Source organism: Topomyia yanbarensis, chromosome 1, assembly GCF_030247195.1.
Source record: "Topomyia yanbarensis strain Yona2022 chromosome 1, ASM3024719v1, whole genome shotgun sequence".
Taxonomy (NCBI): Eukaryota; Metazoa; Arthropoda; class Insecta; order Diptera; family Culicidae; genus Topomyia; species Topomyia yanbarensis.
The window spans coordinates 143,442,460-143,566,611 of record NC_080670.1 but is presented as its reverse complement, the minus strand read 5'-3'; the positions used below and the strand labels follow the sequence as shown (position 1 = coordinate 143,566,611).

General features: G+C 37.7%; 2 protein-coding genes across 2 annotated transcripts; both read left to right on the top strand.

Annotated features, from left to right (window-relative positions):
- The first annotated feature begins 7,241 nt into the window (after positions 1-7,241).
- Positions 7,242-30,606, top strand: LOC131675954 (dynein axonemal intermediate chain 3). Its single transcript, XM_058955079.1, has 4 exons — positions 7,242-7,804; positions 17,833-19,543; positions 19,621-19,796; positions 29,459-30,606. Exons 1-4 carry the CDS (start codon positions 7,250-7,252, stop codon positions 30,341-30,343), a joined length of 3,327 nt encoding a protein of 1,108 aa, XP_058811062.1. The 5' UTR covers positions 7,242-7,249; the 3' UTR covers positions 30,344-30,606.
- Positions 30,607-58,954: 28,348 nt separating this feature from the next.
- LOC131675930 (protein obstructor-E-like) lies at positions 58,955-110,654 on the top strand. Its single transcript, XM_058955059.1, has 5 exons — positions 58,955-59,188; positions 109,530-109,727; positions 109,795-110,001; positions 110,058-110,271; positions 110,334-110,654. Exons 1-5 carry the CDS (start codon positions 59,143-59,145, stop codon positions 110,371-110,373), a joined length of 705 nt encoding a protein of 234 aa, XP_058811042.1. The 5' UTR covers positions 58,955-59,142; the 3' UTR covers positions 110,374-110,654.
- The last annotated feature ends 13,498 nt before the right edge of the window (positions 110,655-124,152 follow it).

The window sequence follows — 124,152 nt, the reverse complement described above, 5'->3', positions numbered from 1 at the left end:
ATATTATAGTTATTACTGTTTCAACATTGTTCGATGCAAAGTTTTCACAGCAGATTTACAATAAAATTTCATGTAACAATAAATTTTACTGTTAAGCAAAAAACTGATACGGTCAATTCACATTGAATTTTACTGTTCTCGAGAAAAAAATGAATGGAGCAAAATCGATTTTTTTAATGTTAAGATACATAATTTACTGTAAAAACGTTAAAGTTTATTGTTTTTGTATTGTAGCATAACACTAAAACTCACTGTAAATTATTGTAAAATTACTGTACTGTCACAGTGAAAATTATGGTTTTGTTCAGGGATGCCAACGGTACCGATAAACTACATTTTTTTCGGTATATTTACATTTGCACAAGCCGTACAGCCCGCTACAGCGAACGGTAGCCAAACCGAGTACATTTTCCCGTACAGCAGTAGAATACATTTTTGTTTTGCTGCTGTACTCCGACTGCTCGGCGAGAATGTGGCGTAGTAAAGTTTGTTCTCTCGCTTTGTACATTTTTCTCTGCATAGTCAAAGGGAGAGGCCGGCACACGAAAGCATTGATGCCGGCCGTGGCGTAAATGAGCCGCATTCATTGTCGTCATTTTTGAATAAAAATATTAAAAAGATTGAAAATATTAAAAAATGTAAAATTAGGAAAGAGAAGCTGTACCGCTCGCGTCTGGTGGCTGTACTGGGGACAGTAGTTTTTTGTCATGTTACTGCTTTGTACACAGGCAGCCGTACAGCGCTGGGCGTCCTGCACTAGCGAATGACAGCAGCATCGAGAGAGAAATGGGAATGTAGGCAGAAAAATTACAGCCGCAGAAAAGGTAGGCATTTTGCATTCTTGGTTTTGTTACTGTACATTTCTGTTCGGGATGGAATAAGGTACTTTTGAGTTGTTTGAAGTAAACTTAAAATTTGGTAGATTGAACTTAAATTTAAGTAAATTTAACTCAAGGTTGAGTATAAAAAACATCTCAATGAGTTGTGATTTTAGCCGTGGTTAAAGGGAAACTACCTTCTACACGATTTACCTAATTTTACCTTATTCCATGATACCCCGAGATTGAGCCAAAACAAAGAGAATAGGGAAAGAGACGAAGAGTGAAAATCAGTCAAAACGGCAACACTCTCTTTATGATGATTTTAACACTAGAATTTTGGCAACCGCTTCCACAGGCAGCACTTTAAATGACTCCTATTATATTTTGAAAACAAACCGTACGTCGATCATTGGATTTGTTTATCAAAAGATGTGCATTTCGAAACAAAGAGATGAAATAATTCTAAAGCTTGTTTTTACTCATACATATACTCTAGAATGCACCTTACAATCACGATTGAACTAAATTCTGACGAAAACTCAAATTTCTTTTTTGATAGATGTATAATACTTATCTCCTCTAACTCAGACATGAGTAATGTTTATTTACATTGCACGATTGGTCTGCTCAATAAGGTATTTTTGGCTTCACACTATTCGTCTCTTTCCCTATTCTCTTTGAGCCAAAAGAGCTCAACTTTTGGTAGTTTTTCGTATCCGTGTACATTTTAGTTTTCATAAAATATGCATTATTCGATTTTTGTAAATTTTGGGACATTATTACCCAAATTTCCAAAATGTGTATGTAGAAACTTCACGCTTAAAATCCATTAACTACCAGTAGGTAATGTTAATTTGCTGTCCTTCTTTCACTGCCGAAAACGAGGGAGAGGGAATGATTTTACTCAAAATTAATGGGATGAAGTTTAGTCGGCTTTGGGGAATATCTCATTATTTTTGGGTAAATTTGGACTCCCTCTCTTTCGTTTTACGTTGGAGGAAGTAGGATGCACAGATTTAAAATTACCTACTGCTAGGTAATGCAAGTTTTCTGTGTTCTAAATCTTAAAAATCTTGCAGAATGAGAGATTTATCTTTTTGTCTGGCAACTGCCAAAATCTGTGACTGTGTCAGATAAATCTGACAAAATGGCATCCCTGGCGGCTGGCTGAACGAGTTGAATACGAAGTCAGAATCTGTTGCCAATGAGTTGTATTTCGCAGTGTGAAAGACTTATTTTTTCATGTATTAGTGCATAGAGAATAAAAAGAGAGGCGATTGGCGAATCAAAGCGCGATTGACTCACAGATGGCAAGTATGTAAAAATGATGATGGGAAATTTGACATCCGTCAAACTACGGTGAATTTTTTGGGTATTTACGAAACCTTCTCTAATATCTTCAACACGGAATCCAAAACGGCAAGAAAAACGTTAGGTAAGTTATAGAAATCTTTAAAAGATGTGACTGCAAAAATCTGACGTTACTTAAATATTTTTTGTTTTAATAACCGCTGACATTGGTTATTTTTCAGATAAGAAAAAATGTGTTGTTCACGCGTGCCTGAGCTATTTTGGTGCATCCGGAATTTTTACCACCTTTTTCAAAATTTCCTATCCAGTGTGTCATAAATGAAAGCAGCTCTTGCACTTCTCCGGTAAGCGCCGAAATTATATGTTCAGCTCATTTTACTTCGGCGGATATTATTGCAAGTAAGAAAAGCTGCGAAAACCGCATATCCTTCCTTTATTGGACGGATGGATTCTCCGACGTAATGCAGGACGTTCATGGTCGCAATATGACAATAATAACATAACCTTTTAAAATTCAGAGTAGGTTTTACAATACTTCAAAACTTCATGAACTATAACTTTACCAAATTGCGCAATAAAGTAAAAGTAATTTCTTACCATCACTTTTATATTCCATATCAAAATAATTTGTATTTACCTGTAAGAATATCGTTTAGAAATTCACTTCCTTTACAAAAATTAACCCATCATCCTTTTTGTAATTGCAGGCCTGACAGACAGGTGTCTCACAACACGTTTTAGTTTTGCTTTGATTCTTCAATATTATTGCTTGTAGCACTAAAAACTGGATTCTAACCGAACTGCGCACTTACTATTCTTCTATTGGTCGCTGCACAGTGACGTGACGCATAAAATTTGACAGGTGGTGGTCCTTTTGTTTACAATTTGAACTTGTATGATTTTTCGTAATCTCAGCGCGATATATTTGGTAGAATCTACAATGCCTTGGAAATGTTGTGTGTGGAAGTGTGAATCCACTGTGAAAAGTCCGGGAATCAGACTATTCCGTTTCCCTACTGTTGGAAAATGCCTGAAACAACTAGCTAGCGAAAGAATTGAAGTGTGGAAAAGTGTTTTGGGATATGGCAATAATTTTACGCATTCCAATAAACGAATTTGTAATCATCATTTCCGAAACGGTAAGAGAAAGCTAAAATACGAATGCAAACTAAACCAATATGTGTTATATCAATATCTTCAGGAAAACCTGCTCGACTCACTGATACGCAAGATCCGGATTGGGTGCCATCACAAAATCTCTTCAAACCAACATCGTGGAATCTGTCGAATTCTCCGCGTATGAAGCAAAGAAGCACCTATTGAAATCTAGAAGCATCCAGTTCAGCACCCGATTCACGCGAATTGAGTAGATTTACTCAACAGCAATTTGACTTCAAACATTCATCTATTCGAAGTGGTGAAGTTATATTTGATTTAAAATTGCTTTCAGTCATAAAATTTATATTTTAGATGCAAATAAAAGATCCAGGGACTCTGCGTCGACTAGTTCATGTAAGTCTATGTCTCCAAAGTTACAGAGTCATGACTCATCGACGGTGTTCTGTCATCAAAAACCACGCACGGAATCGATCGCATCAACGGTTTTGCGTTACAGCCGAACGAATGAGGAAAGTTTTTCTACTGATTCACACGTATCCAATTCTCCAGATTAATCAGATTCCAAGCTTTCATTTGGTAAAGTTGTATTTTACTTTTAATTACGTTCGACCATAACCCAGTTATCAGATTCCAGCCACTTAGTGTCGATAAAATCATGGGACTCCATCTCTTCGATGTCACAGAGTCGTGATTCGTCAAAGCTGCCATCTCTCCAGAAATCACGCACTGAATCGAGCACATCAACGAGTCCCACAAAATCTACCCGTATGAGTGAAAGGAATGTGGAATCATTTTCGAAGCCAAATGTTATTCCATTATTTTCATACGAATATAAGGATGATAAACCTAGGATGAAAAATGTCTCCACGATGACGGAAGCCTGTAATGACCCGAGTATGACCAGTAAGATGATTGAAAATTATCAGCGCGAATTACAGCGTCTTCAGACTAAGATTAACTCCATTCAAAACCAGGCCGATTTTTTTGAGCGAGGGTTCGAGTTTATTTCAGTGAGCAATGAAAAATGTCTTTATTTCACTGGAATTACGATTTTTTCAACCGTTAAAAAAATTTATGAATATATGAAACCAAATTTAAGCGAGCCGTATTGTGATTTTTCGACCGAACAAATGTTTGTAATGACACTGACCAAGCTTAGATTGAATCCACAGCTTCAAACTCTTGCGTATGATTACAATGTGTGTCTTACAACCATATCAAAATACTTCCATCGTTCACTACAAATAATGGACACGTGTCTGAGCTACGCCTTAGAAGTCCCATCCAAAGACGTGCTTTTAAGACACACACCGAATGCCATTAAGAAAAAATTGGCGAAAAGAGGATTTTTGTTATTGATTGTTTTAAAATCCGCTCTGAAACTCCCGATGAATTGAATCGCTAATGGCGCTAATCTATTCCGACAATAAGTTAGTGTCGGTTTCTGATGAGGCGAAGCCGAAACGCAACTAAGTATGAAATAAGGATTTGTGCCCTCCTGTACAAAGACTGGTTTTACCAAAAAAATATTTTCACCCTAGGGAAAAATTTTGGTTTTTACCAAATTTTCCTCCTTAGGGTGAAATATAGCATAGTACTTTCGCATAGGCCTGCTAAGCCAAGACAAGTTTCGGCTTCACTGTGTCTCATCGGCATAAACAGAACTTCGGGACATCATGTTTGATCAGTCGTTCGATTGAAACACAAAGTGTGTTTTAGTTTTAAGGGATTTGCGTCAAGCCGGCGCTAATCTATTCCGACAATAAGTTAGTGTCGGTTTCTGATGAGGCGAAGCCGAAACGCAACTAAGTATGGAATAAGTCTTTGTGCCTTCCTGTACAAAGACTGGTTTTACCAACAAATTTTCACCCTAGGGAGAAATTTTGGTTTTTACCAAATTTTCCTTCTTAGGGTGAAATATAGCATATTGTTGTAGAGGCTTTCTAGCACCATGCATCCTGCGGCAAAGTTGTTCAGCATATCTTGGACTACACTTTTATCTAATTGCTGGCATACTGCAGAAATAATTGTAGTCTGTAAAATAGAAAATGCAAAAAAGTATGTTTTCCCATACTAATTTCCATGTAAATTTCAAACGCAATGCGTTACGCCGGGTCGAATCCAATCGACTCCAAATTTTGCACAGTTGTTTGGGACTCCAAATGGAACCAAAAAAGTCCTGTGCTCAGTTGATTAGGTTATGGTTACGTTTTTCCATATAACAATGCCCCACCCTAATAACCATTATCGTTTTTCCATCCTCGACCATACAAACAACGGGTTGTTAAGAACGGTCACCATACCAAAATATGTTCTTTTCCATAAACATTTTGACAACATACCATTCAAGACCCATACAGATTATGGTGACATATATATTTTAGATCTAGCGATGCATAAAATATTAGGTTGAGAAAAAAAACTCTTCCGTTTCCACCTTTGCAATTCTAACGATTGATGATTTTTTTGTTACACGCCATCTTCTTATGAACAAAGCTAAGTGGACTGACGCTTTATCGAATTAAGCTATCGCCGTATTGTTGTAAGACGAAGATTTTCAATCAAGCTAAACTACAGGTTTTTGGAACATGGTAAACAAATATGCGGATGATAAAGACCACAAGAGCAATACTAACCTTTGGTGCAAAAGTAAAATGTAGTATACAAATCTTCAATATAGATATTGGAAATGGTAACTAAAATGAGGATGGTAGTTTAAAAATTGAATTATAACTAGGGAATATATCAATAGTATTCCCATTATGGTGAGTATAGACTTTTCTACGGTTCATGTACGTACACGTCACATGACACAAACACTACATCACTAGCTGGTGGAAAATAATAAACAAAGACGGCAAAATCAAATGGGATTGTTTTCAACCAGGAAGCTGCAGAAGTGTTCGTGAGACCGAACGACAAGAACTCAATTATATGAATAGTTTGCAAATGGTTCCCAAGTTTTCTGGAATGGTATTTATTTATACGGGTATGTATCACATTTGACTTCATTTTCATATTAACCCTCAAAGGAATAAATCATCTTTTTTCAAATTTTGTAAAAATGGTCTGATAGTTTCAATACATTACTGTGATAGTTTTGAGATGTTTTATGTAATGTTGTTATAGAAAGGCGTTATGCATTCAAGGGTTAACTATATTTTAAACTATACGTGTTGGATTTACTGATTATAATAACACCAATGACAGGTAGAGGAAAACAAATCGTTGAACACACTAATACAGTTACAGATTGTCAAGTAGGTACTTTATGAAATCGCTTCCGTCTTTCGGTTTTGCTGCCAAGCGTGTTCAGTACATCTCATTGGAACTGGATAAATAACATTATGATCTTATAAGGTTTGTCACGACTCATTTACAACCACAGATGCCAAGTCAAACCAAAAGAGTTTGATTTGTTTCTATCACGAAATACCCGAAATCAACCGGTTTTTGCAGTACAAAATGTTTTGTTTCCTCCGCGAAATAATTCACCACCATTTTCAACGGAAATAGAAAGATCAAGTAATTTGTTTGCTATCCAATTCGCCGTGTAAATTTGAATGTCACCCAATTCAAACGTAACGGCAATACCAAAGCAGCAGATCTTATGTGATAAGCGGACCCTACACGAGACGGAAATATTGTCAATAAGTATATTGACAAGACTGCTTCAATCCATCAATTCCATTTAAATTCTACAGAATCAATATTTTCAAGATGACCTTACACCATCAATATATTGATCAATATATGATTTATTGTCAATATTTCCGCTCGTGTAGGGTCCGCTATACGTCAAACATCGACCCTTTAGAAACTCTAAATAAAAAACACTTTCTGAAGGACATGCGTTACCCACGTGTTGCATCTGCGCGTTGCGTGTGCTGATATATGAACTGCACGCAGTGGGCGTCCTAGCAACGATTTGCAGAATATTTGAAATAAAATAATTGAACCAAACATTTATAGGACAAGGTTTATCTTTAGGAAAGAAAATGAGCAACACCACACAAACAAGTCGCTTAAAGTCGACCTCTGGATTAGACGATGGAAAGTCGGATATTTCCGATAGGACGGAAGAAAATTTTGAATTCGATTCGTCAGAAGACGAAGAAATTTCGATGATCTTTGGTTTCAAGGAGGAAGAGGCACGTCAACGGTTGATCAGCTTTCCAAATTCAACCCGTTTGGTTATCAGTCCAGACCTGCAAGCTGAAATCGGGATGGAAATTGGTCAGACGATTAGCGTAGAACATCCGTGGATGCAGATAAAAAAGGAAGTTCTCGAAGATCATGTTCCAGATAAAACAACGGAACAGCAATTGTTGAAGGAAAAACTGAAAGAAATGGAATCAGGAAAGTTGATTCTTATAGGATATTCACCACAGCTGTCAACAGAAGATGACGTCTTTGTTATATTTGTCGATGACCGTGAAACGAAGGAAGCTGCTGAACTCATTAAGCGAATTGAAATGCTCGAAAGACACAAGGCACGTGGTGTTATGAAAAAACGCCCAAAAAAGTGGATGGACAATGGCAGCCATGAAAAGGTACAGATAAAAATACCGGTTCTTGTTTCTGGGGCTATTAAAGTTTACAAGTAACAATTCACATTCTGAGGGGGTTTTATTCATGCATTACAGTAGTTTTTACAAAAAATGGATGAGTCCTTTGCAACAGAGAACAAACATTCATCTTAAGCTTAAAAGTCGAGTAAAACTTTACTTCCCGTTCAGAGGTAATTGGAATATCGTCACCAAGTTTGCCACCGTTGCCATTTTGTTTAGTGGGCGTTTTTGACGGAAATGATAGCTAATCACATATAGGATTTTCGATTGATTGACACCAATGTAGTGGAGTGCACTGAAACTGCACCGTTTTTGCACTTTCTAGCAGAAGTGCAGAAAACTATTCCATTGACACTTCTGCTAGAAAGTGCAAAACCAGTGCACTCCACTACACCGGTGTCAATCAATCGAAAACCCCAATAGAGAATTCAAAATCGCCGCCATGTAAATCTCAAGTTGAAATAGGTATGCTACGCGCAGAAAAAAATCAGTAAGAATAAATAAATTTTGGTTTAAATCAACAATTTTCCTGTTTGATATAGTGATAAACAAGATTCAGGTTTAATTCAATCAATACTATTGCTTGAAATTACCAACAGATTCATTTGTTGGTTTTTCAATAGTTTCAACTAATATGTCGTTTGAAACGTCAAAAAAATCTTTAGTATTAACCCAATGAGAGAACAACTCAAATTTAATTGAAAATCATAGATTCTGTTGCTTTTCAACCAAGGGATCATTTTGATCTAACAAATTTTATTTTGTTTCTACATTGCTTCTGCTTAAAATGCAAACAGAAGTATTGGTTGGACTAAACCAATTACGTGCTTTCGAGAAACGCTGATTTCGGTTTAAAACAATCTTTCGTCAAGTTTGAACTTCAACTAAACGTTTTGTTGTTTCAAAAAGGCCTGATTCTTCTGCGTATAGCACAGTCACTACTTACTAACGTCACTCTTTCAATGGGTATTCGTTCGAATGTTAACACAAGTATTATAAACTTATTTGTTCAAACATTGATGTCTATTCTCTGTGCTTCTGGTTTTATCATTGCTTTCCCCAATTCGATGAAGTCTTAAATTATATTATGAAGATCTCATGAAAAAACCTGTATGAACTTTGCCATTTAGAAATAGAATTGACCTTGCCTTTTTTTTGAAAAGGGCCAATAAACAAAATGACTGTCTCGAGTAAAATGGGTTTGAAATTTTGCTAATATATTTCAATCTGCTATTTGAAAACGTTGGCGAATTTTGTCAAAACAATGCACACATTCGTTGTAGTTGGATCTATATTTTGATAACATGCATTAATTTCTGGAGATTTTACTTGATTTGAGCGGATCTTTGCTCAAAAAAGATTATTGGCCCTTTACTTTCACTGTAAAGGCCGTTCACATTGGACGTTTACTTTTGGCCCTTTGCCAAACTTCAAATGTTTTTTGGCTTTTGGCTATTATGTATGTTTTTATGTTTTAGAAGGTATGCTGAACACATTTAAAATGTTCATAGCATAATTTCACGCGCATTTGATTAAAGTATTATTGAATTAGACGAACAGGATTGAGAAAAGTTCTAGTTCTACTGATTTGTCCGAATTCTATTATCAATCAAGATATTGGAGCAATTTACACCTTGTATGTTTTTTACGTATTTGACAAGCATACATTGCTTACTGGATATTAAACTCGATAGATTTCGATCAAAAAGTTTATTGGCCTTTTACTTCAATCGTTTGGCTTTTTGGCCGTTTCCTTTTAGCCCTTTGCGTTAAATTACTTATTGGCCTTTTACTAAACTTATTTTTTTTACGTCTCAAAAAGAGTTATGGACATACTCAATGTGTTTTAAGCGTTAATTCAATTAGCTGGGTATTTGAATGCATTGTCGTTTTTATATTTTGCATATTTCTTCGATAATTTGAGATTTTTAAAAAGAGAATGCTAAGAAAAATACTTTCTTCTGTTCTACAATAAAGCACTCGATTTTTAGAAATTATGTTTGATTGTGTTTAAGTCATTTTCAAACGGAAAAGTAAAGAGTCAAAAAACCAAAATTGGCCGTTTCCTCGAGTAAACGGAGAACGGATTATCGCTATGAAACTAATATTGGCCGTTTACTCAATATAGCGATATGCTTTTCAAATATATTTTTATGGCATTTGGGTTTTTACAGGTGATAATACTTCGAATAGAGATCCTGAATATGAAATATAACGAAAATCCCAAATTTTGTTTATTGAACCTTTTCAAAAAAGGCGAGTTATGAGCAATTTTAATAGACACTTTAATTCTCTTTTAGCACATTATTTTCCAACTTTCGAAGAGTATACTGCCCATATAAGCATAAGAGTCCCATATGGATTTTTGTCGAAAATGAGATATCTGTTGGATTGTATTCAGCATCACCACTGAATCATAATGCACACATAAGATTACCAGGTTTGTTCAGAAAATATCGAAAAAAATACAAAAACATGATTGTCCCATCCATGAGGCTTAATGAAAAATGTAAATCTTGAACAGCGTTTTTCTCGGCTTGCTGTTTTTCATTATGGGATTCTTTTGCACATATGGGCAGTATATCTTAGGTAACAATTTAAGCTCTAACGCTGATTTGTAGAGCTACACTATTGTTCTCTCCGAGGAGAAAATCAGTTTGCAAGGGTTTCAATAGAAAACACGATAATATTACATGTAGCCAGAGTCGCAAAATGTTTTTTTCATTTGCCAAAATCAGGCGAAACTGACGAAAGAACGAAGCTTCTTTCCATACCACTAGCACTTTGCGAAATCGAAATTGAGACAACGGGCTAGGACAAAGCAAGCATGTAGCAGAGCGTTTTCATTATTCTCTCAGCACGCTCGTTTTCGCTTTGAGATTCAGAATGATATTGGTAACTTCGATATTAAGCTATCCATGAGACGTTTCTGATCAGCTGATTATTTCTTCTTTACTTATTCTGACGTTACTCCGAGGGGTGCGACGTCCGACAATATCGTTGATTCGATCCAACATCAAACGAATCGGACTAACAAAGTTGTTTGTCGGACGAGTTTTTCTGTTCGCAGTAGTATACTTGTTGAAAGAACACACCGCTGAATTGTCAAACAAACGTCTAATGGATTGCCTTATTGAGCTTACTGCTGGGGAAACGAAAATACACTAGTAATGATATTTAGTTGTCGATGCTCGATTCTGTAGATTTGCGAACTAATGATGGTATTGTAAAACGGAATCCTGATCGGTGTGCATATTTCTCATTTTAACTATGTTCTAGTTGCATTATTAGATGCACATTGCATTAATTTCATTTAATGAATGAGAATCGCAAATTACTGAGCATGCATCAAAACGAATTTGAAATTTCGGATTGTCATAGGAAAACGAAAGTCGCTGCTGCTGCTACTCGTTTTCGTAGAATCGAGAGAGGAGGGAACATCGCCTTTATTGTTTTATTTCTTCATGCATTTAGCGACGAAAGAGGCAAGGAAAGGACGAAGATGAATTCTCTGAATTTCGTCGTTCATTGAATAGGTATGAGAATTTTAGACTCTGCGTGTAGCATACCCTATGCTATGTTAATCTCCTCATATTGCAAACGTCATGTTCATCCCTTCTGGATTACCCATGACATCATTTAAGTCATTATAAAACAGCCAACACTCGAACATTGGTCCGAGTGCCTGTAACACATTCCAAGACCATCCGAGTTGCTGACTTTACAAGCAACCATAACAATAAATCATAACTTCCTTCCTTGGTGCGCATTCTTAACGCACATGCAGTATTTTTGAGTTGTATAAACAACGCAACACCAATAACTTATGTTTTTCTTTTAAGGCGATTTGAATTTAAGTATGCATGTCAGGTGTTTGGAAACGAAATCACAATTGAACCCTCGCCGGTTCTTCTTCAAAAATATAGATTCATTAGTAAAACTCACTTCAATCGAGTAAGTCGGAATCCGAAAAGTCCCACTGAAGGTCTGCAAGTCAGGACCCGAAATACATATAAAATATGTACGTTACCTAGGCTTGATCTGGTACACCTCAAAATTACGATGTTAGCCGAAATCATATTTGTCGATTTAACAATTAGATATTTGGATGCACGTATCCGGAAAAATATCAAATATTGACACTTAGCGAAGATTGTATATCAAGAAGACTGGCAACTCTGTGCATAATCTGGAGACAGTAACAGCAACGCCACTTGCGGGTAAAAGTGGTACTTCCCATAGTGATGCGCACACACATATACACTTTTACAATAAGCTTTCTACCTTCCTGCTCGTTTGTATGGGAGAAGGAATCGGGCTTTAAAAATATCGTTATATAAAAACTCACCGATGTAGTTTTTTGGGCGGCATATATTTTTTTTAATTAGCCTCGTTTTACGAAGCATGTTCTGCATCGTGTGTTGTAAACACCTTATTTTTCGGTGTAACATGGTTCCGGGAATACCCTGGAGGGTGTGGCTAATTCGACTAAAAAGCCTTCAAAATGTAATTCAGTGCACTCGTTTCGCAAACTCATGAAGTTTAACATGTCGCAAGATTGGTTTTAAAATAGGCCCTTGTCCTCCTTACCGATGGAACCTGGCTCCTGGAGTACCGCGGGGTATGGCCAATTCGACCAGCAAACCTGCAAAGGACTCCAGTTCACTTATGTTTCAAAATCATGAAATTTGACATGTCGCAAGGCGGGTTTGACCTTCTTCCCGGTAGGACCAGGCTCTTGGAGTTTCCGGGGATGCGATCAATCCGACAAAGAAGCCTTTAAAATGTAATCCAGTGTTTGGAAAAATCATAGAGTTTGACATATCACAAGACAGGCTTTAGAATGGATCGAAAATTGCCCTCATTCGCTAGTTTCCCGCTTATTGGCGAACACGTTGCCACTCATGGTACCGTATACTATTTTGGGTTTGCCGCCGTCGTCATTTATATTAAGTAAGTTTTTGTGAGTGTAAACTGACGTACTACACTTGTGAGTTTTCTGGGCCTCAAAGTGTTTTTAATTGTGTGAAATACTTATCTTACTCCCGTTGAAATTGAAGACAGTTGCTTTCCGAATTAGTCGAGACGAGATCGAAAAAGTCGAACATAGGGCGGATTGAAAGCAACCATGAGTACCAGTTGCAAGTCATGCGATTCTTCCATTAATGTGTTTGAGAGAATTACATGCCGAGGCCGTAGTGATTCAGTTTTCCATCGCCTTGTATTCCTGGTATGCAGCTATCCACACTAAATTAAGTTTCAACAAGAACCTGTACTGGCTGTGTGATGATTGTGTTTACCGTTTCAACACATGGGTGCAGCAATCCGATTTCACTGGTCCTATCGTGGACACAAAAAAGTTATGTGAGACAGTAGACAATCTAAACGCGGTAGTCTCAAATCTTTCGAGCCGCATTGAGACTCACTTTCCGGCTAATTCTGGCTCTGTAGCTCAAAGAGGGCTGTTTGTCAAGCGATTCCCGGTGGACCAGCCCACTCCAAAACGAAGTCGCGATAATAAAGCAAAAATTCGCGCTGATTCCGCAGCTGTCTGTGGTACTAGAGCTATTCAGCGAGAAATCAGAACAGTTTCTGATGACTGGATCAGTTCTGGGTTTATCTGAGCCGCCTCGACCCGAGCCATACAGTGGAGGAGATTGTTGATATGCTACAAGAATGCCTCGGAATAAGCGACACACCCATAGCAATTTTGTTGGTCAAAAAATATACCGATCTCACGAAACTCAATTTTCGTCTCGTTCCGAGTTGAGCTTCCAAGCGAACTAAAGCACACTGCACTCAAAGCGTATACTTGGTTCACTGGAGTACTGGTTCGTGAATTCAATTTGGTCCAGCCAAAGCAGGATAGATTTCGTTAATGGGATACCGGGATGTACCGCTGCTTGTATTATGCAAACCCTCGACCCCCGCCACAGTCCAGCTACTGCAGCCAATGTTTACCAGTCCTCCCGGTCCTGTGTGCGGGAGTGGAGAAAGGGTCTTCCAAACATCCCACTGCGGTAAGTATCCATTCATTATGAGTAATGCAAGCGCTGGAATGTTCCTCTATACCAGTTTTCCGTAAATCGCATCGTATCAGCACCAGATACCGTTCTTCCTGCCAGCGAACCGCAGCTGTTTAGGTAAGGTACCTAGTCCAGCTGTATTGTATACATCCCACGTAATCTCGCTTCTTCGGTCACTGGAACGCACACTTGACGCCAGTCGTGAGGAAGCCCTTAGTCCCCCCCATCACAGTCGAGCCCTTCCTGCCAGTGACCAGTAGCCGTCGCGGTCTTGTGGTGCATATGGGATGAGGGGTCTTCCGCAAACCTAACGCAGTTGATGAGATCATGGTACCAGGAGATTTAAATCCCCCTAGTATTTCATGTAAATCTTCCCAACTGATTTCTTTATCCTTATTCGGACCATTCTATTCTCCACTCAGGGGCAGTCAAGCTACTTGAAAGCTATAGCATAGCCACGTTACTACAAATCAATTCTATTGCCAATGAGAATAGCCGCTATCTCGATTATCGTTTTGCCAGCGATCATGTCTCCGCCACATCAATAGTGATGGCCCCCTCTACTTTAGTAAAACCAGCGATAGATAATCCTTTATTGAACGCCAATATTGATAGCAGTGTGTGTGGTGTATGATTTCGATATTTCACCGCTTTCTGTCACCTACAATTTCATTAAAGCCGACCATCGCAGTATCGCAGACCTTTTTTTCCACCGAAGATGTCAAATCCGCAGTTCAACCTTTTTTCAACGTTCTTGTTACGTTATTGACAGGCACGATCCGAAGAAAGTTCACCATCGAGAAACCGGCCCTCCAAGGAAAACGAGTACACTGCGACTGCTAAAGTCTATCAAGAGAGCTGCCATTCGGAGGTTTACCAAGTATCGTAGAAGTACTCAGAGACTATTACGTCAGTCTCAACCACGCATACAAACGAGCAAGTCAACACTGTTTCTATCGATATCAACAAAATATTCAGCGTCATGTCAAAACGTTTTTGGACATATGTGAACGAGCAGCGCAAGGAATCTGAACGAATATGTTCACAGACGAGGCATTAACTATTGAGCAAACCGAACTCGCTGCTATCAGAGCTCCACTTGTTGCCCAAACTCTAGGTGCTATCGATGTCAATGCAACGATGATTACCAGAGCTTCTTCTCGACTTAAGTTATCTTTCAATTCGACACCTCACGGGTTCCCCTCCGGTATTCTGAAAAGGCACATCGAAGTTTTGGTTACTCCACTTCTTCACATCTTTCCAGCATCTATTGCTAGAGGTTTCTGCATCATCACTGTAAGCAGCACAGTGTTTTGCAGTGATTTCGATCCTACCTCACAGACCGAGATATAGCGGTTGTCATAGGAGATTGCCAGGCCCCTACATTAAATTCTACATCAGGAATACCTCAATGAAGCCACTTGGGACCGTTTCTGATATACTTTAATGATGTACATCTAAAGCGGACCCTACACGAGACAAGAATATTGTCAATAAAAATATAATAAATATCCGTCAATCCTATTTGAATTCTACAGAATCAATATTTTCATAGTGTCCTTACACGATCAATATATTCATCAATAATTGGTTTATTGTCAATATTTCTGCTCGTGTAGGGTCCGCTTAATTCTGAAGGCTCCACGATTGTCCTTCGCGGATGACACAAGAACGGCGTCGACAGAATCAAGGCCGTCCAACGCCGGTTCATACGCTTTGCACTCCGACAGATTTCAGCTGCCGAGCTACGAAAACCGTTGTCAGTTAATACAGCTCGAGCCCTGTTAATCTCGGATTTACTGTCTGCCAGGGTGGATTGCCCTACAATCCTCAGACACCTCGATCTTCAAGCTGGCTTTCGAGCTCTGCGCAATAACTCTCTTCTGCGAGTCCCGTTCAGGAGAACCAACTATGGACACAGAGTGCTGTTACCGGACTCCAGCGTGTGTTTACAGTGTGATGACGGCTTTTGACTTCACCTGACAAAGAATTCGATTAAAAGTAAAATAATGTGTATTCTGAAATGTAATTAGTTTAAGTAACCACCATTGGGGCCAAGGGGTCTGTTGGTGATGGTACAACAAATAACTGTTCGGTAATATCATTTTTAAGGAAGAAGGATTCGATTTATTTTAACTACCGTCTACTAGAAATAGACATACAAAACGTCTCCTACGCAGTTATGGTAAAGCGTCTCGAGCAATGGGATGCATCTTCAGGATAGCCAAAAACTTTACGGATGTTTTTTGTCTCAAAAGAGCAGTACAGTCTGCTCTTTATCCCGATCAATCTTAGAATATTGCTCTGAAGTGTGGAGCCCAAGCTATAATAATGGCGTTGAGAGAATTGAAAGTGTACAACGTCGCTTTTTACGTTTCGCGCCCCCTAGATTGCCCCTAGACATCCAACTACCTGGCTATGCAAAAAGCGATGTTTGTTGTTTCAACTGGAGCCCCTGTATGTTCAAAGGAATACAGCGAAAGCATTGTTCATCGCGGACACTTTGCAAGGTCGTATAGATGTCCCAGCAATTTTTGAACAGATCAATATAAACGTCTCACGACGAGCATTACGCAACAACAAGATGTTTATATTATTATTCAGACGCACTAATTACAGTATGCATGGAGCCATGACTGGTCTATAAAGGATTTTTAAACAGGTTGGTAGAGCTTTCGATTTCAACGTGTCTAGACAAACTCTGCGTCAACGATTTTCTAGACTTTTAAATCAATCTATTAACAACATTTTAAACAAAAACTTCTATTTTTAACGAAAAATTTCGCCTTGATTGAAAAATTATCTCAAAAACTCAAACGTAGGAGCTCAGTATTTTTAACATAGAATGTGTAGACAAAGTTTGAAAGAAATCGGTTAAGTAGTATTTGAATAGCAGGTAACACCGAAAATCATGTTACTTTGTACCAAAAGCTGCGTCATTGTGTCGTTTATCGATATTTTTGCATAGAAAAACTACAGCATGTTACTGATATGGTACACTATAATGTACAAAAGTTTTGGTCAATTCGCTTCACACAAAGCTCTAAAAAAATTCGCAAAAAAGATATGGGTTTCTTTCCACGCTGAAACCCTTAGACCCCCCCCCTCCTTAGATACAGAGACCAGTTCGAATATATTCACGCAAGCTAGTTCAATTGCACACTTCATATTTGGTGATGCCGTATTAGAGGTTTATTTGGAGTTTCCCCTCGGAGTGGATTTTGACAGTTACAATTGTGATGTTTTGTGGTATTTCCGTGCAGGACATGAGTTTTACTGAATTGACAGTGGACCACACAATTGAAGTCCAAGATACCGTCATAATTATATTGGGATATGCCAGTATGGGGACTGCAGTGTTCTAGCGAATATTTGTTGGCAAAACAAGTATTTTAAACTTGTTTGTTTGAACCTGGATGTCTGTTCTCTATGACATTGTAATATTTTTAAATTTTAAATAATCTGATTATCAAACAAAACAATTATTAATATATACTAGAGCAGGAATAATAACTGATAGAATAGTTGCAGGGCAATAAGTATTCGTGGACATTACGGTTACCAGCGCTCTCTGATTTACGTTACAGTCGATTGATCCACTTCAAACCTAGGACACCCAAGAGAAGATCAGCAAGAAGACAGAAGCGGGACCAATGCAAAGCTTCAATTGCCACACTAACGACTTAGCACGCGTTGTTAGAAGCAGGATACATTGTGCTAGACAAAATAGAGGACTTGATTTAACACACTTCGAGGCAAACAGGCGCAAAATTTAGTCCTCCTCCCAAAGATCGGTGTTTAATTGGCAGACAGTTGCCACTTTGTCTGATTTTGCCAATTTTGCTTCGCGGGACGGACCGAGATCCTCTAAACTATAAGCTGCAACCCTTTCAGCCCGCAAAAAATAAGAATCATTAAACTCTTTACAACACGTTGACAATGGATATTGTTTGAGACTTATGAATCATGTTTTGTTTTTCTTAGGTTCAATGTTACATTCCCGTAAAGCGCAGCAACGTAGTCAATCTTGAAACCCAAAGCATTTTTCCGGTAAAACGATGCAACTATGAATTTTCTCATCGCTTCGTAGAGGATGTTCGGGACGGATACGTGGAACTGGTGCCAGGGAAAAAGCGATTCGATAATGTTCAACGTAAGCAAGTGGATTTTTCTATTCAAACTGGTCTTCCAAAAATCAATCAACTTCAGCAAACGGATCCGACGTTTCCAACGAACGCATGGTCACAGTACCTATATGAAATTTCCGAAGAGGAAAGAGAGGCCGCAAACAAAACTTCTGTTGCTATAGACAGTAACAAACGAACACCGGAGACTAACAGTTATGTTCAAGAATTACTTAACACCCTAGAATTCAATCAAGTTGATATGTATAAAAACGACTACCCCTTTATTTCAAAGAAGAAAGTTCACAAATATCAAACACCTGTAGTAGAAGAATGTCTATGCTTTGCCGATCGTTCAAAATGCGGAAACCGCTATGTATCTGCCATCGATTGGCATCCTAAATTATCTGGCCTTTTTGTAGCAGCTTACAATTTCGAAACGGTTTGTACGATCGTAGATTTGGAGAAAAGAGATGCCGATTCAGTTGACCCTATCAACAGGATAGTATTTGAAAAATGCCCCGTATTAGTGTGGGGTTTCGATGACACACTTACTCAAAAATTGGAGCTACGGACAAACCGTGAGGTTACATCAATTTCTTTCTGTCCCTACGATGGTGATTTGCTTCTGGGTGGTCTCACCAATGGACAATTAATTATTTGGGATTTGAAAGGACAATTAGATCGTGTCGAAAAGGTGGAAGATATGTCACCTAAGCAACTACTTTATCGCAAGGAAATCAGGAAACTAATGGGGTGGTCAAATTTTGAAGAAATCGATCGTACAGTAGAGCCGGTTGCCATCAGCGCTCTTGATAAGTCACCCAGAAAGCCAATTACTGCAATTAAATGGTTGCCACGAAATTACTACTGCGCTACAACAGGACAAGTTCGTGGCCATGCAGAGAAATTGCATCGTTTTATATTGACGGCATCGATGGATGGATCAATCTGCTTCTGGGATTTAGATTTCACAGTTCCAGCTGTAAAGAAAGCGGCACAGACTTCCAAAACAGTGGCGGATAGCGATATTTCACCCTATCAGTGCTTGGATAACGTATTCTATCCTATATTTCGTATTAAATGCGATATTCCAGTCACTTCCGTATCAATCGATGAAGCACAATACAAATTCATTCCGATATCCCATGAACACAGAAAAATGGATATTGGTGCCAGAATTGAACATCAGACCGAACCAATAGCGATAGAATATAATATGAAGATGGTGATTGGTAGTGTGATGGGTGAAATAACTCATGGCAACTGGGAGGGACACGACTTCGATCAAGGCGCGACAACCAACGAGGAAAATTTAAAGTCAAAGAAGAAATATGCGTCTATACATGATGGGCCAGTACTCTCTATTGACAGAAATCCCTTCTGTCCAGATATATTTCTTAGCATTGGTGGACACGTTCTCGCGCTATGGAGTGAAACTTGCCACACTTCGGCCATTTTTTGGCGAAAGAGAAACGCAAGGGTGACGGCGGGCAAGTGGAGTTTGAATCGACCATCTGTATTTTTCATCGGAGATAGCAATGGTGATCTGGAAATATGGGATACCGTTGGTAAGTGGAGTCAAAGATAATACTATTTACTATAACTAACCAGTACTTTTATTGCATATATTTTGTATATTCTGCAGTAAGAATCGATGCGCCATGTTTGGTAACAAGTTTGGGTGGACATATTCTTACATTTATGTCGCAACACAAACTGTCAGCTTCTAAGAAATTTCTGGCTGTAGCGGATTACAACAGTAACATTCGAATTTTCACCATTCCTTCCAGTTTTTCGGAACCTGTTCCAAATGAAAAATCGGTAATTATATTCTTAATAACCTTTTCACTACTAGCAAAACACTAGATTAATACATTTGAGGTAAGCTATCTCATTCTGCTATTTAGTATAATGCTGTCTCTTATGCAGTATGCGATTTTCTTTCACGAAAGAGCAATTATACTGATAGTGACATGAGCCGACACTTTAGCTTTCAAACCTTGGCTTTATATTGACATATTAACGTTTTCAAACAAATTTATTAAAAAATCATTGTCTGTATGATTTGATAGAAGCAGATGAATAATAATATGGTTGAAGAGCCATATATTTATCTCAGTCCCCATATTCGTCTTATTTATTTGAACCGGTTAGAGCAACGCACAGTGGCTGGAAGCCGGACAAAACCTCAAAAAGCTGAATTATTGATATTTTATGTTTTTGCTAAACTTTGTCCTGTATTAATGATATATATTAAAAAATTCATGATTATTGAATAAGAACACGATTTTTAACATAAGTTTAAACGTAGTTTATGTCCGAACTTTTTAATGATTTTCATTTCCGAAACCACAACTTCTATGTTCACTTCAAATGCATGTTGCTGGATTTTGGACCGATTTTAGCACAACTTGTTTCATTTTGTAGGGAAACGAATAAATTGATATTGCTTAGAACTATGATTTTTTCGTTCAATTATGCGTGAGGTGGCCTGATCAAAAATACTTTCTTCACTAATGTATTCTGTGCAATCAGGCGAAACAGTTCGTAACAGTCAAATATTATACATTCTATGGGAAATTACTTGTACTTTTCGAATATTATGGTCTTGCTCTGCGCATCGATGCACAAACGGGTTTAAGGAAGTTTAAAATTTTTGTCAATGATATGGAGGCGCATGGTGTTTTGTGCAAAATAATTAGGAAACCTACAGTTAACCAACACATTATAAAATGGATTTATAGTAGTGTTCTTCATTTCGTATAATTTTGTTAATTGTTATTTGTTGATTGATCAGTAAAGGAAAATCTATCAGAAAAATGGGATCATGCCATAAGAAAGGTTCGATGACACTGTATGGAAAAATGAAAGTGTCATTATATGAATTTTGACATCAGAAAGTTGCTGAGTTGTGCCTCGGAATTGGCTTAACTTGTAATTTTCAGCCAAATTAGACAACATTTTAGGTTTTGTCTGACTTTTTTCGATGATCCGCCGCTGTGCTACGTCTTCGTTAATGCAGTGGATCGTGCCCTGGTGTGGCCGCTTGAAGAGTATGAGGCTGGTTGAGTTTCATCTATAAAGGAAACTCTGTATTAGTAGGATCGTAGCTCTAGTCCCGCGATTGTTCTCTAAGCTAGGAGTCAACCGCGGAGTCCTTTTAAATAGAAAGCAAAGAATCCGCAAATGGATTGTGATGCCAAGGGTTTCACTTTGCATGGCACCCCAAGCAACCAAAAGTTCATATAAGGGAGTTTTACGTTCTAATAGAGGCTTAAGCAGTTTTCAAGTTCCATTAAAGATTAAGCAGCTTGAAATGATGCTAATAACTTTATGTGAACTTTAAAGAGTGCTTTTTAAGTATCATCCGAACTTCACGCTTATAATTATATTGCGACTAATCCGTAAGACTTGATACTTCAGAAAAGTTGTTAAGATCATTGGGGTGGATGTCCAGAAGTAGACAACCGTGTTTCATAGAGTTATAAAATCTAGATTTTCACTGGAAGCATTTCCGTAGACGCGCAATGTTGTAACTATATTACTCCGACCGTTACTATTTGAAGTGGCGTTATTCGTGGTTATCACATTAAACCAAGTTTTTCGTGTTCATGTACAATATAGCTTTGGACATTATTAAAACCCAAATATTGTTGCCTATTTCTAGGGATGGAATGATCATCGAAAAAAAAAAATTATAAAATATAGAAAATCATTAAAATTAATGCAATCAAAATAAATAAAATTATAAAATGAGTATTACTGTATCGATTTTGTTGGTTATTTTCGGCAAATTTGAGACTAAGAAAAACGAAAGCAATGAAATTGAAAGACGGGTAGGTATTCTAGAGAGAATCAGTTATAATACGGTGTGTTTGGTAGAACAATTTTATTCGAAAAAATCGGCATCGCTAAAACTTCAGCATATGATAGAATGAGCTTTTCCCTTTCATTTGAAAGTAAAATTAAAATATTCTGTCAGGGACTCCAGAGCAACTTTTTATTTTAAAGTTTTTTTGTTTGAAAACTTAGGTTTTTCAATGAAACTGTTGCATATTTTTGCCCCTAGGTACTTTAGACATTCAAATATTACCAAAAGTGAGAATCTGATGGACAATTTCATTGTGTACAACTTTGTAGAAAACTACAACGCGATTTAAAATCGCCAGAGAAAGCTATTAACTTTTTATCGAAGCCAGAGAAAGCTATTAAATTTTTATCTAGATTCGAGCGGGGCCTATTGGTAAAGAAGGAAAACATTTTCATTTGCAAAAAATGGATTGCCTTATTTTAACAGTGTGCTCAGAAGAAACTGAATGCTAGCAAAGCAAGGAGTTATAGAGATGAGTAGATAAAATTTGAACGAAATTAAGCCCTTTTGAAAGATGCTGGGTAAGGCAGCAAAATGAAACCGTTGTTTTCTGTCACAGATATATTTGATTCTTCTTTTTTATTTCTTCACTTATTCTGGAGTATGCTTGATATAATCCTGAATCAAACTTTTTGCTCGTTAGCATCTTGTGGGATATATTTGGCCTAAATTTTAACTTTATATTTGATCAACTAGATTAGATATTCAGTCATTTGATTTTATTTCGATTGAGAATCCTAATTGACAGTTTCATGAATGATAGAAAAATAATTCGATGAGATTTATGTTCAAGTTTGTTAAGTTTTGGGAATCGCTGTACATTGAACAGAAATCGAAATAAATGAGAAATAAAGGTTTTATCTATTGTACGAAGATAGTGATCTCAATATAAAATATAAACCTTTATTCGAAAGACGTTTTGCTGTTAATGTTTCCAGATTATCAACTGAACTGGCAACTCTGTCTCCTTGATATGTTTTGTCTTTGCTATTATCCTATATTATGAGGGAAATCTTCAATAAACAGACTAGTATTACTTTGAGAATCTACTGAATGTATGGTCAAGCCTGATATTTTCTTGTTCGTTTTCTTTTGTGATCCGTGTTCAACGAGTAGGGGAGAGGGGGTAACAATGAAACACATTTTTATACGATTTAATTTGATGATAATACATGTTATTTGTATAGCTAAAAGTGATACTTAGTTTCACTCTGTTGTTAACTAATGCATATATATTTTCCAGCTGGTAAAATTCACGGGAAATAACTTTTTTTGGGTAATCAACAGTCGGTGGTAAAATGTACCAGTGAGCCCCATGGGTAGGAACTATGAAACACGACGTCGTCTACAGTGAAATATTCTACTTGCAAATTTCATTCTTTTGTTTTGACGAATAAAGTTCCTAAAGCTTCCTATTAAAGTTATTTTGAGACGCAAATTGTTTGTTTCCGCAAGATATCACTATATCATCGCGTAATATCGGACCACCATATATGCATATAATATGCAATCCTGAAAGAGGCGATAATTTCTACAAAACTTGCCCAAATTGACAAACTTTCCATTTAATGAAATGTATTTATCGTGGAAAATCGGAACCCATTCACATTTTAATATAGATCACAAAGACAAGAAATTTTCACTGTTCCCCATATATCATCGTTTCACAGCTACCCAATGGGTCTATTTATGAAGATTGTCAAATTGCACAGAAAAATGACAAGTTACCAAAAAACTTTGTTCGCGGCAAATGTTGAGCATAAAATTTTCTACAAATAACAGTAGAATAAACATTTTTCTGGCGAACGGTAACTCATAAAAATGAAATAATGATTTTTATGGCAAATTTACTCTGACTGTTATAAAACAAACAAATATCCATTAAAAGAGATAGAGTTATCAGAAATCTTCCAAAATATAGTAACACGTGTAAAGAATTAGAAACCATGAAATATGAGGGAATGAGACGATTATGTTCATGCATTATGATTTTATTGCGATTGTTTCATAGTTCCTGCTGATCCACCGTTACCCTCTCTCCCCTAGCGACTCCGGAATTTCTTCTTAAAGGGAATTATGAAATTTGGTTTTGTTCTTTTTTCTAAGATTGTGTGAAGTGTGTTCGATTTGGAAATAAAATTTGAGGACAAGCAAAACTCTGCACCTATAAATTCTGATAAAATGAATCAACCCCAAAAGATAACAAACATGGATCCAAAACTCGAAGAGCTTTTTTCTCTTTCAATCATCTTTCTTTTAATGTTGATAAGGACAAACAGGATTCTCAATCCAAAATTACAATAAAATCCGTCGCTTATTACAATGACTCGAACTGTTTACTTTAGTTCATTCAAATATAAAGCTTTGAATTTAAGCCAATTGTATTTTATTAGGCAGAATATGATCAGGTAGAAGGTTTACATTAGCTATCTCCTAGAGCGAGAAAAGAAATGAAAAAGGCATGATAAAATCCGTCACTACATTAATCAACACCTTGAAAATGTATATGATTATCGAATAAATTTGGAAAACACCTTTCCACACCTCTTTGTTCATAATGTGTCATTTTCGCCCAAGACCCGGAGGAATCTGAAAATTTATTTTTTTCTGCTGAGACTGGGACTTTGTATACATTGAAGTTTATCTGAATTTACTGTTCATTTAAACCCAACATTTTTTTGTAAGTCCTTGTTAATCGACTTCTTAACCCATAGGCCCCGCACACACCTAAAAACTGAAAAAAATTTAATAACTTTCTCGGGTGATTTTACATCGATTCATAGCATTCTATGAAGTTGTAGACAATGAAATCGTTCATTAGATTCTCACCTTTAGTATTTTTTGAATGTCTATAGCACAAATTAGTAGTAAAAATGCGAATTAATTTCATTAAAAAACTTGTTTTCAATCAAAAAACTTTAAAATAAAAAGTTGTTCTAGACACCCCGACAGAATATTTAAATTTTACTTTTAAATGAAAGGGAAAAGTCCATTCTTTCATATCCCGAAATTTTACGGATGCCAAATTTTTTTGAATAAAGTTGTTCGACAAAGACACCGTAATAAACTTAGAACGGAAAACTAGGACTAGGCAGGCTCATATGGACATGATCGATAGGAAATGTGAAGAAACCTTTGCCTTCTGCTAAGTAGGAGTTGGGCGTTGCACACAAGTCTACCGCAAGGTCTATGCTAGAAATAACTCATCATCAGTCTCAAATTTGCCGAAAATAACCAACAAAATCGATACAGTAGAACCTTGCGGCAATTTAAACATGGTAAAAAATGAGTATTAGTGGATGAATGGACAACACTACAGAGTTAAAACATGTTATAACAAATAGCAACAAGAAAAACGTCATCAAGATAGCGTTAAAACACGTTTTAACTCGTAGTGTGAACGTAGTATAAGCTGGGATCATATACATTAGGGTGGCACAAATTTTAGAATTCAGTGGAACCTATCTAAAACTACTTGCTATACGATCTCATTCAACCATGCAAAATGTTGATTTGATAGGTTGCACTATATTTTAGCACAAATGGTTTAAAGTTTGTATGTGATTTAACATGGATAAACGATCAACATTATTTAATATTTTATAGACACGTTCCTATGTATTCTAAAAATATATGCTATGCTAATTTCGGTAGATACGAGTATCATGTACAACTTGCCCGAAGAGTGCAATAGGCTACGGCTTCTGGTTCAAAAGTTATTCTTTATACAACGCTTAAGTGTCTACATCGTTGGTGAAAATTGAATTTATCTGGATACTCTGGCTGATACTTCAATCAAGTCAACCGTGATATGCTAGCCATAAACTGAATAAAGCAGCTATCAACATAGGCGGTTTTATAGTTCAGATGCGAGCGTCAAAAATAGACAATCTGAAGGACATGTTCGATTCTTAATTTTAATATTTTAATTTATTTTTTTGCTGCCTGTAAAGTGTATATAAAATTGTTAGTTTCAAAACAAGTAATAATGGAGATCATAACGGTTATTTCTAACGCGTTATTTTATTTAAGCAAAGTTATATTCTATAACGTTAGATGCTACTCCAATCTTAATCCCTGGATGATTCGTTCAAAGGTTTTGGTTAAAATAAAATCGTGCTTTATAGCCGGATACACTCTTACTGACTTATAGTGACAGATATTGCCCGACTTACTCAATTAACCTACCTTCAGTTCACGGAGTACTCTATAGCAGTTCAAGTTCCAGCCCCACAGGGATGTAGTGAACATCAGTTGAGCTTCAAAATAACGGGAATCTTTCCCGCTTCAGTCTCGTTTCAATTTTGATTTGCTCAACGTATATTATTGTACACAAAAAAAAATCAAAAATAATTATGTTACAATTCGATCCCAAGTCCTTTAGATCACATGTTTTGGATGATACCATCTGGACCATATTTCCGCTTTACATCAATGGTATAACTGGTGACAACAACAAATACGTCAAGGTGTACTAGATTGAAGGTTCAGCTCGCCGGGTAGCCAGAGACAGCGCTATTTTCATAACATTCAGAGCAACGAAAGTATAATTTTGCAATAACTAATGAACCAGTTGTCATAGCTATGAACTGTCTTTAGAAGAAGTTGTTTTACTTCACTGAATCTATAGCATGTAGCATACAATATATTTTTCAGGGGCACCAGGCGGCATATTTATGAATTTAATGAAAATGTATTATTTTCTCATAGTAAACTCCATACAAACTTTGAATCATTTGTGCTAAAACATGCTCCAACAGATATGACTCAGATTTAGCGTAGGAGTTCGTTGAAGAATTACGAATAATTCTAACTTGGTTCTGCGGTATTCAATTTTTTTCATACATCCTCGTGCCACCCTAATATACATTTGGTGCAAGATCAGATGTGCCCAGTAGAGCTCCTTCGACGTCTCAAAAACCAGTTCCAAAGGAAAGTCCGTGCTCGATTACAGCGATTCCGATCCCTCAAGATGATCGACCGATGGTGTCGAAATGCTGGAAGAGCTGAGCAGCTGTAAGCTGCAGTTGCAGTAAAGAAGGTTCCGATACAGATCATGAACTTTAAAAGAGTGAATGAGATAATTACTTACTATCACTGTCATGTCATGTTACTAGGATTGACACATATACTACCCATGACCGGATATTTGTCCCGTTTTCTATCCCGTTTCCTATCTTTATGGGATTGGTTTGCGATCATAGGCAGTATATTAAATATATAATTCAAGGTTCATTAACTGTGTGAGTTGGTAATGGGCCTGTTGCCTTCGACCGAAGACTTTATATCAAGAAGACTGGCAACTCTGTCCAGAATCTGGAGACAGTAACAGCAACGCCACTTGTAGGTTAAGGCGGTACTACCCATAGTGATGCACACACACATATACTTTTTACATTAAACTTCCTACCTTCATACGATAGAGGTGCTGCAACCTCTGTCGCCTCTTGTTTGTATGGGGGAGGGAAAGAGATATCAATCTTCTTAATATGTAGTCTTCGCCTTCGACTGGTATGACCCATTCTCTTTAGTTCCGATGTTTTCATGGCTGGCTGGTAGATGTGTGTTCCTACTTACAAGTGGATTGATCAATTCACTCGCATGAGAGAACATGGGGATCCTACTAATTGTCGAATCTTTTGATCGTGAGACAAGTTCGAGAAGGTAGCTCTGGCATTTTATTTTCATGATTATTGGACTCGACCAATCAATCCGGCTCTTGGAAATGCTGAGTCGCCATTAAGTGGTTGATATTAGTCTACTAAAATTCTTGCATACGTACTGGTTTTAAGGAGGTTACCGCGAAAAACGTCACTTAACGTTTGAGCGAACAGAGCGACATAGTTGAAGTCTTCTGTAAAGGTGCATTTCCTACAATATTACAGAGGACGGAAAGTTCTATCTATCTGCTTCCAGAAAATAAAAATCATATATGTCTTTACACCTTAATTTGGAACATGAATTTCTGAACAATGGCCACAACAACTTTTTGAGGAGTACCGTAAACCGGGGTGACATTGATCACTTTTCGAAGTAATCATTACATATTTCTAGACGCAACACTTTTTTTTCAAGTTTAATATTTTTAAACCATGTACTGATGTATGGAGAATAAGATTGGATGGTTTTACCTAAAATTGTCCGCTTACAGCTATTTTTCCAAAAATGATTTCAGGTTGAAGTCCGTTTTCGTATTCCGGGGTGACTTTGATAACCTGCATGTTCACCCACATTAAGTTATTAATGTCAATGCTTTTCATTCAAATGTTTGTTTAAACTAATTCTGGAAAGATGCTCATTGTTAAATAGATGTTATTTAGTATTATACAAAGTATTTCAATGTACTGTAAAATTCTAGTAACCAAAATTCCTATGATTCTTGTCCAACTAGAATAAAAGATTCTGAAAACTTTTAAAACTGCTAAAATTGTTTTATTTCAGTGCTTTATCGATGTACAAATAGTTTCATCCATTCTAACACGTTGGAATATTGAACAATAAAAAAATATTGCGAATTTTAGCTTAAAACATTTTGAAATAATTGCCAACTAGTTTTACAAAAAATGTATTTAAAATAAACAAACTCTTAAAACTAAAGTTGGTACATCTCAATCTAAAGGAAAATAAAAACTCGCTTGTAATTTATTACTTTTGCTCAAATCTGAGATTTAAATAAAATAAGGTAAAGTGAAATTTCGGTTTTTTGTAGTTTTTGTACCCAAAAACCGAACAATATACTCAAAAAGTATAACAAATCAGTATTTTATAAGTTTAGAGTAAAAATCAATTCAAATTAAAATGATTCGGTAGACTATTCTGGTTTAATAAGCGATCTAGGAAAAAAGTTTCGAGTGATCAAAGTCACCCCGCTGATCAAAGTCACCCCGGTTTACGGTACACAACTTTTGGTTAGGTCGTTCTATAATTAAAGGCATAAAATTGTACTTTTTGAACCCTGTGCATTTGCTCAAATGTACACAGAAAAAAATATTTTGTAATTTTAAGTTTATTTTCATGCACATAATTGGAGCATGAATATAAATGTAAAATTAAGTTCCACCACAAATACACACGACTTGTCGTGCTTTCTTCATCTAATTTTATTATAATTTTACACGTGGATTGAAAATTACAGTTTCTTTAAACGGAAAACCAATGCACTTCAATGTATTTTTACTCGAATAGTGCTGTAAAATGGATGACATGTAATATTACACGAATGAAAGTGTAAAATTGTATGCTGTTTGATTCTCCAATTGATTTCAACGTAATTTTCAATCAAATTTTTGATTCAATCGTTGTATGTTTACATTCGTATTGATTTACATGTCGTTTGAATTTCATTATTTTTTGGTGTGTAGGGCGCTTGATTCGAATTTTTACTTCGCTCAACTACGAGTATTGCGCGTCTTTCACGTTACTTTTTTGTACTAAAACTCTTCTTAGATGCACGAAAAAATAGTGACAACTATTTAAATGCATTGCTAGCTAATCAATAAATTAATGTGACATAATTACTAAGGAGATGAATAAGGGATATCTCGTGAATGATTTACAATCTTTCCGTACATTGTCGCAGTTCATTTTGCTAATATATTTTACATATTTACAGAAGTTCAAAAAATTTATTCAACACGAACTTTCTCGCAAGAACGCGCAAGACTTATGGATTCAAACTTATTACGAAGCACACCACGAATCGATTGAGGCTCAGACTAAAGCGAAACGCGAAGCCAAAGAACTTGCGGAACGTATGGAAATTGAGCAAAAAGAGCATGCTGAGTTCCTGAAACGGCAAGCTGCTGAGGAGGCTAAGAAAAAAGCCAAGATGGATTCGGAAAAGCGGATCGATCTTGCCAAGCGATTAGAAGCGCAATGGAGACAGAAAAGCTATAAACGATTACTACACAGTATGATGGCAAGAAGAAACATCAGCCCAGGGCAGCTGGCAAAACAAATGCGACCAGAGAAGGAAAGAAGGAAATACAATGAAGAAAAACGCGTTGCCATCGTGGAGGATTTTGCACGCATCGAAGATGATTACAAGGAGGTCAAGGCACAGCTCATACCAATAGAGAAAGTTACAATGACCAGAGCTGAACAACTGAAGGGAAGCATGGATCGATACAAGGAAGAGATATTGGATTATCAGCGTGTAGAAACAGAAGCCAAACAAGTTTTGCAAAGCTTTGAACTCCCTTCAGCTGCAAGTTTTGCTGATATCTTAGTACGAGGTAGACAGAGAAGAGAAATAATCAATCGTGAGTTAGGAGCCAACATTGAACACTTGGAGAGCTATGAACGAAAAAAAATGCAACGAGAACTAGGAACCAATGAAACTCGTGGTGAAACAGAAAGCACCACGAGCCTTGACACGTTGCAACGAGCTCGTGTAGTCACTTTTATTGATGACATTCCTGAGGAATTGCGCAAACAAATGGCACAAGAACAGGAACTCGAATCTCCTCGAAAGAACACACCGGTTAATGATGAATAGCAAAAGGTGTGACAAACAAGAATGAGTGATTACCGGTTTTGTGTTAATATTCTACTCATCTATTTAAAATAAGCGACTGGCGTTTCGTCGGTCATCGAACATTGGTTTAACATTCGAAGCATGTAGGCTGGTTAGTGGGGCATGATACAGTAAAATCAAGCGTGTTTTCTGGAATGTTTGGCTAGTGATAAACTTCGATATAATATGTGTGTGTATTTACGCTTAGTTAATGTTTTCATATCATTAATGCAGATAAAATAAAGGGATAAAAAAATTAATGCAGATAAAATAGAGATCCCTGTTTTTTTCCTAAATGTAATCAATTACAAGCGATCTACTCTTCCCAACAATCTGATATTTAAGACCAATCTTACAATACGGCTTTATTCGCATTTGTACATCCATTATCTTGTAAAATATGATGTAACATTGCGTATACTATTTGGTCGGTGTTAAGTCAGACCGGACTAAGTGACAATAAATTGATTTCGAGAAAAACGAGTTTAAAGTTTGAATCGCAGCATCCTTTACATTATAATTGGAAATTAATTTCTGCCATAATTCTTGTTTATTGTTACATATTTGAAATCTGGCAAAATTCGAATATAGATGAAGAAATTCTCTATCCATTGCTATCATTATCTCATTTTTTGATGTTTTGCGACTTAGTCCGGTCTGACTTAACACCGACCATTTAAACTGTCGATATAGATTCGTGTGATCCGTTTATTTAGTTATTTATTCGTTGAGCAATCAGGCCCGTAGCCAGAATTTGGCTTCTGGAGAGACATATGAATGTAAGAATGTTATCTGTAATTTCTATAATTTTGATGACGAGATGATCGATCAAACTGAATGATATTTTGGAACGATTTTTCTCTATTCCGAAACAGAGATAACGACAAAAACTACAATCTATGCGTGTTACGCAGCGCACCTGGGTTCGACTCCCGAACCCGCACATAGGATTAGAAATTTCTCATAAGAGATTTTTCTAACCCGAAGAGGCGAATGACCTTAAGGTTAAAACCTCTATAATCGAAATAAAAAAAATCTGCGTGTCAGTTTTGTCAACATTCTGGGTTTAATTTTGTCAGTCAACTTTACACATTATTACTCTGCAAATCAACTTGCATCGAGTTGGATGGCATAACAGACAGGAATATTTCAATGGTCAAGTCCGAGTTAAAAATTCTAGAGAAAGTTTGAAAGAACAAAAAGTCGAAACTTGCGAAAAATTTTGCAGGTGATTTGTAGATTCGGTGTAACAGACACTCTCCAAATCACTTCTTGAGTAATAAACTGCAAAATATTCAAGATTAAATTTTTTTTAGACTGATCCGGCATCCTGCAGCAGCTCCCATAGCATGTTGGATTTGTACGAAGTAAACAACTTGAAATTTCCAATGAATTCTAGTATGATGATAGCAATTGGTAAGCATGCCAAAATTATGGAAAGGGAGCTGAAGAAAATTTGGAAGATTACAGTAAAGTAAATAACAAATTTCTATAAGTAGAGTGAACATAAAAATGCGAGATTAGAAAAAAAATATTTAATAAATTATAATAAATTAAATAATAATTATTAAGTCAAATTTAATTAGATGTTCTACATTTCCTGAAAGTCTGAAGAAGATCAGTTACGGTTGGTTAGAACTTGTTCCTATTTAGCACTTGCTTGCATGGTATTCGGTCACCGGATTTTGTTTCAGTATTCGGTTGGGATGTTGGATGGCGTAATACGACCGCAAACGCCTTTTTGTAGCAGCCATTTTGGATTTTCAAAAAAATAAATCATCTAATTATCGATAAATAACAAATAAAAGATAAAAAGCAGAAGTTCATAAGTTCTCAAATATTGCTTTGATTTCCGCCGAATCCAGGAGGAGGTCCCCTAAGTACGATATTTACAGTCGATTTTGGAAATATAACAACCGTTTAGATCGTTCCTCCTAATCAATGCTTTCAAAATTTGTTTACAGTTTTCTAATCTTACGCGATCCATCTTTACTAAATGTTGATGTATATATTTAATAATTCACAACAAAAATTAAATTAATTTGGTAACAATATTCCAGTCAGATATATCTAAATTGGTTGGTTCATAAAGGAATACAATACATCGGGGCGGACATAGTGAGGTTGGTAAACCTATTGCCTTGTACGCGACTCACCTGGAATTTGTAACGCAAAAAAGCGAATGACCCTAAGCTTGAAATTTTTATAATCGCAAGACAAAAATAATCTATTGATATATTTCAAATTCCTAACCGTGAAAATTGTTCATAGTGCACAACCACAAATAGTGCATTTAAACAGCTTTATTCCCAATTAACGAGAAGAGATGTTTTGCTAATTGTTCCATTACCGGAAGGTATCGTCCGTCTCTAGATCTTCATGATAATCTATTTTTAAATTTGTTTATTTGCATGGCTTAACGAGTTAGCTATATGAATTCGTAGGCCTTACATATATTTAGAATATGCAAAAATAAAATAAAAACGATCTAGTACACCATGCGCACGCAACTTGCTATAACGCGTGGAGACATTTTTTCGCCTAGGAGGAAGATGTGCTTCCTCGCCTATTGTATGGAGAGGTGCCACTGTGAGTCGGGAGTGTAAGTTATATTTAATTTAATCAAAGGGCATGTCAACGATTTTGTTATTCCTTGTTTCTTCATTCCAGCAATATACGACATCTCGAGAATAATACAATAGAATGAAAAGCCGTTACTTTACTTTCCTGAGACGTTTAATGAAATAGGTATGCTAATATCTATATAATTGAAGATTTCAAAATGTATTATGTACTATTTATCGTGTATTGGTATTATAAGAAATGAAACCACGGTTATGTATTGGTTTCTTTCTCCGCGAATAATTGAATAAGATGCCTACTCTTATGCTGTCGAGTGCGTTGTTATGCTAACTGGCGTGCATTTTGAGCAGTATAAGATAAGTACGACCTATGTAACTGACACGACTGGCTTTGTACCGGTCGTCATACAACAGACGAACTGCGCTTAGATTTTTATACTAACTACTAAAAATAGAAGCAAGACTGGCGACAAGAAGAACGAAAGGAAATTAATTTATTAAGTTAAAGGGTGTTTTGATAAAAAATTGGTAAACTTCAACGTGAGGCATTTTTTCATAGCGCATTAAAATTAACGCACACCCCTTATTTAAAAGATGTATGTTTGATATTTGCCCTTTAAGGTTACTGTACACCTCGGGAATTTGATCGCGGGTTGGGGCGGGATTTTGGGCCGGATTTCTATCCCGGAAAATCGCCGTTATCTCTCCAAACTGTCAATATAAATCTTCTGCTGCCTCTAAAAATACCACTTGTTTCAAAACAGGACAGATTTTTAAACGTAATAAAAAGATCATTTTTCCCGACGGAAACAATTCATGTTGAATTGTTTCCGTCCGAATTTTTAGTGTATTTGAATTTTGAAAACCCGTGACACGGAAATTCGAAAATCCATCTCCCATTTGAAATGGCTGTTAAACAAAAGACGGAGTTTCAAGCGGGACCCCAGCCTCGCCGTCCGAGTTGTCGCGAGCAAGCGGTAGTGTCGTCTACAACCGTGTATCGAGCCCAAAAAAAACAAGCCGGACTGCCGACTTACAAGAAGGGGCTAGCTCCAAATCGTGACAATATGCAAAACAAATCGGCCAGAGAACAATCGCTGAAGCTGTACATGAAGATGCTGACGAAGCTTCCTGTGCAGGAATATTACACGTCGACTGGAAGAGGAGAGGTGGCAGAGATTTTCGAGCACATTAAGCTGTTGAAATTCGCTAAGCAATATGTGGCAGGGCATCTGTTCTTGTGGCTTGAACGATCATAACAAGGAAATGTATATGCAGGGGTGCCTGAAAAAACGTCTGTTGCCATCCCTCAAGCAACACAGTTGAATGGCTGGCGTCCAAAAGGGGCTAACCCACATTTTGCATTTTTCACAGGAAATGGAAAAAAAACTTCTGCATTTGAAAAATTAACATTGTTTTTATTGTAGTTCAGTAGTTCAGTGAACCATGTTTTATCTAGAAAAACTAAGATCATAACAAGTACTACTTATCAATTCACGAGCATTCCCGTAATTCAGGGGGCTAACCCCAGGGGTACCTAGCGCCCAAAAGGGGCTAACCCACAATTCACACATCCTTTCCATATCTTACGTTTTAGAGTTATTGTGTCTGTGGCAAAGTTGTTGTATGACATTTAGCGCTCTATTGATCATGTCATATTAGTTCGTAACTCAGTCGCTAAGGCGGCGCTGTTATCAACTTTTTAATGGAATGAGATAGAAAGATGGTGTCTACGGCAAAGTTGTATGTCAGGTAATTATAAGTATATCTTCACACAACCACCAAGAGACCAACTTTGTAGGTCCTACAAGTTTTGAAATATGGCGCATTTTTGAAAACATAATCTGTAAGTAAATGTTTTAACTAAAACCTTCTCTATCTCGAAACATACAGGACCTACAAAGTTTGCATCTTCAGAAGATATGTTCAAAATGATAGGACCTAAAACTTTCTCCAAGACACCATATTTCTATCTAGCTTCATTAAAAAGTTGATAACAGCGCCGCCCACTGAATTACAAACTAGTGTCATTCAACCAAACAAAGCGCTAAGTGCCATACAGCAACTCTTCCAAAGACACTATAACTCCATAACGAAAGATAATAATTGATTCCACGTTTTGCCTTTCTCATATAAAGAAAGGCTATGTAATCACTGTAAAAATCGACTTTTTAACCGAGGCCCGGAGGGCCGAGTGTCATACACCATTCGATTCAGTTCGTCGAGATCGGCAAATGTCTGTGTGTGTATGTATGTGTGTGTGTATGTGTGTGTGTATGTGTGTCATTAAAACTCACACAATTTTCTCAGAGATGGCTGAACCGATTTTCACAAACTTAGTTTCATCTGAAAGGTATAACGCTCCCATAAGCTGCTATTGAATTTTTAGTTGATCCGACTTCCGGTTCCGGAGTTACGGGTTGAAGAGTGCGGTCACACAGCAAATTCCCATATAAACTGGTACCACCATGATGTTCAAATGATGTAAAACATATTAAAATTGATGTAACATTACTCTAGTTTGCGGGTCTGGATCACTAATGATCAATAAAAGCAGCTTTGACCACATTGGCCACCTATGACGGTTCATGACGCCCCCGGGGAACCCGCCAAGTTCCTAAGCTAATATCACACCCATTCCCCAACGAATTCTCTAACGATTTTTACAAACTTGATTTCAAATGAAAGATACAGTAATACCATTGACTGCTGCTGAATTTCATTCGGTTCTGACTCTTGCTTCCAGAGTTACAGGGGTGTTAGTAATGATACACTGGAATTTCCCATATAAATCAGTACAATCGTAATACCTCAGAGGCTAAAAACTATTGCAATGGTCACCAAATTACTTCTAATCGCAGATCTAGATCACTGATTGCCAATCAAACATTCTTTGAATATATTGTCCACGATCGACGATTCCGGAAGTCCGGAATTCCGGGCATATTCCACAATTAAAGTCACATCGGTTCTTCGTTGATGACTGAACCGATTTTCTCAAACCAAGTCTCAAATGGAAGGCAAAATATGCAGTTGAGTATTGCGTCGCCGACCCGCCCCCCGCCCCTTGCCCTTACACCTCCCTCCTTTATCACTCCCCTCCCCTTGGACCACCCTCACGCCCGCATTTCCTTCATCCACCCCGTATACCGAAATAAGATGAAGGATTTCTGACGCATCCTCCACTCCCACTCTACTAACCCCCCATTCCCACCACTTTCAAACCCATTCCACCAACATTTCAAAATATAATCACATGAAGATAACATTGAACTCATGCTGATTTAGCTGATTAAATATTATTCTTTTGCTTTTCTCATATAGAAAGGTTACGCAATTGCTCCAAAAACCGACTTTCTAACCGAGGCCCGGAGGGCCAAGTCTTATATAACATTCGACTCAGTTCGCCGAGATCGCAAAATATCTGTGTGTATGTATGTGTGTGTATGTATGTGTGTATGTATGTGTGTATGTATGTGTGTATGTATGTATGTATGTATGTATGTGTGTGTGTATGTGCGGATTTGTTAACAAAATGTCCACATCGGTTTTTCGGAGATGGCTGAACCGATTTTTACAAACTAAGATTCAAATGAAAGGTATAATATTCCCATAGGTTGCTATTGAATTTCATTTTCAACCGACATCTTGTTCCGGATTACGAGTTGAAGAGTATGGTCACAAAACAAAATTTGTTGATTTGTCCACATCGGTTTCTCGGAATTTTCTGAACTGATTTTGACAAACTTGATTTTAAATGAAAGGCCCATCAGCTGCTGTTGAATTTTGCGTGGATCCGAGTTCTGGTTCCTGAATTAGAGGGTGATATTTTCCAAAATGTAAACACAACTGTTGAATTTGTAGATCTAGGTCACCAACAGTCATTCAAAATCTCTCTGGCCACCATCGACGGATCCGGAAGCATGGCCACCATCGACGGATCCGGAAGCATCCAAATTCAGAATAACGGTTAAATTGGTTTCTCGAAAATGGCTAGACCGATTTGATCAACTGAGTCTCAAATGAAAGGTGTTGCGTCCCCGGAAACTGATATTAAATTCCATCTCCATCCGACTTCCGGCTCCGGAGTTACGGGTTGTGGAATGCGATCACATAAAAAACTCCGATTCAAACCGATACCGCGATGAATGCAAAAAGGTGCTCTTATATATACTTACCAAGTGTAATAAGAATCAAAAACATTTCCATAATGTTATATTGTACGAACCAGCTATTAAATCATAATTTGGAGAAATGAGAAAGGCACAATTGCACCTCTAGGTGGATTAAAACAGGTTTTTAACTTTCCGACCACAATGAACCGTTTTTCTCTTAATCCCTTATTGCTCAGTGAACTTTCAATGTAGACATACCTTCACTGAATTTTTCGGAAAAATATGGTCAATAATATACATTTGCGCAAGATATATATATTAGATAGAAAATAGCCATACATAGCAAGTGTATGAGCGGTCTTTACCTTCAGGAACGACACTTTGGGCAGAAACCGAAATATCAACATACAATGCAATCCAACTAAAAACAGTATTATATCGAGTTCACCGATATGTGCTAAAACACAAATTTTACTGATTGCGAATCGATTGACTACTTTTTATTAAAACCTTGGAAAATGAACGAGAAAACTTGAATTTCCATAAGACTCAATGTAAGGTTGGCCCCTTTTGGACGCCAGTACAGGGGTCACCTCCGTGGTCAACTTTGACTGCTAATAGCAATAAATCCAAAAAATTCAAACTTTTAGAGAATAAAATATAACCCATTAGTAAGCTTTTGGCATATTTATTTCATTCATTTTCAATACCATAACTGTACGCTCGCACCTTACGCTTAACTGCACTCATTAGGTTCTGTACAACATCTGGCTGCAGCTTCTTCATGCCTTCCTCAGATTTGACCTCCTTGGAATGCTCCCGTAGCGCCTGCTTCACAATTACCCAGCATTTTCCGATGGACCTTAGTTCCGATGCGGTTCATGACCTAGGACACGAAAGTGATCCGACAAAATTTGAATAATGGCACGAGACTAGATCCGGTCTAAAGATCGTAGAGCCCTCGTGTTGCTTCAACAGAGGAGGCAGATGCGTCTATAGACACTCCTTGAGGTAGATCTCCCCGTTTACAATCCCAGTAGTCACGGACGGCGCACTCTATTTTCCACATGAGCAGATCGCTTGCCAAATTATGTATTTATTGCCAAACTTCATGTTTCTCCTCCGAAACATCAAACTTGTGTTAGAGGGTGAAAAACAGTAGCCCCGGAATCTGCTGGAAGTCCGCCTTGACGTAAGTCTCGCCATCCATGATGAGACAATGGAGCTTCGTCAGCATCTGAGTACCAAGCCCGTGACTCCCCCACCGTATTTTGCCGTTCGTCACGATTTGGAGCCTTCTGCACTTTGTACGTATGCAGTCCCTCCCGGTCCTTGGCTCTCTGAACGAAAGACTTGAACAGATTTAACTTTTTGACCACATGTCTGGCCGAAACATAGGGATTCCGCTTAAAAGCTTTCACTATACGCTTGTGATCCTGATCACTAATAGAACATCCATTTTGACCGCATTTCTCCTTCCGTTCGATGCTCAGAGTTTGGTAGTAACGTTTAATCACACGACTCACCATTGACTGCACGATTCCGAGTTGTTTTCTGATGTCCCGATGAGAGAGTTGAGGATTTTCCAGGTACTTGCGCAAAATTAATTCGCGACGTTGCTTTTCGAATAACGCCATTTCTCCCATTTTTTGAAAAACTGACAGCGATTGAAATAAACCATAACACTCTAAACTCTGTAAACCATACACTCTAAACTGATTTACCCAAATTATCAAAAGAATATACCCAAAAAATATATGTTATTGAATTCAATAATTTAATGTTCATGGCTTCAAACGATGAAATTATTGGTCAAAAAATATGTTTGATTAACATAACAATAAGCAAAGGATGTATACTCAATTTGATTTGATTTGATAGTTGTGAACCAGAGCGGTAAAGTCATCTCCGTACCCAGAATTTTACTTTGCAGGGACCGAACATTTAGCACATAATTCAATTGATTTTGTAATTGCTTCAAGCAGTTGACGACAGACTTCTCAAATTGTATGTATCTAATCAAATAGAGGGAACGTAGGAATCAAACGATGAAGTACGCAAAATTATCTCTCAGTTACCAAAAACGCGACAAAGTGAATGTATTTAAGGGAATGCACCATTGTAGAGCACGAAAAAATAGGCTTATTTCGGAAGTTTTTCTTGGCGCATAAAAAGATGAATCGAGATCGTGTTTAAAAGGATGTACAATACTAGTGAGACACAAAAAATAATTTTTGGTGTTATTTTGTCACTAGATGGAGACTGTGCCGCATTTTCCCGCACGAACACTATGCTATATTACTTATTGTTTTAAACCATATTTGGGCGTTAAGGGCATAAAACCTATAACTAAATTAGTTACGGAATTTGCGTTTCGACTTCATCTTATCAGAATCCGACACTAATTTAGTGCCAGGATTAAACTAGCGCCGGATTGACGCTAGCTCCAAAAGCGAAAAGACTATTTGCGCTTCTGAGCAAACCACTAATCCTGATTGTATCCGTTTGTATCCATATAAATATTTTAGACTGCTAAATGATATTCTTTAAATCCTGATACCAAAGCCAAACGGATACAAGTGATTCATACAGAACTTTGTAGCATATTTCTTCTACTTTCTAATACATACTGAGTGGTCTGCCCGTTTTTGCCCGTTCATGAGTTATTTGAGCGCAAAGTAGGCCATGTTTCGAACCAAAATCGTAAATATTTCAGAAACTGCTCAACATATTAAGTTGCTTTCTACAACGAAATGTTGTATTTCATTATTGTGACAGTTTTGTAGAACATTTTGAACTACTAAAAAATCTTGGAAAGAAGTTATAATGAAAAAATTGATTTTTTCGATATTTTCTCTAATAATGCTCTATATCTCAAAGATTATTAAAGATAGACTATTACAACCTTCAGCAAAGTTTCTTGTAGAAGAATTTACTACAACTTTGCAGAATACACCAACTCGCTATATCTAATTATACGAGAAATAAATTTTGAATCACACTTATAGGAGGCTTAATCATCAAACTTTTGAGTTAAAAATATGGGGTGTCTCATTATCATATATTCTTCCGAAGGTAGTATATCGCTATAACAAACCATTTCGAAGTTATTCAAAACGATCACGTTTTTCGCGTTTTAAACCACTGTGCGCTGTTGCGCTAAGACGATTTCGCTAGGTTTTCAGAGCAGCGTGCACTCAGTGCACTAGCACGAGTTCCGGAAGGTTAGGCAAATGTAAACTAACGCTTGTCCTAAGGCGACTTATCCTTGGAAATCTGCTTGTTTTGGCAAACGAGAAAGCAAAAATTCGACATGCACACTTAATTTTTTCTGCCGAATCACAGCTTTTTTCGCATCTTTTGTCGAAATTTCAACAGCGGAGATCTCAGTAAACAATTTTTTGGATGAGATCTAAGTAAAAGTGACGTTGCATAGCTGATAATCGGAAAATATTTCACCGAAAATCAGCTAACAAATCTCACTTTACTGAGATATCAGTATCTAAATTTGCTGATTACACGGCTGTTGAGAAATTACCGAGCCGAATTGAGGGTGTGAGTGAAAATTATTAGGGTTAATACTTTTTACAAGTAATTGAGCTCACGAAACTAAGCTTAGTGCCACTATCGCGTTTTACCAGACTAGTCTTACATATTGTAAACTGTTATATTGCTATCCGTTATAGACAAATCCCGTTATTTTACTCAAATCCATGTTGTCTAAGCCTCAATTAATTCAGACTGCGGTCGAGTAGGAAGTGAATGGCATTCGTTGTACGCAGTGATTGGAGTGAAAATGAATAACTTTACGCACGAAATGACTCCCCGTTCACTACAGAATTAAAACATGGTAGAACCGCAGATTAATGTGAATTGTGAGGAAGCTCCACTTTTAACACCCATTAGGTCAATGAATTCGACAAATTGTTTTCATGCCCCGTAAAACCAAACTTGTTCAACTCACATGCACAATTGAATACGCGCCAGTCAATGTCGGGACCTTCTTGCTATTGATACGAAGTGTTTAAGCAGAGCATTATGTGTGTTTCTAGTCTTGCATCTCTGAGCATTTATGATTTTGTCTTTGATTCCTCGATTACCATGGAAACCACAACCACTCTGCAGACGAATAAGGCACTAAATCAAATAGTCCTTTATACTTAACATATATTACTCGAAATACTACTGAGCCTCAACCCAACTTACCATCAACCCGAGTAACTGGCACCACCTTGGCAACCAGTTAGATACTAAATCCAAAAAGGCACAGTGAATGTTTGAAAAAGTAAATTGTGTGCCTCAAGACACAATACATAAAACGCATAAAGTTTTTTTAATCCGAAATTTCCCATTGGTTAGAATCTTTAGATTGGGCCAGGCGTACGGTTCACAAACCAGAAACAAGTTCAAGTTTTCTCTTTTCTTCTTCTTTCTTTTTCTCTCTTGTGGTTGAAAAGGTTCGGTAAGAGAAACCAATAGAGTCAACCAAAGCAGAAGGAATCAACTTTATAATATTAAATCATGGTATGTCATACCAACAATTATGGTGTAAATGTGATCTACATAAGAGGGAAATACCAAAAATCAAACTTGATCTGCGAATATCTAGTTAATAATGATTAAATTATTATAATAACTAGATTTTCTGTATCGATTTTGTTGACAGGTTTCGGCAAACTTAAGACTAACTTTTATTATCATTCGATTATGGCAGCTGAAAAACAATAGTATTGTAGATTTTCAATGCATCTGGGAGTCTGTCCATGTGTAAAAATAACATTTGTTACAAACACAGATTTTTCAATAGAAATGATTCTTGTCCAAATGTGTGTTTTCTATGCTTAAGATATATACAATTGTAAATCAATAATTCTTAATATTTGAAATGCACAAAGCCAAAGTGTCAAAATTTGCATTTTTTCAACATTTCTGGAACGAATTTTTACAAAAGTCTTCTAGACTGTCCAGCTTGTATAATGAGGAGTTTTTGATTAATCAGTCGTTATGTAGACGGCGAATATAATAACATTGCACTATTGTTGTTTTCGCTATATACTTTATGACTGAATAACCGAAAAATTCCTCATGATAGAAACGATTTTTAATAAAAAAGGCAGCTTATGGCAGTTTTCGAAATTTCGAATGCAAAACGTCAAAATGGTAAATGTACAATGTTCCAACTTTTTGTGAAAGAGTTTCTAATTAAGTGAAAGTATCACTCATATGAGTTAGTTGGTCCGGATAATTTACCACTCCAACAATAAAAAATCACATTCTGACACGAAAAGTTATTGACATTCACACAACCTCTCCGGATAAATACAACGCAATAGTTCTAAGGATAAATAAAACCGCCAGAGAATGAGCGAATGAATCTATCACGGTATCCTTTTTGCGCTCGTTGTCTTGCTGACGCTATTCCAAAACACGATAAAACAAGGTCTAACATACTTATCTGCCGGTTTTCTTTGAAATGAAGTGTATATTCTGGCATTTTTATTAAATTCCACGAAAATAAAATATTATCACCTTCTCCGGTGGGAAGGAAAAAATCTGAAAACCTTTATCGGAAAAAATATTCCCACGCTGTTTGTAGAGACGGATAATTTGTGACTCATTTTATCCCGGAAAAGTTGGACATTGGCTAAGCTGCTTCTCCCGTGAGTGAGAATTACAATGCCTGGTGGAAGGTAATCAATGGGCTGTTGAAAATCGTTTATTTAAAAGGACAAGAGAGTCTTTATATCGAAATGATAAGTTTTTTTAACTTAACTGTAAAGCACTTTTACTCAGAACAAGTCAATGAGAAATAAAACCGATCAAATCCGTTTGAAGGCAAAAAGCCAAGCAAAACATTTGAAGCTGCTACAAACAAGTCATATTTTTTAAGAAAATCTCGGTGAATATTTCTTGAATGATAATTCAGAATTTTACTATTTTGTTGATCCAAACTCTCGAGAATATCTAAATCTTCAGTTGTGTATCTAATGGCAGTAAATCGTGTTCGCATGAAAGATCGTGATATACGAGCAGTCGATCCGCTAACAACGTTATACAAGTTGTGTTAGTAAAACAAGATGTTAGTTGGTGGAAGTTTTTCGACAACCCCTGTTATAGAAGTTGAACATGGATAGGGTTGCCACCCCTCCGGGTTTGATCCAGAGACTCCGATTTTCGGGAGCAATCTCCGGGCCTCCGGGTTTTACATCAATTTCTCCGGGTTTGGTGGGAAGAAGCATAATTTTATTTTTTTGGAATTAACTGATTATTTACAAAATATTTAAAAAGTTCAAGTTAACTATTACTCTGTTTCAGATTTATTTTGCCCGACTAACCCTTTCAAGGTGGCGAAGATGAGTTCACCAAATATTGCTGATTTCTTTCACAAAGCAGTGAAAATGAAAAACAAAGCAAATTTACAAATAATTTAGAAAAGTAATATTTTGCTATATGTTACAATTGAAATGTTGCTTCCCACCAAGTCGCTCAAAATTGTGTAAAAAGTTATTTTGCTGCAATTTTATCAAATTACTTCACTGTTAGTGGTGCTTATCACCAGCTGCAGCAAGGTATGGTTGATTTGTTCTAATCCATCTGAATAGGTCAACATCAAACGAATTCTTCCGGTGTTGTTGCTACTCCTGCAGCGACCCTTAACTGTTCGCTAGGGAGGTAAGTTTTCTCTGGTGATGAATAACCGACACCACATAGTGCTTCCTATGTGATGCCGAATCCCTGCCTCCTTTGCTCTCCTTTTCCTGCACACTCAATTCCTCTCGGTAATTTCCCAACAGCTGTGTAGTCAGCAAATTTAGAAACTGATATCTCAGTAAAGTGAGATTAGTTTGCTGGTTTCCGGTGAAATATTTTCCGAGTCTAAGCACTCAAACGTCACTTTTACTGAGACTCAGAAAAAAATAATGTTTGCTGAATCTCAGCTGTTGAGATTTCGGCAAAAGATGCAAAAAAAGCTGAGATTCGGCCGAAAAAAATAAGTGTGTGTTAGTTGTGGAGGAGAGCAATGCTCGTTCGACATATCCTCCACAGTGAGAGTAGCTGGTGCTATTGAATTCTTGGCACTTAGTCAGGGAAGTGAAATACCACACCAGATTAAACCGATAAAACCATTCTCAAACGTGAAAAATGTACAGTTTTACTTTAACGTAGTAATAAAAAGCGATTAAAGTGCTCTAAAATGCAATCGCTTTGATTCAAATTTCTGTCTAATTCCACTCAAAATTTGCCTGCAGACAAAGGCCCCCGTCGTGCAAAGCACTAAATATCCTGTTGACGTCCTAACGGATGAACGTAACCAAACAGACCGTCAATCAAGCGTAGCGCCATGCCCATGGCTTACGCTGCCACCAGGATATCACCCCTACCATATTATCCCCGGCCATACACATTCTGGGGATGTGATAAATTGGCAGACCCTATTCTGAATGCCGTCAACGAGCGATGCAACGAAGTACACGGGCTACCAGCTGAACGTTTCCCTATCATTTTTATAGATTCATTTGGCACGACTCAAATTCTTTTGAGGATTTTTCGGGAAAAAAATCGTTCATATTACGAAAGATGCTCGTAAATATTAGAAAAACTTTCGTATATTTCATCAAACAATTCGTTTCCATAGAACAACGAATCATATGTACGAAAAATCGTATATTTTACGAAAATGTTCTATACGCAACCTATTCGTAGCGCATATAAGAGTTTATTATATCAGTGTATAAAGGCGTCCATAAATGAATTCCAAATTCATGATAAAACTGATATTACATTTCCGGTTTTATACACCTTGGTCGCAATATGCATCCGATAAACTACTCATATATTTTTCCCCACTGTTCTTTATATGGTTTATATGCGACTGTAGCAATATCCGAATATGGCGGCGATATTTTTTTTATTCCACTTCTTTTGATAGATCAGATATAAAACATCTAAAAAAACGAGTTTGATTAACATTAACCCTGTTTACACGAGAAATTAAAACTAGTACTTTTGATTGTTGAAGTGCGAAAGCATTGTAGTAGTTATCCATTTGATACTTGAATGTATTCCCACAGAACTTATTGTATATATGTACAGTAGAGTGCCCAGAAAAATGACGAATTTTTGAAAACTCTATCGGCCCACCCCTGAGTCGATTTCTAGTCCCACTGGGAGTACTTGCTCCAAATTAGAAGCAAATCGAACAAGTCTAGCTACCGGACCAACGTATCTGAAGTTTGTATGGGATTTTTCGACAATTTACATGGAGAAAACCCACTAACTCGCATTTTCGCCGCTAGGTGGCACTGTGTGCATCGTACTATCACTGTAAGTGAAAATAAGAATGATAATTTAATTGTCTTCAACTTTGTCGAAGACTGATAGTGAATCCGGCTTTGTTAAAGAAAGTTATTAAACTTTTAACGAAATGATGTCTGAGTCAGTTTTGCATGGGGCCTAGCAGTGCATGGTTGTGTATCGGTATTCGATTCCCACAAACTATACATTGTTGTGAGATAATGGTTACATTTAGCTGAATAGTATATTCAGAAGAAGTGTAGTACATAATGCGAGCTATGTTTTGGTTAGAAAATTTTCGTTCCACCTGTGACCGTATAGAGGGCGCCAACACTAACTTTTTATAGAAGTGAGATAGAATATCGAAATGTTCGGAAGAATTATTTGGAAAAGCTTGTTCTACAACTTTGTAGAAGACACCTAATCTCTATCTCTTTCCGGTGAAAAGTTAGTGTTGGCGCCATCTATGCGGTAAAATGTGGGACTAAAATTTTCTAACCAAAACATGACTCGTATTACTTACTATAAATCTTTTGAACATACTATTGACCTAAACCTAACCATTATTTCACAAAAATGTTCAGTTCGTGCGAATCAAGTACTGATACCCAACCTTGTGCTGCTACGCCCCATGCAAAACTGACTCAGACATAACTTCGTTAAAAGTTTAATAACTTTCTTTAACAAAGTCGGATTCACTAGCAGTCTTTGGCAAAGTTGTAAGCAATTAAATTATCTTTCTTATTTTTACTTATACTGATAATACGATGCATACAGTGCACCCTAGCGCCGAAAATGCGAGTTAGTGGGTTTTCTCCATGTAAATTGTTGAAAAATCCCATACAAACTTCAGGCACGTTGGTCCGGTAGCTAGACTTGTCCGATTTGCTTCAAAAATGGAGCAAGTACTCCTGGTGGGACTAGGAAACGACTGAGGCATGGGCCGATAGGGGTAATTTTTTTCCTGTTACTCTAATGTACAGGCGACGTCAGATGTACGTGATATTCTTGTGACGGGTCTGTGAAAAAAATAGAATTATCACCTTCCATCACCGGGAAGTTATTAACATACATCAAGCTTGCTTGTTATAAATATTACCGTAAAGAGTGCTATTTCACAAGAGAGTAAACATTTTTGAATAGTGGTTTTTAGTGATATTTCAAAAGTGTATTGTACAAGTCTCATACAAATCAGTTCACGAGTATTGTATTGAATGTATTTACTTGTAAACGAAATTATTTTCACAATTTTCTCATTTTTCTATGTTGAAATAATGAAAATTGACGATGGTACTGACCGTACCCCGAGACTGTCCTTGGTTTTATTGCGTTTGTTCTTTCAGGACTATTCAAAAATAGCTAGTTCGTGAACAAAAGGTATTTGATTTGAATGAAAATAGTATTTTCAAACATCTCAATAATAGAAACCAGTTTTAGTCAATTTTTTGAGAAATCTATGCCATTAACTTATCTTCGTTTAAAATATCTGTCATTGGCAATCTGGCTATTAACCCTAGAACGTTGCACTGGGGTACAAATGTACCACACGCCATCTCTGGAGCTGTGTGAAGACGAGAATTCGCAAATTACCGACATGGGATCCTAACCAGAACTCAATTTAGTGTTTATAATAAGAGTGGGAAACGGTGGTAAAGCCAGTTCGCTTTTGGTCTTCGTGGAAGCAAGAGTCAAAGTTGGCGTGTGGTACATTTGTACCCCAGTGTAGGTTGCCGTTAGTGTTTCGTTCTGTCAGTGAAAATGTGACTCGTGGCAATACCAGTTTAAATACTGATTGTTTTACTACGTAAGTAACAATTAGTATTATGTAATCGTTTTTAATCATTTATTCAATTAATTTAATCTAATTTTGAAGTAGAATTCTTTTTGTTCTCATTTACGCTGAGTTTTTTAAAATAATGGTACGCAAGTATAATTTGCAAACAATAACAGCTGCAATGGTAACGTTGCGTGTTATCAATGTATTACTATTTTTTATTTATTTATTAACAGATTAAGGCCGAAGTGGCCTGTGCCGTATACAAAAGATTCCTCCATTCCACTCGGTCCATGGCCGCGCGTCGCCAGCCACGCAGTCTGCGAAGGGTCCGCAAATCGTCTTCCACCTGGTCGATCCATCGTGCTCGCTGCGCGCCACGTCTTCTTGTACCGGTCGGATTGCAATTGAGAACCGTTTTCACCGGGCTATTGTCCGACATTCTGGCTACGTGCCCGGCCCACCGTAGTCGTCCGATTTTCGCGGTATGACAGATGGGCGGCTCCCCCAACAGCTGATGCAGCTCATGGTTCGTTCGCCGTCTCCATGTGCCGTCTTCCATCTGCACTCCACCGTAGATGGTACGCAGCACTTTCCGTTCGAAGACACCAAGTGCGCGTTGGTCCTCCACGAGCATGGTCCAGGTCTCGTGCCCGTAGAGAACTACCGGTCTAATCAGCGTCTTGTAGATGGTCAACTTCGTACGACGGCGAATTCTGTTCGACCGAAGTGTCTTGCGGAGGCCAAAGTAAGCACGATTTCCTGCCACGATGCGTCTACGAATCTCTCTGCTGGTATCATTGTCGGCAGTCACCAGTGAGCCCAAGTACACGAACTCTTCAACCACCTCGATTTCGTCGCCACCGATGCAAACTCGAAGCGGGCGGTTCTCATTCTCTTCTCGTGAACCTCTTCCTATCATGTACTTTGTTTTCGACGTGTTGATGGCAAGTCCGACGCGCTTGGCTTCTCTTTTCAGTCTGATGTAGGCTTCCTCCATCTTCTCAAAGTTTCGTGCAATAATATCAACGTCATCGGCGAAGCCAAGTAGCTGAACGGTCTTTGTGAAAATCGTACCACTCGTGTCGATCCCTGCTCTTCTTATTACACCTTCCAGCGCGATGTTGAATAACAGACACGAGAGACCATCACCTTGCCGTAACCCTCTGCGTGATTCGAAGGGACTCGAGAGCGTCCCTGAGACACGTACTACGCACATCACCCGATCCATCGTCGCCTTCACTAATCGCGTCAGTTTGTCCGGGAATCCGTACTCGTGCATAATCTGCCATAGCTGATCTCGATCGATAGTGTCGTATGCGGCTTTGAAGTCGATGAACAAATGATGTGTGGGCACATTGTACTCGCGGCATTTCTGCAGTACTTGACGAAGAGCGAACACCTGGTCCGTGGTAGATCGTTCGCTCATGAAACCCGCCTGGTACTGCCCCACGAAATCTCTTGCAATTGGTGATAGTCGACGGCATAGTATTTGGGAGAGTACCTTGTAGGCGGCGTTCAGCAGGGTGATTGCTCGGTAATTACAGCAATCCAGCTCGTCGCCCTTTTTGTAGATAGGACACACGACACCTTCCATCCACTCCTCCAGTAAAATCTCCTCCTCCCAAATCTTGGTAATCACCCAGTGCAGCGCTTTAGCCAGTGGCTCGCCACCGTGTTTTAGTAGCTCGCTTGGTATTTGGTCAACCCCAGCGGCTTTATTATTTTTGAGCCGGCTAATCTCTTCCTGGATTTCTTGGAGATCCGGAGCCGGTAGTGTAATGTCTTCCGCGCGTGCTCCCAGGTGCGTTACCGTGCCATCCTCGTCGTCTGCTGCATCGCCGTTCAGGTGTTCTTCGTAGTGCTGCCGCCACCTCTGGATCACCTCACACTGGTCCGTGAGAAGATTCCCGTTTGTATCTCTGCACATGTCGGCCTGTGGTACGTGGCCCCTGCGCGAGCGGTTCAACTTCTCGTAGAATTTCCGTGTGTCTTTAGCGCGGTACAGCTGCTCCATCGCTTCGCGATCTCGGTCTTCCTGCTGGCGCTTTTTGGTCCGGAAAACCGAGTTCTGTCTGTTCCGTGCCTGTTTATATCGCGCCTCGTTCGCCCTCGTGCGGTGTTGCAGCATTTTCGCCCATGCTGCATTCTTCTCTTCGACTAACTGCTCGCATTCGCCGTCGTACCAGTCGCTTCTTCGGTCCGGGCCCACCGTACCTAGTGCAGTGGCTGCGGTGCTACCTATGGCGGACCGGATATCTCTCCAGCCATCTTCAAGGGCAACTGCGCCTAGCTGCTCTTTTGTTGGTAGTGCCACTTCCAACTGCTGCGCGTATTCTTGAGCCACTCTGCCATCTTGTAGCCGCTCGATGTTTAGCCGCGGCGTTCGGCTTCGACGAGAGCTATGCACTGTCGAAAGTTTTGAGCGCAAGCATACTGCAACCAGGTGGTGGTCCGAATCTATATTCGTACTGCGATAAGTGCGGACGTTTGTGATGTCCGAGAAGAATCTACCGTCGATTAGAATGTGGTCGATTTGATTTTTTGTTACTTGGTCCGGTGATCTCCAGGTGACTTTGTGGATATCTTTGCGAGGGAAGAAGGTGCTTCGGACTACCATTCCACGGGAGGCTGCGAAGTTCACACATCGTTGGCCGTTGTCATTTGATACGGAATGCAGGCTGTTAGGCCCGATCACCAGTCTGTACATTGCCTCCCTTCCTACCTGTGCGTTCATGTCGCCGATGACAATTTTCACGTCTCGCAGAGGGCAACTGTCGTATGTCTGCTCCAGCTGCATGTAGAACGCTTCTTTCTCGTCGTCGGGTCTTCCTTCGTGTGGGCAGTGCACGTTGATGATGCTGTAGTTGAAGAAACGGCCTTTGATCCTCAACTTGCACATCCTTGCGTTGATCGGCTGCCACCCGATCACACGTTGGCGCATCTTGCCCAGCACTATGAAGCCGGTTCCCAGCTCGTTGGTTGTACCACAGCTCTGGTAGAAGGTAGCCGCTCGATGCCCGCTTTTCCACACCTTCTGTCCCGTCCAGCAAAGCTCCTGCAGCGCCACGATATCGAAGTTGCGGGGGTGTAGCTCGTCGTAGATTATCCTGTCACATCCTGCGAAGCCGAGCGATCTGCAGTTCCATGTTCCGAGTTTCCAATCGTGATCCTTTATTCGTCGCCTGGGTCGTTGCCGATTGTTCTGGGTCGTATTCTCTTCTGTATTGTTCGTTATGTGGGTTTTTTAAGGGGTGGCTTATAGGGCCTACGCCAACCACCTGTCTCGCCGGTGGGCCATCGTGCCAGGACTGCTTAAGGTCCCACCTGGGCACCAGGACAGGTTTACACCTTCCGAAGAAGGGTAACCCCCCCTTCCCTGCCAGCATACGACCAAAGTTCCCACCGGGGTTGGTTACCCGATCTTCACTAAGGTTACTCGTATCCCAGTCGACGCCACGAGGAGACCAGGGCTAGGAGTTACTGGGCAGGAAGCTAAGGACCGCAAGTGGGGTCTATTTTATGCCTTCAGGTACGAGAGGCTTACGCACTGCCCAGTCATTGTCGACCAAATGTATTACTAGCCAGACATATTTTTTCAATTCAATTTTCACCCCATTTAGTGGTATTTTCCAAAACCCGATTTTTTCCAAATAATTGCACTTTTCTACAAATTTCGCTATTTCATTATAAACCGTTTCTAGACCATTCTTGCAACTTTTAGAATCATTTGATTTTTTTTTTCGGAGCAATGGTCGACAACTTTATCATTTAGAAAAGAAAACTTGGATACTCTTTAGTAGTAACTTGAGTAAAACTAGGCCTATATTTCTAATATATTGACGAAAAAATTCTGCGCTTTGCTCAGTTCAAAACTCATTGATTTGGGATTTAGTTGACAAACTTATATTGACAATATTAATTCTTGGGATTCTAAAATCACGGAAGATTCGAAAATCTCGGGATTTCCGGGAAGTAAATTTCCGGGATGGAAGCTCTTATCATGACTTCCGTAAAGCAAAGATTGCTCACGCTTGGTGCATTGAGGGTTCTTTGAGAGTCACAAATTCCTCGATTTTCTTTTTGTGAACATATGAAGGTATTAGTTCATGACCTTGAATTAATGTGCATAGGATTATAGGCCACCATACTGATGATATGATAAAGGGTGTACGGAACCAAATTGCATTACAGGAAAAGTTTCGTCAAAATTGACCTATTGAACCGATTGTTTTCAAAGTTTGGGGGAATAAAATAAAACATTTTATTAAACTTTTTCCATGTTCGATTTATTCAATTTCAAAGCCATATCCAAACGCACGTACCTCTCTTTTAACATTGCTCATAACGAGTTGTACAACTTGCAGGCGAACTTGTTTTTAAGTGGAGACCTATTTTTTGCTCATTGCTGCATCCGATTACACTTCCTTAGGATACTTCTGGAGTGCCTGCTTCATGATGGCCCAGTATATCTCAATTGACCGCAATTCCGATGCGTTCGGGGGATTAAGATTCTTTGACACAAAATGCACCCCATAGTCTTGAACTGCTTCACAACGCACGAAGCTAAATCCGGCCCGAAAAGCTTAGGGAGATCGTGTCACCTCAAAGTGAAAATAGACGCTTATCGCGACATTCCTTCAAGTAACCTGTTCATTGACTGTTCCGGTTATCACAAACAGGTTGCTCCGCTTTCCACACGAGCGAATTTCCTGCCAAATCATGTATTTTTGGCACACTTAGACATCTTATTCTTTCTAACTTCCTTCCGCACGTCGAATTTATGACTAGTAGTAAAGAGAAGGAGTCTAGGAATCTGCCGAAAATTTGCTTTCACATAAGTCTAGTCATCCATGACGAGACTATGCGATTTCGCCAGCAGCTGAGTATTGAATTTCTGCGCACATGATCTCTCCACTATATTCTACGGTCCGTCACGATTCGGCGCTTTTTCGACATTATACGTGTGTTATTTTACTATTTTCGCATCTTGCACTAAAGTTTTGCTTAAATGCAGTTTTTCGCCACGTCACTCAATAAACTATTGGGATTTCTCATGAAAGATTCGTTTACCTGCTTGTGATCCCTCATATTATACGCAGATCCCATTTGGACACTTTGTTTTCCTTCCTATCGATGGCTTCATCGTACAGTTGTAAAACACGTATCATCATAGATTAGACCATTCGCAGTTTCTTGCTAATGCCACGGCGAGAGATACGGATTTTCTAGGTGCGAGCGCATTTTTAGGCCGCTTATGTTCTTTCGACTCTATTTTCGCAACGGTTTGCGCAATTTCTAGTGAAAATCACACAATGTAAACAATCCACACTGAACTAATTTCACTCAAAATTTCAATAGAAAATACATAATAGAAAAAATACAGTAATTTGAAAATTATACAATTTGATTCCGTACACCCTTTTTATGAAAAACCCGATAATCAGGAGCGTGTGGCTTGTGATGTCTTTTCAAAAAGACTGTGAATATGATTATGAATGCAAAAACGATGAAAAAGTTGTGTTAACGTATAATAAAATCTAATCATTTATTCAATTAATTTAATCTAATTTTGAAGTAGAATTCTTTTTGTTCTCATTTACGCTGAGTTTTTTAAAATAATGGTACGCAAGTATAATTTGCAAACAATAACAGCTGCAATGGTAACGTTGCGTGTTATCAATGTATTACTATTTTTTATTTATTTATTAACAGATTAAGGCCGAAGTGGCCTGTGCCGTATACAAAAGATTCCTCCATTCCACTCGGTCCATGGCCGCGCGTCGCCAGCCACGCAGTCTGCGAAGGGTCCGCAAATCGTCTTCCACCTGGTCGATCCATCGTGCTCGCTGCGCGCCACGTCTTCTTGTACCGGTCGGATTGCAATTGAGAAACGTTTTCACCGGGCTATTGTCCGACATTCTGGCTACGTGCCCGGCCCACCGTAGTCGTCCGATTTTCGCGGTATGACAGATGGGCGGCTCCCCCAACAGCTGATGCAGCTCATGGTTCGTTCGCCGTCTCCATGTGCCGTCTTCCATCTGCACTCCACCGTAGATGGTACGCAGCACTTTCCGTTCGAAGACACCAAGTGCGCGTTGGTCCTCCACGAGCATGGTCCAGGTCTCGTGCCCGTAGAGAACTACCGGTCTAATCAGCGTCTTGTAGATGGTCAACTTCGTACGACGGCGAATTCTGTTCGACCGAAGTGTCTTGCGGAGGCCAAAGTAAGCACGATTTCCTGCCACGATGCGTCTACGAATCTCTCTGCTGGTATCATTGTCGGCAGTCACCAGTGAGCCCAAGTACACGAACTCTTCAACCACCTCGATTTCGTCGCCACCGATGCAAACTCGAAGCGGGCGGTTCTCATTCTCTTCTCGTGAACCTCTTCCTATCATGTACTTTGTTTTCGACGTGTTGATGGCAAGTCCGACGCGCTTGGCTTCTCTTTTCAGTCTGATGTAGGCTTCCTCCATCTTCTCAAAGTTTCGTGCAATAATATCAACGTCATCGGCGAAGCCAAGTAGCTGAACGGTCTTTGTGAAAATCGTACCACTCGTGTCGATCCCTGCTCTTCTTATTACACCTTCCAGCGCGATGTTGAATAACAGACACGAGAGACCATCACCTTGCCGTAACCCTCTGCGTGATTCGAAGGGACTCGAGAGCGTCCCTGAGACACGTACTACGCACATCACCCGATCCATCGTCGCCTTCACTAATCGCGTCAGTTTGTCCGGGAATCCGTACTCGTGCATAATCTGCCATAGCTGATCTCGATCGATAGTGTCGTATGCGGCTTTGAAGTCGATGAACAAATGATGTGTGGGCACATTGTACTCGCGGCATTTCTGCAGTACTTGACGAAGAGCGAACACCTGGTCCGTGGTAGATCGTTCGCTCATGAAACCCGCCTGGTACTGCCCCACGAAATCTCTTGCAATTGGTGATAGTCGACGGCATAGTATTTGGGAGAGTACCTTGTAGGCGGCGTTCAGCAGGGTGATTGCTCGGTAATTACAGCAATCCAGCTTGTCGCCCTTTTTGTAGATAGGACACACGACACCTTCCATCCACTCCTCCAGTAAAATCTCCTCCTCCCAAATCTTGGTAATCACCCAGTGCAGCGCTTTAGCCAGTGGCTCGCCACCGTGTTTTAGTAGCTCGCTTGGTATTTGGTCAACCCCAGCGGCTTTATTATTTTTGAGCCGGCTAATCTCCTCCTGGATTTCTTGGAGATCCGGAGCCGGTAGTGTAATGTCTTCCGCGCGTGCTCCCAGGTGCGTTACCGTGCCATCCTCGTCGTCTGCTGCATCGCCGTTCAGGTGTTCTTCGTAGTGCTGCCGCCACCTCTGGATCACCTCACACTGGTCCGTGAGAAGATTCCCGTTTGTATCTCTGCACATGTCGGCCTGTGGTACGTGGCCCCTGCGCGAGCGGTTCAACTTCTCGTAGAATTTCCGTGTGTCTTTAGCGCGGTACAGCTGCTCCATCGCTTCGCGATCTCGGTCTTCCTGCTGGCGCTTTTTGGTCCGGAAAACCGAGTTCTGTCTGTTCCGTGCCTGTTTATATCGCGCCTCGTTCGCCCTCGTGCGGTGTTGCAGCATTCTCGCCCATGCTGCATTCTTCTCTTCGACTAACTGCTCGCATTCGCCGTCGTACCAGTCGCTTCTTCGGTCCGGGCCCACCGTACCTAGTGCAGTGGCTGCGGTGCTACCTATGGCGGACCGGATATCTCTCCAGCCATCTTCCAGGGCAACTGCGCCTAGCTGCTCTTTTGTTGGTAGTGCCACTTCCAACTGCTGCGCGTATTCTTGAGCCACTCTGCCATCTTGTAGCCGCTCGATGTTTAGCCGCGGCGTTCGGCTTCGACGAGAGCTATGCACTGTCGAAAGTTTTGAGCGCAAGCATACTGCAACCAGGTGGTGGTCCGAATCTATATTCGTACTGCGATAAGTGCGGACGTTTGTGATGTCCGAGAAGAATCTACCGTCGATTAGAATGTGGTCGATTTGATTTTTTGTTACTTGGTCCGGTGATCTCCAGGTGACTTTGTGGATATCTTTGCGAGGGAAGAAGGTGCTTCGGACTACCATTCCACGGGAGGCTGCGAAGTTCACACATCGTTGGCCGTTGTCATTTGATACGGAATGCAGGCTGTTAGGCCCGATCACCAGTCTGTACATTGCCTCCCTTCCTACCTGTGCGTTCATGTCGCCGATGACAATTTTCACGTCTCGCAGAGGGCAACTGTCGTATGTCTGCTCCAGCTGCATGTAGAACGCTTCTTTCTCGTCGTCGGGTCTTCCTTCGTGTGGGCAGTGCACGTTGATGATGCTGTAGTTGAAGAAACGGCCTTTGATCCTCAACTTGCACATCCTTGCGTTGATCGGCTGCCACCCGATCACACGTTGGCGCATCTTGCCCAGCACTATGAAGCCGGTTCCCAGCTCGTTGGTTGTACCACAGCTCTGGTAGAAGGTAGCCGCTCGATGCCCGCTTTTCCACACCTTCTGTCCCGTCCAGCAAAGCTCCTGCAGCGCCACGATATCGAAGTTGCGGGGGTGTAGCTCGTCGTAGATTATCCTGTCACATCCTGCGAAGCCGAGCGATCTGCAGTTCCATGTTCCGAGTTTCCAATCGTGATCCTTTATTCGTCGCCTGGGTCGTTGCCGATTGTTCTGGGTCGTATTCTCTTCTGTATTGTTCGTTATGTGGGTTTTTTAAGGGGTGGCTTATAGGGCCTACGCCAACCACCTGTCTCGCCGGTGGGCCATCGTGCCAGGACTGCTTAAGGTCCCACCTGGGCACCAGGACAGGTTTACACCTTCCGAAGAAGGGTAACCCCCCCTTCCCTGCCAGCATACGACCAAAGTTCCCACCGGGGTTGGTTACCCGATCTTCACTAAGGTTACTCGTATCCCAGTCGACGCCACGAGGAGACCAGGGCTAGGAGTTACTGGGCAGGAAGCTAAGGACCGCAAGTGGGGTCTATTTTATGCCTTCAGGTACGAGAGGCTTACGCACTGCCCAGTCATTGTCGACCAAATGTATTACTAGCCAGACATATTTTTTCAATTCAATTTTCACCCCATTTAGTGGTATTTTCCAAAACCCGATTTTTTCCAAATAATTGCACTTTTCTACAAATTTCGCTATTTCATTATAAACCGTTTCTAGACCATTCTTGCAACTTTTAGAATCATTTGATTTTTTTTTTCGGAGCAATGGTCGACAACTTTATCATTTAGAAAAGAAAACTTGGATACTCTTTAGTAGTAACTTGAGTAAAACTAGGCCTATATTTCTAATATATTGACGAAAAAATTCTGCGCTTTGCTCAGTTCAAAACTCATTGATTTGGGATTTAGTTGACAAACTTATATTGACAATATTAATTCTTGGGATTCTAAAATCACGGAAGATTCGAAAATCTCGGGATTTCCGGGAAGTAAATTTCCGGGATGGAAGCTCTTATCATGACTTCCGTAAAGCAAAGATTGCTCACGCTTGGTGCATTGAGGGTTCTTTGAGAGTCACAAATTCCTCGATTTTCTTTTTGTGAACATATGAAGGTATTAGTTCATGACCTTGAATTAATGTGCATAGGATTATAGGCCACCATACTGATGATATGATAAAGGGTGTACGGAACCAAATTGCATTACAGGAAAAGTTTCGTCAAAATTGACCTATTGAACCGATTGTTTTCAAAGTTTGGGGGAATAAAATAAAACATTTTATTAAACTTTTTCCATGTTCGATTTATTCAATTTCAAAGCCATATCCAAACGCACGTACCTCTCTTTTAACATTGCTCATAACGAGTTGTACAACTTGCAGGCGAACTTGTTTTTAAGTGGAGACCTATTTTTTGCTCATTGCTGCATCCGATTACACTTCCTTAGGATACTTCTGGAGTGCCTGCTTCATGATGGCCCAGTATATCTCAATTGACCGCAATTCCGATGCGTTCGGGGGATTAAGATTCTTTGACACAAAATGCACCCCATAGTCTTGAACTGCTTCACAACGCACGAAGCTAAATCCGGCCCGAAAAGCTTAGGGAGATCGTGTCACCTCAAAGTGAAAATAGACGCTTATCGCGACATTCCTTCAAGTAACCTGTTCATTGACTGTTCCGGTTATCACAAACAGGTTGCTCCGCTTTCCACACGAGCGAATTTCCTGCCAAATCATGTATTTTTGGCACACTTAGACATCTTATTCTTTCTAACTTCCTTCCGCACGTCGAATTTATGACTAGTAGTAAAGAGAAGGAGTCTAGGAATCTGCCGAAAATTTGCTTTCACATAAGTCTAGTCATCCATGACGAGACTATGCGATTTCGCCAGCAGCTGAGTATTGAATTTCTGCGCACATGATCTCTCCACTATATTCTACGGTCCGTCACGATTCGGCGCTTTTTCGACATTATACGTGTGTTATTTTACTATTTTCGCATCTTGCACTAAAGTTTTGCTTAAATGCAGTTTTTCGCCACGTCACTCAATAAACTATTGGGATTTCTCATGAAAGATTCGTTTACCTGCTTGTGATCCCTCATATTATACGCAGATCCCATTTGGACACTTTGTTTTCCTTCCTATCGATGGCTTCATCGTACAGTTGTAAAACACGTATCATCATAGATTAGACCATTCGCAGTTTCTTGCTAATGCCACGGCGAGAGATACGGATTTTCTAGGTGCGAGCGCATTTTTAGGCCGCTTATGTTCTTTCGACTCTATTTTCGCAACGGTTTGCGCAATTTCTAGTGAAAATCACACAATGTAAACAATCCACACTGAACTAATTTCACTCAAAATTTCAATAGAAAATACATAATAGAAAAAATACAGTAATTTGAAAATTATACAATTTGATTCCGTACACCCTTTTTATGAAAAACCCGATAATCAGGAGCGTGTGGCTTGTGATGTCTTTTCAAAAAGACTGTGAATATGATTATGAATGCAAAAACGATGAAAAAGTTGTGTTAACGTATAATAAAATCTTTTGGCCGATTTTTTTGCTTTTAAACCAGGTTTAACGGTGCGTTCAACCTGGATTAAAAGTCACGTGGGTGAAGAATATGAAATCGGCCCTTAAATGTAAGGGACGGACCATGTCAATAGCCAACGAAATCTATTGAGTCGCCAGAGAAATCTTTTTTTTTGCGCTTTTTACCCTGTAAAAGCGGGTATTTAGATTAATACTCACATCCAATCACTAATTCGCGCATGCATTTCCGATCTCATCAAACTGAGTGGAATAGTACCTGTAACGTATAGCTTCCGGCATCTCTTAAACAGTCGTGCTTTCAAGCGCCTCACCTTTCTTATATGGGAAAGGCAAAAAGCAACCGGTTCGGATAAGAATAAGAAAAACAGTGCGGATTGTAAAATACATACAGGTAAATGGTGTATTGTCCCATGAATCGACGAATCGAACTTCGTGTGATGTACGTTCACTGTTAGAGTTTTCGATGCCATTGTACTCAATCATCAAAGGCTTTTAGTCTCATTTACATTTTCAGGTGCATGGTTACATGGAAACTATACATGCAGAACACGTCACATATGTACTATATGAAAATGTACAATCAAGAGTCGCGTCGGCGGCATCCGACGTGGTAGCATACACTGGCTAATGGCCGACACCAGCTTCACCTCGATTGGCATATCAAGATACGGTTATGCTCCAACAAACCACATATCCAGCAGCAACAGCAGCAACAACTGGCAAAAGGCGCGACGCCCAGACACCCTGCGCTCTCTGTTCCATAGTGGTAGAGGGATTCGTCAAAAGTAAGAGTATTATCACTGAGCTCGCTAGTTCATTGAGGTCTTTTGAAGTGTTTGGTGGTGTGTCACGAGCAACGCCCAACGAAATCGCGAACCAGGACTAGAGAGAAATAACCGGCATTCAAGTGCCCCACAGTGCCACAGTGGAAATACAGAATACTTTTGATTTGTGTTAGTTTTTAGAATACCTGCGATATTGTTCAAAATGAATAGAATATTAGCAGCTTGTTTGTTACTGACTGCAAGTGCTTGTGAGTATGTCCTTTTAAACCATCGCGATTTTCTATGTGCCAATCAGTAATTAATTGCTAGTTCTTTGAACTAAAATCGTATGTACTGTTAAACCGTCGTTTTGATGAAAAATATTGCGTAACGCGGCAGTATATTTGCCGGGTGTAAAGCGAATAAACTGAATTAAGAAATAAAAACTGATGATTTCCACTTTTTTCAAATATTTAACGCTTCTTCATAGGTGAAGTGGTGGAGCAAATTTTGCGCTGGTCTAGTCTACGCAAACGGAAAAGTCAGTCTGCGCTGAAATCGCTTTTACTTTCGTTCACGTGGGCTGCTTTTTCTTCTTAGGTTAACGTATGTCTGTGAGCTTACGTTATTACATCAGAGCTCAGACGTAGTCGGCTTATGCCAGTGGCAAACATATTTTGAACCGGCTGAGGCGAACTCAGTAGCCCGGCAATACGGGACTGCTCAAAATTTTAAAAATTACGTAATTAAAGTTTACGTATCAATACACGAGTTCGTTCGATAAGTGTACCATGTCGTGTTTTCCATGCTAAACCAAATTAGCGCAAATCAACGGTTATTTGGTAATGGATGTTTGTTTGAGTCGCTCGTTTGCACCTAATTGTTGAATTTCACCATTAGTCATGACATTATTTCATGCTAGGTACTTATAAGCTTTTATTATATTTAAAGAAGACTTACGGAATATGGATGCACTAACATGCCAGGAATATGTATGTTTTCATAAGACATAAGAAGTTTGATGCATAGCTACACAGCGAAAAGTAATAGTAATACCTTTGTACTTGAGCAATAATTAATAATTTTGTTCATCATCATCAGCACATTTAAAATATTTACTTGAATTTTTTTATTTCAAATGAAGTTTTCATATCGCTTACTAAGCGAAGTTTCAGTGCTATAACTGGGACAACTTTACCGATTTTGTAACTAGCTCTCTGGGGTTGATGTCCCGCATGGTAGTGCATCAGGTCTTATTTTATTCATTTTCTATAAAAATTACATGAGTTGGATTTAACCATTATGTGTCCGATGCGGTACCCGGGTACCTTTTTAGGTTTCAGATAATGAAATTCCCATGTTTTATCCATAGCTGCAAATTTGAAACATTGTGACATCTTAGAACTACGCTAATAACTTTGTTGATATAGTCAGGGGGAGTGAGGAGGGGCTCCTGATTTTTTTGACTACGTAACAGGCCGACGTGGGTACTCACAAAATTGAAATGCCAATAACTAAGATAATTTCCAACCGATGTTGATACTTTTGGGTGTTTTGGATTCAGAAACTCATCCACATTTAGATTTGGTAAAAATGAATCGAGTTACTTCATTCGGTTCCGTATTTGCGGAAGCATGTTCCAGTGCTGGGATACTATTTGTGAATTTCAATGGAATATTAATAGGGGTATCAAAATTCTTGGAATTGTATCAGTAGGCTGTATCTCGTGGTTTTGGAACCATTTGGTGATTTGACCCCGGAACGGACATTCCAGACTATGTTCCCGTGTGACAGTGAGTGGCCATTCTATTCCAATTTCATTTTTCAAATTGTCATAGGGTCTCGTAACAATAAATAACAGCCGTCCGAGACAATTTGAAGAGTTTTGATACTCATATTGCTAGGGCATTATTAAAATATTCAAATCATATCCTAGTACTGGAACATTACTCCGAAAAATCCGGATTATCAAGAACCAGATCTATTCATCCGGTTCAATTTTACAGAATCAAAAAGTGGGCGAATTCCTGAATCCAAAACATCTAAAAGTGTCCAAATATAGTTATGAGCACTTCAATTTGAGGGTACCCGCAAGCTTGTTGGTTGCTGAGTGAACGTCGATTTTTTCCCGTTTCGCTTTGTGCTGTGATGATGCACACGTCGAATCTCATAATAGTTTGTTCATCCCCCTCTCTCTGTTCATGCGATGAATACAATGCCTGATGAGTAGCGTAGTTGAGTAGAGGCTGGCACAATCTAGCTTAGAATTGCTCACACAGCATTTCGTTCGATGGATGAAGCAAATTCTTCCGAATGCCACGCTCACTGAATCTGGAGGTAGCATTTTCATGTGAATGTGATTTTCGCCACTCGTGAGAATTTTTTTTTGAAAGAATGTGTGTTGTGTTTGGCTGCCAGATAAAGAGTCAGTAGATAAAAATGCTACCAGATGCATATCGTTCGAACGTGTGCAGATGCCCAGTGATTTGCAAAGAAATTATCGCGCTTCCAATGATGTGTGTGTATTACTACCAACCATTGCAGCAGGTCCACCGCCCATAGCACTGGGCTGTCCTCTCATTATAAATTGATATAGCATTACCCACTAACCATAATCATGAGCCATTGCATGAAGAGTCAAAAAGGATATGGGTGATAGGAATGAAATTGTCGCCATTTTTCGGTCTATAACACTATAAGGAAAGATTTTGTATTCTCTGCAAACTTATGACTAAACGATACTATAGTCACTGTGCTATAGTGTTTTTAAACTGTTCATCAAAACTTTTTTCTATTGCGTAAGACAGAGTTATTCGGAAATTGAGTCTACAGGTCCAATGCAAACTATCCTAGCAAGTGCAGAGTCGGAAACAGAAATTGAATGTCAAAAAAATATACATTACCGCCATCATCAGTAAGAATTTTTTGTAGAACAAAATAACGATGGGGTTATTTTTAATTTTCGCAAGCAAATTATAGGTAATTATTGTATGCAACTTTTTTCAACACTAACATATAAATTCTACGTTGCAATACGGGTTCTACAAGGTAGAAGAACCATATTTTAGAATGAATTGATTTTGATGAACCGTATAATTTGAAATATTATAAATTGTATTTAAACTGACATTTTAATGATTTTCACTTAATGTATTTTTATATGTATTCTATCATTGTAAGCTATTTTGTTAGTGCTTCCATCAAATAGGTCATATATAATAACAGTTCACTATATTACATTAAGTTTAACATTTACAAGTTTTCCTACACATATCCGATCAAAATGAAATAACAGAATTTTATTGCAATGCTGTTTTCGTAACAAGTTGAGTTGTAAATGTAGCAAACTTATCGAAAAAAAAGATTTACATATAAGAGCAATATAGTATCCAGTCGGTCCTTGAGAAAGGCCTAGGGGACCTGGGTTGATTCGGACCTAGTAAGCGTTCAATGGCGAATCCAGGGGAAGGGTACTGGGGGTCCGGACCCCTCCCGAAATTTTTCAACTTGTTGAGAAATTTTAAAATAGTTTCTATTTTAATTCATTTTATATTAGACCACCAAAAATGATTTTAATTAAATGAGGTTATTGTTCAAAGAACATTTCAAAATTGAAGTTTCGATTTTTTTTTTTGATCCGACCTTGTAACGGTTTATGAGCTATTGATCTGAAATGTGTTCACCGACTTGCTGGACTTATTTTTTGCTAGAAAGCCTGATCAATTACACATATTTTAGCTGATACGGTTCGATCTCTTACTTTTATTGTGTATAAACAGTTCACCGCAAAAGTACATCAGAAGTTTGAATTACCCCAACCCTGGACCGCTTATGCAAAATGTATCAGACCATCAAACTTTTTATCAGATTGTTTCTGACCACTGGAACTTTTCTTTCGTATCGATATGTTAAACATGCATTATAACTGATTAGTCTTTAAACGAGAGAAAGATTGTAATAATCGATTTAGCTGTCTGCAACAACGATATATGTTAAGTAATGTACATATACGTGTAATCACAGACATTTTCTGAATTTAAATGAGGTATTAATTTTATAATATTTATTTTATGGCTGTACGTGTAAAAGATTTTGTCTGTAATAATTTGCAGACTGAATTGGCTGTTCTTTATCTTTTGGATGAAAATAAAAAAAAATTGTTTTTCATTCTTTTTTGTGAGAACGGGTACTTGGTTAATCGATTACCTTGTACGCAGCTCACCCCGCACATAGGGTTAGAGATTTTTCCAAAAGAGATTTCTCTAACTCGAAAAGAGGCGAATGACTCTAAGGTTAAAACCTCTATAATCAAAAAATTAAAAACAAAATTGTTTTTTGTGGAATACATTGAAGACCCGATTGATAGTTGGTAGTTTTATGGGCTTTAGCAGACGAACCGAGCTGATTTCGAGTAAATCCTTACTTGAGTATATTTTTCATTTCTTAGAGATCCGAAATTAATTTAAGAAATTATGGACTTTTAACCCTAGAACGGTTTTGTGGGGTACATTTGAACCCCAGGGCTATTCGCAATCCCTGTAATTCTGTTACGGTTTATTTTAACTGCAAGCAATCTTTGTCATAAATCATTTTTATTATTAAACTTCCATTATAGCAGGCGATACCTATTCGTTTTACTTGATCAACTTAACAGTGCCCGTTTAAAATTTGTCTGGGGTAGAAATGTACCCCACAAAACCGTTTACGTTAGTGTTTTGTCATGCGTACATAATTCGGAAAACTGATTATATCTTTTTCTGTAAGCAAAATATCGATACATAGTAAGCGAGAAACTTGTATAAAATAGTGTAAGCTTCAACATTGCTGAACAATAGAATTTGTTATTTAATAAAATAAAGCTACTACAGCAAAGTAACTATAAAATGTGCTTGGATCATTATCGTATTTTTTGCTTTAGCGGATGAATTTTAGTGCTGGGGTATGAATGTACCCCACAAAACCGTTTACGTATAAAAATCGTCACGAAACCGTTGTAAGGTTAATAAATTGTAATGATCTTTGTTTTCAGTTTACTTCAGGCTCGTAGTTTTCGGACCACGCTTCGCGCGGATTCTCAGACGGAAATCGCCGAAAGTTCTTACGTCTTTTAATTATTCCACAAACAATTTCAAACTTACCTAATTTACATCCAAAAGAAAAAATAACCTCCCCTTTAGAAGTTTATTCTCCACAACACTATATATATAGATTTTTTTACAGATCGACTTCGACGAATCAAGTTTTTATAAGAAATAAAATTCAGATTACCCAATTGTTGTCACTTTAGCTACTTTATGCTCCATACGAGACGCTTTTCTTAAATAGACATTGTTGATGGAAAGTATATATAATTTGCATATTTTGAGAAAATTTAATATGGATCCAATCTATTTTTTGTTGTTTATTACACCATGATGATTGCCTAAATTGTGCTTTTTGCAAATTTCGTATCTAATGATATCCCAATAAATAGAAGACTAAAGCAATATATAAATCTTCAAATATTCAATTCCGCCGTAACGTCTCTTATGTACACTTCGAGTGTATTGAAAACGTAAACCGCGTTTTTCTCGAAACCATTTTTTAGCTGATCGAAATGTAACTAGAGCAAATGATTTTTTATCGTTTTGAAATTTTCACAATGCAGTAGGATTTCTTTTTGGCAACAATTTTATTTTATTCAGTTACCAAAACCGGAACCGTGCCAAAAATAGATCCTTATTTTTAAAGTGTGGATTTTCAATTTACGACTTCTAAAATGTTGTGAAAAGTGTGGATTTTCAATTTACGACTTCTAAAAAATGTGAAATGGAATGAGATGAAAGAAAAAATTAGCAAATTCAATTTTATTCATGTTTAATCAAATTCAGCCGTCATCCAGTAGAATTCTCGCGATAACGGGCATAGCTCAATCAGTAAATCGAATGTAAATGCCTTGAGATTCTTCAAAAAAAACATTTCTCTAACCCAAAAAGAGGCAAATGGTCCTAAGGTTAAAATCTCTATAACCAAAATAAAAAAGTAAAATTCTCACAATCTTCGCGCACTTCTCGGGCGCAATGCCGCTTGTTACGGAGGTGTAACATATCATTTAATCCCAATCGCTTTTATTCGGTCCACTAGACGTCAAAACTCAAACGATTCACTGCATGGTAGTGTTGATTTCGCTCCTCGGGCTGTTATCTCTTCTTTCTGAAAATTAATGAACAACTTTGTTTAAAAAACACAGTTCTTTTAAAAAATAATTACATTTATTGATTCTTCATAATAAAACAATCGATGATCTTTCAAATGCAAGTGTTAGATTGAAAATCGAATTGAAATGCTTGAAGATATGTAGGTTTGAAAAACAAAACATTTTTGTTGTAAAAATCACTTGCAACTGTTCAAACAAAATGGATTGAAACATCATGGCTACGGTAAAAATATGCGCCAATGAAAGTTCCAAAAATCTCTAGAACAATGCATTTGAGAGGTAAACAAATCTTTTTAAAAAATTATAACAAATTAACTATTATACATCGCCCTGTTTATTCAGCAAACTTGTTCCCATTTAATTGTGTTATTATGTTGTAAGGCATTGCGCAGGTAAACTTCACACATCTAAACAGTCGATGCTTTGAACACCCTAACCACAAGGACCACCCTAATTCCATTCATTTAAAAAAATTACCAAAAAAACTAACAAATTTGCCAAAGACATAAAGCCAGGGCCGGCTGAAAGTGTGGGTAGTATGGGTAGTACTACCCACTCGAAAATAACCGAGTGGGTAATTACCCACTCGAAATTTTGAACCATTTCAAAAAATTTAGATGTGCAACGCATGTATCTCGCACTACACACATTTGAAAACATCGATGTACCACAATTCCATTTGCTCAAACGAACGTGATTTATTGTGAATGTAATGTCAGCGTATGCAATGCGAAAAGGGAAAAAATCCATACTAATGGACCCCTCACCCTATGCTTTCTACCCATTCGGGCGTGAAGTGTTTCGCCGCCCCTGCATAAAGCTAAAACAAACTATTTGGGTGCTATTAGTTTTGTATTCCTAAATATGACTATGGTCAGCTTTCGATATGTAATGAAAATTAAGTGCCAAGTTTTGTAGCGAAGTCGTAATAATCGAAAGAGAAAGAGGCTCGCAATGTTACTAAGGGTCTATTGAAAATTTTCTCCAGAACTAGTCTTATTATGCATGCATGCGCATTCCTCTGTTCTAGACTCTCAAATTGCAAAGACTCTGGGTCTTATTATTAAAATTGATTCCGTCAGACACTAAATAATTCATTTATAAACTTATTGTAATCATTAAATACAACACGTATAGTGTAAAATTTAGTTAACCCTTAAATGCATAACGCTGTTTTAAAACAACATTGCGAAAACCATCTCAAAATTATCACAGTAATGTATTGAAGCTATGAGACAATTTTCACAAAATTTTATTAAAAATTGATTTGCGCCTTTAAGGGTTAATATGACTCCAATCTTTGGAAATAAAGTCAAATGTGATATCAATTGATACAAAAAATACCCATTGTAAATATTTAAAAGACTTATTAAGTACAACAAGACTGTTGCCAACAACTGAACCCAATTGTTGCCAAAATCGGAGTGTACCAAAAAGGGAGCATGCCAAAAACGGAACGTGCCAAAAACGGAATCATACTGTATTTTCGAAATTGATTTCTCCATCTTGTGGTAAAATTACTCGATTAAATTTGTTATGTTATAAATTTCATTTAACAAGATCTCAATTCATCTATTTATTGCATATTGGTAATCTCTTGCCTTACAATCAATGGAATGCGTAAACATTGACATCAACCGCTTTGCTTTGTTGTTAAGAACCAATATAATAACACAAATGCGTTGAAAACAGTAAAATTCTCGTGTTTGAGCACAATGAAAACTCGAATCGAGTGCCCCTATTGTTGCGCTACCATTTGACTCAATGCGTTGAACAAAGATGGCAGACACTGCTCTACCCAACGGCTTCAAATGGGTGATAATAGAAACATGGCACAAATAGGCTCATCACCCTACCTCTTTTTTCGCGCTTTATGGTGATGTAACCCCTTAATTTACAAACCATTGATTTACATGCGATGTTTTTTCCGCCAAATTAATTCATGATTTATGTTATTGGAATACACTGCGCTCAATTTCACGACAGACGTGCGCGCTTTCATTTAGCATATTAGGTAATTTTTCACGCAATGTTTTGATTCCCGGAGACGGCAGCAGCCCATTAAAATTAGTTCCTTCCTAATCAGGGAAGCGAGGCAGAACACTTTATAGCCACCAACCGCTAGCAGTATTCCGATGTTCGTTTTCCAAGAGAATCAATTACGTAGATACTTATAACCAACGCGCACAAGAACAGCAACAGCACCGGCATCGAAATGGCGTTCACGAATGGCATTCACGCGAAAGCGATACATTCAATTATTGCGAATTTCATTCTCATGATTCTTGGCTCCGAAAATTCGTGCGAGTGTGGACTCACAGCCTACACGAAAATGGTCTGAGGAGAATGGCATATGAATGAACCTATGCTGTGAGTTAGTTTATTCTCTGTGTCCCGTCGCTCTCACTCTCTCGAGCTTGATTTCGGCTCTCGTTTTTAATCTGTTCGATGGTTCTTTCAAGTATTGCCTTTCGATAAATCTAGCACGGAAAGCCATTCGGCAGATGAGTTTAATTCGCATTCAGGCGAATGAAAATTATACAACCTTGGGTACCCGGGTACCCTCGTTGGCCTAACGTGTTTTTTTTTTGTTGGACACATACCGGTTAAGGGTTTTGTGATATTATTTTGTTTGCCAGTCTTCTTGAAATGCAGTCTACGTTCGAATGTACAAGGTACACATCTCCGGTAAAAATAGTGGAGAACAAAGTGGTTTTGGCATAACTTAGTAACTTGGGCACAACGGACGGCAAAATGATCGGAGAGTTCCTGACTTCTAAAGCGAAGAACAAAAATGCACGGCACTTTTCGAGCATCTTCTCCCAGGATTTGGCACCGTTTGCCATGATTGACAATGCTGATCGAGACGTCCCTTCTGATATTATCAGTGGGATGTTTTTGCCTTCGACGAAGAAATGGCTCGTAAGGGTTTCAGCGTGAAAAAAGATTTTTTTCTTGCGAAATTGCGAATTGATCAAAACTATTGTATATTATAGTGAATCATTTAAATAACATTCTGAAATTTTTCTATGCAAAAATATCGGTAAACGACTCGGTGACGAAGCTTTTTGTAGAACGTCTCTGGAAAAAATATGATTTGCGGTGTTACCTGCCATTCAAAAACTACTTAACCGATTTATTTCAAACTTTGCATACACATTCTATGTTAAAAATACCTAACCCCTACGAGTTTTTGAAATAATTTTTCAATTGAAGGGGATTATACTCATAAAAAGGCAAAAAATTTCGTGAAAAATAGAATTTTTTATTTAAAAACAGTAAAAAACCCCTTTATTGAAAATTTATCTTGAATACTCAACGTAGGGGTTAGGTAATTTTTACATAGAATCTATATGCAAAGTTTGAAAGAAATCGGTTAGATAGTTTTTGAATGGCAGGTAACACCGCGAATCATGTTTTTTCCAGAGACGTTATACAAAACGTAGAATGTTATTTAGATGATTCACTATAATATACAAAAGTTTTGATCAATTCGATTCACGCAAAGTTCTACAAAAATTTGAAGGAGAAAAAAACCGTGGAATTAATTGTCATCCGATTAGGTTCCATAAAAAAGTAAACCATCGTGCCGGTCTCTTGAGTTAACCATGAAACACTTTTTCTTGATCGAACTGACTGATGTTCCTCCATGTGCATCAGACTGTAACTAAAAATGAATTGATTGGCTTGAAATGAAAGTGCAGGAAGGGTAATTTATGGTAAACACATAATTAGTGTCAAGCTATAAATTTACCGGTAAGTTTTCTGGTGCTGAAAAAGAAATAATCGCTGAGAATATACCTATGGGTGCAACCCAATTTTTAATTACTTCGATTTTGTCTTTCAACAATACTAATAAACTGTCTTTGTTTTGTTGAATATGATATTTTTTCAAGGCACATTTTTTTCAACTTTAAAAGTTTACAAAACTTACAAATACATACAAAAACTAATGATAACTCGCAAACTTTTCTAGGGTAATGTGCCTATTATGGCAGTATATATTCAGAACTGTCGTTTAAATCTAACTTTTTATTACAATAAAATAACCTTCTTGAAATATCTACTAATTCGCCTCATTCTCATAGTGAACCGAAACAGGGCACAATGGCGCTTAGCAAAACAACAACTGATGAGCGGACAATTACCGCCTCATATCTCGTTATTCCTTCAAAAATATGTTAAACATTGCACTGATACATGTACTAATTTTTTTACGCGGGGGATACGTGCACGTAAAAATCCGCCGAAAAAAACCGGTTTAAATAAAAAATCCGCGTAAAAAGACTTCAGTGCAGGCTTGTTATTTGCTCACACAATGTGCCACAAAGAGCGAAATACCCCGATGAAAAATAGAGCAGCACAAAAACACTGCGATGTGCAGAACGACCGCACAAAGAGAAACTTGAAAACGAAAAAGAGAAATATCTGTGCAGCAAGAGCTGCACAATTTCGTTCAAAAAGTCACCTTGAAGAGCCACTTTTTTGTGCCTCCCCTCACTGGCAAGCAGGCGGTAGGAATACGAATAAAACTACAATTCAGATAAAGTTTGATCGGAAGAACGTTTTTAAAATGTTTTTTGTTGCCTTCTCATCTTCTGTGCGCGTGGGATAAAGATTCACACTAAAGAGCGTCTCTATTTCTACTCTTTGAGGTGTGCAGCCATGGAGTAGAATGCACGCAACGGAGCAACTCACATCGGAGTGAAGAGGTTTATTGTGAAAGAGAAGAGCGGTGGTTCGCAAGAAAAGTGCAAAGAGCGTTTTTTATTCTTCTCATTATTTGCTCTGAGGTGCATTACATCCCTGCTTCAGCGTACCGTTTTTAGCAGGAGAATCCATTTTTGAATAATTCACAACAAAACGTATCCATCGTTATATATCCAGCGCACAGGAAAGAATAAACTGTGCGACCGAACCAAAAAGTAAACTTGAAAATATATTGTAATGCGATTTCAGGTATAAGTAATCAATTATTTTAAGTTATTCAACTGATTGCAGAGGTTTTATTTTCATTTGCACTTAAACTTCAGCTCGGAGCAATGCAATGTTTGATGTGAAATTGGTCATTACCAGTTATTGGCCTTCGCATGGTAATTTCCTACGAGCGCATTGTTCGGAGCTTTTCTTCTAACAGCTGATGAGCTTAATTCATGTGTGCCATCTTTATGTTTGTTTTGATCGGGTGAAAAAGTAGAATGATTCGTTTTACAAATCATGCGATGGATACCTAATTAAACAAAATCCTGCTGTATAAATTATTGCATTGCGATTAAACCCCATTTTTTCTGATAAGCCACAATGTTTCCAATATAATTCTAAATGCTTACAAAAACTGTTTGATCTATGTTTAAAAGAAAATTGTGCATTGTTTTAAACAATTGCAGAATAAAAAAAACAAAAAACAATATCTCAACATTTTTTTCAGATATGTCATACGAGAACGCATCTCTTATTATTTGATTTTATTCCGCACATCGAATAATTTCCGAGTTAACAAATGTTCAATTTTACAAAGCTCGAAAGTTCAAAAAATCATCAGTCAACACTGACAGCATTCTGTCTAACCTGCTCTACCCATAGTGTTGAGAACTGTCAATACTAACATTATCACAAAACCTTTAGGTCCAAAATGCGTATTTTCTGAAAAATAATTTCATTAAATGATTTATACCCAAAATACTTATTGGTTTCAGTCCAATAATATATTCCACATTTATACTCGGTATATCCTAGAGAACAATTTAGAATAAAGCGGGATAAAAGTGCCACCCTCTCCCCGTATCATGTACTAAAATTCTTCTAAATACGCTATTGAGCTAAACCTAACCATTATTTCACAAAAATGTATAAGAATCGAGCACTGATACATAATCTTGCTCTGCCGGGCCCCATGCGAAACTGACTCAGACATCACTTCGTTAAAAATTTCATAACATAGAAGCCGGATTGTCAAATTTTTAAACAATTAAAAGGTCTTTCTTAATTTCACTTGTAGTGATCTGATGCATACCGTGCAACCTAATTGTGAAAATGCCAGTTGATGGGTTTTCTCCACGTAAATTGTCTCGTAAAAATTTCAGGTGTATTGATCCTGTAGACTTGTCCGAAATACTTCAAATTTGGAGTAAGTATTCCTGGTATGACTAGAAATCGACTCAGGGCTGGGCCGAATGAGTTTTCAAAAAATTATTATTTTCTGGGCAGTCTAGTGTGCATTGTATGTCCGCCTTAAAAAGAAGGCGTAAATGAAGCTTGCTTTAATGGAAATAAATTTATTCTTCAAAGAATTAAAGAAGGTGCCAATATCTGAAACAAAGGCGAGCTCACCTCTAGAAGTGATATTGAAATGTGCGGTTCAAGAAAAAAAGCATCAAGCATCACTGATTTCAAGACAAATTGTAGAGTGCCGACAGCTTGGAGTAATTGAAAAGGAAATAGAAAAGTACGATAATGTAAATAAAGATATATTTCCAATATATATTCGAAAGAATGCCTGCAATGCTCCACCCGAGTATGACGAATAATGAGGTTACAAGGGGTGGTAGTTTAAACATGAACGACATGGTCTGAAAGATATGACATCCAAGTGTGTTTAACATTGAAAGACATCAACCGAGGCAGAGAAAGGGTTGTTTATCAAAAACAGCCAATCGAAAAGATTTTCTTCAGAGTAGTATTTCCTGATATAGAAGGAAACTTCGCGTATGCAACCTTGAATCAGACTCTCTCGATGGCACTAGGAACCTATTCAAAGGTGAACTGGCGATAGTCTTTCTTGTCACTCTGGTCTGCATCTATATTTATCGGCGCTTTATCATGATAAAGACACTACGTAATAACGTTACGTTATAGGTATCGCCCAAGATAGTCCCATATGTTTCGAGTTGGAGACTACCAACCCCAGGTGTGTTTATAATCACCAGCTCGTCTCATATGAGGCTGACTTATACTGCTTACAATCGCAAATCAGTCCCATGTAGATAGGGAATTCCATTGAACATATGGGGCTGACTTGCGGTTACGGACAGTATAGTTTATAATCGATTTTGTATTATACAATATCAGCAGCAACTCAGCTCGTTATCAGAAGCAATTCATAATAATTATTGAATCCGAATATACGAAGGTAGTCATCATATTGTAGTTTTCTTGTAGAAAAATGATATGTAGCAAAATATAATCGATCAAATTATGCAGATCATTAAGTCGTATATTTTGATTGGAGCAAGTGGTACGGCGATCAGACTAGTTGGCCTTGTATTGGTAACTGGCCTGCCTCACCGGTAAGTGTAGGCCCAAAGTGGTGATACGGTTTTCATCATGCAACTTTGTGTGACCTCACTCACCAAAAATCCTGCCGGATAATGTCTGTATATGAATAGACAACAGGCGGCTTTTGGAAAGTTGTCTTTTGCCACGAATCTAGAAAGAAACTAAAACTGGATTGATCGCAAAAGCTGTAGTGGCTGGATGGCATTGTAATGAAAAACCAAAATCTCCTGAGGGTAACGAGGTTTCTGAAGGCCAACTGGATTTGCGAAATGGAAAAATACATTATTAAAATCAATGTGGTTTGCATTGAACAATGCCATCAAAAATATTTCAGGTTATTATACGTATCATATCATTCATTCAGCAAAGGCAAAGAGAACACGCAAACAGGAATGGATGCACCTTATTAGGTATAAATACGTCAGGTATACGGACGTTAGGTATAATGGAAGTTAAACATAATGGACAATTGGCACAATGAACGTTAGGCATAAATTCAATGGATTATGTCGTTTCTCGTATAATGAATATCTTGCGTATAAATACTTGTAGCGAGAGCGTCTTAATGATGACACATAGATTTCTGCATACAACACACCCGAAATGTGTTGCAAGCTAATTTATGCTCGAATTCAAACCAGAATACAATAACCCGTTCAGACTGAATAGGTTTTGGAATAGGTTGTTATATTTGCGCTAAAATACTAAAAGGAGGCATTATGGCTGCGATGACTAAGAACCCGCGGTAAAATTTACTGTCAAAACGACAGACTGAGAGTTGTGAGCGATCGAATTTCAAGTTTGATCCTGCTGTCAAATAAACGAACTGAATAGAAAAAAAAACATTTTTATCTTGGTGGATACTAATAGGTAATATGCAAAAAGGTTTTTAGGTTTTTTTTTGAGAAAATTATAGTTACGTATCCAAATAAATTTGTACAAACTATATCTATCGATGTACATCATTCATATTAGAGGTCAAACTTCTTCAACGGTGGATTCTTAACACACCCAAAAAATAGTAATTTTCAGCAACAATTTTTCAACTTTTTACCCTTACTGTTGGTCATTTATAAACAAAATGTAGTGAAAAACATAAATTAACTAATAAAGTAAGTCATGGGTGCGTTTCGACTTCGTCTCATCAGAAACCAACACTACCAGTAGCGTCTGGCTCAAATAGCACGTTCCCCATGCTGATCGGAGATTTGTGCCTCCCAAAACGGAAACACTATCTGTTTCCAACCAAACGACTGGTCAAAAGTAATGGCTCGTTTGACTAGAAGTTCTGTTCAGCCGATGAGACACAGCGAAGCCGAAACTTTCTTGGCTTAGCAGGTCAATGCGAAAGTTTACCCAATTTTTCCTCCTTAAGGGAGTACCGGAGTGGGAAATGAGCATAAAAAGTAATACAATAAACCAGCATCACTTGACACGTTGCGCAACATACTAAATGTTGTAGAGTATGTCGTGAGTAAAAAGAGCAAGAATGCAACAAGTACAACACATTTTTATCAGTGATATAGAGACCCATGAATAGTCTTCTTTCATAAATGCAATATTCTCGATAACATAGTTTCATTCATCAGATCTGATTAGCGTTATTTTATAATGTTTCTATTCAACAAATCAGTAAAATACTCACCTATTGCAATTTTTCAACTATTCAGAAATACCCCAGCATGCTTCTGATTTTATGAAATATGAATTGAATTGCTTGCAAAAAGTATGTCGTTATGTTATTTAGGGATCAATATTGTGATGATGGCGCCCTATCAGTGCTGGCTCCTAGGTAAACCACTGGTTATACAAACCGAGTGTTATATGTATGCAACGAACAGGCTAGATTCATCGATTTTGTAGAGTCGCTTTATTATACAAGGTTCATCTGCTACATAGTATATTATAACAGAACCCAAATAATCCGCCAATGTATGAACTACTCCAGTAGCGATTCTAAGTAAATCATGATTGCTAGCAGGAAAAACAATTAGGTATGGTGGTGGTGGAGATAAAGCAAAGCTTTGATTCACCACTTTCATTGTGGAACTCCAATCTTCTCCTGACAATCCTATTTGTACTAAAAACACATAGCGATTTCGCCTCGTGGCAATATGAGACCATTTTTCCTTGATACCATCAGACCAGGAAGCGTTTAGCACCCAAACGTCTTCTAAGTGTCCTAGTAAGTATATTGATACACTGCCTATAATCGCAAGTCAGTCCCATGTAGATAGGGGATCTCGTAAAACATGGGACTGTCTTGCGATTATAGGCAGTGTATCGATATACAATGCCTATAAATAACTCATCGAATATAGACCATTTCATTTCCGAAGACCATGTGCCCACTTTTCAGTTTGCTTAGGTTAGCTTAGGTATACTGCCCGTAGTTTCACTTCGTGATTGACCGAATGAGTAAACATGCTCAATGAACCAACAGTCATGTGCCCACTTTTCAGTTTGATCCAAAAATTTGCAACGAAGAGAAGATGCATTTGTGTAAAAAGAAAAAAAAACTTTGGAAAACTTTGCATTCATCATGAATGATTTATGTTCATATTGATTTGAAGCTATCAAATCTCCATAATTCTTCAGAGATTTTACGTATTCAGATCGCTAGGAATATGCTAATACAGAACAATCTTCAAACAAAATGTTGCTGACAATAAACGCCTAAATGTATATTCAGCACATGTTGCGCTAATGTTGCGTGCGCGTGAGAAATGCAATAAGCTTGCACTTAGTTTGGCCAATGGTTGTACGGAAATATGCAAATGTTTCGTACCTGTACAAAAATATCAAAATGCAATCTGAATATTTTTTACGAAAGCTCGCAACACAATATAAAATATATTATATACCTTACAGAAAGATAGCCTTTGGGCAGAAATTTGTGGCACTCCATAGTCCATTGACCCAACTTAGTGTGGAATGACTTAGTATAGAACGACTGTAAGCGACAAACTAGTTTCTCTGCACAAGCACATTGTTGAGAAATCATTTCTAAACGGTCAATGGATGCTATTTGTTGAAAATGTAGACTTTACTTAGTGACTTTTACTTGGGAATTGTTACATTGATTTGGAAAACCGAAAAAGATAATTCGTTTGGTTTATGGAACAAAAGATGAACTTCAAATATATTTATTGTTGATGAACATCTGCTGATTTTTCAGTCAGTTATGACCGCATGTTATATATCATATATGGTGTGCCCATGAAAGTGGGCGAAGCGGCTGAGGAAGTTTATTTGAAATACTTGTTGCTACCTACGTTTCGTTTTTTTCCGTAGTATTTTCAAATTTATTTCATACCTTTCTTGTACTACAACGGCTATGCAATCAATACAAAACTCAATTTTGTAAGCCAATTCATGCAGAAATATGTTACATAGGTACGTTAGCGCGTATTTCCATTCAACAAAATATATCCACAAATGAGTTTTGTAGCAACTCCGAAAGCTGCAATTGTTTTTTATAGGAAAGTCCTTATTACATGAATAAGAATTTATAATTGCGGTCACGTATAAAACATGAACCGGAACTACCTATAGACACTGGAAATGGAAAATTGGAATGTTTAGTGAATATTGGAATGTTTTTTTTTATCCTTTATCAATAAGTCTGAGGAACAAAGGACTAATCTGAACTTACACAGGGAGTGGGCGTAGCGTATTGGTAAATCAATTGCCTTGTACGCAGCGCACCTGGGTTCGAGTCCCGACCCCGCACATAGGGTTAGCAATTTTTCCTAAGAGACTTTTCTAATCCGAAGAGGCGAATGTAAGGTCATTCAGGTTAAAACCTCTATAATTGAAATAAAAAAAAGAGCTTACACATGAGATTGCACAGAATGCCTTTTACTTGGTGAGTCAACCATCAAATAGTCCTTGGAATCGGTGTTGCTGGACAGTCTTGCGCGAATGTTACACCACCATCAGAAAAGGGTCAAGTTGTCAAACTGTCGTAAGATCCCAAATATCGCAGGCTACTGCAGATTTCCTTTTGGAAATATTCTTGAACCGAAAATCTGTAAGCTTCGTCTTCCTTCAAAATATTCATTACCTGGCATGGAGCAATACGAGGGAACCCAAACTAAGGTAATCTTATACGATCTTACAGACAAAGCACGCAGAAGCTCTCATAATTTTCCAGAAAATATACAATGTGCTTTCAAGGTTTCATCGAACGGAGAGTCTTTCTTGAGTTGAGGCTGTCCTAAACAATAAAATAATAATCTGTTGGCAAAGTATCAATAATCCCGAGGATATACTGCATAACAGCGAGTTATGTGCCGTAAGCTGAAAAAGGACCATTGAGTTTGAATGAGGCGGTAAGGTTTTGATTGAATATACTGGAGCCAAAGAGCCGTCGAAACCTGACTCGTCGGTGTAAAAGTGTAAGTGTTCCAAGATCACTTTATCCGAATATAAAGCGCCTTCGTGAACTTGTCACCAAGGATTTGCCGGAGAGAAGACCCGCGCTCATCCATTGAAAATGGAGTCATCGAAACAGTACCAAAACCAGCGGACAAGTATTGGGTGTACCTATCCCGTATTGCACCGAAGGTTTCATAGGATGATATTGCTGCCTTGGTTCGCGAGTGTTTACCTGACTGCCAGCCTGTTGTGAAGAAATTGGTAAAAAAGGACACTGATTTGAAAACATTAGCGTTTGTGTCTTTCAAAGTCGGTGTCGATCTGAAATATAGGGACAAAGCTCTGGACTCCTCGATTTGGCCAAAAGGTGCATTTCATGATGGACAGCGTTCTCAGGATATTTGGGGACCGAGTGCATCGAAGGTATTCTGTTTGCGGGAGCGGTGAAGGGATCTTCCAGATCGATGAAAACGGCAAGTACGAAACCGATTTTTTCAATGCGAGCACTGATCCGCTCCTTGCTTCCAGCCAATCGCGGTATTGTAACCTGCAAATATATTATCAGAACGTCGGCGGTATGAACACATGAATCGATAATTATTTGGTAGCAAGTTCGGATGAGTGTTACGATATAATTGCCCTCACAGAGATGTGGCTAAGTGCAAGCACTCTGTCAGTGCAAGCATTTGGCACAAACTATGACGTCTTCCGTACTGATCGTAGCTCACGCAACAGTCACAAGACTGACGGCGGCGAGGTGCTTGTCGCGATCCATCGTCGTTTAAAAGTCAACTGCTCGAGGATATTCTAGTGGCCTGTGTCGAACAGGTCTGGGTGAGAATTAAACTGGCTGGCTACGAACTCTTTCTTTGTGTGGTTTATTTTCCACCTGACCGGACACGCGATCTATCATTGATTGATGCACATACTCAGTCACTTGAACGTATCTCCACTCAGGCAAACCCTCTTGATGAGATTTTGATCGTGGGTGATTTTAACTTCTCCGGATTGAAATGGTCCACCGCAACTGATGGATTCATGTTCGCGGATCCTGAACTGTCATCTTTCCATGCTGGCATTATCAGTTTGCTTGACTGCTACAGCCTGAATCTTCTGTGCCAAATGAATAACGTGGTGAACGAGAACAACAGAATCCTCGATCTCTGCTTTTCGAGCAAATCTGATTATGCGTCAACATTACCCGCAGCACCGTTCCCCCTGGTGAAGATTGTTAGACACCACCCTCTCCTGAATATTTTGCTTGGAGCGAATCGCGTGGAGTATGACTGTGACACTTTCGACACAGTCAGCTATAATTTTAGAAGAGTGGACTTCTATAGCATTATTGATTTTCTGTCGAATATTCACTGGAACGAAATTCTGGACAATGATGATGTCAACGCAGCAGCCCAGAATTTTTCCAACGTGTTGAGCTATGCTATATACCCAAAAGTACCGGCCATCACTCTAGGCACCCAGTATGGCAAACGGCAAACGAGTTGAAACGATTAAAATCGACTAAAAGGGCCGCACTGAAATAGTACTCTAAGCATGGGGGTTACGTGCTACGACAACATTACGTATATGTTAACCAAGTGTATAAAAAGACAGCTAAGCGGTGCCATGCTAATTATTTGTGGAACGTTCAACGCAGATTGAAGTCCGATCCTAAAACATTCTGGAAGCATGTAAACGAGCAAAGAAAGGAGTCCGGGTTACCTTAAACGATGGGCTACGGAGGGCATATGAGCACTAATTCTCAAGGAATTTGTCAATTATTCTCTGAAAAGTTCGCGAGCGTATTTTCCAACGAGAAATTGGCACCGTCCCAGGTTTCCCGTGCGACACTTGATGTTCCACAATCATATCAGTTGTTGAATTCTGTCAATATCGACAATAATATGGTACAACTGGCGATTGGTAAAATGAAGGCTTCAATCTCTGCAGGCTTAGATGGTATACCAGCTATTATTCTTAAAAAATGCTCTATCGGTATATTGGAACCTCTTTGACATCTATTTCGTTTGTCGCTCTCAACCGGAGTATTTCCCGACCTCTAGAAAACCTCCTTCATGTTGCCAGTTTACAAAAAAGGAGAAAAAAAAGAAGTTGACAACTACCGGGGTATTACTACGCTAAGCGCAATTCCTAAGCTATTCGAAATGGTCGTGTTGGAACCCATCTTCAATCACTGCAAACACTACATCACTGAGGCTCAACATAGATTTATGCCGAAACGTTTAACATCTACGAATCTTCTGTCGTTCACGTCCTATATGACAGATGCCATGTCTGATGGCCTTCAAACTGACTTAATCTATACGGACCTTTCAGCTGCTTTCGACAAGATTAATCACGCTATTGCAGTGGCAAAATTGGATAGACTTGGCTTTGGTACCAATGTACTCCGTTGGATGCAATCGTATCTCAGTAATCGTCGTCTGGCTGTCAAAATAAGTGGTTGTGTATCCGAAGAATTCTTCGTTACATCTGGTATTCCGCAAGGCAGTCATCTCGGCCCTTTGATTTTTCTCCTGTATTTCAACGACGTTAACTTTTTCCTAGAAGGACCACGGTTGTCATTCGCTGATGACATTAAGTTATACCACAAAATCCGGAATACTGATGACGCAGCTTTTCTTCAACGTCAATTAGTAAACTTTGCGGATTGGTGTGAAATCAACCGAATGACCCTAAATCCTAAAAAATGCACGATCATTACGTTTTCTAGGAAAAAAACGCAAATTCGATTCGAGTACTGTCTAACAGAATCCACGATTGACAGAGCAAATTGTGTCAAAGATCTCGTAGTTTTTCTCGATGAACAATTGACATTTAAGCAGCATATCAGCTATATTGACGCAAAAGCATCACGCTGTTTGGAGTTCATAATGAGAATATCTAAGAACTTTTCAGATATTTACTGCTTGAGGTCTCTTTATTGCTCACTCGTTCAATCAACATTGGAATATTGCTCTGTTGTGTGGAACCCTCATTACCTCAACGGTGTCCACCGAATTGAGTCAGTACAGCGCAGGTTTGTTCGGTTTGCCTTTCGCCAGTTGCCTTGGAGCAACCCACACCAGCTGCCAAGTTACGAAAGTCGCGGACAGCTTATCGGACTCAATACATTGCAAGTGCGGCGGGACCTGTCCTGTGCAATGATTGCCCCGAGCTTCTTAGTGCGATAAATATGAACGCTCGTCCTCGTGCTCTCCGCAATAATTTATTCCTCCGACTACCTCTTCGCCGGACTAACTATGGAGCCGACGGTGCCGTCATTGGTTTGCAGCGGACATTCAACAGAGTTTCACCCGGATTTGACTTTCACATCCCACGTAGTAGAATACAAACAATTTTTTTTAAACTATTTTAAGAAATTATAATTAGGACCACAGTGTGTCTGTTGATATTAACTGTAAATAAATAAATAAATAAATAAATAAATAAATAAATAAATAAATAAATAAATAAATAAATAAATAAATAAATAAATAAATAAATAAATAAATAAATAAATAAATAAATAAATAAATAAATAAATAAATAAATAAATAAAACATATCGTTGCAGTCGACTTCTCGAAATTTACTATGAAAGATGTTTGGGTTCACTTACGGACGTATGTAGTCTGGGATTTCACGAATCTTATCTTTCATGGATGTGTCGAAAATACAGTTGAATCAAAAGCATGAGAGAGATTGACACGTTTGGGAATTGATATTTTGTGCCATGTAATCGAAGTATAAGAACATAAATCGGGTGTAGGAATTGAACTCGACAAGCGTCTCAAAATTTGCAATTGCCAACGGGTTCAAGATATTACATCGAATGAGCATTCGATATGAGAGATCCCAAAATTGATTTTTCAGCGGAATGACGCCCGCCAACACTTCTAGACTCATCGTATGGGTCGAATGCATGCAACTCAAAGCAATGCGCAACCAATAATACTGAATTCGCCCCAGTTTGGTGAAGTGTATGTTCGCAGTGGCACGAAAACAGAAACGCCCGTAATCTATCACCGACAATATTGTAGTTTGGTACAGCCTGATCAGGTATCCTGAATGGGCACCCCGCCATGTAACGGTTATTGTACGGAGAAAGTTGATCCTTTGTTGGCACATCTGTTACAAATCTTTAACACAAGAACGTTACACTTACTTTTTCTACCTTAGACATTGCACTGGGGTACAAACGTACCCCACGCGTTTGATTGCAATTTTCGCAGGTAAAAATGCAAACTAAAGAAATCATATATCATTTTATTTTATCATTTTATTCTCTTTTATTTGCAAAAATAGCTGTGAAATTGAATGTACGGAATTTATTGAATCAATGAGCTTGAGATTGAGCTTGTGCGACAACCCCTGGTTGCTACTCCGTTATCGATCGGGACTGGCTGAAAAGGCACAGGGAATCAGTAGATAATTATGCTTGGGAGTAGCGAAACATCTTTCAATGTGCAACTCCTGGTAATCCTAAAGTGTTTTTGATCAATACCGACGCCGGCCAGGCCCGAACGTAGATCGCGGAAGGAAAGGGAAGGAATGGTTAGTCCGATACTTGATTTTGCTAGAGGCCGTATATACTACTGCGTACTCCACAAGTATCACGGGAGGATATTTTTGTTAGTAAGAGTGTAGACGGTAGGTCTACTTCTTCTCTACCGACGTCAGAGAGGTGATTCCACTACCTGTACTAGACATCGATCCACCAATTTCATGGACCGGGGACCAACGGCTTTACTTCCCTTCCGAAGGAAGACGTGACCACAGATATTTGCACCTCAGAAAAATCTCAACGACATAGGCTGGAATTGAACCCAGGCCAAATGGAATGAGTGGCGGTCACGCTTACCACTCAACCACCAGCGCCGTCATGTACGGAATTTATTGAATCAATCGGAATTTATTGAATCAATGATACATAAATTAGTTTGAACAAAAAAGTGAAATTTTCTGGTTTTGACTTTTTTGACAAAAATTACTATAAATTTGCGAATTTTCAACCGATTTGTAAAAAATCAAATGTTTCTAGTATAACGGTATACAATGGAATTTGTCTGTCTGTGTGTGTGTATGTATGTGTGTGTATGTGTGTGTGTGTCATTTAAACTCACACAATTTTCTCAGAGATGGCTGAACCGATTTTCGCAAACTTAGTTTCATCTGAAAGGTATAACGCTCCCATAAGCTGCTATTGAATTTTTAGTTGATCCGACTTCCGGTTCCGGGGTTACGGGTTGAAGAGTGCGGTCACACAGCAAATTCCCATGTAAACTGGTACCACCATGATGTTTAAATGATGTAAAACATATTAAAATTTATGTAACATTACTCTAGTTTGCGGGTCTGGATCACTAATGATCAATCAAAGCAGTTTTGACCACATTGGCCACCTATGACGGATCATGACGCCCCCGGGGAACCCGCCAAGTTCCTAAGCTAATATCACACCCATTCCCCAAAGAATTCTCTACCGATTTTCACAAACTTGATTTCAAATGAAAGAAACAGTAATACCATTGACTGTTGCTGAATTTCATTCGGTTCTGAATCTTGCTTCCGGAGTGACAGGGGTGTTAGTAAGGATACACTGGAATTTCCCATATAAATCGGTACAATCGTAATACCTCAGAGGCTAAAAACTATTGAAATGGTCACCAAATTACTTCTAATCGCAGATCTAGACCACTGATTGCCAATCAAACATTCTTTGAATATATTGTCCACTATCGACGATTCCGGAAGTCCGGAATTCCGGGCATATTCCAAAATTAAGGTCACATCGGTTCTTCGGTGATGACTGAACCGATTTTCTCAAACCAAGTCTCAAATGGAAGGCAAAATATGCAGTTGAGTATTGCGTTGCCGCACCTCCCCCCACTCCCTCGCCCTTACACCTCCCTCCTTCATCACTCCCCTCCCCTTGGACCACCCTCACGCCCGCATTTCCTGCATCCACCCCGTATACCGAAATAAGATGAAGGATTTCTGACGCATCCTCCACTCCCACTTTACTAACCCCCCATTCCCTCCACTTTCAAACCCATTCCACCAACATTTCAAAATATAATCACATGAAGATAACATTGAACTCATGCTGATTAAGCTAATTAAATATTATTCTTTTGCCTTTCTCATATAGAAAGGTTATGCAATGCAATATATCTGTGTGTATGTATGTATTGTATGTATGTATGTATGTATGTATGTATGTATGTATGTATGTATGTATGTATGTATGTATGTATGTATGTATGTATGTATGTATGTATGTATGTATGTATGTATGTATGTATGTATGTATGTATGTATGTATGTATGTATGTATGTATGTATGTATGTATGTATGTATGTATGTATGTATGTATGTATGTATGTATGTATGTATGTATGTATGTATGTATGTATGTATGTATGTATGTATGTATGTATGTATGTATGTATGTATGTATGTATGTATGTATGTATGTATGTACGTATGTATGTATGTATGTATGTATGTATGTATGTATGTATGTATGTATGTATGTATGTATGTATGTATGTATGTATGTATGTATGTATGTATGTATGTATGTATGTATGTATGTATGTATGTATGTATGTATGTATGTATGTATGTATGTATGTATGTATGTATGTATGTATGTATGTATGTATGTATGTATGTATGTATGTATGTATGTATGTATGTATGTATGTATGTATGTATGTATGTATGTATGTATGTATGTATGTATGTATGTATGTATGTATGTATGTATGTATGTATGTATGTATGTATGTATGTATGTATGTATGTATGTATGTATGTATGTATGTATGTATGTATGTATGTATGTATGTATGTATGTATGTATGTATGTCTGTATGTATTTATGTATGTATGTATGTATGTATGTATGTATGTATGTATGTATGTATGTATGTATGTATGTATGTATGTATGTATGTATGCATGTATGTATGTATATGTGTGTGTATGTGCGGATTTGTTAACAAAATGTCCACATCGGTTTCTCGGAGATGGCTGAACCGATTTTTACAAACTAAGATTCAAATGAAAGGTATAATATTCCCATAGGTTGCTATTGAATTTCATTTTCAACCGACATCTTGTTCCGGAGTTCGGCAAATGTCTGTGTGTGTATGTATGTATGTGTGTGTATGTATGTATGTGTGTGTATGTGCGTCTGTGTGTATGTGACCAAAAATATCACTCATTTTTCTGGCTGAACCGATTTTGACAAACTTAGTCTCAAATGAATGGTGCAACGTTCCCATAAACTGCTATTGAATTTCTAATGGATCCGACTTCCGGTTCCGGAATTACAGGGTGATGAGTACGACCACGCAGAAAATGTAGATTTTAATAAATTCTGCAATGAATGCATAAAGGTGAAAATTTTTCCAAAATATGACCACAACTGCTTCGATTTGTAGTATTAGGTCACTAACATCCATTCAAAGTCTATTTGGCCACATTGGCCACCATCATCGGTTCCGGAAGCCCCGGCGGAAGTATCTAAATTCAGAATAACAGTCACATCGGTTTCTCGGAGATGGCTAGACCGATTCAACTAAACTTGGTCTTCAATGAAAGGTATTACGTCCCCGTAAACGGCTATTTAATTTCATCCCGATCCGACTTCCGATTCCGGAGTTACAGGTTGTGGCGTGCGATCACATAGCAAATTGTGATTCAAACCTATACTCCGATAAAAGCAAAAAAGGTAAAAATTTCGCTAAAATGTCTCTCAAACAACTTAAATTTGCTGTTCTAGGTCACCGACGGCCAACCAAACTTTCGTTGACTACATTGACCACCATAGACGGTTCCGGAAGTGCCCGGGAAAAGCGGCCATCTTTCAAAATTGATGAACTCACATCAGTTTCCCGGAAATGGTTGGGCCGATTTTCACAATGATAGCTATAATATCCCCACAGATGTCTACAAAATTTCGCACGGATCGCTTATATGGTTCCGGAAATATAGACTGAACCGTCCGATCACATATGAAATTCCCATATAAGCCGGAGCTCAAAATTTTTTTCAAAGGGGGGACCCCATGAAATTTCAGAAATCAAATTCCTATTTTTGATGTCAAACATCTTTAAAATGTATGAAACTTCGAGATTTTATGTCATCACGAAAAAATTTTTTTTTGTAAAAATCGACTTTTTTGGACTGTCGATTTCGCACCTTTTTTCAATATTACCGTGGCTCTTTCTTTCATTTACAAAACTTTAGAACTCGAATAATGATTTCTTTTCTTGTATATTTGTCATGTCATGTATAATAATAAAATGTAATATTTGCATTTGAAAGTTTTTAATGCTTATAAACAACACACGGCTCCGACAGCATAAGTCATTAAATTGACTTTACGCTTGTCCGGACATGCCGCAGACTCGGGTGATTCGCATTTAATGCCAAAAGATCCTGACTCCTGCGCTGCAGAAGACAAAAAGCTAAGTAACCGGGAAACTCTAAGCTAGTTCATTGACCCTACTCCACGCTTTTCTAAACTTTCTTACTTCAAATCCTTGCTCTCCCTTGAGTACTATGGCTCTTAATATTTGAAAAATACTTCACCTTCCAGTCCCTTGCTAATTATATATCGTTACAATATAAAAAAGGAAAAAGATTGACTCACTATAAGTCGTTAATAAAAAAGGTATAAACAACACAAACATTCTCGCGTTCATGATTGAGAAAGGCACAATTGCACCGCTAGGTGGATTAAAACAGGTTTTTTTCTACTTCTAAACAAATTTACAAATTGTCCAGATATCTTGCAATAGTCCTTCCAAATTGACAGCTTAGGAACCTGTAATAGAGACCACGCCGTCATCTGCAAGATGCCTAAGCGTGTAGTAATCGGCAAGACATTCGTGAATGTCATTCACGTAAAAGTTGCAGAGTAGGGAGCTTAGACATGAACCCTGTGAAAGAGCCATGTAACTAATTCGGGACCATGCGGAAAATGCATGAGTTTATTAGACGACAAGTTTGGCAAAAAGTTGTTAAAAATCGATTAAGGACCATGATGGTGCAGCTTCTCAGAAAAAAATCATGATAGAAATTGAATCAAAAGTCCCCTAATATCCTTGAAAACTGATGCCATCTGCTCTTTGCTAGCATAGGCCATATGAATTTCCGTTGAGAGCAACGCAAGACAATCATTCGTCCCTTTGCCTTTGCGGAAGCCAAATTGTGTATCTGATAGTAAGCCATTTGCTTCCCAATTGTCAAGGCGGAGTAAGATCATTTTCTCGAACAAGTTTCGGATGCTGGACAGTAGAAATCGGTCGATACGAGTTGTGGTCGGAGGCTGGTTTTCCTGGTTTTTTGATGGCGTGGACCTCCAATTTCATCCAGTCATGTCCAGTATCGAAAATCAAGCCAGCCACTGGGTTCCTGTTCCCATGTCGTAAGAGGAGACTGAAAACAAGAGTTGTCAAGTCAAGGTGTTTCTCCGTGCCGAGGACTGAATGGCTGACAGTACTAAAATATGCCAGTCGCGCACGGAGTGTCGTGGGTTACCCTTGCTGTGTTAAGCGAATCTCTGACACAGTCGACGTTTTTTTCTTCGCAAATTTTTGCTGTCACGGTAAATACGACTGTTGACAACATAGAAAAGAAATATGTCTATTGTTCGGCATATTTGCCGCATAATGAACCATCGCCTACTGATGATTTCAAAAGGGTTGTATCATATAACACGGTGTTCCAAAAACCGTTATTAACAAAAAAATGACCATAAATTTGTCATACGGCATTCGAAAGATGCAGTATCCAAGCATCTTCTCAGTGAATTTCAAAATGATCCATCGAGAGATTCGAGAAATATGACGATTTGAAGTTTTATGACACGTTTCATAAGGCTACCAGCAAACACCCACGGGTTTGGTCCTATCTCTATAAACAAAAAAATATGTGTCTACTTATTTAGTACATGGCATTCAAAAGATATAGTAATCAAGTATATCCCCTGCAAGTTTGAAAATATTTCATTGACGGAATCGAAATTTATAACGGTTTGGATGTGGTATGCGGTCATAGATGGGTTTTCTACTAGACTTCAAGCGTAAATCCATGTTTGTCCATTGACTATTTAGATCGTTTATACATGTCGCGGTTTTAAAGGAAAACCTTACCATTTAATTACATAAATATAATGTACAAAAGGTGTTATTTATATGGCGCACTGAAAAAAATATGAAAATAGGGTTGCCTACCAAATATAATAAATATAATGTGTAAATTAAAAAAAATGATAAAAGTTGGAATGTTTACTTCAAAAGGCTATATCTCAATGGTTTGTTGACCGATTCTAATTATTTTTTTTCATTGTTGAACAAGCAGATAAGCATAAACAGAAGTAAGAAATTTAAAGCAATCATCGAATGACAGTTTTTGTCGAATTATCTAGCAAAAACAAAAAAACGTTTCAACCCTCCTCGGTCTCCTTTAATGATCACCGGTATTTGCATTAACACACTTTTTGATTTGATGCAATAAGCCTTATGAGTTTTTGAGCAATGGTGTCTTCATGTTGGACTATAAGTTAATCCAAATAAAACATGAATGGTGCTTTTCACATTAACGACGATTACAACCGGAGCTCGTCCATTGCAGTTCTTTGACTCTGAAGTTATTATTGCAGTTCAAGTGAAGTAAGTAGGGGTAATTCTTGACTCAAAACTTAATTGGACAGCTCACATCGATTTCAGGATCAAGAAAGCTTGTATGGCCATCGGAAAGCTTGTATGGCCATCGGCCAATGTAGACGGGCTTTCGGCAAATCTTGAGGACTCCAAGTACATTCAATGTTAAACCATCTTCAGAGGATGGTCTTTATGGCAATGACTGGTGAGTTCTTGACAACACCTACTGCTGCTCTAGAGGCACTCTTGAACATAAAACCACTACATGTGTTTCTGCAGCATGAAGCACTTTCTGGAGTATACCATTCCAAGGATGCTGTGCTCTGGAACAATAACTCAATAGATCATGCAACTAGCCACACAAGATTGTGGCCCTAAATGGTTACATGGGATGCATAAACACTTTCTCCCAGTGACCTTACACTCACATGTAGTTTTCTTTTTGAAACTTTCAATATGAGAATTCCTCTTCGTGAGGAATGGCTGTCTGGCTGTATAGAGCGACAACTTGAAGAATACGTAGTTTGTTATACTGACGGTTCTTTGTTGGAGGTCCGAGCCGGGGCTGGTGTCTATTGTCAAGAAAGGAGATTAAACCAATCTCATTCACTTGGTAGATACTGTACCGTATTCCAAGCAGAAATCTTTGCGATTCTGTGTGGCGTACAATCAGCACTTCAACAGGGAATTTGCGGTAAAAGAATTTATTTTTGCTCTGGCAGTCAGGCTGACCTGAAAGCACTTAGTTCGGCAGATTCGAGATCAAAATTAGTAATCGCATGTCGAACTCAAACCGAAGAACTTAGCCTTTAGAATGTTATCTACCTTCTATGGGTACCTGGTCATTCCGGTATTACTGGAAATGAGTGGACTGACGAATTGGCTAGAGCTGGCGTTGCGACTGATTTCGTGGGTCCAGGACCAGTTTTACCACTGTCAATAAGTTGGATAAAGCACAAAATTCGTTCTTGGGCTGCATCCGAACATGCCAACCATTGGCGTAGCTTGCAAACTTGCGTTCAAACAAAGACTTTTCTGCCGGATGTGAGTCCGAAAATGTCAAAGAATTTGTTGCATTTTTCCAAGTACAACTGCAGTATTCTAGTCAGGGCACTGACTGTACATTGCAAACTCAATTATCACATGGCTACTATTCAGGGCGCTGAGTATTATTCATGTGATCTTTGTGAATCCGATTACGGTACATCATATCATTTGATATGCAACTGCCCTGTAGTAATGCAATTACGTATCCGGCTTTTTGGTTCTCCATACATAGATGAACCTATGTACAGAGAGCTGAAACTGAGTGATATGCTATTCTTCCTAACCCAGTGTGGTAAAGAGCTATAGTTTTAGCCGTATTTGAATGACAATATCTCTTCGGGGGTGTTATCGATCTGTTATCTCAATATCCCATCGGGAGTGTTGATATATCCACTCACTGCTTAAATAAAAATTCTAAATCCCTCCGGGGGTTGGAAGTTTCATTCCTGCTGTTGTAGCACCTGCAGATCGTTCAGCATTCCTCCGGGGGTGCAGAATGCTCTATTTTTATTGTTTTGTGTCACTATTTTCCTTACCCCTAACCTTACCAATTCCCCAATTCTTCGCATTAGGAAAATGATGAAAAGACGATTCTTGGCAAGGCACATATCTCTGATCAGCATGGGGAACGTAACATTTGAGCCAGTCGCTACTGCTTCCTGATAGTATAGATGTTCGTAGAGACCGGTGGCGTAGCTATCTTTAGCATATTTGCAAAAGATCGCTCAGAGCGTCCCTGAAGGGATTCACGTCGCACTGTTTGTACGTGGAACATGTCGGGAGATCAAGTGAATTTCCCCCACATTAGAGACACTTTTCGATATCTCCTCTACAGGAATCATCTACATGATTCTCATCGCATTTCCCACAACAAGACTTTTTGTTAAAATGGAATGTTGTGTGTCCCAATTGTTTGCAAACAGTACAGTTCATGACCCGCGGCACAAAAAGGCGAAAAGGTAGACGAACCTTAATAAAGAGGAGGTAGTTAGGGGGGCAGACCCACGAAGGTCACCAGATAAGAGTCTTCACTGGCTGAAGCAAGGCTGAAGTCTTTGGCCCGGAAGAAGATCACGATTCAGCATCCATCTCACCTCACCCTTGTCAGGGGAAGCTATTTGCCCAGTGTACGTTAGTAGTTGAGCCAAGAAATGGGAATGTGAATTAATAGCGGTACATATCTTGGATTTTAGTATCCAGGAAGCTCACAAGAAACGAAACACAGCAAATACTCTGCTGGTCGATTGGCGGTTAACGCGCACACACAAAAGAAGAAAAAAATTCAAAACCTCGAAGAATACACAAGATAATTATAAAAGCGGATTAGCGCCACTTTTTATCGCTTTACACCGCACGGACTGGAAAGATCGAATGCTCGTTCCGAGAGTCATCGAACGAATGTGGTTTATCATGATACTCGCAATTTCTTTTCGCCTTATCGTCATATGTCATATGTTTGTTACATATGCCTTTCGTCATATGTTATTTAATTGCTATTATCGGATTTTTTACTCGGAGAAATTTGACACTATGAACATCATAGAAGTTTGACTGATTCACTGCATATTGTTTTGTACACATTTGAGCCAGTCGCTAATGTATTTTTGGTGTTCAGTGCAGTTTTCGTTTTCTTTCGGACATCACACCGAACCTTTTTAAATGAATAACGAGGTTCTAGCAGTTTTCTTATATCTGCTGCTCGTACTTATTACTGGTCGCTGTAACTGGAGACAAGTATATCATATTTCACGAAAAAGCTCTTAGAACAGAAATGATTCCATGAACAATAATCCAAATTTTGTGAAATAGTTTACGTGAAAATTCCATGAGCATGTGCAAAGTTGCATGAAATTGAAAATTATTAGGAATATTTTCTAAACAAAATAAGCACACAAGATAGATCGTGAATCACGTACTATAAATCATGAGCCAGTTCACTAATTCATTAATATTTTATGATTATGTGAACTATTTCATGATCATGAATGGTGAGACGTGACTAATACGCTAGGAATCATGAACTAATGCACAAATCCATGAATAATATTTTATGAACTATTTTACGAGCACGGATATTGTATCATGACTAATAAATTAGGACTGATAAATGTTCAATAATAGTTGGACTCGGAATGATGTTCCTAAATCTATGAATACAATCGCGAGTCATCCTTTGGTTTGCGAATAATGTTAATAAAGTTGTGAACTAGTTCATGTACAGAAAACCGTGACTGCAGTTTACAATATAAAAACAAATATTTCCACTAATAAAGGCGTTATGCATTACTGAAAATAAATTGAACAATATTATAAAATACATGATTTTTGTTCATGATCCTGTTTTCGTAACGTAAAAACGAGATTGTTCCAGAATGAAGGTACATTATTCGCGATTTTGGGAACAATTTTTTCGTGTAGAATAGTGACACTCATACTATCGAAACTCCAGCGGAAATGGCGAAACGAACAGCAATAGTAACTTCAACTAACAAGGACATATGAACAGGGAGTGAAAACATAGACGAATGAACAACACAAAGTCGAATATTTGTCGTCGAGAACTATATGAGTAGATTGATACCGAGTTAGGCTCATAAAAATTGTTACCGGTCTCCATAGAAATTTTCAACTTCATTGGAGTAGAGTATATACGCCGCCGGGAATTATCCGTCAAAGTTGGTAGCTAAAGGGATCAACGTATGCAGAGGAGCTTTATCGGTTTTGCAGGGAAGGCTGCTAGTCGAATGGCACAATGAATAAAATCGTTATGGTTTACAAGAGGAAGGTTAAGTTTTCCATTAGGCGTAATGCGATTGTTGAGGATACACGCCTCACCGTTGCAGCAAGCTTGCCATGAGCAGAGATCTGGTTTGTCCGCATTAGGCCACCCATGGGAGTCTAGTCTAGTTTGGCGAAGACCGGTGCTTCCTTCAGCTGGCGTATTCTTCCCAAAACGTAATTCAGCTGATTGTTCTGGGAGTTTTGAGGACTACGCTTCTGTTCAGTAGTCGTACCAGTCGATGCTACCGGGAAATAACCAATGTAATAATGCCCCTGTTTTGGAATCTGAGTAGCTTCAACAACTTCCAACATAACGCCTTCCCAAGGCTTGATCGCATCTCTTGTGTTCTCTAGCAACTTAGCTCAACAAATTTTTCCGCGCAATTCTTCTACCTTCACCGTTGCAATCATCCCTTAATTTATCTTCACCGTTGTTTTTTTCCTTTAGTTTCCACGAATACAAGTAGTTAGGGATATAAAATCAACCAGTTCGGTTTCTCATCTTGCGCAGTTCAGAAGCTAAAAATCACTCCGCTGTTATAGCAGGACAGGCAATCAAATTTTATCCGTGCGCTGCATTATCTAGTTGCAAAAACAAAATTCGATATCTACTACCTAGTGTGTGAAACGTGAACAAATAATGAGTAACAATGCCAAGCCAGTTTATAGCCCAGTTCGGCCGAACTATATTGCTGTTGACTTTTCGAAATGTCCGGTAAGACTAGCGACCCGTAACGTGGAGCAATTGTTGATGGTGAACATGAAGCTCAACATAGCAGAAGTCAATGATGTGTAATTCCATCATCTACGTCATGAGGTACTGATTACGTTCCAAAACATAAAACAAGCAGAATCATTTGCTACGCAGAACAACTTGAAGCACGTTGTCGAATGTAATGACATTTTATACAGCATCCCAACATACGCAGACCGTGACACTATTGAAGTTAAAATGCATGGCTTGGCTCCGCGTACTAATCCTGCTGTTATCAAACAACACATGCCAAAATACGGTGAATTGGAATTCTTTTCGGAAGACACATGGATGAACTTCTTCCCAGGTCTCCGCAACGGAGTGCTTGTGGTGAGAATGCGGCCAACAAAACTTATCCCCTCATATCTGACCATTTACGGCAAAACACAAGGTGTTACATTTAATCAGCGAACATTGGTCACGTGCCCAGGGCTGATTCCTACGTGCCACTTCTGTGATCAACCGCTACACCACGGAAAACCTTGCTTGGAGGCTGCTAAAGAAAGTCAATATGCTACGACCAAGACCAGTACACAGTCGTCGTATGCTAAACCACAACCGGTTGGTAAACCAACGACTGCGGTCCGCGCATTAACAAACACTAACTCAACGATATGGTCCAGGACCACTAAACCAACTACCGTTACGAACAGTGAAATTACAACGATTATACCAGATGCTTCCAAACCGACAACCAACACCACCAAAAACTATTGATAGACAATGCAGCTGTTTCACCGCCTAGGAAGAAGATCTCAACACGCAGCAGCAAGCTGCGTGAACAAGACCCGATGGATAGCCTTAGTGAAAATTAATTTTTATTTTTTACATATTGTAAGAATCATAAAATACCCACGGCTCAGTTATGCTAATGCATTGAGCCGTGTCAAATAAACAAGAAAAAAACACGTTAGAGCCCCACTTGAAAGGGTAAAGGCAAAGATACTGTAGCGTGTGCCATGGTGCTCCACTGGTTCCGTGCTCGACTTGTTTGATGTAAGCGTTGGAGTGTTGAAGCTTCCTACCATTCATTCCTGAACTCACTGTCTCCAGAAGGTCGCATGTGCAAGCAGGAATGCAGGGAGTGGTGACACAAGATCTGGAAATGCGCAATGCAATCGAGCATTGTTCGGAAAAAACCCAGACTGTTTGACTAGTATAAGTTATACTAAGGACTAATGTTTTCAATAAGTGTAAGAAATATAACTGTCGTTTTGAAATAACAGCAATAAGTAGCAATCTAAAATTAGCTAGCGTTACGATAGGCGGGCATGTAGTTTGATGATGATTTATAGCATATTTTCGGTGAAATGTATACCTAGTATAAATCTAATGGCACTTTTGTTACTGACAGTGCACTGCACCGGTGTAGTCGATCTTACACTGACTCAAACCAGGGTGTTATCTGTCTATCTCTTTTTTGCATCTATGTCTATGTATCGCCAGGTGGAAACGAAAACGCCATAATAAAACTGGCGTAAAAATGTAAGATATTTATTCGTGTTTGATTCGAAAATTTGTTCTGCGTTGAACCGAACTGCTCTAACAAATGTGATCAAATAGGTAGGGTGAATAAAAGGCAATAGGATACAATCATCTTATTGGTATATGAAACCAGAGATGAAAAATAGTCTGATTTGCAATGAAAAAATAAAACCATTACGAAGGACCAACATTCGTACTTCGGTCGACCAACCTACTACTGCCATGCCGCTTTAGAAGCATTATGAACGCACAGCCCTCCGGCTTTTCTCGATGTTCTTGCCGTAAGTCAATGTAATAGTCAGTATGGCATGTGGGTATATAATCGATAGAGCCGATTGGGTTGCTGTCTGTCAGATCGATTCATAACTTCCCTTATCAAAAATTTGCGAAGCAATGCGTCATCAACACACTGCATCAATAAATTTAACAAATTTCTAAATCTAGTCAAAAAATTGCAGTCGGTTACCATTTCTACTTCTTGGAAATCCCTAAAAAATATTCAACATTAGCTACTTCAGCTAATTATTCCCTAACTACTTCAGGTTATTCCAAAATGCTTGACGGAAGTGGCCAAAATCTAATACAATGTATGTGCTAGCGATAATAGCTATATAATATTATAAATAGTTTTGTTTTGTTCCTGCTTTTTATTTTTACTTATTTTACCGCGCAGTATTAGTATAACAAATTCATCATAATCACTTTCGAATTTTTGAAATAATTCTTGAATGAATATCTTTAGCAATGACAGTTATTATTTAATATTTACTGATATGTACAACATAAAGTACAATAACAATCTTGCTTACTCATAAAACTATTCTATGTAAACGCAGATAATATCCTAAATGACTTCTTATTTATCGTTCATGCCGAGAAATTACTCCTAAAGTTAGTCATATGCACAACAACTACATAACAATGCGACATAAACAACTGCGCAATGTTACTCCGCAATGTAGCACGCATGAAATCTGACATAATATGCACACCAAAATTAATTTTGTACAATTGGCCAAACCAAAATATTTTCTGTTTCTTTATTTTATCAATGTTTCTCAAGTCAGTAATGGACGCTATATCCCACCTTTTACTAGTTGCATACAATCAAAAATAAACGTGCATTGTTATGACTAAAATAAGCGGTAAAAAGCATGACTTGCTCTGGTTGATTACTTCTTTGACCAATTTATCGCAATTCACGCACGGTGCTCGCAACAAAATCTGTTGAAATAATGGTTGCCAATGTCCGCAGAGATTTTTACTATTGATTACAAAATTTCGCGACAACAAATCTTGAATTCGGAACAATATATCGATGTGATATTCACTCTATCGGATTCCCCAATGTCTCAATTAGGGAATGAAGCATTTTGGTGCGGATCTGAGCTACCGTTTACTAGCTAGGGCGATCGGAACACAGCTCTGTCCTGTTTTGCCATACAAAATCAGAATTTTGGATTTTGACTATTGATGTTCAAATTTCGCGACAACACGCCGGGACTTATACTGAACCAATCTATGCGGAAAAGATCTCAAAAATTGCGCAATATACCAACTTAGGGAATGAGTCATTCTGGAGAAGAAATTTGCTATAGTTTTTGTGAAAAATGAGTTTAACCAGCACAAGGTCGCCATCCGATTTTTTTCGCTCCGGTACTGCCTTAAGGAGGAATATAGCATAACGAAATCACTGTTTTTATGCAAAACAGATCAGATTTTTTTTGGTAAGAATTTATTGTTAATCAAAGGCCATTTTGAGACTTTTTGACTAATTTGCTGATTATTATAAATTAAGTTAGCATAAAAAAATTTAACTGACTAAATGAATTAAACAACAATTACAACTTTTTTCGATTTTTTCTACCGAAATAAAACGTTGACAATTCGGCGAAACTGCGAAAATGACCATATTTTAAAATAACTTGTGTCAGTGGTTCCGGTTGGAATTTTAATAAAGGAAACCGGTTAATTTTCTTGGTTTTGCTTATACATTAAAAATCCGGTTTTGGGGCATTATCGTACGAAAAACTTTCCTTTATTGGACCACTCTAATTGACATTCATCATGAATGTTCATATTGGAGGTCAGACTTCTTCAATAAAGGATCTTTAATACACCCTAACATAAGTCATTTTCAGCAAAAAAAATGTCAACTTGCTTGTTGCTAATTTATAAACACAATTTAGTTAAAAAACATTCAAATTATTCAATTCAAAACCGAAAATGGCTGTTGTACTAAAAATCTATCATTGAGGACGTCTAACCTCCAATACAATAATCTATGATGCATATCTATAAATATTGATGTGAAATACAGGTTTTATGCTAAAAAATTGTGGCAAACACGCAAAAATTACTCAAAAATTAACATTTTTTATACTTTTTAACCATTTTGAGGATTATTATAAAGGAAGTTAGCATCGAAAAAGGTTATTTAAATACTACTAAATATAATAAACAACAATTACAACTTTTTTGATTTGTTTTATCGAAATAAAATATTGTTAACTCGCTGAAATGAAAGAATCTTGTTTTTGCTTATATATTAAAAATCCGGTTGTGGCATCATCGTACTAATCCCCAACTTTTCATAACTCTGTTACCCACCCATCTGTTTGCACAAGCAAATGAAACAAAGATACTTTTATGATCTATTGTTGATCAAGTTTTTTACGCATTCTTCGTTCCAGCTGCTAATAATCAATTTATTATAATTTCTCTCTTCCTTCCTATTCCTGAAGTTTTTATTTTGCGCCGGGCTCTTGCTATCAGCTGAGTCTTAATGAGCATAAATTTATATATGGAATAAGTTCCAGTTTAAAATTATACATTCGGTCGGATCTAATTTTCTCTGGGATCAAAGATAATCCGCTAATTATTCTAAAAATTTCGATAAATAGATAGGCTCAGAATTGTGATAATCTGTCTAGAGTAGGCAAATGATGTGGCTGACGACAAGTCTTTTATGACTGATTGCCGCGTCTACATGTCCGCACACAAAGTTGAGAACGACGGTGTGGTCATTGATTCGAGTTTGTCAGGCGTAGATCTACTGATGGCTATTTCAAGGCCCACTTTCTCCAGTGAGCGAAAATTTTAAGTAGTAATCGTACTGAATGGGATTAAATTGTGAGCCCTTTCAAACTCGAACCGGGTAACCTTTGACTGGACTGTTTTGTGTTTAATGGCGTATTATTCAACAAGGATCGTCAGTCTGTTTGGCTGTTTGTACTGCACATCACGCGTATCAGCAATAAGGGTCGGTACGGTATGAATCATGAGGATGACTCTTGCATTAGGAGTGCCTATTGTGAGGAGAGTCCACATGATTTATTGTCATATACAAACAGCGGAATCTGAAGCGTTTCCTTAAGGGATGGGGGATTGGTTAAGGATAATTGAGTAAAAAGACAAATTTAAAAAATGTGGCGCTACCGAGAATTTCCATATAATAATACCACAATTGAACAATATTTACTCTAAATTTCACTACCGAAAATTGGGTGAATGACGGTGAATCTCCGAAGGCGCCTCATCGAAAACATGTTGTGTGGTGTACATCATAACTCGAAATATAATAGGTAGACCAATGATTTCAAAATTCTGTACAGTTCTTCTTTCAGCATTCTCCTGGAAATTTCAGGAGCTTTTATTTTTGCTCGATTTTTTAAGTCTTCGTTGCACTTTGAGTCCAGAAGTCCGATTTTTACTAATGAAAAAAACCTGTTTTAATTTATTTATTTATTTATTTATTTATTTATAATTAATATCAACAGACACAGTGTGGTCCAAATGATAATTTCTTAATCTATTTAAAAAGTCAAATTGTAATCTGCTACGTGGAATGTGAAGATCGAACTCGGATGATAGTTAGTCCGGCGAAGAGGTAATCGGAGGAATAAATTATTGCGAAGGGCGAACGTTCATGTTTATCGCACTGAGAAGCTCGGGGCAGTCAATTCGATCTTGTAAAATATCCGAAGTTGTCATAGCACGGAATAGATCCCGCCGCACTTGCAATGTATCGAGTCCAATAAGCAAACCCCGGCTTTCGTAACTTGGCAGCTGGTGAGGGTTGCTCCAAGGCAATCGACGAAGGGCAAACCGAACAAATCTGCGCTGTACTGTCTCAATTCGATGGACACCGTTGAGATAATGAGGGTTCCACACAACTGAACACTATTCCAGAGTTGATTGAACGAGTGAGCAGTAGAGAGATTTCAAGCAGTAAATATCTGAAAAGTGCTTAGATATTCTCATTATGAACCCCAAACAGCGGGATGCCTTTGCTACAATATAGCTGATATGCTGTTTAAACGTCAGTTGTTCATCGAGAAAAACTCCGAGATCTTTGACACAATTCGCTCTGTCAATTCTGGATTCAGCTAGACAGTAATCGAATCGAATTGGCGTTTTTTCCTCGAGAACATAATGACCGTACATTTCTTGGTGTTTAGGGTCATTCGGTTGATCTCGCACCATTCCGCAAAGGTTTCCAGTTGGCGTTGAAGGAAAGCTGCATCATCAGTATTCCGGATTCTATGGTATAACTTGAGGTCGTCGGCGAAAGACAACCGTGGTCCTTCTAAACAAAAGTTGACGTCGTTGAAATACAGAAGAAAAATCAATGGACCGAGGTGGCTGCCTTGCTGAATACCAGATGAAGCGAAGAACTCTTTGGATACACAATCACCAATCTTGACTGCTTGACGACGATCACTGAGATACGATTGCATCCAACGGAGAATATTAGTACCAAAGCCAAGTCTATCCAACTTTGCCACTGCAATAGCGTGATTAATCTTGTCAAAAGCAGCTGAAAGGTCCGTGTAGATAACGTCAGTTTGAAGGCCGTTCGACATGGCATCTGTCACATATGTTGTGAACGACAGAAGATTCGTAGATGTTGAACGTTTCGGCGTAAATCCATGCTGAGTCTCGGAGATATACTGTTTGCAGTGGCTGGAGATGGGTTCCAACACAGCCATTTCAAACAGCTTAGGAACTGCGCTTAGCGTTGTAATACCACGGTAGTTGTCAACTACCTTTTTATCACCTTTTTTGTGAACTGGAAACATAAAGGAGGATTTCCAGAGTTCGGGAAATACTCCGGTTGTTAGCGACAATTGAAACAGATGACAAAGAGGTTCAACTAAACCGGAAGGGCATTTTTTTAGAATAATAGTTGGTATACCGTCTGGGCCTGCCGAGGTTGAAGCCTTCATTTTTCCAATCGTCAGTTGTACCATATTATTGTCGATATTGATAGAGTTCAAAGACTGGTATGATTGAGGTACATTGAGAGCCGCGCGTGAAGCCTGGGTCGGTGTCAGTTTCTCGTTGGAGAAAACACTCGCGAACTTTTCAGAGAATAGTTGGCAGATCTCCTGTAAACTAGAGCTCATACGTCCTCCATAGCTCATCGTTGAAGGCAACCCAGATTCCTTTCTTTGCTCGTTTACATGCTTCCAGAATGTTTTAAGTTCGGACTTCAACTTACGTTGCACGTTTCGCAAGTAACCGGCATGGCAACGCTTCGGTGTCTTTTTATAGACTTGGTTAACATGAATGTAGTGTTGTCGCAGCACGTAGCACCCAAACTTGGAGTACTTCTTCAGAGCGACTCTTTTAGTCGCTTTTAACCATCTCAGCTCGGCAGTGTGCCACGCTGGGTACTTAGATTGAAGGCCGCTTCTTTTGGGTACATAGCGATCGATAGCATAGCTCATAACATTGGAGAAGGTCTGCACTGCAACGTTGACATCATCATTGTCGAGAATTTCAGTCCAGTGGATATTCGACAGGAAGTCAATAATGCTATTATAGTCGGCTTTTCTAAAATTATAGCTGACGGTGTCAGAAGCATTGCAGTCATGCTTCACTCGAATCGCTTCAAGCAATATATGCAGGGGAGGGTGGTGTCTAACAGTCTTTACCAGGGGGAACGGTGCTGCGGTAACTTTTGGCGCGTAGTCAGATTTGCTCGAAAAACAGAGATCAAGGATTCTGTTGTTCTCGTTCACCACATTATTCGTTTGGCGCATCAGATTTAGACTGTAGCAGTCAAGCAAACTGGTGATACCAGAATGAAAAGATGACAGTTCGGGATCAGCGAACATAAATCCGTCAGAAGCAGAGCGCCATTTTAATCCGGAGAAATTGAAATCACCAACAATCAGGATCTCATCAACCGGGCTTGCTTGAGCGGAAATCCGTTCCAGTGACTCAGTATGTGAATCCACCCAGTGGTGCGATTGTTTTTTTTGCATTTGTCCAAACTACGATTCCATGGATGGTTATGTTCAATATAATGGAGGAAATGTCTGCTACATATTCAGTATAGGCTTGCCACCCCTCCGGGTTGGACCCGGAGATTCCGGTTTTCGAGAGCGATCTGCAGGTCTCCGGGTTTTCCATCAACTTCTCCGGGTTGGTGGGCATAATTTCAACTTTAATTAATAATTTTTAACTTTAAAAAAAATTAAAAAGTCTAACTTAATTATTACTCTGGTTCAGATTTATTTTACCCTTCGTTTCAAGGTGACGAAGATAAGTAGTTCACCAAATATTACTGATTTCGTTCGCAAAACAATGAAAATGAAAAACAATTCAAAATTTACCGCAAATTAAGGAAAGTAATATTTCGCTATATGCTTCAATTGATATTTTGCATGCAACTGCTACAATTGAAATATTGGAGTTGCTCAAAATGGTGTAAAAAAGTTATTTTGCTGCAATTCTACCAAATCACTTCTTTGTTAGAGGTGCTTATCTGTAGCTGCACCAAGGTGTGGCTGATTTGTTCTAATCCAGGTGGCTAAGTCAACTTAACTGTTGTTGTTGAGTTTTGGTTGGGACCTCTGGTGATAAATAACCGACACCACATAGTACTTCCCATGTGATACCGCTTCAATGCCTCTTTTGTTCTCCTTTTCGTGCTAGTTGTGAATAGAGCAATGCTTGTTCGACTTATCTTCCACAGCGAAAGTAGCTGGTGCTTTTGTATTCTTGGCACTTAGCCGGGGAAGTGAAATACTACACCTGATTAAACCGACAAAGCCGTTCTCAAACGTGAAAAATTTACAACTTTATTTTGACGCCATAAAAGAGTGGTGTGCACTAAGGTTGGCAATAACATAACACTCTACGGTAATTGTGAGATAATTTTGGTAATTTTCTAATCAACCATTGCTAAAATCCATGACGACTTACAGAAGGAATGAAAGAGTACATACTTGTCTCTTTTTCGCTCAATAGGTAATGAAAAGCGATTAAAGTGTGTGTGTAAAACCTATCCCATCTTCCACTGGCTGACAGCGGATTACAGAAAAATTTGCATGCATGCAAATTACTTGATTCCAGGATTTGGCTAGGTGCTAGCTCAATTGATGTTCCGATTACCCATTTCGTATACAGGGCAAACCGTGTTCCGAGGTAATCGTTCCATCAACCAGCCCCGTATTAATATATCAAATGTTTGTATCGAATGGATTTTACACTTTCAATTCCGTACATGAGGTAAGAAATCGACACGTATTTAGTGTATTTAATTGAATATAACATAATTGATATGGTCGGTGTTAAGTCAGACCGGACTAAGTTACAAAATATTGGTTTCGAGAAAAACGAGTTTAAAGTTTGAATCGCAGCATCCTTTACGTTATAAATGGAAATAAATTTTTGTCGTAATTCTTGTTTATTGTTACATATTTCAAATCTGGCAAGAGTCTAATGTAGCTGAAGAAATTCTTTATCCAGTGCTATCATTATCTCATTTTTTGGTGTTTTGCGACTTAGTCCGGTATAACTTAACACCGACCATATATAAATTAGAATGTGTATAGAAAAATATACCAGTTTTTCTATTTTACCAATAATGCACAGATAACTTCATCCAGTCTACGACAGCGTATCCTTCCATCCGCCCCTCGTTTGCCCCGCTGCTAACCGCACACATTGAACATACTTGATCCATCCACTCGCCAAATACTCACCAGAAGTACACTCCGGAAAATCACAGCAGAATAAAAGCGACCGAGATAAAAAAAACATGCTAAGTTTGCATAGTATGCACCGAGAAACAAAAACACGCACAGCCTACACATTCCCTACCTCCGTCGCTCACACTCACCGCGATTCCCATGCACCCCATGGAATACACGTCCAGTAAGCACTCACTGAGTGAACAGGCCAAATACGCCCAACGCACAAATTCCACAGCAGAAAGAACGAGAGACATGCAAAAACCATGCCATCGATGACCAAAAAGCTCTACGTGTAGTGTGCAAACGCACTTTTCAGTGGGTTCGTCCGTCTCGCTTTCGCAATAGCTTGGTTCTTCTCTCACTCTCGTTCGCAGCAACAGCGTTCGTACAGAAGTGCTGAGCGGCTGTCGCGGATGTGTATTCGTTCGCCCCGCTTGCCTTTTCTCCTGACGATGCTTCTTCGAGGAACGCTTTTTCTAGTCGTCCCACTTCAGGACACTTCACTTTCCTTCGACGTATTCCATAATGTCCGACTGTCCGACGAGCCTTTGGTTCACTTCCAGCGAATAAACGCACAAAAAACGATTCGAAATGACAGCAATTTACGGAAGAATTTTTCACCTCACGCGCGACGAACCAACCGAACCAGCTTTCGCTAAGTTAGTAATCAGGTAATAAAAAGCGATTAAAGTGCTCTAAAATGTCTATCAATCGCTTTGATTCCAATTTCTGTCTAGTTCCACTCGAAGTCCGATATCCCCCAGGTCAGTGAAAATCTCCGGGTCAAAACCTCTCCAGAGGTGGCAACCCTATCAGTATGATTTGCATATACATATAATGGCCACGAACTTTAGATGCTATGTGTCGAAGATGAAATACTTAAAACCAGCGGTGGATCCAGGAGGAGGATCTGGGAAGTCCGGACCCAGCCACAAAATTTTAACTTGTAAAGTAATTTCAAATTAGTTTAAATTTTAAACTTATTTAAAACTTAAAATCATTTCAAACCATTTTTTTCACTGATTTTTATTAAATGTGGTTATTGCGTATTACGTAAGGTGTTCAATTCAAAATTGAAAATTCAGACCCCCTGAAAAAAAAAATTCTGGATCCATCCCTGCTTGACGCAAAAATATGTAATATTTAGTTAGCTCAATCAGCATTAGCTAAATGTTGTCTTTCAACTAACTTATTTTATCATGTGGGTGGGTGTGAAACAAAAGAATAACCCCCCACCGCATACCAGTGAAAGGTTAGGGATCAAAGCAGCTCAATAAAAGGTATGGTCGTGAAAATTCAATTTCATAAAATATTTTTATTTGTTATTTATCGTGCAAAAAAGGGAAAAAAGAGTTGAATAACGTATCTTTACCGTCAGCTGCATCGAAAAAATCAAAAACACTATATGGCTTAATGACCCAATTGAAAAATATTTTCCAAATTTCCACTACAAACAATTGAGCAAATGACGGTGAATCTCCAGAGGCACCGATTGGATGAAGTAGTCGTTTAAGGAGGATCTTTTGGAGGGCTTGATGGGGAGATTTGATGGGTTGAGGGTTCAGGGAAGGGGGTATCCCACAATGCATATTCCTAGCTACACCCCTGCTAAAATGGAGAAAACATATTTCAGTCAAAAAAATAGTTGGGATTAAGTTGGCGATGTTCAAAGTGATTGCATAAGCGTATGAGAAAAGCATGAATGTACAAATGTCTAAAACTCAATCTACGTAAAAATATTATCGAGATACCTCAAATCTCGACGTTCTTGCATTTTAACGTCATTTGGTATCAAAAATGCCAATTCGATTTTGAAATTTTCCTTTACTCCCCCCTACGAGCATTTTCCAGTTCCTGCTTAGTGTAATTTGGGGAGATGCATAAAAACATACAATATTTGATAAAATAATTCTGATCAATTGCGACAAGTATCACTGAAATAGTTTTTGCCGTGAAAAACAAAATTTACTAAATTTTCCTGAACATTTTAAAATAAAAGGTCAATTCGGGTGAGACGCCGCACCGTGGTCACAAACTGAAAAATGGTGAACAAAAGTATTTTAGCTCTCGTTGATGTTTTCGTGATTAGCTGTCTTCAGCTAAGCTTCATGAACACACCAAAAAATAATGAAATTTAAACGACATGTAAATCAATACGAATGTAAACATACAACGATTGAATCAAAAATTTGATTGAAAATTACGTTGAAATCAATTGGAGCATCAAACAGCATACAATTTTACACTTTCATTCGTGTAATATTACATGTCATTCATTTTACAGCAGTATTCGAGTAAAAATACATTGAACTGCATTAGTTTTCCGTTTAAAGAAACTATAATTTTCACTCCACATGTAAAATTATAATAAAATTAGTTGAAAAAAGCACGACAAGTCGTGTGTATTTGTGGTGGAACTTAATTTTACATTTATATTCATGCTCCAAATATGTGCATGAAAATAAGCTTAAAATTACAAAATATTTTTTTCTGTGAAGCTTGATTACGCCTATAAATCAGTTAGAACCTTAACTTTTCTTAATGGGGTACTCCCATTTCTAGTAAAAATCAATTCAAATTAAAATGATTCGGTAGACTATTCTGGTTTAATAAGCGATTTACGAAAAAAGTTTCGAGTGATCAAAGTCACCCCGATGATCAAAGTCACCCCGGTTTACGGTACGCAACGAATTTTAGGTTACTTAGAACGTCGTCTATTCAGGGGGACGCTGTCTAGCAATTATTTCATACCCAACCTCAGCTGGACCGGACCTGATTATCACGGTTAAACAACAATAAATAATACCTTTTGCAACTATGTCAGCGACTAGTACACGAAACATGCGAAACCCGCGAAACCACTTACCCTATATTCTCTTTTTGGGGTGAAGTAACCAAAAAACGGGGTCCAAAGTGCTGGACTGAGGCGAGATGTTGGGTACGCGCAAATATATGTGATTTGACAACCACAGCCTACCCCTGCGTCTATTCGGTTTCCAGTCTGTTAGTCGAGTGATCTCTAGGTGGCCACACGGATACGTTCGAGGTAGATGAATTGGAGATGATATTGGAGTTCATCAATTATTGGAGTGCTGCAAAGTTCATGTATTGTAGACCGTCGTCGTTCATAACGGTATGCGACAAGCGTTTATCTGCCGATTGTTCCGATTCTCATTTTCTACGTAATTATTTGTAACATAAATTTCTATATGCTGCTTATACCAACCCACTCTCTCGTTAGAGAACCATTGTTTCGAATGCATCTAGGTTGCTGTTATTCTCGTTTATACGGATAATACGATAAGTAGCAAATGTTCTTACGTATTGCTTGGAGTTACACTTATTTTAGGATTTTTCTGTAGCATGATTTAAAACTGCGCTTTAATTTATGTTACTTTTCCATCGCATTAGAGTAAATTCCAATTACTCTACGCCGCATAGTCCATCCGTGCAAGGATTTAAATATTATGCTAGAGAATGCTCAACATGTTAAACATTATAAAACCCTTTAGGTATGGAAATATTATCATACCTCCGTATTTAAAATACATGGCGGATAGCAATTATTATTACAGAAAATAAAACTAAGTAAACTTACTCTGAATTCAGATCCAAGACACGATTTTTGCTTGGAGACACCCTAACCCTAACCGATTGCTCCATTTTTGGCATCTAAACTCACAACAAGAATTTGAGCTGACCGTTCTAATTTGAAACTGTTTTAAAATGTGGAGAGCATAGCTGGAAAATGTCATGGTTATGACCAGTCATCTGGTGACTGGTCGCATGTTTGCTCGTGACATGTACAAGTTGCGGATTCTTGCGACATGTGACACAATCGCGTGTACTATGACACGATACATTTTCCCCGTGACATGTCATAAAATTTGTACATGTTTCAAAACAAAACAGGTTTGTCAAGCGGCTGTACATTTACGGAACTGTGACATGTACGTTCGTTTGCGAACGGTCGCGACAATAGAAAAACAGGTTTGCTTGTTATGTGACATGTCGACAATGAACCGGTATTGAAAATGGGTAAAATATTGGATACCGTACTTTGGCGGATAATTGGAAATATAGAAAATGAGATAATTGTATTTCTTTCAACATTTCACAAATAAATATTGTTTGTTATTGCGAGTTAAGAGGTGTTGAAAATCAATAGTTTTAGACATTTTAAACGCACATTGGGAATTAAATGCGCCAGAATCGAAAAAATTTCAACTTTTCACAGATAAACATTGTTTGTTATTGCGAGTTAAGAGGTGTTGAAAATCAATAGTTTTAGACATTTTAAACACACATTGGGAAGTAAATGCGTCAAAATCGAAAAATTTTCAACTTTTCACAGATAAACATTGTTTGTTATTGCGAGTTACGAGGTGTTGAAAATCAATAATTTTAGACATTTTAAACGCACACTGGTAAGTAAATGCGTCAAAATCGAAAAATTTTCAACTTTTCACAGATAAACATTGTTTGTTATTACGAGTTGTTAACTATTTTTACCAGCAACCTTCGGCGCTGCGGCACTGGGCACACCTCTAATTTTTAACGCATTTTTAAATTTCCATTTTGTCGAAATTACTTCCCGTTGTGCATTTTAAATGTTCAAAACTTTTGATTTTCAAGTCCTAATAACTCGGAAAAATAAGCAACATACATCTGTAAAAATTGAATTTTGTGATTTTGACGCATTTACTTCCCATGTGCGTTTAAAATGTTCAAAACTAGTGATTTTCATATCCTAGTACAGTAGGATTCCGTTTTTGGCAACAATTTTATTTTTTGCTGTTTCCAAAACCGGAACCGTGCCAAAAATTGAACCTTATTTTTAAAGTTTGGATTTTCAATTTACGACTTCAAAAATGTTTCAAGGATTTTTAACCATGTGTGAAATGGAATTCGATGAAAGGAAAAAATAAGAAAATTCAATTTTATTCATATGTTTATCAAATTCAGTCTTCGCACAGTGATCACCTTCCATAAAAAAGTAGGTCAAAACCTCAAAAGGGATCCGAATTTGATAAAAACTTCACATTGGGGTAATTTTACGTCGCTGAATTCATGTTTGGTGTTAATTTATTATTTCTTTTTACCAGAAAATTTTGGCACCTAGGGAGGTTTATAAATTCAACATTTACGAATATAAAGTGCACTATATCTAAAAATGCATTTTCAAAAAGACATCGTAAACTATTTGGGAGCTATCAGTTTTGTATTTCTAAATACGGGCTTTCGATATGAATTGCAAATTTAGTGCCAAGTTTTGTAGTGACGTTGTATTATGCGGTGTAGCGCATTCATCTGCATTCGACTATAAAAATTGATTCCGTCTAACACTAGTTACACTGCTACCACTTGTATTATACATAAACAATACATTTCTATACTTATTGTTATCATTAAATACGACACATATAGTGTAAAACATAGTTAACCTTTAAATGCATAACGCTTTTTTAAAACAACATTGCGAAAAACATCACAAAATTATCACAGTAAAGTATTGAAACTGTAAGACAATTTTAAAAAAATTAAAAAAAAAATGATTTGGGCTTTTGAGGATTAATATGACTCCCATGTTTGGAAATAAAGTCAAATGTAATGTCAATTGATACAAAAAATATCTATTGCACATTTTTAAAAGATTTACTAATGTGTGTCTAAAAATTCCAAAACTATCGTTTTTCAACTTCACGTAACTAGCAATAACAAATAAAAATTTTGTGTGAAAGTAGATTTTTTTCCATTATGACGCATTTATTTTCAAGTGTGCGTTTAAAATGTCTAAAACTATTGATTTTCAAATCCTCGTAGCTCGTAATAACAAACAATATTTATCTGTGAAAAGTTGAAAATTTTTCGATTTTGACGCATTTATTTCCCAGTGTGCGTTTAAAATCTCTAAAACTATTGATTTTCAAATCCTCGTAACTCGCAATAACAAACAATATTTATCTGTGAAAAGTTGAAATGTCTAAAACTATTGATTTTCAAATCCTCGTAACTCGCAATAACAAACAATATTTATCTGTGAAAAGATGAAAAATTTTGTATGAAAGTAGATTTTTTTCCATTATGACGCATTTACTTTCAAGTGTGCGTTTAAAATGTCTAAAACTATTGATTTTCAAATCCTCGTAACTCGTAATAACAAACAATATTTATCTGTGAAAAGTTGAAAATTTTTCGATTTTGACATTTACTTTCAAGTGTACGTTTAAAATGTCCAAAACTATTGATTTTCTACTCCTCGTAACTCGCAATAACAAGCAATATTTATCTGTGAAAAGTTGAAAAATTTTCGATTTTGACGCATTTACTTCCCAATGTGCGTTTAAAATGTCTAAAACTATAGATTTTCAACACCTCTTAACTCGCAATAACAAACCATATTTATCTGTGAAAAGATGAAAATTTTTCAATTTTGACGCATTTACTTCCCAGTGTGCGTTTAAAATGTCTAAAGCTATTGATTTTCAAATCCTCGTAACTCGCAATATCAAACAATATTGATCTGTGAAAAGTCGAAAAATTTTCGATTTTGACGCATTTACTTCCCAGTGTGCGTTTAAAATGTCTAAAACAATTGATTTTCAACTCCTTGTAGCTTGCAATAACGAACAATATTTATCTGTGAAAAGATGAAAATATTTCAATTTTGACGCATTTACTTTCCTTTGTGCGTTTAAAATGTCTAAAACGATTGATTTTCAACTCCTAGTAACTCGCAATAACGAAAAATATTTGTCTGTGAAAACTTGAAAACTTTTCGATTTTGACTTATTTACTTCACAGTGTGCGTTTAAAATGTCTAAAACTATTGATTTTCTACATCTCTTAACTCGCAGTAACAAACAATGTTTATCTGCGAAAAGTTGAAAATTTTTCGATTTTGACGCATTTACTTCCCAGTGTGCGTTTAAAATGTCTAAACTATTGATTTTCAAAACCTTGTAACTCGCAATAACAAAAAATATTGATCTGTGAAAAGTTGAAAAAATTTCGATTTTTACGCATTTACTTCCCAGTGTGCGTTTAATATGTCTAAAACAATTGATTTTCAACTTCTCGTAGCTGGCAATAACGAACAATATTTATATGTGAAGAGATGAAAATTTTTCAATTTTGACGCATGTATTTCCCAGTGTGCGTTTAAAATGTCTAAAACTATTGATTTTTAACTCCTCGTAACTCGCTACATTTATTATCAAAAAGTTGAAAAAGTTCAAAATAATTGAATTTATATAGCGTCTACCATTCCGTTTATCTGCCACTGCACGGTACTTAAACGATCAAGAATAAGATACAGGTCAAACTAGCAAACCATAACAAAATGTTCATCTTTGTACAGGTTCGTAAACTTTGTGACTGGTATCGCCTTACGCGCTACAGGTAAATTATCCTCATGACCAGTCTCAAGACCGATGACGCATTTAAATTCCATGACATGTCACGAGACCAACCATCGAGGCTTGGAAGCTAACCTGTTTGAGACATGAGACATTTTCAGCAGAGCGTGAATGTACGGGTGGCTTGACATGTCGCGAAAAATGTACACAGGTTCCAACTATGGTGGAGAGGTCTAAGCATGCATCGGTACTAGACTTCTCCACATTTTGAAAAAGTTTTGAAATATACATGGGTCAGCTCATATTTTTGTGCTGTGAATTTAAAAAGTTTCGCCAAAAATGATTCAATTTGAACATGATTTAGAGTATGTGGGCATGTAGGGCCTATTCAATCAGAGTGTAAGTGATCTTACTATGGAAAAATAGCAAAAACAGGATTTTGGATTGGAGACACCTCTAAATCATGTTCAAATTATGTAATTTTTGGCGAAACTTCTTAAATTCGCGCGTAGAACAAAATTCCGAGCTGACCCATATATATTTAAAAAAAATTTCAAAATGTGGAGAGGTCTAATCAATACCCAATGTGTCAATACAATTATCTTCTTATAACACAAAGTTTGTGAAGAAGGTGCTCGAGTTTTAATATTTACAACTTTAATTACAGATGCACAGCAGTTCAAATGCCCAGTAAAGGATGGCCAATATGAAGATCCAGTTCAATGTGATAAGTTCTATGAGTGCTATGATGGTCGTGCCACTGAAAAACTATGTCCAGATGGACTAGTATTCGATCCAACGATTCGAAAAATCAACAAGTGCGATCAGCCCTTCAACGTGGATTGCGGAGACCGATTAGAATTGCGTAAATTACAATTAATAATTTATTGTTAAATAATTACAACGTTTAATAATATATCTTTTGTTAACAGAACCACCCAAAGGCAAAAATCTTTGTCCCCGCAGAAATGGATTCTTTGCTCACCCAGATCCTGCAGTGTGCAACGTTTTCTATAATTGCATTGAAGGTGAAGCTAACGAGATTACTTGCACGTCTGGACTGCACTTCGACGAGTACACAGGCACCTGTGTATGGCCAAATGATGCAGGTCGCCAAGGATGCAATCCTGGAACTAATAGTACGTATATCGTCTGAACTCAATCAAATCACTCAATTTAAAAATTATTCTTACAGAGAAGCTAAAAGATGGTTTCACCTGTCCAAAGGATCAAAAGACTGACGAATCTGGCCAGAGCGTAGCGCATCCGAAGTACGCACACCCGACTGACTGCCAAAGGTTCTACGTTTGTTTGAACGGTGTTGAACCACGCGATCTTGGATGCCAAGTTGGCGAGGTGTACAACGAAGAAACTGAGCGATGCGATGCTCCAGAAAATGTGCCTGGATGGTGAGATCAGTGAACAGAGTGACGAAGGCTCTTAGTATAACCAATATTTTTGCGATTTTCAGCGAGGACTGGTATAAAGACAGCGAGGAGAAGAAGCATTAGACTGCATCGTCAATCCAAAACATTCGAACACTCACTATCATTGATCATTCATAAGACTACATGTTGTTAGACATATTTGGATATAGTTAGCTTATAAAAAAATTTCTAAATCGTGTCGATATTGCGGGACAAACAGAAAAATAGTCTGAAGCATGAAGATATTCCGTATATGGACAAACTGTTCACATAAGATTGATTTATTCAAAATATGTTCTTAAATAAGATGAAAAACTTTTATAAAAAAATAAAAATTTGGAAAAAAAATTCACCACAAATCAAAATAGTAACTATTTCATTAACGTGGCAATGTTTCAAGGTGATACAGGAATACCACAGAAAAACATACTCAACACTGTCCTTTTTATTAACGATTATAAGTAAATCAAGCTTCAACATTCAATTAGTAAGGGAAGACAAGAGCCGACAGCATAAAGTGCTAAGTCACTCTACGCTTGTCCAGGCTTGCAAGAGACTCAGGTGATTCGCATTAGATAAAAATGCTAAAACATCCTGACTCCTGCGGTAGAAGACAAATGGTCAAATCGTCGGGAAACTCTAAGCTAGCTCATATGACCCTATTCCAAGCTGTTCTAAACTTTTTTCCTTCACATCCTTGCTCTTTCTTGAGTACTAGGTTCTTAATATTAAAATACTTCATGTCTTACCTTGCTAATTGAATGTCATTAAAACATAAAAATACACAATACTCTTTTCTCCATCATTCCTCGAAATAAAAATATTCTTAGTATACAGAAGAGGACATAAAAATGCACCAAACCTATCATGGGCGGATCCAGAAAAAAATTTCGGAGGTGGTCTGAAATTTCGATTTACATTTACAATACAATTCCTAATATAATGAAAAGCAGTTCTGGAGGTCAAAGTTGGATTGGATTGATTTTGAGTTTGAAACTAATATAAAATTGAACAAAATTCAAAACATTTTGGGCAATTTGGTAGAATGTCACAATTAATCCTCTTAAGACAGATGTCTTCCGTTTAATTCAACCAAAATAAGCTATAAACTATAATTATTATAGTGGAATTAAACGGCAGACATCTATCTCAAGAGGATTAATTAATAAAATTGAAACTAATTTAAAATTTCTCTTCTGATTAAAAAAATTGGGGTAGGGTGTCCAGACTTCCAGGACCCTTCCCCTGGATCCGCCACTGAAGCCGATATTTTGTTTTTATACCAATTTATCTCTGCATTTAAATTCAATTTAAGCATTGTGCAGTATGTTGTTGTTTAATGGAGATCATCTTTAGCGATCCAATACATTGCTTGATCCTCGTTTTCAATCAATATTCTTTGGTGGCCGGTATCTAGTTTCCTCATAACTAGTTGTTTCGAATATTACCAAAATAAAAAATAGTTTTGAGAGGAAAAGCGAACTGAAAGCAACATTAAACATTGCTGCTTTTTTGTCTGGCATTATTTTGACAGTAGAGTAATTTATCAACTAAAGAATAAAATCGATTAAGCAAATATTAGTAACATTATTGACAATAAGCTTTCAGAAAAAATGGTAAAACACACTATGAATAGTATAATGAGCCTATTTTCGCCATTTGAAGCCGTTGGTAAGAGCAGCCTCTACCATCTTTGTTGAAGGTGGGGATAAGCGTAAAAAACACATTTTTTGTGATTTTTTTAGAACTTTGCGTGAAGCGAATTCATCAAAACTTTTATACATTATAGTATATCGTTTCAATAACATGCTGTAATTTTTCTATGCAAAAATATCGACAAACGACTCGGTGACAAAGCTGTCTCTGGAAAAAGCATGATTTGCGGTGTTACCTGGCGTTCCAAAACTACTGTACCGATTTTTTCCAACTTTGCATACACATTCTATGTAAAAAAAACCTAACCCCTACGTTGAGTTTTTGAGATAAATTTTCAATTAAGGGGTTTTTCACTCTTGTAAATAAAAATTACTATTTTTCCGGAAAATTCCGCGTTTTTATGAGTAAACACCCCCTTAAATGAAAAATTATCCCAAAAACACAACGTTAGGTATTTTTAAAATAGAATGTGTATGAAAAGTTTGAAATAAATTGGTCAAGTAGTTTTTGAATGGCAGTCAACACCGCAAATCGTGTTTTTCCAGAAACGTTCCACAAAAAGCTTCGCCACCGAATCGCTTGTAGATATTTTTGCATGAAAAAATTACAGGAACGCAATCCAATGACAGTTGGCAAAGTGATCAACGAAATAGTGAGACATCCTGATTAATGAGATAAATATGGGCTCGTCTACCCTATCTATAATATTTCAAAAGTATTGCAAAAGAAATGATCCTACTCATAAAACTGTGGAATTTACCTTGAAAAAAGCAATTCCGCCATTTTATTAACAAAAAACCTCTTAATTGAAAAATTATCTCAAAAACTCAACGTAGGGATTAGGAATTTTTAACATAGAATGTATATGCGAAGTTTGAAATGAATCGGTCAAATAGTTTTTAAATGTCAGTTAACACCGCAAATCGTGTTTTTCCAGAGACGTTCCACAAAAAGTTTCGCCACCGAATCGCTTGTAGATATTTTTGCATGAAAAAATTACAGGATTTTATTGAAATGATGTAGTTTAATGTACAGAAGTTTTGATCAATTCGAGTCACCCAACTTTCTAAAAAAATTACAAATAATTGATTTTTTACGCTGAAACTTTTACCCTCCCCTTAAATAGAAATCAACATCTTTGCTTAGAAGTAACTCAATGAAAAATCTGGCTTGTAAATTATTATTATTCTTATTATCTATTTTACATTCATCGGACAACTAGGTCTACATGAAGAACTTAAGACTATACACTATCACAAATAAACTTTGGTCAACTTATATATCGTTTCAGTCGGTTTTTAAAAATATCAATTGCTTCCGAAAATTAAAAATGGGCATAGTAACTATTAAAAATATCACACATTACCCCCACGTTTTGACCGTATTCAGTACGCTGAAAAACAAGTCGCAGAAACTCTCTCGATCTGAGTGTTCTAGGTGGCACGTTGATGTTGATATGCGCCAGAATGTAGCTTGAATCAATAGAACCGGTTAGAACCTATAAATACAGCTCGACTAATGCTCCTTCTTTTGACCAATGTATCCATGTTGAGCAAACAACAACGATCTTCATAAGGCGGTAATTCTCTTGGATTCTGCCACGGTAGAAATCGAAACGAGTACCGTATAAATTTTCATTGTACTGCTTCTATTCTGCTGCTCCAGATTTCGGTGTAGGGACTCCACACTACAGCCATTGCTTCAAGAATAGACCGTGCGAAAAAAATAAGGTTCTCTCAAGGAATACTGGTCACGAAATTCGTTGGCAACTCGAAAAATGAACCCGAGATTCCTGTTAGCTTTTGTCACAATACTGGAGTAACGGTCTCTGAAGATCATTTTTGTATCCAACAGCATTCCCAGGTCCTTCACTACTGTCGTTCTGCACAGCTTTTTACCAAACACGTTGTAGCCCCAAACAATTGGATTCTTCTTCTTGCAACCTGGAGAAATCACGTAGCAGACATCATTGGAAAATATGGAAAAAAAGCAGCGGGCCGTGGATGCTGCCTTGTGGTACGCCGGACATATTTACGAAGCAGTATGATTCATTGATTTCCAATTTCACAGATAGGGAGTGGGATATGAGATACGACTTCAGTCAATCCACATAATTGGAAGCCATACCAAGCCGCTTCACTTTTGCTAGTAACGTGTGGTAGATGCAATCGAAAGCTGCTTTGAGGTCTGTATATACGGTGTCAATTTGTGAGGCTTCCTCCATATTTTTATGCAGAATGAAGTAAACTGAACCAAGTTCGTGTTTGTCGATATTCCTGGAAACAAACCATACTGATCTACAGAAATGTAATGTTTAGCAGAATTCAATAGTCCCGAGATTCCTGTTAGCTTTTGTCACAATACTGGAGTAACGGTCTCTGAAGATCATTTTTGTATCCAACAGCATTCCCAGGTCCTTCACTACTGTCGTTCTGCACAGCTTTTTACCAAACACGTTGTAGCCCCAAACAATTGGATTCTTCTTCTTGCAACCTGGAGAAATCACGTAGCAGACATCATTGGAAAATATGGAAAAAAAGCAGCGGGCCGTGGATGCTGCCTTGTGGTACGCCGGACATATTTACGAAGCAGTATGATTCATTGATTTCCAATTTCACAGATAGGGAGTGGGATATGAGATACGACTTCAGTCAATCCACATAATTGGAAGCCATACCAAGCCGCTTCACTTTTGCTAGTAACGTGTGGTAGATGCAATCGAAAGCTGCTTTGAGGTCTGTATATACGGTGTCAATTTGTGAGGCTTCCTCCATATTTTTATGCAGAATGAAGTAAACTGAACCAAGTTCGTGTTTGTCGATATTCCTGGAAACAAACCATACTGATCTACAGAAATGTAATGTTTAGCAGAATTCAATAGTCAATCGCCGACTAGGATCTCCAACAGTTTGGAACCAGCACACAATGACGTGATTCCACGGTAGTTTGTAATGTTTCGCTTAACTCCTTTTTTGAAAACTGGGAACATGCACGATTTCTTCCAACCGATGGGGAACACTGACTGAGAAAGCGATTGGTTGAAAATTAATCTCAGTGGGCTACATAGAGCATGAGCACACAGCTTCAGGACTGTGGATGGAATGCCATCAGGTCCCGCTGATTTAGAAGATTTCAGTTTTCTGTTTGCAGCAAGAATGTCTTCATTAGAAAAATCAACGGTGCTAAAATCTATAACATTTCTGGGAACATTCCGGAGAGAGCTTTCCACTTGTTGTGAGGTAACATTAATTTTCTGGAACACGCTAGAGAAGTGGTCGGCAAATAGGTTGCAGATTTCATTCGGTGAACTAGATGTTTCATCCACCAGGATCACACTGGATAGCAATCCGTTTTCCTTACGTTTTCCGTTCACAAACGACCAAAAACGTTTAGGATTCTGTTTGAGATCGAATTGGGTTTGCATCACATGTTACATTTCTTATAAAAGAAATGTATAGAATTCGCTCAAACTTTCAAGATTTTTTCCGAGGGCCGGAGGGCCGAGTCTTATATACCAATCGGCTCAGCTCGACGATTTGGGACAAAGTCTGAGTGTGTCTGTGTGTGTGTAACGGACAAACTCTCATTCGTGTTTCTCAGCAATGGCTAAACCGATCTTATCCAAACCATTTTTAAATGAAAGACCTAACAAACAGTAAAAACTCTATTAATTTGTTTTTGATTCTGATGTTTAGTTTCCAAGATATGAATGTTTGAATGTGTAAAAATGGCATTTCTTGCAGTTTTTTAAATTATCTACCGAAATTGACAACATAGATTAACACTTTATAAATTTTTAGGCAGCTTATACGAATACCTTTCGAACAAGCTATAGATTGTAAAAATCGGACTATTATCAAAAGAGATTTGCTGATTAATCATCCTATGAGTGAGATATTTTCACAAATTTTCTTGGAAGTGATTATATCGCCTTCAGCAAATTTGTAGCTCTTACTTTTGCGAATAACTTTACTGAAGACTTCAAATATCTATTTTGAATACTTTAAAAGTTATGGCTTGTTGTTTGTTGATTACTCTTTGTCGCCTATTAATTGTTCAATATAGTAATAATCCATTGAAATAAGCCAAACATCATTTCGATAAAACGAATTTTGTATTTCATTTTTCTATCTACAACCGCTAGAAATAATCACCGAACAGTTGTCTAGAAGGAACTTGATAACTTATCAGTGCAAAAATGTTCATTTGTGCGAACCTTCTGACTGCAATTTTTCTAACTTATAATCATCGGATCGATCTGAAACATATCGGAAAATGCGAAATAAATAACTCCAAGAAACGGCGTAGCCAAGAGAAGGTTTTGGGGTTTAACACCATACAACTCCCCCCCCCCCCACCACACAAAAAAAGGATTGGATTGAAGTTGAAAATTTATTGCTGCTGACTGATTTAATTCAATATTACAATAACAATTTTCTGATCCGTACATTGATAACCTGTTGTTGTAAACATCATGAGGACTTTTGATAAATTGTCGGAATGGGTTCCTGATAAGTAACTGATCTATTGGTCTTGATTTCACAGTTGTCTAATAGCGTCAATATCAAATTCCTGCCTGAAAATATTTCAATAGAAAATTCCAGAGTTCTGTAAACAATCATAATCCTCAGATTTCTTTTCAAATTGAGCTCGCTTTTGTAGAGATGTACTGTAATAAGGGTCTTTATTTAATAGGAAGCGTAGTTAAAATTGATTTAATGTCTATGAAACATAGAACTGCTCACCAAAAATGCATAACTTTCAACATTTGCTAAAAATGTTTTTGCCCTGAAGGCCGAGTGTCATATGCCAATCGACTCAGTTCTTCGAGATCGGAAAATGTCTGTGTGTATGTATGTGTGTGAATGTGTGTATGTGGAAAAAAATGTGACCTCTGTGTCTCAGAGATGGATGGACCGATTTGCACAAAGTTAGTCTCAAAGGTACAACCTTCTCATCGGCTGCCATTGAATTTTTTATTGATTGGACTTCCGGTTCGGGAGTTACGAGTTGAAGAGCGCAATCTCACAGCAAATTCCCATATAAACTGAAATGAAAAATTTTCAAAATCAAATTTGTATTTTTGATGCCAAATGACTTTAAAATGCATGAAACATAGAGATTTGATGTAAACTCGAAAAAAATAATGACAAAAATTGACTTTTTTGGACTTTGGTACATTTTTGCATTTCTCATATAGAAAGGTTATGCAATCACTTTACATATCCTCAATCATACCGGCCTAGAGGGAGTATGCAGTGAGGGGTTGCTACTTTAAAATTAAAACTAGTTTAAAATTTCTTAACAAGTTGAAAATTTTCGGCAGGACCCGGACCTTCCGGATCTTTCTCCATGATCCGCCGCTGGTTTCAAGCGATGTTTCAGTATCACATAGCATCTCAAGATCGTGGCTGTCGATCCATTGTATGTATGTGCAAATCGTACTGAACATGTAATATTCATTTCCACCATTGTATTGAACAAAACCAGCCATGGAATCGTAGTCTGGACAAATGAGAAAAGCACAATTGCACCACTAGGTGGATTAAAACAGGTTTTTATTTTGGGAATGTGTCGAGTTGAGACGAAAACGTAATATGATTAAAAACGAGGATAACACTTTCCGAATGTAGATAGAAATTTATGAAAAATGACGATTTCCATTCGACTCTAGCAGGAAAACGATCGATTTTGATGAGCATTTGATTTTTGTTGTATGACCAATTATATGTATAGGTCAAATGTTCAAAAACAGTAATTTAAGGTAAAGATAGCATCATTTTGAAACCGCCAATTTCGGAGGTTTAGTATCTTCGATGAGTTTTACAAACGTTAAACAGCGCATCATTTGATAAAATTATTTTGACGGTATATCGTCCAAGAAGTATTTATGGTGAATTTTCTCAGGTTAATATTCATGACTACAATAAAGTCTCAACAAATTCGCTAAAGACACGAACTCTGTTACTATTTTCTGAAAAATTAATTCTGCATAAATTTAAAACTTCAAAAATTACGAAACCGAATTTCTGGCTACGCCGCTGACTTCAAGTAAGTAGAAATAAAGTCGTTCTACACTCGTTCACAAGAAACTTCTTCGAATGCTAAATATCTATTATAATACATTGAAATCTTGATTTCATCAGCCAAATATGAACATATGTTTGATGGGCTCTAGCAGACGAACAAGACTGAATTCGAGTAAATCCTTTCATGAGCATGCTTTCCTTATCATGAAGATGGAAATATGCAAAAATAAAAAGTTCATCATAATCAGAAATAGTTATCCGACTACATCAAGGGACGGAAAGAATATTTTAACAGCTTCAGTTTATTATAAAGAAAAAAAAAGCCCGATTTAGTCAATATCCCCATTTTGTTAGCCTAAAATACACCATGAGACTGATAAAAATGGGTCTTTATTGTATGAATTATTCCCTGTGTTTCACATTAATAGGTACATTTCATTTTTAGGGATTTTTTATTGCATCGAACTACAACAATTTTTAGGTAGTTTTCAAGGGGTTATTCTATAGACTTCTTCCAAGATTTGGCGAACCTATTCCAATTCGTATACCAATTAATTGGTATACTTAAGGGTTTATATGTGGCAGATAGAGAAAATACTGAAATTTTCAGCTTTTTTCCTACACAATATTACGAAAGATTATTAAACAACTTTCCCTAATAAGCTTGTGAAAATTATAAACTATTTGAAATTTTTTAACAGTTTTATTTTTTATTTAACCGGGATTTTTAATAAATAGTGACCATCGCTTCACAACGTAGTTTATTTTTCATGGGTTGCGGTGAGCACGATCTCTCGAATTGCTGAACTGAAAATTATGGAATAGAAATTAATTTTCAGTATTCTTTACAGATTTAACTCGCCGTGCAGATAGCTCTGAATTAGACCCGCAGGTGCCCTAGGACGATTTCGATAGATTTTCAGAGCACTGTGCACCCAGTGCATTAACGCAAGTGACGGTTATCGAAAAAAGTGAAAATGAAAATTCCAGTAATGATGATGATTTTCCCAAACGGTTCGTTTTCGAGAGGATTTTATTTGTTCTTTGGCATTAGGATTAGCGATAATAATTCAAATCAAGGATACTACTGGGAAGTCACCTTTAGAAAAAATCGATGTCGAAGTAAAATTTGGAACTATGCACGCATGCACTTCAGAGATAGCATGATATCATGAGCTGCTATTTCATTTGAACGCTTTTTTGTGAAAAGGGCGATACTTACAAATGTAAACATAAGGCTTTTTTCATACATGCGAATGAGGGCTTTGAAACGCAATAAATTAACCTAAAAAATTGGATTCTACGATATTGCTTTCTTAAACTACAGCAAAAAATACAACGGGAGAAACTGTATTTTTGTTTGTTTATTTAAAGTTTCGCCCTCCACGCTCCATGCAAACTGTTTTTTCGTATTTTTTAGGATTATCAAGCTGATACCAGCTGTAAATATTAACAATGATCGCTATTGAAAAAACCCGGACGAAATCGGTGGTGTAAAACGGTAGTCATTGTAAAAAAACGTAAGGGCCATACTTCAATGCTGATAGGTGGGACAGAAAAAGTAAACAATCACCAAATGGGCGATACTATCATTTTGTGAATTTCAATAGCAAAAACAAATTTTAATTAAATAATTTCAAATACTTCATGAAGTTTTGGGTTTCGATCACTGAATCATGCAATCTAGGATGTAAAAAACACAATAGTTCTTAAATAGGAAATAAAACCAAGCCTGTAAATATTTACTATTGATTTTCTTTGAATGGTATCACTACTAGTATCGCCTTTTTCAAGATTCCATGAGGACACACAAAATATGACCATCTTCGATTCGAACGAAATTTTAAAGTTGTGTTCGCTTTATGAATCTCCATTATTTTCTTTGGCAATTGCAATATTTTGATACAAGAGCAGCTTTTCAAAACGGCGTAAAGATTTCTACGTGCATTAATTTCATTTTTTTTGTTCGACTACTGTATTTTATACAGCAAAGCTTTCTAAGAGCGAGTTTCAGAGAAAGAATATTTATGTAGGGTAAGGTGGGGCAAATCCGACCTAGTAAATGGTTTTGGCTGTAAAATGCTCATTTTACATCGGATCAAGTCGTTTTATATATCAAATTAAAGGTTAGACTCCTGGGCAACTTTCTATATATAGCATTTTATTTGGATCTTGGGAATATCTTGTGATACAAGCGTTTTACAAAAATGTTCATTTTTGCTGTTTTCAAAAATGGTGGGGTAAACCCGACCCCCTATGTTTTTGGTTGATTTAGTGCAGCTATTATCCAAATTTCATGGTTTTTCAATGATAAATCAATGAGTGTTGTGTTATTAAATTGTAACATGAAGAAAATGGAGTTCAATGTCAATCTTGGAATGCAAAAATCACGAGCAGTAGCACGTAATGATATTCCAATTTGCATCGGAGCAATTGCTCGACGAATACTATAATCATCATGTTTTTGTGTCTTTCGTTTGTAATTATGAACCATTTTGCATAAAAATAATAAATAATAACAATAAAAATATATTCCAATCTGAAAAATAAAAATTTTCTTAGCAAAAAAGCGGTCGGATTTACCCCACTATTTAGTGGTCGGATTTGCCCCACCGCGTCATTTTTCATTACGATGCAATTAAAAAAATATGAAAAAGGTTGAACTAAATTGTTCTGTGCACTTTGTAGGACTTTATTCAAAGAATTTAAATCCACTTACATTTATTATGCAATCACTTTAACAACCAGACATATCCTGTAGTCAATGATGCACAAAAGTCAAATCAAAAGTTCTAAAAACACACCTTTTGTCGTTTGAGCATCTCAATGTAGACTGATGAAATGCTGTCATACCACCATTATGATTATTTTCGATGCTCTACACGACAACATTGATATTAGTTCGCGTAGTGCTTCTGATTTTCGGTAACAGAGGGGGGTCGGGTTTACCCAACGGTCGGATTTGCCCCACCTTACCCTACACCGAGCAAAATTTACGTTGAATTTCCATAAAAAAGACTTATTACTTTCAGACATAAAGTTTTTTAATGAATTTTTAAGTCTGTCTTATGATTTGAAGGGAAACTATCCAAATTGTCTCTTACTATTTTCATAAGATAGTGAACGCCATAGGAGCCCATTTATGAAAACTGCTAACATTTCTAAGTAGAAAACATGGTAGAAAAAATGGTTTTCATAAAACAGTCTTATGAAATTCATCACTATGTTTGAATGAATGCCATAAGTTTTTTATGGAGATTATTGTGTATTTATATAAAAATTAGGCTGACATTTCTCGAGCGTTTTTAATAGAGTTAAAAAATTGACTATCAAAATAAACCTTGAGAGGAAATTCGTGACAAAGAAACCGCCAAGTGTAGTTCCCACCAGAAGATTGAAGAGAAAACTCTTTCATTAAATATTAAAATTTGTACGTAATGAATAACAGTTCGTCGGTATTTTCCGGGAAACTGGATTTAGGCAGTGAGATTTATTACTGAATGATAATGATTGTTACTTCTCAAATGCCTTTCATAATTATAAAATATGCGTCAGACACTAATTATATGTACAATTTATTTCAAAGCTCATATCAATGATAATCGGATTTCTTCTTCAAAAATCATAACCATGTAAACTGATTCAATACACTCAGTAATTTATTGAATAACATACTAAACAATAATTTAAAATTTTGTTTCAATTTCACTCTCGGTTATTTTACTTCGGAACGAGGCAACCAAAAAGTGCTGGCCGAAAACTATTAGCTAAACTAGTTGGCCTTCTATGCCAGTACTGAATTCATAAGATGCAATTATGAACTTTTCACAAAAGTGATGTTTAAGAAAAGAAAAATATAATTTTATAGAATCAATAACATATCTCATACGGGCTTCATAAGAAAAACTTATGAAATTCTTTAACGCATATATTGGAGCGATGTCATAAGACTGTCTTATGCAATACATCATTTGGACTTCCATGGAGTGCATGAATGACGATAAATGACTTCATAAGCCTGCCTATGGCATTCTAAAGCGTTCAATGTCATCGTCAGAAGCCTGGTTCATATGCCGAGACTTATGAAATTCTCAGGTGCTTTTTCCTCAGTGTGCGAAAAAAATATACACTGAAAAAAATGTTGTGTCATTTTTCACAAAAACAAAAATTTATGTTAAAAATTTAAATTGCAAAAAACCCATTTTTTCTCATTTTTTTATATTTTGTCAACAAAAACCTCAAGAAACATGCTGAATGTGATTGTATAATGGAGAACTTATCGGTAAAAAAGTTTTTCTAACAATAACTTTATACATGTTTTTAAATTTCATACTAATAGACACACAAAATCATAATTTTATTACAGAATATAATTCTAAGTCTCATTTTAAATCAAAATGTATTTAACAAAAATCTTACAAAATGCGATAGTTTTCGAGATATTTGGAATTTTGTTCCAACAAAAACAGTTAATTAGTGTATTTATGCCCTTTTAAAAGTTAGTCGCGTTACCCCATCATAAAATGTCAAAAATCTAATGTTTATCGTTTTAAAGACGCAAAAGAAACTTTTTCAGTGTATTTGGATCTTGGAGAAACTTTCAACAAAAAAGTTTTCCTAACAACAACTTTTGACATATTTTTATAACTCATACTTTTTACAGTCAAAAATACAATTTTCTTTTTGAATATGATTCTAAACGCTACTTTAAATCAAAATGAACATAACAAAAATTTTCTGAAATGTAGTAGTTCTCGAGATATTTCAAATTTCATTTTAACAACACAATTATTTTGTTTTATTACGACCTTTACAGAAGGATTTCCATCTTGTAAATAGAATTGAATCCCTAGTTTTAAGATTTCTGTGAAGTTTCTCATAAATATTTGTTACCCCTTTTGTGTACTAAACTATATTGTTAGTTTTAAGATAACCGTAAAATATTTCGTAAAATACTATTACTCCCCCTCTTGTATACCAAAGTGAATCCCTTGTTTTAAATTTTTTCATGAAAAAATCTTTTGGCCCTCTCTTGTATATTGAATCTTATTTCTAGTCTTAAGATAGCTGTAAACTTTTTTTTTCCTTTGAAAAAAAAAATTATTTCAACATTGTAACCTCCTAGTTTTAAGATATCCAAAATGTAAAAACATAAGCATTTGGCACCGCCAAGCTGTGCCTATCAAATAAACGAAATGAATAAAAAAAGAAGGATTTCGCGTTTCTCCATCAACAATAATAAGTTTTTCAAAAGGCCCATCACATTTCCTGTAACATTCTCTTTGACATCAAGGTGATATTATAAACCATTTGAAAGCTATATGAAAACAATCAGGGTGTGTAGTCATCAGGCTGGCCAGACCTATCGATTTATCGGTAGTCCTACCGATTTTGGTCTTCCCTAACGATTCACAGACGACTAAGGGAAAACTACCGATATTTTGTTATCTCTACCGAAAACTACCGATTTTTATTGGTTTTGGACCAAAAGGGTGACGTGACGTCATATTTTCGTAGCCAACATAAGAACTTTGCTTGTAACAAAATGAACGAAATTAATTTTAAATACGAACGAGGAGCACTTTAGTTTACATTAAATCAGTTAAAGTGTTCATTTTTTTCTTTTGTTTACCGCTACTATTGTTTGTTGATGACATTTTAAGCGATTTTGACGTTGTCAAACTGACCCCCATCGATCGGTGGAAAAGCGATGTTGCCTATTGTCAAACTCTGTATGTAGAGATAGGGATGCCAGTTACCTGTTTTGGACACATCCTACTCAACATTCATTTTTGGGTTGGATTTGGTCTGAGATCTGTGTTTTCAGTATTTTACAATTCTATGCCAACACTACGTTTTTGGGACAACAACCCGGCCTACCGATAACTACCGACAAACTTTTAGTAACCTTACCGAATTCTATCTGGCCACCCTGCATGTAGAGCCTCCACATCACTTCGATATAACAATACAAATGTAATAGGCTAGAAGTATAGAAAAGTGATGTATCCCTGCAAGAGGAATTGAGGTGAGTTCTGGTTTCTCTAGCAGCTAATATTTTAACATCAAGAAATGCTTTGCATTAGGTCAATTCAACTTTATTGTCACTGTTCCCATAAATGCAACTGGTTCTACCACTAAAACCAGTCGAGATGAGAATTGCTTTCCGTTATCAAAG

Coding starts and splice junctions, on each gene's coding strand:
- LOC131675954 (XM_058955079.1), top strand. CDS start 7,250: ATGAGCAACACCACACAAACAAGTCGCTTAAAGTCGACCTCTGGATTA. Junction 19,544..19,620: donor GGAAATATGGGATACCGTTG/GTAAGTGGAGTC, acceptor TATATTCTGCAG/TAAGAATCGATGCGCCATGT. Junction 19,797..29,458: donor CTGTTCCAAATGAAAAATCG/GTAATTATATTC, acceptor ACATATTTACAG/AAGTTCAAAAAATTTATTCA.
- LOC131675930 (XM_058955059.1), top strand. CDS start 59,143: ATGAATAGAATATTAGCAGCTTGTTTGTTACTGACTGCAAGTGCTT. Junction 110,002..110,057: donor ATGCAATCCTGGAACTAATA/GTACGTATATCG, acceptor TTATTCTTACAG/AGAAGCTAAAAGATGGTTTC. Junction 110,272..110,333: donor CCAGAAAATGTGCCTGGATG/GTGAGATCAGTG, acceptor TGCGATTTTCAG/CGAGGACTGGTATAAAGACA.